At 38.5% G+C, this 130,001-nt stretch overlaps 1 protein-coding gene and 1 long non-coding RNA gene across 3 annotated transcripts in view; one reads left to right on the top strand and one right to left on the bottom strand.

The window, feature by feature from the left end:
- LOC145998594 (uncharacterized) overlaps positions 1-11,548 on the bottom strand; it is a 14,037-nt gene extending 2,489 nt beyond the window's left edge. Inside the window, exons 1-2 of the long non-coding RNA XR_014443331.1 lie at positions 11,278-11,548; positions 1,187-1,336 (exon numbers count right to left, since the gene is read on the bottom strand). This is a non-coding gene — a long non-coding RNA (uncharacterized LOC145998594). The remainder of the gene's footprint in view (positions 1-1,186; positions 1,337-11,277) is intronic.
- Positions 11,549-43,343: 31,795 nt separating this feature from the next.
- LOC145998590 (galactosylceramide sulfotransferase-like) lies at positions 43,344-99,777 on the top strand. Of its 2 annotated transcripts, XR_014443330.1 has the most exons (3): positions 43,344-43,613; positions 80,754-81,891; positions 99,222-99,777. XR_014443330.1 is itself a non-coding variant. In XM_083135032.1 (2 exons), exons 1-2 carry the CDS (start codon positions 43,447-43,449, stop codon positions 81,754-81,756), a joined length of 1,170 nt encoding a protein of 389 aa, XP_082991158.1. In that variant the 5' UTR covers positions 43,344-43,446; the 3' UTR covers positions 81,757-82,090. The 2 variants fall into 2 exon arrangements, 1 of the variants encoding a protein (XP_082991158.1); XM_083135032.1 differs by lacking the exon at positions 99,222-99,777 and having other exon boundaries at positions 80,754-82,090.
- Positions 99,778-130,001: the final 30,224 nt, after the last annotated feature.

Here is a 130,001-nt window from a genome sequence, read left to right on the forward strand (position 1 = left end):
ATGTTAAAAATTCGCACGTAATTCAAATTTTTGAAACTTTCATTTGGATAAATTGAAGGCAGCTATCCAATGGGGAAGAGAAAGTTTGTGTCCGCTGGTAATCAGTCCCCACCCTCTCCTCTATAATGATGCCAATGATTTGAAGTCGCAGTATTCTTTCTACAATCAGTTGTGACTAGTCTACTGGGGTGCAATGTTGAAGCATTTTGCATAGACTAGCTCGAGATTGCAGAGAAAAAATAAAATTAGATAATGTTGTTAGACTTGTGTGTCTTAATGCAGTGTACTTACTTAAAACAAGTTTTGCTTTTACTGGTAGCTTAATTACTCTTGTGAGAGGAATTGTTTCTTGCTTGCACTATAGGATCATGCACGAAATACTGTATTTACGCATGTATAGTGCACGTGCATGTATAATGCGCACTCTGGTTTTGGATGGGTAAAAGTGACAAAAAATTATATCTCGTATATAATGCGCAGTACAATCCAGTTTCAAGAAATGGCTTTCTTAGTTGTAGGTTGTAAATCTGTTGCTATGCTGATCAATAGTGAATGATGTCATACCTATTCAATTGCTCATTCCTTCTTTTTCAAAATATATACTTTTTCTGTCCGTGACTAACGTAACATTTATATGAGGCACATTCAGGACCTTCCAAATAGCAGTTAGCAGCACAAGATTTCTTCCATTAAGGAATTTACACACTCCATGTATGTCATATTATTTGGCTAGTAATACATTTTAATTTTTATTATCTTTTTCCTTCGTCCAAAGTACCATAAAAATCAGAACGTTTCTTCATTTTTTGATGAACTTATTTCAACCGCATTTCACATTAGTGTCGTTATCTTGTATGGAATACTGTTTCCATATTCAGAAACTTCAGGATTCAAGCTTTACAACGATATATAACAAGACAGGGTTCCGTAAACATGAAAAATCAATGCAAGTGTCACAAAATCATGTAATGACCCTGTACGGTTTCATGTTGGATGTCTGAATTATTCCGTGCATAATACGCACCACAGCTTTTGTGGGCAAAAATTTTGGAAAAAAGTGCGCATTATACATGAGTAAATACAGTACATGTTCCCTTGGAATTGAATTTTAAAACAAGAGTCCACTGTAGTAACATGTCTAAAAAGACTTGAAATAAAGACATTTAGAATAAAAGAAAAGGCCTACTTGTGATTTGCATATTTCAGAATAACTTCCAGGAACTGCAGGAGGATCAGGTAGTGGAAGATAGAAGCTGGTGAACCAACTCCACACTGGGTTTTGTCTCAGATTTTCCAATCGGGAGCTTTCTGGCAATGCAGCTCAGAGAACCACAACCTGAAATATATAGAGGTTTTACTGTCTTTATTTGGGATGGCTAATGCACACACATTACCAATAATTTATATAATCAATCAGTAAACTGCCTGTAATTTTGGTACTATTTTCATGAACATTATTTTCTACACCAGGTTGTGCAAATTAAACATTATGTGCAGGTTTGTTGTATAAACTAGGGATGGCCAGATCCGGATCCATTTTGCATTCCAACATGCGCTTTTTTGGAAAGTAAGAATGTGCTTATAACATATTGTTACCTGATAATATATATATATATATATATATATATATATATATATACATACATACACACACACATACACACACACATATATATATAGTGTGCGCGCGTGCACGATTTGAAATTAATTAATACACTTACAAGGGAGGTCTAAGTTTCTCCCTCCGAATTTCCATGAAACTTGGCAGGTGTATAGAGCCCCCCCCCCCTCAAATTGAAGTGGGGATCTGACACCGAAACCACGTAAATATGGCATAGGAAGAAACAGGAGGCATAGGGCCTCTCTATACACCTGTCAAATTTCATGGGAATCGGAGGGGGACACAGGGGTCAGATGAGCCTCACGTCAATTTGTCCTCATCTTGACATTTGAGGCGGGTTTTACCCCCTAAAACAGTTTTTTAGCCGAAACAAAAAAAAACACGTATTTCTTCCTTTGGGCCCCTCTATACACCTGCCACGTTTCATGGAAATCGGAGGGGAACACAGGGGTCAGATCCCCACTTCAATTTGTCCTCATCTTGACATTTGAGGGGAGGTTGCCCCCTAGATCAGAATTTTAGCCGAAACAAAAAACACGTATTTCTTCATTTGGGCCCGTTTATACACACACCTGCCAAGTTTCATGGAAATCGGAAGGGGACACAGGGGTCAGATCCCCACTTCAATTAGTCCTCATCTTGACAATTGAGTGGGTTTTGCCCTGTAAAACCGTTTTTTAGCTGAAACAAAAAAAACACGCATTTCTTCCTTTGGGCCCCACTATACACCTGCCAAGTTTCATGGAAATCGGAGGGGGACACATAGGTAAAATACCCACTTAAATTTGTCCTCATATTGACATTTGAGGGGGTTGCCCCCTAAAACAGTTTTTTAGCAGAAACAAAAAAAAACAAGTATTTCTTCATTTGGGCCCGTTTATACACACACCTGCCAAGTATCATGGAAATCGGAGGGGGACACAGGGGTCAGATCCTCACTTCAATTTGTCCTCATCTTGACATTTGAGGGGGTTTTGCCCCCTAAAACAGTTTTTTAGCTGAAACAAAAAACACGTATTTCTTCCATTGGGCCCCACTATACACCTGCCAAGTTTCATGGAAATCGGAGGGACACTGGAGTCAGATCCTCACTTCAATTTGTCCTCATCTTGACATTTGAGGGGGTTTTGCCCCCTAAAACCGTTTTTTAGCTGAAACAAAAAACACGTATTTCTTCCATTGGGCCCCACTATACACCTGCCAAGTTTCATGGAAATCGGAGGGACACTGGAGTCAGATCCTCACTTCAATTTGTCCTCATCTTGACATTTGAGGGGGTTTTGCCCCCTAAAACCGTTTTTTAGCTGAAACAAAAAAACACGTATTTCTTCCTTTGGGCCCCACTATACGCCTGCCAAGTTTCATGGAAATCGGAGGGGAACACTTACATAACCTACCTTGTTAGTCTTACACTTTGTAATTATATAACACTGCATATATTATAATGTTTTATTTTAATTTGTAAAACTGTAACTGTAGAACAATTGTATAATTTTTGTATAACATTTCTATCTTGTTATATGTGTTAAAGGTTTCATCCTGGAATGGAATGTCTCACATTTATGTGAGTTTTCATTTCCAATACATTCGAATGAATACATATTCGTTTCAATGGCATTTACAAAATCATCTCTGACATTTTATATTAAACAAGTAAGATTATTTTTGTGCACGAGTGTGTTAGCCGATGCGTAGCAAAGTATTTTAGGAACAACACTTGAAAAAAATTCTTGTAGGACTAACTAATGAAAAATTTCTTTGTAATCGAAGATCATAATACCTTTTAAGATGTGGTAATATTATAATGGGGTTGAGATACGAAACTCTCGGATCCGGATCCGGATCCAGATCCGAAACTTTCGGACTCGGATCCAAATCCGGAATTTTCGGACCCGGATCCGTTTGGCCATCCCTAGTATAAACCAGTGAGTAGAATACACTGCCAAAAGTCATGGGATAGCAGTATGCAAATATTAATGTGGCGCTAGCATCGCATAGTAGTTGTACTCTTGGAATAAATCTTCTAACATGATTATGCAGGGTGGCTATTAGCGATTAGCCAAAAGTGGCAGAAAAGCGAGGTAAAATAAATCAAATCAATCAATAAGCACTGAATTGAATCCTCTCACAAGTCACAACTGTTCTTCGTGGCATAGGAGTAAAATAATTTTACACCGCCTTGCTACGAAAACACTGAACTCAAACTCTCAATGTTCACGAACGCCCATGTCAATGAAGTGTCATTGTGTATATGCAGCCAAATTTAACACCCATAGCTTTCCCAAGATACAACTCAGTGGCAACAAAATAAACAGACGGAAGGAAAATGAAAGGATTATTGTGTGTGTTTATGTGTTTAGATGTGATGTTTCCTGTGTTTCTTGAACAAACTATAACTCCAACTGTAGGCGACAGAAATTTATGGAACTTGGACAGTCAGGTTCAAAATGTCACGCCCTATCTTATGATGGGCCTTAAAGTGACGAGATTCATTAGAACTTCTTGTGTGCAAGAAAAATACAGAACACTGCATTTAACTTGTGCACCGAAGTTTCCTAACTGTACAATGTTACACTCCTGCAATTGACTGGTCACCGTGGCCCTGCCCGATATCGCTTCTAAAAATGTACGTTGTATAGGTAGGTATCCCACAACTTTTGGCACTTGAGTGTATATTTGTATCAGCAAAAATTTCATTTCAGTTCACATGCTATTATTGGGAGATACTACAATCTAATAGCAAAAACTACACAAACTAGAAACTGTATCAAGGGAAAAAAACATACAGTAATCATGAGTATTTAATGAAAAAAAAAACACTACATATTTTTAAGAAAAAAATCAGAACTTTCAGTAGCTGAAAAGCATCAGGCACATGCATACATCACCATACAAGATCTATTTAGTGTAGAGTTTGTTCTCACAGGAATTGAGATTCTGATAACCTTCTCAAGCACAGGTAGAAGGAAATGAAGTTTTTACACAAAAATTCCTCTTCAGGATACTATGCCCTCACAATACACCTATGTGCATTGAAAAATTATAAAATTTAATATTATTATGGGCCTACAATTATTCAAAGTTTTTATATACACTGGTCAAAACAATTAGGGGAGCAAGCAAGAAATCCCAAAACCAAAGTTGGAAAGTCAAAAGTAGCAATGTATGTTGATGAAGTGAGTGTGTCCTCAACCAGTACAATTCATCTGCGATGAATCATCAGCATGAAGAGCTCTCTAGTGACACCATAAGGCACGTGGCAGAATTTGTGATATGAGGAGCAATCACGAGGTCACTTGAGAACACCGGTTGTGTGGTGCTGGCAGACCGTAAGTGCAGGTCGGTTTCAGTTGAGTAGTGTTGAATAGGAACGATGGCAGAACAACACGATTTAGGGGAATCTAGCGCATGGAGAGCCATTGGGAGGATGGAAGCAGGGCAAATACAACGTGAGGTGGCTGCAGCCCTTGGTGTGTCACGCAGTGTCATTTCCAGGTTGTGGACACGATTTCAACAGACAGGTACAGTACGAAGGAGGCCTGGGCAAGGTCGCCCACGGTCAACAACAGTTAGGGAAGACCGGTACTTAGCATTGTCGGCTCGCAGGAATAGGCAGCAAACTGCAACTGACTTGCAACGTGGCCTTGTTTTGGCAACAGGACGAAGAGTCTCGGGCCAAACTGTACGAAATCGCCTGCGGGAAAGGGGTCTTTATGCAAGAAGACCAATGGTGTGTGTCCCTCTGAATGCCCAACACCGTAGGGCCCGCAGACAGTGGGCTGTGGAACATCGTGAGTGGGGACATGGAGAGTGGAGTTCAGTTCTCTTCTCGGATGAGTCGCGTTTCAGTCTCCAGTCAGATAATCGACGCATTCTCATCTGGAGGGAACGTGGGACTCGCAATTATCCCGCACATGTGCGCGAAGTGTCTCAGTATGGTGGCGGTGGCTTAATGGTATGGGCAGGGATCAGTGTTGGTCGACGTACCCCCCTGCACATTATCCGGAACGGTACTTTGACAGCCTTACGGTACCGGGATGAGATCCTCAGGCCTCATGTTGTCCCAATGGCTGCAGATATCGGTGATCGTTTCATTTTTGTGGACGATAATGCCCGACCTCACCGAGCACGTCTGGTTGAAGCCATGCTACGGGATGAGGGTATCGAACGAATGGTATGGCCAGCGTCCTCCCCAGACTTGAATCCCATTGAACATGTGTGGGACACACTCGGAAGACGCATTGCTGCTCGGCCAGCGCTGCCTACAACTCTGCAACAGTTGGAAATGGCCCTTCTGGAGGAATGGGTGAATATCCCGCAGGCTGTCGTTGATAACCTTATTGGTTCCATGCAAAACAGATGTGCAGCTGTCATAGCAGTTCATGGCGACCACTTGCCTTATTAGAGGTATGGATCTGTTGCGTATCTGTCCATTTCTGTTGTCTTATCACCGTGCTGTTCTCCTAATTTTGTGCAGTACCTTGCAGAAATCACCCCTAGAACTCTGTTGTGCTAATGACTCAATAGACATGTATTGTACTGGTTGAGGACACACTCACCTAATCAAAATACATTGCTACTTTTGACTTACCAACTTTGGTTTTGGGATTTCTTGCTTGCTCCCCTAATTTTTGTGACCAATGTAAATACTTAAAATAATATTATTCAAATAGTTTCCTCACCATATTGAGTGTAAGTTGAAAAAAATAATTTTTGTGGAAATTTTAAATGTTTTATTTTGATTTTTTTAAAAAAATCAATTTCAAGAAAAGTACAATTTTCTGTAGGAATGGTCTTATGTTGACATCATCATGTTTAACTTTCCCTCTAAACATGACCACTTTTGTTGTTACGTCAGAAATAGAAATTGTAGTAAAATCGTTATTATATGCAACTCTTAGCTCGAACCAGAAACTGACAATGCATGTTCTAAAGAACAGAAATACGAATAAAGCAATATAATTTTTACACACATTTCTACACATGCAGCAGATACAGTCCAGCCAAAGGAAACGAAACTAGCTGGAAAGTACGATTCCAAACACGAGAGGGGAAGCAGGTAGAACACTCACCACACCACCCTGTGGCATTTAGCTTGTATGGGTTCGCTTGTTGTGTTTATTACTGCTTGTTGTGTTGTGTTTGTGGTGTCTCTTGCAATTCCTAAGAAACAGTTTCGAAGTGGAACAAAGACAATTCTGACGCTTTGGACCCTGTTGCACATTCTACAAAATGCCCTCGGCCTCGATATAATACACAATCCCACAAACCATTCAGTTACTACATTTTACTATGTATAATAATACTATTATTAGTGAATGCTATCCTGATTACCGTTAATTAGTACATTTGTAATATTTACTAAGGATATCAATTTAATTGAATGACCCAAAAAAAAGGTTACTGGTTTACAAACAAGTTTATCTACTACTGTGAAGTGATGAATACTTTCCTGATATATTCTGTTTGCTTATATAGTATATGGATGGCTATTTTTTTTTTCATTCTGTACCCTTACATAATTCGTAAAGACCTCTGCATATTTTGATGGCGATGTTACTACGTTTAAAACTTTATTGTTGTTTCCACAGCAGATCATTTTCCAGGAACCCGCTTCCTGACCAAAGTGCCGTCACCCCTATTTTGCCAATGAACACGTCCAGTTGACGCATGCGCACTTCTGTCCGTGGTCTCAGCTAAGGCAACCAGACAGTACTAGCGTTACTGATGTAACACGGTTGTGTCAGTAACAATGCATCGAGAAATGCTTCAATTCATCTACTGTTCTTAAAGGTATATTCACTTCATATTGTAGGTGATATGCAAGATGCCACTCAAATCAACTGCGGAGAGGATTTGAAAGAAAAAAAGTCACATTTATGTAGAATTAAATAATACAGGGTGTCTAGAAAGAATGTACCCATTTCTTCTCTTATGTTCTAAGCAACCAGTGTGCGGTGAGATATCTATCTGCACTGATTGCAACTAATCTGCAGAAGTTTCACTTGGGTACCACCGTGCACATGCAAACTGTTTGTACAAAATAGTGCTGACCAAACAGCAGAAATGGTTTTGTGTTGTGACGTCAGTTTTCGACTCCAGTTTTGGTTTGATCCATCTGATAAGAACTACATTAAGCATTGGTGTGCGCAATGTATGGAGAAAATTTACCAGCGCAAAGGCAAAACACTGGTCGCTCATCATGTTTGGTGGGAGCAGTGGAGAGAGTTTGGCAAGTCTTCCAGCACAATCCTAGGAATTCGTTTCAAAAACCAATTCGTGCATTGGAAATGCCACACTTTACAGTATGGGATGTGCTTTATAAGCGTTTGCAACTGAAGGCTTATAACATGTAACTTGTGCAGGCACTCACTCAACCAGATAAAGAATTTCCCTTGGCATTCAATGTGAACATGCAGAAATAACTATTCAACCACAAAGATTGGCTTAATATAAATTGTAAAGAGCATGCTCATACAAAATCATGGGGCTGAAAATACATGTTTTTAAAAAGCTTCATTTTTTTGAGGGCACCTTGTATATGTGAGTGTGTTTGTTAATATTATTCAAACATAATAAGCGAAGGAAAAACGAGTTAACTCCAAAAGTAGAAATGTAAAGTTGGCCTCCTCAATAATGATGTCACCTTTTAATTAAGGGGGTCAGGGGTTCGATACCCTGTGAAGGTACGTACGTGGCGGTTGGGACCTACTTTAAACTGTAGGTCCGGCCTCAATTACCATTCTGTACCTAAAGTGAATTTTAAAAAAAATGGTTAAAAAGTCAAGCAAACTCGAAACGTAGAGTGAGAAGTGCACAAACTAAGCCAGAACGTACTATTTTCTAGAAATTAATGCAAATAATAAACAGTTGGAAGAATGGTTGTCAGAAACCCAAAAGTAACATTTTTGCATGGAAAAAATGTAAAATTGTATTGCTAAAGTAGCAGATACTGTCATGCTAAAGTGTATTGCCAACATTTTCCAGAGAGGATACATCAGTAACAACTTCAGTAACTTTTAAAAAATATGTTAATTGAGATAAACAAAAGATAATGACCTTAAATTAAACAACATATACATGGCAAAAAAATGCTTTAAGGTTGTTTTGTTTTTATTTCTTTATATATCACAGAATTTTTGCAATATGCACGGGACTGTAAAAACTATGTCCTTTTTTAGTTATGTCAGTAACAGTGTATTTCATATTCTGCTGTGAGAATGAAAATAATAGATAACCAAATTTTAGTGGCTATTATTATTTGCATATGAACAATCTTTTTATGTGTGTTGTTAATATTGAAAGAATCTTTTTATGTGTGTTGTTAATATTAAATGAAGTTATGCATTTGCAGTGAAAAATGCAAAACTATGTCTCAAGACCACTTCTGAATGTGCTACATATGAGAATTGTTTTTCCACAAACTACAATTGCAGTGACCACAGTGACTTTTTTGAGGAAGTTCTTCAATAAAACTTCTTATTCTACAAGTTAATCAAAAAAGTTCTTGCCGTTGTAGAGCAGTGATAAACAAAGAGCAATACTTTTAGGTTTCGAAGTAATCTCCATCAGCATCCAACACCTTTTGCCAACGTTCCTGCAGCTGCACAATACCCTGGTGATAAAACTCGGCGGGCTTGGATGCAAAGAAGTCTGTGAGTGCGTTCCGCAGGTCACCCTCATTTGCGAAGGATCGCCCACGGAGGTGGTTGTCAAGGGAATGAAACAGGTGGTAATCTGTTGGTGCAAGGTCCAGTGAACAGTGTCTCCCAGCCAAGTTGCTGAAAGGTCTCCCGGGTTCTCTTTGCCACATGTGGCTTGGCATTGTCTTGCAGGAACATCACACCCTTGCGATTCACCAATGCCGGCTCCCTCTGCCGCAATGTAGGGTGCACACTTTGCAACTGCTGAGACTAGAGGTCAGCAGTGGTGGTCTGACCAGGTGGAAGGAGCTCGTAATGCACCACTTGCTGACAATTCCACCATACAGAGAGCATAACCTTTCGTGGGTACAGAGGTGGTCTTGAGGTGTGAGGAACAAGGTCACGTGGCAACAACCAATGTCTGGTATGCTTGGAAGTGTCATAGAGGACCCACTTTTCATCACCAGTGAGCAAGCAATCAAATATGGGTGTATTCAGGTGCCGAGTGAGCAAGGACAAACAGGCTGTCACTTGTTGTTCCTTGTTGGCTGCTGACAATGTGTGGGGTACCCACTTGCTTAACTTGTATGACTTCCCTATCCTATGCAGGTGCAGTCTGACTGTTTCAGCGGAAACATGGAACGTTTCTGCAAGTTCATCACACGTTAGACCACTGTCCTCCTCGATGGCTGCTTTCAGGGCCTCATCATCCAACACATGTGGTCGTCCACTGCGAGGTTCATCCGAAAGGCTCACATCTCCCGAACAGAATTTCTTGAACCAATGCCTGGAAGTGCGTTCGTTCACGGCATTCTCCCCAAATGCCTGGCAAATGCGGCAGCTGACAGGCCCACTTTAAAGTCATACAACTAATACACGCGAACAAGCTGCTTCGATACCTCCATTTGTCTTCGACACTGGAGGAGCTATGACTGCTGTGTGTGCGCAACGTGCCTGTATTACTGACAGTCGATGATCAGACTAACTCCCGATCGCTTGGTAGGCACGTGCGTCATTTCGTTTCCTCTCTGTGAGCGCATGATTACTGGGACGTCAAAAACGGCAAGAACTTTTTTGGTTACCTTGTACATGTGTCTGCTGACAGCTGGGATGTGAAATTTTCACTTCCTCTCACAGTAGAAGCCTTCCCTTTACATAAAATGTCTCTCTCTAATACATTTTCTTTTCTTTTTTCCTTATCTGCAAAAGCATATCACTTGGAATTTGAAGTACATATATTTTTTAAAATACAACCTTTTTTGTGTGTTAAAAACATAAAATTATGAACTTGTAAGAAATAATATTTATATAAAATGGTGTTGAATTGCACATATTTTCCCATTTCAACTGACTATAAAGTAAATTCTGGGATAGTGAAAAGATAAATGCAAACCATTCAACAACTTTTCTCCGTGTGTGTGTAATGTATGTTCAACACATTTTGTAAGAAAAATGTCACAAGAGTTAATATATACTTAATAAATTCAATACTTATTAAATCTTTCATTTTGGTTTTTATTGTTTCAAATTCTAGTTTACTAAAGATCACTACAATATTAACTGTAGGTTACATTTAATTTGATGTTAAAATTAAGAGATTTTTCTGGCTGGTCATGAAACTAATGTCACGATTAGTAAGTTTCAGTTTTGTTTGTGTAGTCAAATCATGTCAACGTAATATTTTTCTTCAACTTTCCTATACTTATTTAATAGATCAATGTTTCAGCAAAAGACAGTAAAGCTTTTCTGGGGCAATAATATGTGACCATTTCTAGTGTATATAATATTCACAAGTAAAATATACATGGAATTATCATCAGAATACACTGATATATTGAACATCATTCATATTTCCCATAGTGTATATATTTGTTGAATTTGATTGGGTGGGCAATCGGGCTCTGATCTTGATGTTTGTGAAATTCGCTGGCTGGGTACACATAATCACTTCAGGGACCTGAAAAGCACAATAACAATTCCATTATTAATATGAAAATTTGCATGTGTACATACCAAGATATGTTCTTAAAACTGTAAAGTTTCATCATTCCACGTGCACTCCTTCTGGGTTGGGCTACGAACTTTTCAGCACCCCCTCGTAGTCATTGGAACTCATCTCCATATTGCTGCAGTGCTGATCCCAAAATTGTGATTGCAAAGACCCTCTACCATGTGGACTTCCTGGTTTCAAACAAGGATGCATGTGCAGTCTGTTCCTGCAATATGGACCGAGGGTGAGTTTAGTCTATTCAAATTTTCCTTGAGCTGGAGAGGGCCACTGCACATGATTCTAGGGTAAGAATGAAATTAATTAAATTTTCTTTCAACTTCATTAACTTTGTCATTGTAAATCGAAACGAATTACCAGAGCTCTTGAAACAAAAACTGTGATCAAATGAACACTTATATGATTAGAAGCAGCCAGTACGATTACGAGGCTTCTTGTGGGAGGCGCAAAATTATGCGAGGTATAATGAAGATTAGATCAGGATTTTGGGGGAGGGGGCGTGAGGGCTGAGGTCCGCACCTGCACTGGGGTAAAAATGCTTTCAAAAGTGCAACATAATGAAAAAAATAGATACTTGGAATGTGGTAAAAATACAGAAATATAACTAACTATCTGACATAACTTAAGCAAAAAGTTCTAATTGAAACTGTGTAGAGGAGTGGAGTTCTTGATGACAGTTCCGGACCTACACATATATAAATTCCGACCTGGGTATGAAAGTAATCTATAAATAAACAAATAAAACCATCTTCTTCACGTTGCTTCCTCCAGCATCACACAAATCATTTCGTCTTTTTAATAAGGTTTACAATGAAATACCAGAAAAGACACGGGCAACTTGATGTGTCTATTTCCTTATTTCATCGCAATTTTTATGTACTTGTCATCTACAAATAGCCATATGGCATCCAAAATAACAATTTATTTTCATTATACTAAGAAGAAGCAATCACAATAATCACTACAATACCGAGGTAAATACATTTTGATATAACAGTTCTGTAGGTTTGAATAGAAGCTACATAATTATTGAGTTGATGAGAACCTCTATCCACATATCAGTTTTGCCTGTCAGTTATGCAATCATGTGACTAACTTACATAGAATTAAAAAGAGGGAAGGGATGGAAGGAAAACTTTGATTCGAGGGCATCAGAGACTTATAATTAGCTATAATCAGGCACAAAAATAATGATTTAAACTTCGGAAGCATCAAAGATTCAACCGAATCTGTAGATAAAGCTGAATTATAGGAAATAAGTTGTCACAAAATATCCGGAAGACGTTTTTGTTTGTTTGTAAGCCCACTTTTATACTAAGATATAGGCTAATTGGCACTAGACCTACAGTTCAAAGTGTGGTCAGAACTAGTATGTAGTATTCTTCCACCGGGAGGTTCGAACCAAGGACCCTTTAATTTCAAGGAGACAGTGTTATGCCCTTGGAGAGAAAATACAAAAAGAGCTCACACCAAACGTTTTATCAAAACAGGTGGTGCGTCCATTTAAGAGACGTATTGCCTGAGAATTAAAATATATCTTCCACTTACAGACAGAAATATTTGAAAGTTACGGAAAACAGCGTCATTTTTCACGGAGTTACCTGCCATGATCCAAAAATGAAACATTGTGGAATTGAAACCACTAACTCAGCTTTCGAAGTGCTAAGAACTAATAAATCTCCATTTGTGGAAGAGTATGTATGCTGTGGCTGATTCGACTGATGTTTTATTTTAAGCCACTTTTCTGTTAGTTGTAGCTAATAACGACGAGGTTGAATGATGATTAGATAAAAGTGATGAAGGGGCGAACACAAAGACACATAGGCACACAAAGCAAAACCCACAAACGGAGACAACTCGTTGTTTTAGTGATAATGTCCCGGGTTCAATACCTGTGGAGGAACGTAGTGGTTCGGGTCCCATTTTAAACTGTAAGTCCAGTCCCGATTAGCCTTTCTGTACATAAAGTGGACTCATAAACGAACTTAAACTCAAACAAACCCCACAAATGACTATCTTGACTGAGGTTCCTGGTGCCAGAGACTCGTTGGTCTGCAAAAATTAAGTTTCCAGGGTGTATTATGTAGAGGTTGACATTTGAGTTTGAAAGAGTCATCCCTTGAAGCCCAGGAAATCTGTGAAAAAGGGATGAATTACGGGATGCGATGATCATCCTTGATAAATTCCTTGTTGCCAAAATCGATTTCCACAACAGAAAATTATTTGTTGCCTAAATGAATGTGCTCATCTAACCGTACGGTTATTCCTTCTCCCGCATGAGAGAGACAAAGACTGACTTCAGAAATCAAATAACAGCTTAGCAAATAATATCTTCAATTCTGAACACATTTTTCAATGCTATTTGTATTTTGAGTGATATTTTGTCATAATGACTTTCTTTAGCCTATGAAAACTTTATAAAGAATGATCGAAGAATTGGTTTTTCCGTGTGTTTTAAAACTTTCCTAATAAGAAATTATTTTTAATCCAAACATTGATATGCATTTGCCAGTTGTAAAAAAAGCTCGTAAGCCAAGAAAAGTGATAATTAACTCCCAACGAGAAAGCTACGCTTCTTTCAGTTAAAAATTCATGTGATGAAAACGCCATGCTCGGTTGAATTATGAAAAACTAATTAACTTCTTCACCATTGCCTACCAATCACACATTCTGTCTTGGCCGAATACATAAAATGGAGTACGTGCCTTGTATTTTTTGCATAATAATACGTAAAACTCACATGTGGTCTTACATTAATACTGCCCACCCTAACTTATCAATATACTGTCCACCCGGTCGAAAATTTCTGGCGCCGCCCCTGGCAATGGTTTTGTTACTCGAAGCTCGTGTGTTTTTGGTGGAACAAGTCTTTCGACATGGAGGTGAATATACGGAAGAAGTGCGAAATAAGTTTATGGAAAGGTTTCCTGATACAGATCCACCACATCGTAATGCAGTGCGGCGGTTGATTGATGAATTTTGCAGAACGGGATCAGTGAAGAATGCGCCGAAATCAGGCAGGCCACGAGTTCTAACAGGGGACAAATTACAGGATATTTCAATTAGAATGGAGCAAAGCCCAAAGAAGTCATTTCGTAAATTGTCACAGCAAGTGAGTGAAGGCGTATAGGGGGTGTGGGGGTAACGCCCCACACTTTCTTGATCCGGTAGTGAGTGGGGAGATGTGATCAGCATCACGCCCCTGACCGCCTTTACCCCCCAGGGTTTCCCCCAGGTACCCATGTTATTCGACGCTGGGTGGGCGCCGGGGCCGCTTCCATCGTTAGAAAAGTTCCCGGGTTTGAACCGGCCGGGGATCGAACCCGGGACCTTTAGCATTGTAGTCAGACGCGTTACCGACTGAGCCACCGCGGCCATGTCGAAAGACTTGTTCCACCAAAAACACATGAGCTTAGAGTAACAAAACCATTGTTAATGCAGTTCCGCGCTTTGCAAGATCACGCTCCAAAGAAACAACTGAAGAAACAACAATGGGTGACTGACAACAATGAATGTCTTACTAAACAACTGTCCATGTCCTTATGTACCAACAAACATCAAGAAAGGGAAGTTTTTCTCTGCGTAATGAAGCGTAGTTACACAGTTACCTATTGCTCACCCAACCTACGAGTATTTATCACTTATTAAGTAACGCACGATTGTACAAAACGTTCGTGCAGCAGGACGCCGAAAGATAGATAGAGACTTTGTGGGCCTTTAACAAAGCAAATCGTTTCTTTGTCTTGCGGTGCTCCTTGATTTATCAAAAGACGAAGTTCAAAGTGTTCCAGCGACGTTAGTTCTAATCTCGTACACCCAATGCATTCAGACACTACATATAATGGAAGATATCACCAGGATTTTCGAAAGGGGGTGTACGTTCTTTTTATATATACCTACTGGGACAGTGGGCTGTTATGACTCCCACCAACCCACCTTTGGCACGCCTCTGATTACAAAACTAGAGACTATTCGCGACGTCACTACTTTCATCCTGGAACACGACCATTACACTTCTTTTCCGGATTAATTTACTGCTTGTTTGATGTTCCTCACTCTACCCGTAACTGTAGCCTCTGTATAACGCGCGCTTTCGAAACTTCAGCCAATAAAATATTATCTGTCTAATAGTGCTCCTCGGCAAAGATAAACAAACAAAAAAGATTAACAATGAGCACAGGCAAATGGAGCAGCTAAACGTTGAACACACTGTGAAGTACTTTGCTCATGCCAAAGCACTCAAGCGAATGTTTTAGTTTTTGAAATAATTATTTTACGCTGAAATTAATATGGTTATTTATTTCTTGTGCCTTGATTGTTTATATGTATTCAATACACATTCATTACTTATTTTGCTGTAAAATGCAAACTTCCTTCAATAAACATCAGCCACACGATGTGGTTTTTCTGACTTAAAAATGTTATAAGCATGCAATTCATAATTGTAACTGCCCTCATAGCACACGAAATACTATGGCTGCGTGTGTGTGTGATGGAGAAGGGGGAAGAGGGGGGGGAAAGATGACACACTGCTGGACCTCCAACATTTAGTTACGACAGTGATTTTATGACATATATGATAAGACCGTAATTTGTGAGGGAAGTGTGCTGGGCGCCGAAAATTCGGAGGAGGGGGGCGCCGTAATGGGTTTGCGCCTCCTCCGAGAGAATGTCTTTAATCCGCCACTGTCTTCGCATGCCCTCGGTCCTTCACCAACGTTCTCTATCAATATTGCTATGACAGAATGGGGAATGTGATCGGTTTGAAGTTGTCTCGCAGAAGATTCGAACTCATGATCTGTCATTTCGAGCGGCGCAGGAACCTAACTGCATTTATTACGTCTGTAAAGTAACGTAGAGGTAAAGTGTTCCCCTGCGCAATGAGCTATTTGACAGTGGAGATGATTTGACCAGTACAATTGTCTGGTCGTATTAACAGGGGTGCCATGATGAAACGCGAGGCTCTGAGCGATCTACATCCGCGAAGCCCTTACATTTTAAAATTTGAAAATATGGTTAACTTTCATATCTCGTAAAAATTATAGACTAAATTCTTAAATTCTACACACACAGAGAGAGAGAGAGGGGGTAAAGGTACCGGGTTCGAATCCAGCTGTTTGCCTGGGTGTTCTTTGTGAGAATCCCTTCATTATTTTCATCATATCATCCTCATCTTCACAATTGGGGTGTAAGGGGTGACCTTCTACGTAGTACACCCAAATGTCAACCTCACTTCCACGTTAGTACACCCTGGACTGAAGACTAACGAGGTTCTGGCGACTGGCCCCATGGCCAGTATAATTTTGTTTGTATTGTCCTGTTCTTTTGTCCTTATGTGTGCTGAGTGCCCCTTTACAGCCTCAGCTTTTAACGAAAGTCAGAACATTTTAATATTTTCTGATTTTATTTCTGCAACGTTAGAGTTGTGATTTGTAACGATAAGGGGCTGGACCCCGTATAATGTGAAGGGTGCAAAATAGCCTTAGTGCTGACGCACCCAAAATTTTAAATTCAAATTCAAATTCATCTTCACAATTAAGAAAAAGTAGAATAAAGTGAATGTATAAATAAACCAAATCAATCAATCAATACATAGATACCTACATTCACACACATATACACACAGGTCACCCCGATGGCGTAGTGGTAACGTCGTTGCCTTGTAATTCGAGTGATCCCTGATTCGATATCCAGTGGAGGCACATAGTGGCTCGGGTCCTAGCTTAAACTGCAGGTCTAGTCCCAATTAGTCTCTCTGTGCATAAATGAACTTATAAACTCAAACACACACAACATATGAAAAACATGGTTTCTTCGTGAACTCTCGACAAAATCTGACACCACGTAAAAAGACATAAGGCAAAGAACTTTCCTTAATAATTATTCTTACTGGTTGAGGCCTTGTTTCTGTGCAACGAGCCCATTCTGAGATTAACCATTTCGCACAATTCATGCATTGTTGAACTGTATTTAAAGGTACTAAATTTTTTCAAAATATTTTTTCTGATTTTAGAAACGTCTTCTTCTTCTTCGAATTTACGTTTCCCTCAAAGCGCGAGACCCTCGGTGTGACACGCATCGCACACCCCTAAGGATGACCCTGGTCCCCTCTCGACCAGGGTACAGATTGACGAGAGGCTGGGTAGGTTCCAGAGCTTCAAGTGCTTTAAACTCACAGACACAGACTCAGACATATTGACCAATCGGGATATTTTATGTAAAGTTCAGTTTTATCTCTTTGCTTAAGTGGTTCTGAACAACAATTATTGCATCTCACATTGTGTCTCATTTAGCTGTCTGGTGTCATATTACAAAAGCCTTTCTCGCCCTCTTGGAAATATACCGGGTGATCCGTTTGACATATCAGAAAAGCAAACCTTAATACACTACATGTTAATGTACGTATCTCCGAGCAGCTTGTTGTAATATAAGCAGAAAGGATGTAAATTTCGAGTGAGTAGAGGTTTACTGACTTCAGCTGCGTGGCGGCAGTAGCATGCCTGTAATACTCGAATATTTCGCATATCATACGACATACTGTGTGAGCTCTTGTGACGTGACCACCACCTTTGTTACCATGCACATTAGCGCCGCCATGTGGCTGAAGTCTGTAAACCTCCACTCATTCGAAACTTATATCCTTTCTGCTTACATTACAACAAGCTGCTCGGAGATACGTACATTAACCTCTTGTGTATAAAGGTTTGCTTTTCTGACATCTCAAACGGATCACCCGGTATATTAAAAATGATGAACAAACTTTTAATTCCCCATTAACTTTAAAACTTCAAATCCTTAGCACTCATCTAGGTTTCGCTTGCAAATTCATTGCAATTTTTAAATCACAGTTTAAACTTCATGTCGTATCATTTCTTCTTCTAAATTTGTTACACGACACATTACATTAAATCCACTTTCCTAATCAACGAAAACGAATGGAAATCAACATTTATCCAACGTTCGTGAACTAACTCGGTTCCTGTTAATTTTAATTAACGATTAATAAAACATGTGTACAGCCAACGACAAGATAATAGGCAAATTGGTAATCGACAATTTTATTATTTGCTTATTGTGCAACCTGTGTTGTTTTTAGAAACGGAATTCTGTCGAAGTGAAGCAGATGTTATTCTCTGCTTATTGACGTTATTATTTCAAATCCTGATTGTAACATTGGGGAAGCAGACTTAAGGAAAATTATAATAGACAATTTCTACTACTACTTTTGCTGTTGCGTGTACATGTGTTTTAGTCAGCGTTAACAAAAATAACAGGGACTCAATAGATCACGAACGTTGTATAAATGTGAATAATTTGAAAGTTCGTAATTTCGATTCGCTTTCATAGAAAATAAATATTACATTTTTGTGAGTATTGAGTATGGTCACACGGTATCGTTTCGAGTTACAAATCCTTGTAGGATCTCGAAAAGGGGTCTCGTTTATTAGGTCTCGAATCTCGAAGTTAAAATAATAGTTTTAAAAATGAAAACAATTTTAAAAAAACCTAGGAATTCTTTTAAACATTAAACAAGACGCATAACCTATGTGTAGGGGCGTGAAATTTTCGATTTAACGAAAACACCGAAAAGTTGAGGAAAGCAAAATAAAGTGTTTAAAATGTATTTGGATAGGTTAAGGAGGTAAGTTTTCGGTGTCTCGGAATCACGAAATAACGCGATTTTTTTAATTTCTCAGAATAACACTGCTACGTCCCGCGTAGCGGTGCACTTCACAAGTACACTTACCTTATAAGCTCAGCAGAGCATGCTGGATAATCCCAGGGTTCGGGCTAAGTTACTGCGTTCCTTCCCCTTGGATCCACAGGTGAAGTCCAATGACAACCCACGAGGTTGTCCTCCTGATACAGGTATCCACAAGTACGAAATACACTTTCGAAATAAAGAAAAACCGGAATATGTTCAATTTTACGTTTATTATAGACACACACGTATATCATGTAAGACTAAAATTACAATTCAAATACTTTTGAACGGTACAGCACGAGATGCGTAAGCCTATCTTTCCCGTAACGCGAAGCACCTCTTGCTACTTGAAATCTCTCCTCGCAACTACTAACCGTTTTTCTGGAAGGCGAAAACACCTCCCCAGTTACACAGTGTTACCAGACACAATAACCTTTTAATACTAGGAAGCTGATAAAAGCAAACAGTAATATATTAGAAATGTACAGTAATCTGGCACAGTGAATTTAGTTATGTGGTGGCAACAATGCAGTGAAAAGCGCGTGATCTTCTCACACCACAAGAGTTTAAATAAATCAACAATGGCTTTCAAAATATAAGAGAAACGAACGGCGTTTGCCAGAAACATGAAACAACAAATAGATATAAAGAATTTAACTCAGAAATTATTAACTTAGGCTTTACTAACTTTATTAAAATGAAACTTACAACAATCTTTAGAATATTTAAAAGCAAATGAAACGATTAATGTTGAAACTATGTAAATTGCTTAAATTTGCCACTATTCATACTTGTAGATATGTGTATAATTTTGATGTGATGTCTATGACTGTGTTCAAAGATTTGGGTGATATAATTCAATAAACATTTCATATTATGTGGCTGATGAGTTGAAATAGTTTTCCAAATGGAAGAATTTGCCCATTTCCCACATAAATTTATTATTTTCGTCATTAAAACTAAAATTTGTCTAATTTTTCCAGAATTTATACAATGTGAAAATCTGAAGCTTATAAGGAACAGTAAAAAAGTAATAACAACGATTTTAAACTAATAACACCGAATTTTGCCCTAAACCGCGAAAAATAGCACCGAATTCACAGTAAAAAAATAACATCGAAATTTAGGGAAAAATAAAACTAAAACTTCAGCTACCTATGTGTAGACCATTGGAGAGCGCTTGGCGGTCTCGTCTCATTCGAAAGGCGACAGGGACTAATGTTATCCAAAAACTATTCCTAACTGAAGCAGTCTCTGAGATACAGACATTCATCATGGACAGGCAGACGGACACAACTATTACATTAAGGAACATTTCTTTCAATTCAAGTTAACAACATAGCACGAGCTAGACGGGAGGGGGCTTCGGTTCGAATTCCGGCCTGGGTATCGGTATTCTTTGTGAGTATCCCTTTATCAATTTCATCATACAGTAAACCCTCGTTAATCCGGACTAATGGGGGGCATAAGTTGACCGGTGTAACGAAAGTCCGGATTAACTGAAATAACCTAAAAGAACACTAGAAAGTGCATTAAAACTTCGTTTATAGCAACAAAACACGTTTATTATGGTGTTTTTAAAGGACATAGGCCTAGATACACCATACAGTACAGTACAAAGTCTGCGGGAAACAGAATTTCATCAGTGGTTGACTGCCTTTTCTTTGGGAAGTTCTCTTGTTGACTTCTGCCCACATTTAAAACCTTGCATTCTGCTTTTTTTCCCCTTTTGCCTGTCCGGATTAAGCAAAGTCCGGCTTATCTGAGTCCGGATTAACGAGGTCTTACTGTATTATCACACATCCTCATCTTCGCGATTAGGCAAAATGGCAGGAAAGTGAAGTAAAATAAACCACATCAATCCAAGCAAAGCAATTTAGCAACAGTTGGCATAAGCCTTGAGTTTAGACAACCAAAATGACAGTACCGTTATACGGGTTGCATAAGTTAATTTCCCAGAATTCACAAGTGCGCGTAAGACTGATGAAGCAGAAATTACGTCAGTTGATTTGGTGTTTTAAGTCCACTTTATGCACAGTAAGGCTATCGGGACTGGACCTACAGTTTAAAGTGGAATCTGAACTATGTGCCTCCACCGGAAATCGAATCCGGGACGACGGTACCACTGCGTCATCGGGGAGACCGAGAAATGGCAAGTTTTGAAAGAAATGAAGACAAGATTTCGAAGGAATGTATATTGTCACGTTTATATATTATTATATATTTATATGAAAGTCGCATTTTCTCTCTGAACAATATCCTATTCTACGCGCTTAGTTTAATTGTCTTTCCTTACAAATATATGAAAGAAGAGGGGACTTTCCAATTTTTGTCATTTTCCCGCGCTTTTCTACTTTTTCTAAGCAGAGAAGATAAAAGATGAGCCAAAGGAGCAGCATGACTCTCCGAGGTGTCGATAAACCAACAATAAATCACAAATTAACACCAGAGAAACTTGTAAACGACTTTTTGAAATATGAAAAAGATCAACCCCTTTGATATATTAAACGAGAGAGAAAAGTAATAGTACATTTTCCAATCTACATGAGAATAGGTAGCTAGTTGTTGTTGTTGTGGGAGATAGTTGTTATTCCGCAACTATCTCATTTTGATCCTGATGAACGATGATAGTGCGAGAACACAAACTGACAACATCAACGCTTCCATAGGATTCGAACCTAGGACCTTATGCTAACCACTTCCTTGTAGATTGATTGATTTAGTTTATTTTACTTCGCGTTTTGTGCCTCTTGGCTAATTTGCGAAGATGGGGATGAGTGATGAAATGATGAATGGACATTCACAAACAACCAAGCCCGAGCAGGATTCGAACCCGGGACCCTTGGCGTCGCAGCGCGATGTGCTAACTACTCGGCCAGAGGGTCCGGCACTTCCTTGCAGAAGTTGACAATATATTACCAAGAATGTATTTATAGCCTGGAAGTAACACGTCATTTGTAATGATGATGTAAGAAGCTGTCACTTTTTTAGAGTAAGTGTAAGTAGTTACTATTTTGACATGTAAGTCAGTTACTCTTTTCAGGTAACGAGTAACGAAATTAATAATTAATTTCATTTACTTATTGTACATTTCAAAAGTAATGAACAAAAAAGGAACTACTATGCATGAAATTTTAAATCTTCATGTACTCATTTGTTACTACCAAATGTGTTAGGATGACGTATTTGTTTCAAGTACAAGGATTTGCCTTGAATTACCATATATCTACATTTTCATATTTAATTTAATTGAAAATTAGTGTTAATTTAAGAAGATATAAATAAGGGAAAGAACGGTTCACTTAGAGTTCAAGCCTGTAGCACGTTCTAGGACCTAGCTATTATCTAGAATAAAGTAATCACAAAGTAATTGCTAAAGTAAAGTTAACTCTAATTAACCTACGTTTAATAAAGGGTAATCCAGTTAACTTTTGAGCAAAGCAAGTGTAAATTAGTTCCTTTTCCGCATGTGTAGAACTGATACCTAATCTGGCAGCAATCAAACACGGAACGATTGAAATATGTTTCATTTGCAGCATCCTAATGACCCAATGCCGCATAGCATTATTTGAGTTTCCAAACGTGTCCAGCGCTGTTGAACAGATCGTGTCGTCAATGATTCACGTAAATTGGCTCGAAATGCAGATTACGCTTCGCTCAATTGAACGAATCATTATTTGCGTTCGCCGTCCATTACTAATTCACAATCCAAAACCGATTCTCCATTCGTATGCAAATTGTATGTTTACTGACGGGACTCCTGATATGGCAGAGTTTACATGCGGTTGTATTTTCCGCTCTCGCATTCAAAGGGTTGCCATTGCTGCTGCTCTTGATATTCAATGCAGGCTATTTGTAGGGTTGAGTTAACTGGGACTAGGAAAGTCAAAGGGCGAAGGTTGGAAAGGAGATGACCTTCTTTAAAGATATTCACTGACGGATTAACAACAGTCTTGTTACGTTTTGACGTCTGCATACGAGAATTCGCTTCGACAATTGGGATGCAGGAACAGGGTTTGAACCAACGATCTCCGAATTGCTAATCTCTAACATTATCCACTGGTCGAAGTCGTTCGGTCAGAAAATCTTACAGCACCAATCAAAATGGCTCTAAACCAGTTGGAGCTGCTTTTACGACCTATAAACACGAGGACCTGTCTCGGCATGGGCGTCACCATAATTTTCTGTTTGGGGGTGGAGGCATTTCAAATAAGATGTAATGTAAATAAATATAAAACCATAATTATTGTTATAAACCATTATCTTATTGGCAATTTATTATTATTATTATTGGTGCGAAAATTCTACTTCATACTCTAGATTAGTGAATATCCAACACAACTGTTTTTCTGTACTATTTCACATTCAATATCGTTAATATGAGTTATTCTCTTTTATTATTAACTATTACACACATTGTTCAAGACAATTATTTTAAGGTTATGGGAAATTTTAGTCATAAAGTTTATATTGTGTGACATCGCACATAAAAATCTAATTTGGGGAATTTTGAAACTCATGGCTTATTTATGCCTTGGATTAAGTGGAAGAATACGAACACAGGAAGTTCTAACCAGTTTCCTCCACATTGCACTTAGGTTTTCGAGGTCAACCATTTTTTTTTTCATTTGGTAATTTTGCTTGCGTGTTATCCTTATCGTGGCGATTAGCCATGAGTGACTGAGAAGCAGAGTAGACCAAGTTAATCTCTCGACGCTTTCTCTAACATTTTATCTATATTATTTTCCAATACATCTCTCTCTGTGTCCCTATTTATTGTCTCTGTATCATTTGTCTTTCTTCCTAAGCTTCTCTCTCTCTCTTTCTGTGTGCGCCTATCTCTTTCTATCTTCTGTGCTTCTCTCTATCTAGATATGTTTATCTTCCTCCAGTTTTCTTTTTCTTTCTGATTTCTTTCCCGTTTTCAACATGCTTCTCTCTCTCTCTCTCTCTCTCTCTCTCTCTGTGTGTGTCTTTCTTTATAACTCTTCCTATGCTTGTCTGTTCTTTTCTGTTTCCATATCTTTCTCACTTTCTCTTCCCATTTCTTTCTCTCTCTCTCTCTCTCTCTCTCTCTCTTTTTCTATCTTCCTCCTACTATTTTCTTTCTTTCTACATTCCTAATCCTTTCCCTATCACTTTAATTCTATTCTTCCTCTGCTTCTCTACTACTTTTTCTTAAATTCTTTCTTTCCATCCATCCCCTTTGTCTCTGTATGTGCTTCTCCCTCCACTCTAAATGATAATTTCACATACAGGCGGGCGAGTGAATTGGAAATTCTGCTGAGGTAGCTCAGAAGCTTGCCTTTGTACTCAAAGAATGACTGCACTTGTTGTTCGAAGCAACAGTTGCTTCTAGGCAACCATCGACCGTAGAAGAAGAAGAAAGTCGTTGGTCAAGTTATGACGGGGACACAACCGATAACCTGATATGCAACGGCAGAGTAGCGGTTTGTGTATGTGTGTGTGTGTGTTTGTAAGACAAACGAGCTTCGTTTGCAAGCCTTCTGTTGAATATAACAATAGCGAGAAATGAGTGTTGCGTGTGTATGTCATCCGGTGCGTGACATGTATGAGTTGCAGTACGTTCCTTCTTTGCATTTTCAGTTTTGTGCGCTGAAGCTTTTAATCTGCATAACACAATTTGAGGACCCAAGTCAGAATTTTCATTACAATTGAACGCTCGCTGCAATGCCGATAGGTCACGTTTGCGATTACAGCTCCACCAATGTGAGAAAAACCGCGACAAACTCGCGAACTATAGTGGACAGTTTCTTCTCTTCGTTTTTGACAGTGTTGCCACATTCATTGCACTCGAATATGTCGAGGAACTGGATATCTTCCCGTGTTTTACATGCAAGCGTAGCGAAACATATGCTTTAAGCCTGAATCACACGGAAATGGGTTTCCAGTAGGAATGCCCTAGTTGGCGCTGGACTGGCGACCGATTTGCTAGTTTTCGCCTCACACGGTACTTGTTACCGCGTACTTGTCGATATACTTTTGTTCCCATAAGACATTGCGCTGAGCGGACAATCTGTACCGTAAAGATGGACGAGCAATTTGAAGAATATTGTAGAAGAATTACTGCATTGTGCTTTTATTAAAAATTAGAAAAGATTGATTTATTTATTTTATTTTACTTCGCGTTTAGTGCCTATTGGTTAATTTGCGAAGATGGGGATGAGTAAGAAATGATGATATTGATGAATGGACATTCACATACAACCAAGCCCGAGCGGTATTCGAACCCGGGACCCTTGGCGTCGCAGCGCAATGTGCTAACCACTTGGCCACAGGGTCCGGCAAAAATTAGCTCGGGAATGAGAATCGCAGGATTCATTCACATTTTTTTAAATAAAAATCAAACTATTCATTAAATACACTTGTAATAATAAGGATTTTCATTTTCGGCTAATTTTATTTGTCACGTACACTCATCGCTTTGCATAAATAACTAAATGTTAATGAACTGAACACGAATGCACTGCACGTCATCTCGTTGCTTTTTTTTTATCGAGAAACTAACAAAAACAGCCAACACTCAGAAACCACAGACAAAAAAAACTCCCCTTTGCAAACTCACAGATTATCTTCACATGCCCAAACGTTGCTCTGATTGGCTGTTCCACAGAACCCAGCCGAGGAAAGCCAGTAGCAATTTTAACATGTCCTATTCCTCCAAACCAGTCAAGCAGCCAGCCAGGCGGCCATCACATCCGGGAAGGTAGCCAGTTCAGCGCCAACTAACTGGATTTCCAGTTCCGTGTGATTCGGTATACTGGGTAAACAACGGTATACTGAAGGCAACGACCTTTTTGACAGCGCTGCACGATTTGGCAACGCAGTGGCAGGGTAACAATGCAAATGGCTGATAGCATCATTCGCTCTCCCGCCGCCGGCGTAGATCTGAAATATCGATGACATCACCAGGGGCGGAGGTTCCTTCATGGTACAGTCAACAGCAATAAGAAAGTGGAAACACCTATTGTCGGGACGCGCTAGGAAGCGGCGTGGAACCACCCACTCTGGTAGCGACGCGCTGTTGCCGGATTGACCTACTTCAGGATTTTCACGAGTCCACAGAAACACGTGTAGGATTAAACATCTGGTTAAACAGTCAACAACAGGACACTTCCATTGTTCTCATCGAACTTATTTGGGCACAGGTCAAAGGGCTGGTAGCACAGAGGAACACTTTGCCACCTTTTACACTGTCTAAAATTTTGCAATTGACAGAACAGGCTATCGGGGATGTGACAGCAGATAGATGGCGTTCGGCTATAGAACACACAAGGAAGATTATTTCCGAAGCATGGGAAAAGGAGGGAGTTGAAGAGCAGCAAATGGAGGATTTTGTAATTTCACTTGGGCGGGAAGACAAAAGTGACAGTAGTAGCTCAGATGAAGATGTTCCTTTACCAACCAACAATGAAGATGATCTTGAGATAGCGCCACTGCAATGGTAGCCGGTAAGCAAAAACAACTGATTCTTTAACTACTACTTCTGTTCTTTCATTCATTTTTTATGTTTTTACATACACGTAGCTCAAAGCATTAATAACACATGTACCAAATGTATCATTAATGTTAAGGAAATCGAGCAATTGCCAAGCGTCTCGTTGTAATTTATTTAACTCTGTATTGTCAGAGCATGTATTCTCATATAGCTCCCAAATTATCTCACTTCACACACCCACATGTGCCTCCCCGATGGCACAGTGGTAGGGTAAGCGTTGTCGCCTTGTAATCAAGTAGTCCTGGGTTTGATACCCTGTCGAGGCACATAATGGTTTGGATCCCACTTCCAACTGTAGGTCCATTCCAGATTAGCCGTACTGTGCATAAATTGGACTTTAAAACACCAACTCAATCAATCAATTCACACACAATTGATTTGTTCTTGATAAATTCTTCTCCGTAATACAGTAACTCAGTTCTGTAAAATTCTGTTTTGGAGGTGAATTTTTGTAGGTTCCTCGAAATATAATTTAAAAACGTGTTAACGAAACGAAGTTGTACGTAATTTGCCCTAATTTTCAAGAAATACATTTCATTTGTACGTTCTGAAGCTTCAACAATCGCGGCGTGACAAAGAAGGCAAAGAGAGGCGGCATGAAATCAAAGGAGAACGATTTGCCACAGTGACGCATTTTCTTTTGTTGGTAATTGTGATATGATACAACATAAGTAAAAAGATGCCGGTAGCTGATGCTTGCAATGTACCAGAATAAAAACACAACAAAGGTTCTTTCAGTGAAGGTTTTCGGTTGCTGTGTAGAGCAGGAAGATAAAATGTTTCATGCTTGCCAGAATGTAAAATTCAGAATGTCAACCTACAAGAAACTTCAGATTCAAACTTCTAGATTTGTTAAATTATCACTTTACGACGGAAATAACATATATTAGCATACTGATACGTACGTGCTTAATTTCGCGTGACGCTTTTTTCCCTACCTTGCCAACAGCTGATTAGCCTGTCCGCCTGTTTGTGCGAACGTGGCAACGCAGAAACCCCCCAGCCACATGGCAGCCAACGAGGAGACAGAATTTGGTCACGTTCTGCCGTTCTGCGTTCTGATTGCACGCCGCTTCTTATCGCGTCCGTACAATAGGTCCTGAATTCTACGGCAGTGGTAGAGTTGCCGTTGAACAATTGCTATTAAAATCCGCTTATCGCCGTAGATTTAGGCAACACACTTAACGCCTTACGGGGAAGCGAGTGTTTCAGTACGTAGGTGTTTCCACTTTTTTATTGCTGGTGACCGTACATCCTGTCCAAGGAGGAAGAAAACAAAGCTTTCCGGATACTACCGCGTATTTTATTACCTTTTTTGCAAAGATAGAAAGCAAAAATAAATACGATGCAGTCATATTTGTGGATTCACTCTTATAAACACTTGTCGAATCAATAGCTGTCATACATATTTTATATTATCCATTCTGAAACTGAAAATATCTTAGTGTGGCAAGGTCATAACGTAACTGATCGGCAAAATAATTGTTCAAATGTTCACCAATATCAATTTCTTAAATGGAATTAGTCGTGTCATGTGGGCCAGCATGTTGATAACTATAGAGGAAATATATTCATATTTTACGTCGTTTTTTGTTCCCTCTGTGTTAATCGCAACGTAGAGATTGGACCATGATTTCAATAATTTCTGGCGTAACACTATACGTAGTACACTTCGCAACATCTTATTTGACCGCCTCGAAAGAATTCTAAGTCCCGAAATCGTAAACTTAGCAACATTGCACTTCAGCTCCAGGTGAGAGTAGCCAACTTTGAGTAGATCCTTCCACTAGACGAAAAACGCTGCGGTGATAGGTTTTCAATTTAACACTTTCCATGAACTTAGAAACTATAAACAGCTATTATAATACACAATCAAACAGAAATAATAAATTGGAAAAAGAACCTTGAAGGATATTTACGATTCTGCTTGCTCGACTTGAAATTTGGGGGGTTTGAAACACTGAATAGAGCTTTTCTCCACCTGGAGGAAATTGCCATCAAGTTTGTGCAAAAAAAAGAAGCAAATTTGTGAGGATTTTATGCGACATTTTATTTACAATACCTGGCATAATATCGAACAATTCTCAAAAACATATATTTTACACGACTTGTCGAGAAAATGTGCTTGAAACACAGGAAGGTGGGAGTCTTCATAAACTTCAACATGTTTTTAAGGGTATAAATTCATTAAGTTAATGTAGAGCAGTTGGTTAGGCTCTGCTATCCTTATTTTTCATCAAGCGTGAAAGGTCGCGGGTTCAAATCCCACCCTCTCCTCTTTATTGTTTTTTGTTTTTTTTGTTTGCTGAACAGATACCTTTGATATTAGAATATTTAAAAAATGAATCCGATGCACACTTGAGGGACGTCCCTTCTGCGCATATTTCCCCTTAGAAGTTGCAGATTTCCAGGATTTAAAGTTAAAACTTTTCTGTTTAGTTATTGTTCATATGTTGTGTTAACACACACATCATGATTAATTCACAAATCACATATATGTATTCAGTATGCAAGATGTAATGTTATTTAAGTTATGTTATTGTTTGTTCTTCGCTGACACCTAAAATATTGATTATTTGATTTCGATATACTAAAAAAAGATATACAGTTATGTTAAGTAGTGATGTAGTGCAGTACTGTAATGAAGGAGAGCGTTTAATGAGTTCAAATTGCTAAGATTGGTAATTTTATGTCCGTTCCTTCGTACTGACTGTTGTCAATCCCCTCAGCACCATCTTACCAAGCGTCTAAAACTAATAGTAAATCGCTTATTAACATAAATAAATTTTTATTGCGACGAAGGCCGATTTGATAAGAAACTACTAATAATTATTTATATAGTGAGTGACAAACAAAAAAATCAAAACCTCATAATGATCGTTAATTCCTCACTGCTTTTGTATCTAAAATGTTTGTCTTCTTTGAACAGAAAGTACGAGTATCAGATATAACAAACTTTCCGCACTAACTTTGCAATATTCGAAACCACCATTACAGACTTAGCTCTATGTAACTTGATTCTGCGCAATCCACGTGGCATGTGACTTCCTCCTATCATCGAAATAACTTTCTCTTACTATTCCCTTTCCTCTCGTGAAATACAGAGACCAATGTTAAGTTCTTAGCACGGTGGATAAACTTCACACCCAACGATATACTCCTGAAAAAAATCCTGCCTAGAAGAGAATCAAACCTACTACCTTCCTCGTAAGAATCAAGCACGGTACCTCTTCTCCAGTGAGCTCATGTTAAAATTGCTACCAGTTTGAAGAAACCAATTCACACATAATGTCATATCTATAATTTCCTCGTGGCAAATTTCATGAGGAAACGAATTCAGATAAAATCGAGAAACGCTGAAAGGGAAAAATGATGAACATGTCTATTGGCGTTTTGTCATATTTTGTAAATTGTGTAAAAATTCCGTGATTTGAACAAGCAATCGTTTAGTTACGAAGTATGTTGTTGTTTGTTTAAAGTAGGAACAGGAGAGCGAAAAGGAGTCATTTAAACCAGACCATGTTTGACAAGAAACTTCAGCTTTTTTCCAAAGACTGTATGAAAAGAGAGAGGAAATGGATATTCAACGTATGAAATATAAAATATGTGTGAAATTAAAACAATGGAAATCTTGAAAGATAATACTAACGAACTTCAAACTATGAAAAATATATTTTCGTGGTGAAAAACTCCAAGTCATTTTCGAAATATGAACTTGATGTTTTTCTTTATACGATCCCTCAGCAAGAAAATTTTAAGTAAGCTACCTTCAACTTTTTCAATGGTCATAATTACTAATTAGGGTCCGGAAGTTGATGAAAAATCAACTTTTTTTCTGACCCTTAAAAACAATGCTAAACCTGATATCATGTCCGTTTCCCTTCAGTTAGAGCCGGAAAACACTTTCTCTTTTACATTTTCTCTTTGTTGCATTTTTCGGCCTTTTTTGGCATTTAGTTTATTTGTCGTCAGTATTTTTAACAGTTTTTGTTGCATTTTTACTTATTTTTGAGGTTTATTTTTTTCTTCTCCCCTGTTGTTTCGTGCATTTTAAATGCATTTACTAGTAAAACTTACATATTTAGATTTCTTGACATGGTTCTTTTAGCAAATTCACCACGAATCGAAAAAACGGTCAATGGAAAAGCATAATATTATTCTTAACTGAAATGTCTGGCAATGGATTAAAATACTTTGTGTGAAGAACTACTTTGAGGTTCTTTTCTTGGACACTATTATCGCTTTAATCTGTACTTTTAAAGTAAAATTAGTCACAATATTAAATGCAATATCACTCTGGTGTACACGAAGCAGAACTGTATTTTCGGATGCTGGCCGACTACAGTATCATAGAAGGCCCACTCTGAAAGGAGATGAATTGGTTGATTTGGTGTTTTAAGTCAACTTTATGCATAGTAAGACTAATCGGGACTGGACCTACAGTTTAAAGTGGAATCCGAACCGAGTGCATAAAATAACGTGAACCGTGTGGTGTAGGGGGGTCGTTTGCTTATGAAATGGAAGGTCATGGGTTCAAACCTACTTCTTTGCGAAATCCTTTTCGGGAAGTAAACGGCTTTGAACTAGAATGCATATCTACGTTTCTTGGATATTTCCGTTGGTATTTATGCGATTTATGTCCAGCATTTCCGGATGCAGAAAGTTGACATGTAAGTTCTTAATATGTGTTAACTTATAACAGCTGAATGAAAGGAAAGTATTTCCTAAAATCCTGCCAATCACTGAAAGATTAAAAACATTAGTAGAAGCATTTCTTGAGGCCTGCACAGAGGCGACGATTATGGAGTGTGGAGGGGCAGATGACCCAGCACTATGCTTAACATTATCTACCAAGAGAAAGAAACTGTCCTTACCCTCCTCCCTCCCCCCACCTTGCCCCATCAGTTTTGAAACCCAATTGCCGCCACTGAGCATGCATCGCATAAATATTTACAGTAATATCATAAAATATTATATTACGTTATTAGAACACTTCGTACTCGGTAAATAAAAAGGAAAAAATAATATGAAAAGGGTGGGATTTGAACCTACGATGTTTCGATCTTGACGAAAACAGTAAAAAAACGAAAGTGCTGTTATCCAACCAACTACTCCAGGAGATTGCTAACAGAAAGCTCAGTAAAACACGTTAATCTCAGTTGAAGCAACATTGTGCCGAAGTTTCGAACCATTTTTCGCCAAGAACCAAGGAAAAGACACACTTTGCAGAATCGTTTGGTGTTGTGCAAGGTATCTTTACTAAACATTTCGCATAAAATCATCATATATTTGCCTTCTTGTATTCAAATGTGACCGCAATTCTTTCCAGGTGGATGAGAACCTGTTCAGTGTTTCACAATGCACATACATTTTCCTATTTTCAAATTCAGAACTAAGAATCTTGAAATATTTTCAAGATTCGTATTTCTACTTAACATTTCTCTTGTCTACTCATATAATTTATTACTGCTTTAGGGTATCTTTACTTTATGGAATGTGAAAGAAAAAAAAAATCACGAGCGTTTTCATTCAGGAAGAAGAAATGTTGCAAAGTTGGCTACTCTTAGTTGGCTCTGAAGCGCTACGCTGCCAGATTTACGAATTCCGGACTTTGAAATTTTTCAGGGCGGTCAAATAAGATGTTGCGAAGTGTACATTGTAAGTATAAATAAAGCAACATTGTACGTAATCTTTTAACTAGTTCCATTCAGCAAACTGTTTGTTAGATGGCAACACTTCAATGCTTGAGGGAATAAATGTTAACGTCCCCCTTCGTTAAAAAAAATCAAAGTAAACTTCGTGAAGCTCTCATTTTTGTTACAAATTAGGTTTTCTGCAGCTGACATTTAAATTTCTACGTGTTCTCTATTGATCGGTGGGACGTAGGGCATCAAAAGGAGTTTTTTTTTACCTTTTTTAGCGGCAATATTGGCGAGTAGATGGATCATTAACTTCTCTTGTCTGAACAAAGGAAACAAAATCAAAAAAGGAAGGTATGGAGTTTGATAACATATAAACCACCAATGGATTTATACAAGCTCATTGTCGTGTTGTTTATTGTGACGTCCGCAACACGAGATGCTTTTTACCAATGATAAATGAAGTTTGCTTTCTGTCTACTTTATGTCAGGTATAGACCTGTATTTAGCCTTTATGTTTCGAGTCATTGTCCAAACATAAACATTACTGACTGACTATTGGTAACATGACTCGATGAGTACTGCAATAGAACTGAAAGATGGATTGGATATCCAAGTTTCAAGAAACGTTTTCTTCTACAAGGTAGACCGTGTTCTATTGGCATTCCTAGATTGTGCCACAAACTAACCAACAATTAGATTTGATTGCTTGATTGCTTGATTTTGTTTATTTAACTTCGCGCTTTTCTGCCACTTTTGGCTAATTGCGGAGATGAGAATTACTATTGATATTATAAAATTAATGAAGGAACACTAACACACAACACTCATGCCCAGGCCGGGATTCGAACCTTGGGCCAACAATTTGAAGCGAAGCAAGTCGACCCAGGAGCGTAGCGTGCATATAAGCATTGTAAGCAATGCTTACAAAAAAAGGAATAGTATTATGTCCCTCGTTAATCCCACAGGACGAAATTTATCGAATTCAAATCTTAATCGACGTGGCTAGTTTTGTGGGCGTAGTGTTATGTTATGACAACAGATGTCACGATAAGACACATGTAAGTAACGCACTTGCTTGTCCGGCCAGATACGATAGCGGTCATTGCCCTCTGCTAACCAGTGCCTCATTGCAGCATGTGACTGTGACGTGATGTAAGTAAGTAAGAGAGAGCTGAGGTCATCCACGGATACGTATCAACTGAATATGAACTGTAATTGTGTGATTGAAGACTTGTTAATGGTAAAATCGTGTATTGCAATAAATGTTCGAGTTGTTTATGTACTTTTACTGTTTCAAATTGTGTGATAAGAGCATAAAGTTATTGATGAAGTGTGCTCTAGTGAAGAACCCAGTGGATCACCAATAACAATAGTCAGAATTGTATTCTTAGTTGACAGAAATGGCATAACAAGTTGTTATTTAAGAAGGGCTATTATCCCTCCCACCTCCTACAGCCAATAAACTTCCAACGCACTTTATATCAAAGATTGGTCCCAAATGGAAAAAGAGGCTTAATCTCACTCTCTCTGTCGTCTCGGTTCAGAGATGGCAGCACTGTACACGAATAAAACTTGCATCATTATACTTCGGATCTTCGTAAACCGCAAGCTTCTAGGTCTTATAGTTTAACCTCTATACATTTTCTTTATCAGTCTCTATAAATCAAGACGGGATGAAAATTGTGATTTGGTGCTTACTTTTTCTTCGCTTAATCTGCTTAACAGTAGCGGCGATTGGGTTCCCAAACTGGGGGGGGGGGCAAGGACAGTGTACTTTTCCTTGGTAGATAAAGCTTAGCATAGTGCGGGGGCAAAAGTGGCAAAAAGTGGGAAACCGCCCCCTCCCCCTTAATCGCATCCACTGCTGCTCAATATTATTTAACTGAAACCTACAGGGTGTCCCACTCGAAAGGGAACCCTGAATTTGTTTTGTAAAAAAATGGAAATGAAGAGTAAAGGAAACGAAATTTGAACATGACGTAACAGTATTTGTGGGAAAAGAAATTACATCACAAAAGGTGTTGGAAATGACCTCCACCAACTTGTGAACACGTTTGCAAGTTTGTGAATGTAGCTGTCAGATCCTCGGGTGTCACTGCATGGATTTCACGGCGGATGTTTTCCCGTAGCTCATCGAGGGTGCGTGGTTTGTTCTTGAAGACCTTTCCTTTAAGGTTACTCCATAGAAAAAAGTCAGGTGGGGTCAATTCCGGTGACCTTGGGGGCCACAATCCTTTGAAAATGACTCTATTAGGGAAAAACGATTCCACCTCAGCCATGCTCACTCCCAAGGTGTGTGACGTTGCACCGTCTTGTTGGTACCATCCGAGTGTCAGTTTGACAATAAACACGCGCTCTTCAAGAGAATACCGATACATTGTTAAAAACACAATGACAAAATCACATCAAGCCACTTCCTCCGCTTCCGCTTCACTGAAACACGGTGACTCACTGAACCTGCCTGGTGACTCACTGAACCTGCCTGTTCACCCACTTCTTCAGTCTTTACGACGTACAGTGTTGCTACGTCAACTTTCACATGTACTGAACTGCAATCTGTCCAAATTTGATACCATTCGGTGAAATACTTACCCATAGGCGCCGACTCCATGGGGCTTGGGGGAGCTCGAGCCCCCCCCCCCCTAATGTTAACGATGTGGGGGCAGAGCCACCCAAATAATCTTGTTTAAGAGGAGCTAATGTATTATTTTGCTTCTCTTGTAAAGTTTACTCTGAATTGTGCCACATGAACTTAACTTTAAATACATATTTGAAATGTTCTAGACCATCAACTTTGGGGGGGGCTATGACTGGAGACAGCAAAACACATGACTTATTACTACATACTAAGTATATAATTATGAGTATTGTTAACATTTTTACTAAAAAGAGTTTCAAAATAAGATGTGCATGAACTAGGATAGTGGATGGGACGTTCGGGCTACAAATGGCTCTCACATGACATTCAGAACGAGATCATTGTAATATGTATTAGGGAGATATGTTTTGCGCTCCGTGGTAGCAGATATTAAAAGTAGGGAAAATCTTGCTGTTATGGTTGACGAAATTTGTGACGTATTCATCCGTGAACAATTAACATTGTACATTCGAACTGTAAATGAAAATGTTAATATTTTTGAGGAATTCAAGGGCTTTTACAAGATTCCGAACACTGAGGCCAAAACTTAAAAAAGCGAGGGAGTGAGTCATTCATTAATTTATTTCAATGAGCAGAGCCCCCCCCCCCCCAATAATTTTGACAAGTCGGCGCCCCTGTACTTACCCAATGACGTGACAATTTATGGGTTCGCTTTCGAGTGGGGCACTCGGTATATGCTTCTTTCTACAATAATTCAATTATGTAATGATCCCATGTAATGATCACATCATTAACAAATGCCAACCTATGTTGAATTGTCTTATTTTTCAGGGTTTAACATGATCAACCCCGTCTCACAACACCAATGATTACACAAATAAACCTGTGGGGTGTAATGGGTGACCTTTCCTGATAACGCCAACTTGTCATCAACCACTGTTCCACGTAGTAAGTACACTCTGGACTGAATTTTGCAGACTAACGAGGCTCTGCCGTGGAGTGATTGGTTATTCTATGTACACTTTACGCACGGACAGGCTAATCGGGACTGGGACCTTCAGATTAAATTGGGATGCGAACCATTATGGTCTAACACTGGGTATCGAACCCGGAATGCATTGATTACAAGGCGACAACGTTACCACTACGTCATCGGGGAGGCCCTTCTCTGTTGAGCTCGTGTTGGGTCGTCCTTGTATGTTTGGGATTGTCCCTACATCACACTTCATCCTCATCGTCGCGATTAGTCAAAAGTGGCAGAAATTCAACGTTAAAATAACTTTCAAGTTGAATATAACCCCCTCTCAAGGGTGCCCCGCAGGATTTTTTTCTCAGGGGGCAGAGTTATAGATTTTTTATTATTATTAGTTACTACTTCTATTACTACTTTACAAATCAGAAAATTAAAATTGAAAATATTTTGGCGTTGTATACAAGTTCAGACCGAAGTCTACTATTTAGATAGAAAGTGGATTCTCGTCTCTTCCTTTCAATAAACATCTAGCCTATCACTTTTCTATTTGTACTTTTTCACAATGCATAGATATCAAGCAGAATTAGAGACCACTAAAACTAATGTGATGTCATTCATGGTACCTCTGCTCCATGTTTTTAGTTGCCGAAGGGTACTGTAAAATATTAATAATAATAGTAATTGTTGCTGTAACTTACGGCCTGTAAGTCACAGAAAACAATATTTTTTGTTATAAAACAGTGGTTTCCAACTTCACAAGGTCCGAGGGCCAAAATTATATACAGCGGTTGATTGGCGGGCCGCATTTTTTTTTGCGGGGGGGATTAAGAATTAAAAAAATTGTAAGTACTGAACTGAAAATGTAGTACTTTCGCATGACCTAAATTTCTAAAATGAGGCAATAGAAACAATGGAATCACAGATCAAAATTGTATTATTACAATTTATTTCACAAAATCCCAATACTTATGGATCAATTGAAAGAAATGAAAAACAAACCATACAAATAAGAATCCTTCATAGTAAGTGTTCAATGTGAAAATTGAGGTCGATCTACTTATTTTATTAAAGTTGGAATGTCCACTTCAATTTCTGTATTTGAAAGTCTCAGAAGGTGAAGCAGTGAAGAATCTGCCAGTTGGCTTCCGTAGCGGTTCTTGATGAACTTCATTGAAGAAAAAGCACTTTCACACGTGTATGTGCTGCCGAACATCGACGTCATTCTTTGCCCAAAACTACGAAGGTTTGGAAAGCGTTCCTTTGAAAGGTATTTGAAAAACTCTGGCCCCTTTTCTTGCCATTGTTGTTTGTAACGATGTAGTCTTTTTCCCAACGTTCTTGATAGGTTCTATTTTCATTTTGAATCTTACGTTTTTTGGAGATATTGCTCATTTCGATATTTGCACAAACTTTAACAATCAGTCACAGTACAATCCGAGTTAGAACACTGGAAATCTCTTCGTACTTCGTGCGTAGTAAAACAGATCTCTATAGCGCAGCAGTTTGTGTTTGAACACAAAGAGTGAAGTCTTCGCTGAAGCGGGTGAGTTCATTCCGCATAGCGAAGGGGTAGAATGCATGGTGTGAAGAGAAAGTTATGTCACTTTAGATTTTTCTGATGATCATTATTGACTGCAGAATCAATTCTACCTGTGATATTGTCTATCTTCAAAGTCTATCTTCAGTAAACACAAAACGTATTTTAATAAAAATACATAAAATGAATGTATTTTGTAAACTGGCTTCGCGGGCCGCAAAGAAAGGCATCGCGGGCCACATGCGGCCCGCGGGCCGCCAGTTGGAAACCCCTGTTATAAAATATCGCTACAATTTCACCATTCGAAGGCCCCCCCTTCTAGCCCCTTCCTACGGACGCCCTTCCCCACTCGCCCTGTTTTAAGCATACGTAGCTAAGCTGCTCGTCAAGTCAACCTTGCAGCAGGTTTTCGCATATGTAGTTCCAAACGTGCGCGCAAGAACATAGTTCCACTGAGACGGGTTCTATTCCGACACAACTGCATACTTGCAAGAAAACAGTTATTTAATTTGTAATATACAGACAAAATAGTACATCCATTAGCAGGTATGGACTTAATTGGTTGCAATCACTGTGCAGACGAACTTGGAACCGTAGATTCGCCAACTGCAATGTGTAGTGCGTTGAAGAGACACTGAAACTTTAGAGCGAGTCGAGCGAGACTGAATGCGTTGCAGAACGCGTGAAATCGGCGATACCAGTGTTGCACATCCCACTATTTTAACCCTATGTTTATTGTAGAGCGGCGAGAATGGCTGAATCTACTGTTCAGCGCGCGGTTTTACCCGAATGTTATTTTGGACTTCGTCCGAAGGGAAATTTTCTTCAAAGACAAGCAAGTTGTTTTGAATGCATAATCCTCCTTGCGGCAACAAGATCAAAGTAAAACAGGGCGTGAGGTGATTTGCCGTCAATGTGCGCACGAATTGTATCACGGGTGTTGAATGATTTGCTGTTTGAGTTTAGCAAGAGGAAACGATTGTTTGTTTTTTGACGACAAAAGAATCTCCGCGGTATTAAAAGATATCGCAGTGAGAAGAAACATGTTTATTATTTGGACGAGACGTCCTTCAACTCGGTGGGTGGGGGAAGGGGGAATAAAACATGGAAGGATACCAGCATGCAAAACCACGCCAGGGCTGAAGAAACCAACGATGAGGGGAAGGGGGAGGCTTATTGTTTCACCCACTGGCGGCAATGAAAGCTTTGTTGAAGGTGCATATTTACTGTTCCGCGCAAAGAAAGGGAAGGGTGATTATCCGCAAGAAATGGACAGACCAAGATTTGAATCCTGGTTTAGTGAAGTGATTCATAAATTGAAACCAGAGTAATAGCGACAGACAATGCACCTGATTGTATATATCACCAATAACAAATGATGCTTTTTTGGTGGTATAACTTGAATTGCGTGTGTCTTACAGGAACGGATGTATTGCGGACGAAGCAACCACGTTTTTCATAAATGTATTTCTTTCTAAACCAAAAAAAAAAAAAAATTGTCATTAAATTCAAGAGGGCCTATCGTTGTTTACTTTTATCTTTGTTCATTTTTATTTTTGCGTGCTCGAAATATACACACACGCTCTCATGTTTCGAAGATATTTCGCATTTATATTAAGTAATGACACATTTATTAAATAATCTATGCGCAGAAAGTACTTTTAAAATTTTATGTTTCAGGAGACAAAGAGAAGCAAAAATACATTCCACTTGACATGCATGCGGGTTTTGATGTGTTGTGCGGTTGGCAATACTGTGGATTTTCTCAGTGTCTGCGATGTAAGCAGTTCGGCGGTTGAGGAAAGACTGGCACGGAAGATTCTGAGCTCAGTTCTCGCGCGGATTGATACATAAAACCTGCTGCAAGGTTGACTTGACGAGCAGCTTAGAATAACGTTTGTGGCCAGCTATCCTGCCGACCTGATCCTTCGATCCTGGTCAAACAATGTTCCCTTCCAAAGCACGTCAATTCTAGGCAACTTTAATCCTCACGCATCCAACACACAAGCAAAAATATCGATCTCGTCGACTTATCTTCCACAATCTTCGCACTGTTTTTTAATGCATGTCCAGTATCTGGTTTCATTCCTCACGATACTTCGTGTTTCGAAGTTAAAAGGTCATTCGTTAGAAGTTAAGGAATCAACGGAGGAAAACTGAAAAGCAGCAAAGCAGTTTGTGTGAACAAGGTAACAACTCGTGTTCAACTCAGAAACTTCAAGTTCCTTTCTCCTCTATCAATCGACTTCGTTCTAGTTTATTAACTTAACTAAGGAGGGGCAAGACGTGGGCTGTGGCTCACCGTTAAATCGTATTTGAGAAGTTCTGCCCAGGACATCGGTTATTGCAATGAGTCACACAGAGAGACGGAGATAGGGAATGAAAAGAGCAAGAGAAATGAAGGTGAAAAAAGACAAAGTAAAGAAACAGAGAAAGAATGAATGTACAGGGTGTACCAAAAGTCCCATGACCCCCTCTTTGAATTGTAGGCAAACCTGCAAAATGTTATTTTAACAGCATGCGTATGATGAGAGGATGGTATACCATTAAATCAGACCAATGGCCACCATTTACTCTTTGTGCACACCGCCATTTTCATAGCACAGTATTATTCGCCTCCAGGTGCGAGGTGAAATCCTCCGTAACTTGGCTGGCGTGAAGGAAGCAAACGCACTGCGAACACCTTCTTGAAGTTCCTCAGTTGTCGGATAACGATTATGGGCGACTTTCTGTTTGATGTGCCCCATAGCGCGTTATCACAAGATGTCAGATTTGGACTTCGGGTGGCCATTTTAAAGGTGCTGGTAAATTTGGCGATCCTCGTCCAATCCGTTTGTCTCTGAACACATCATTGAGGAATTCTCTTAAAATGGCCACCCCGAAATCCAGATCTGACATCTTACGTTACGAAGGATTTCACATCGCACCTGGAGGCAAATAATACTGTGCCATGAAAATGGAGGTGTGCACACAGATCCTCTGGAGTAAATAGTGGTCATTGGTCTGATTTAATGGTATACCATCCTCTCATCATACGCATGCTGTTAAAATAACATTTTGCAGGTTTGTCTACAATACAAAGGGGGGTAATGGGACTTTTGGTACACCCTGTATATAGAAAGAACGGAAGAAATAGAGACAGCATAAAAGGTAGAAAGAATAGGAAAGTAGAGAACAAGAAAGAGAGAGAAACAGAGGGAACGAAAAGTTAAAGAAAAGGAAATAAAAAAAGTGAAAGAGACAAAAAAAAAGATCACGGAATGAAATGAAAATAGAGAGGGGGAGAAGGAGAAGAGTAGAAAAAGTAGAAAGAGATAAGAAGAAACATGAGAACAGAGAGAGAGAGAGAGAGAGAGCTAAACGAAGAAAGCAAGACAGAAAAGATAGAAAGAATGATAGAGATAATAGCTGTAGCGCTAACTATTCCGTCTGCCAAATGTGGGGAAAGTTGTCAAAATGTTGGCCCCATTCTTTCTTCTGTTTCTTTGTTCCGTTAAGTTCCTTTTCCTCAATAACGGTCTCGTAAGAGTATTCAACAGCTCTTGTGTAACATTGCACGTTTGTAAATCAGCTTTGAAAATTAATTTTTAATATTTTCTGTGCGTGTGTAGATTATATGGGGTCAAAATTTGTTTAAGTTCACTTTATGCTCAGATAGGCTAATCGAGACTGGACCTACAGCTCCAAATTAAACCCGAGCCACTGTGCAATGTGCCTCCACCAAAGATCGAACCCGGAACCCCCTTGATTAGGAATAGTCTGATTAGAAAAGTAAATATTTGCAATAATCGTTCTGGCTATTTATATCATTTTACGCCGGTTTCCTACCTCATCGCGACGATGATGATGAATGATGAACTGGTGAAATTTATAATAGAAATATTTGCAAACATCCTGGACTCGAACCTGCAACCTCTGGCTTCATGCCGTCTCCACTGAGGCCAGTACATTGATTTCAATTGATGAAGGGGAATTCACAAAGAACACATATGACCAGGCCTGAATTCGAACCCAGGATCCCTTGTGTTGTAACGCGCTGTGCTAACCACTACGCCACGGAGGTCTCAATAATAATGTGTGTGTGTGTGGCAAAGGTATTTACTTATTTCAAACTTATTCTGCACTTACGCTTTGCGAAATAATTAAAATATGCGTACAATAGATAGCGGATATACATTTTACATATTGAAGAATGTATTTCATGAAGAGACTGGTCACATGCAGATCTGTTGTTTTGTAACACTGTTGCCAGGGCAGCAGAGAGGGTGTGTGGGGGAAGGAGGAGACGCAAGCGCAACTTGCATAAAAGGTCAGCGGAATCGGGACTTTGAAAAGGGTAGATGAAGCTCGTCCAGCGATCGATAAATCAGTGCCCTCTACTGGTCGAATCGAATACTCGTCGTTCCCAATGATAAAATAATTAATATGCTGGCGACCAGTATGCTGCAGGGCTCTGTCGTATGCGCAGCTCTGTGGGATTCTAACTTTATTCCCATAACTGACCAGAACGTTACTCTGACCAGTGTTGCCAACTATTGTTGTTAAAAACTACCAAATATTGGTACAAATACTATGTGGTTTGGAGGAGTCAGCGCTTCATTCACTGCAGCTTTCCTCGAAAGAGAAAAAGACATGGCTGCAGGGAAGTATAGCACACTGTAGGACAGACTGTTAAAAATAGGAACACACCGCTGCTTACAGATAATTGTCTAATTTGAGGTTAACAGCAACGAATAAAATGGGTTCACTACAGGTGGAGAAAAAGGGGAAAATGAAACGAAACCAACGTGGCCTTCGTTACGTGTACCATGCCAGTATTCCAGTTGAGTGACTGAGGATAGCTAACGGAATACATCTGTCAGGTTTGATTTGAGTTGATTTTGTTTCTAAGTCTACTTTGTGCACAGTAAGGCTAATCGGGACTGGACCTACAGTTAAAATTGGGATCCGAACCATTATGTGCCTCCACCGGGTATCGAACCCGGGACCCCGGTCAGGTCACCTGGACTAAGAGTTCGTGTGTTCGTTTGGGCCAGATATATCGGTATGTAAGAAGCAAGTTGCATATTTATAAAGGGGCTGTCTGGCTATAGCCCCGCGAGAAATATTGAGAAAAAATGCGTGGTCTAGCCGATTTGGCGTCTGGCTGCAACATGGAGAATCCGGGTTCGATTCCCAATGTGAGAGATCTGAATTGAGAATTGTATGTTAATGTTTCTGAACAAATGTCTGAGGGGTTAATCGAGGCTCCCATTAATGGATAGCTACGGGCAACCACTGGGGAGGTAAAGGCGGCAGGAGCATGGTGCTGATCACATTACCTTGTCGCCTTGTAAACAAATGTCCCACTTTAAACTGTCGGTCCAGTCCCGATTCGTCTACCGGTACGCAAAGCGAACGTGTATTTTTGTTATTTTATTGCTTGAGTTAATGTTTTAAGTCCACTTTATGCACAGTGAGGCTAATCGTGACTGGACCTACAGTTTAAAATGGGATCCGAACCACTATGTGCCTCCACCGGGTATCAAACCCGAGACTCTTGATGACAAGGCGACGACGCTACCACTGCGCCATCGGGGAGGCACTTTTGTTATTTTTTGTCTCTTTTCCTGGCACTCTGGCTAATCGCAAAGTTGAGGATGAGTGATGATTATATGAAAATGATGAATGAACACTCACAAATACCATTACGACGGGAGTTCAACTCGGGAGCTTCAGTGACAAGTCCTAAAGTATTCTTACCACGTAACGGAGCCGGTATAAAGTGGCTTGAAAGAAAATTTGAAATATCGAAAGAGAGAGAGAGAAAATATGTTTAAAATTTGCTTTTCTCTGAATTTTTGCATTAACTTTACATGACTAATCTGCCCCTTAACATCTCAACATTGTTTATCAATGTGAAAATACATTTCTTTAAATATCCTGGAAGTAGAGACATGACTAATGGTTGGAACCACTGGATTGAGTTAGAGAAGGCTACGCGCATGCGCAGAAACCCTCGGCCAATGAGCACCGTTCGCGCCCTTAAGAGCTAATCCCGTGTGAAGCTATTTTCAGTGTCAACTTTTTCTTTCCATTGTTTTTCTGGCAGCTGAGTTAGCCGGACGCGAAGTGTCATTTTTATTTCCGTAGCGTTTAGCCTCGCACTTGACTCTCCCTGCACCTAGTAGCGTTAGAACTTTGAGGGGTAGTGGCTATTATGTCGTGTTTCACAGGAAACTATTTGCTTTTCCAAAGGTACAATATGAGGCAGACTGTCCACTTCTGTTCGATTGCGTGTTTCGGATTGTTGCTATTCGGCGTATCGTACTATGACGTCACTCACAGATTGGAACAGAAACAAACGGGGCCAAGTGGATCGGGACGGTAAGTAGAAGTAATTGTTTCTATTTTCTGGTTGTAAACATAGGCGTAACTTGGCGGGGACAAGGGGGCACATGCTCCACAAAAAAATTTCATGTGTTTCAAAATTTAAATTTATATTTTAGGTGTATTATTTTTCAACTTCTAGAACCCGAGGTTCGTTTTCTCCCCCCTTCTCCTCCCCCACCAAAAGTCAGGCCTTATGTTACGCTGCTCGTTGTACATATAAATATTTTAAGCGAATTATGCATAAACTGCACAAAATTTGCAACTATAGCTATCAAGCATTTATCAACGTAGTATGCATTTTAATGCATTCAGATAAAATACAACCACATCGCCGAATCATGCATTTCAACAAGCTTGAACATTATACATCATGTGAAGCATACCTTTCCCTCAAAAAAAAAAAAAAAGAATTGACGAAACACACGCGCGAGTATGACAACCAATCAGCTTCATTCGCTGATAGCTTAAACGCTGGTTGATTGGCTGACATAGGAATTAGATTTGTGCAGGAAGAGGAAACAGTTTTACCTCAAGAACTATAGTTCTAGTAATGAAACTTTCTATTTCAGGCTATAAATTATTGTGATTTTCAAGACTTCCACTAGATGGCACACCTGTATATCCACAGACGTCGACGGAGACTTTTATGAGGGGACCGGTCGTTGATATAATATTCATTTATTAGTAGTGTTCATAAAATTAATAAAATCAATAATAATTACTATAAACTGAATATATTTTTGGTAAGACTATTACAAGATAGATGAGACAAGTAAACATCTGATATTTCTGTTTCTCATCATATCTTTTCAGATTTCAAACTATTATCTCGTATTTTGTTATCAATTTTATTTACTCCAGATTAGGACAATTTCTTAAAGCCTTGGCGGAGACAAGGAGGCCACTTGGCATCCCCAATTTTAAGGGTATTCAATTCTGCCCCCCCCCCCCACAAACCAAACCCAGAAGTTTCATTCTGCCCCCCCTCCCCAAACTAGGCCCCAAGGTACGCCCACGGTAAAAGCTAAGTGGAAATTATATTTATGAATTTATGTTGTGTTGTCCATAGATTTAATGGACTATTGAACACTCTCTCATATGGAATCATTTATTATTTGGATTATAGAAAATAAAATATCAAATTCTGATCTCCTTTGTGCACTTCCACTCTGAACACTAACCAACTGAGTAATTTATTTTATCAACTTCCTCGTAAATATAATTCTGTTTTTTTTCTACCATCAATTCAAGGCAACGAATTTCTAGAGGGTGGGCTGTTCTCCCCCCCCCCCCCGTCCACCGATGCTATTATGGCCAAGCTCTTTCTTTTAAGTTTAGGTTGGGATCTAATTGTATAATTGGCACAAAAACGCACGGTAGGCATATTGTAGGGGTAAATGGATCCCGGGTTCGAATCTCAGCTTGGACATGAGCACTCATTCTCATAGTTTCGATTAGCCAAAAGTGGCAGAAAAGCGACTCTAAATAACAAGATTAATATCAAATTCAAGAAATGTGAGTCAAAAGGGACATTCTGACCCCCATATACCTCCCTTCGGTGCGCCTATGGTCGGGTGTCTCATGCTGTGGTAGAACAATTTTCGGGTGGGCCCCGTTTCGGTGATCATGATCTTTCTTTCTTTATTTATTGTCTCTTTATCTTCATTTTCTTTCCGTCTTCTTTTCTCTGTATCTTCATTCCTTTTCTCTCCATTACATTGAAAAACTTGTTTGGAAAAAACAAAAAATATTTCATCGCCCCTGTGAATGTGGCGACCAAGCAGTGTTGCCACGATCTGAGGGCACAATTTCCTTTTTTGAACCATCTTTTCCCTTCACCAAAACAAATATAATATTATTATTATTAGCAGTGGTAGTAGCAGTAGTAAAATTTCCGTTGGTCCATGAGTGTATGAATAAAAAAATGTTACACAAATTTTCCACATACATGTAAGCTTCATCGCTTTCTGGTCAGATGTCCCAGGTTTAAATCATGGTCAGGAATCCATTAAATCGTTCATTCTAATAGTTACAATTATCCGAAGATACAGAAAAGCGACGTACAATAAACTTAAGAGAAATATAAATGGATACGGGCTTATATTCAAGGGAGCAGAAATAAGAAGGATCAGAAAATAATAAAGATGTGAATATGAAATTGGAACTTAACATAAACTGTAATAATGTAGAGTCAGAAGCCTTAAAATTTCCCTGAAATTGTGATATTTTTCATCGAAATTTCCTTTTTCCTTTTTGGCTAAAATTTCGGTCCGAATTTCCCTGCAAAAGGGAAATTTCCCTTCATGTGGCAACACTGCGACCAAGTGTTCAAATTCCCCTCGCAAAGCGAACTACTAGCTCTGGCTGGCAGAGAACAAGGCAGGTGCTGCCACCAACGCTCCTCTTAGCAATCACGTGATAGCTGCCAAGGACTTCCAACAGACGACGGGACGCCTCGTGGCGGGAACTGTACCAGGGATATCCTTCCAAGGTATATTATAGGAATAGTAAAGATTATATTTTAGTTTGTTTACGGTCAACAAAGCTTGTTTCTTGTTTAACCAAACAGTTTATTCAGTTTACTGAGCACTCTCTTTTGTTTTTCTCTAATTTTCTTTCTTCTTTATCTATATTGTTTTTCTCCCCCTTTCTTTCCTCTTATTCTTTCTCTATATTTTATCTTTCTTTCCTACTATGTCTCTCTCTGTCTGTACTTCATCCAATGGAGCCCGCAGGGAGGGGCCGGAGGGGCACTTGTCCCCCTGAGATTTCTTGAAATAGTCAATGTAATTCGAATGGAGAAATTGTAGCGATAATTTATTTTTTAAAAATATTGTTTTCTATGACTTAGAGGAAGTAAGTTACAGCAAAATATTATTATTATTTGAAGCAAGGTTACATTTTAGCTTACAGTCTATTTTACACTGATTATATCTAACTATAAAAAACAGCTTTTTGTTCTACATGAATTATTATGTTAAGTATACAGTTATGCAAATTGTATATAGATACCAGGGTTGTTAAAGGTTCAGGAATTTTAAATAAATTTAATTCCGGTCCAGGAGAGAAAATGAGCAAGCGTAAATGGGTTCTGGACCGTAAAGAACCTTTTTATCTGTAAAGTATTTCAATTCGGTCCAGGAACCTTTTTTTTCCCCGATTAATTTAAATACGGTTCAGGAACCATTTTTCTTTCATCTTATATCATCTAATCATCCTCATCTCCGTGATTAGCCGTAAGTGTCAGAAAACCGAATCAAAATAAAATCAACCAATCGGAAGAGGAGAAATGTTATTTTCCTGGTTGATAACAAATTTTGGATTGTATAGGCTGGGAACTAAAATTCAGAAAAAAAGGGGGGGTAATTTCCTGTCTTCACCCCTTCTGAATCTCATTTCCCTGCGTAAATGTTCCTCCGAATGAAAAAGGAATATACAAACATATGTCCAAATTGCTTTAAATTTTACATGTAATTCCTAAAACTGTCCAAGTTTTTTTGATAAAATTTTGAACACAGTATCTCACAAATGTTCTATGTGAGCCCCCTTTGTTACCCTGCATACATCAATTCGGTAATCGAATTCCGCCCAGACCCGTTTCAACATGTCTGCATCAACAGTTTGCACTGCAGCAGTAATGCGCTCTTTCAGTTCATTGACATCTGCGGGTAGAGGAGGTTTGTACACAATGTAGTTTAGATGTCCCCACAGAAAAAAATCACAGGGGGTTAAATCCGGGGATCTTGGTGGCCAACGTAGTAACTGTTGATCATTTTGAGTAGATCGCCCAATCCAGCGGTCTGGCAGTCTGTCATTAAGGTAATTTCGAACGTGGCGACGAAAGTGGCATGGGGCTCCATCCAGTTGATAAATGAAGTTTGTACTTTCCCGTTCAAGCTGCGGCATAAGCTATGTAGTAAGCATGTGTAGGAATGTTTTTCCAGTCACAGTTTCTTCGTGAAAGAAGTACGGACCGTACACTTTGGTAGATGAAATGGTGCAAAACACATTAGTCTTCGGTGAATCACGCACAACTTCAACGATTTGACGAGGATTCTCAGTCCCCCAGATGCGAACATTTTGCATGTTCACTCTTCCTGTCACATAGAACGTAGCCTCATCACTGAAACAAAGTTTGTCAATAAAATCATCATCACCACTGCATAACTAGAAATGACTCACAAAAATTTTTGCGGGACGTGTGTGTTAAATGTTGTAACAACTGCACTCGATAGGGATACATCTTTAAACGCCTACGCACTACGCGCCAAACAGTTGCTCGAGGCATTGTTAGCTCTTGACTCACTTTCCATGTAGACTTTTGGGGGCTACGTTGAAAACTAGCTCGAACTCTCTCGACATCTGCCTCAGACGCGGACGGTCAACCGGACGATTTTCCTTTGCAAATGCATCCCGTTGTCTTGAATTTATCATACCACTTACGTATGGAGTTCTTGGATGTTGGTTCTTTACGAAATTTCGTACGAAACTCACGCTGAACACTAACAACAGACCGACAAACGTGAAACTGTAGGACTCAAAAGGCTTTCTCTGCACCACAGGCAGCCATGTTGGAACTTATCACCCTGCCACCTAGTGGAGAAATTTGGAACTACTACGACCGTTGCAAACAAAACTCGAAGATATGGTAGAAAGTATTTTCATAGAACTTTAATTGTTGATAAAGTTGTATCGCTCCTGGAACGGTTTCTTATCGTTCAAACCATTTTGAAGAACGCTCAATGAATTACTTCATTTCCTCTTACTGGTTCGGAACTCACTCTGTAGGTCCGGTCCCGATTAGCAAATCTGTGTATAAACTGGACCAAACCTAAAACCTAAAAAAATAATTTACCGAATATTTCAAATCCGTGCATAATTAATTTCTACTGTACTATGCGTTGTAACTCAGCAGGTGAGTTGTTTCCAAAATTCCACGATTCATCAAACTCTTCAGAAGAGTTCCTTCTCACAGAAACCGAGAACAACTCCAACTTTCCCAGAATTCCGTGCGAACCGTCTCGAAACAAAAGAAACCCTTCCTTCATCAACCGTTCCCCTGCAACATCGAAATCAATCTTGCCCGTTTCAGCATGCAAAGTACAGTACCACTGCATAAATTTAGAAGCGGTTACGGCATTCGCTGATAAAACATCCAATCTGATATAAACCCACGTCTTATCAGCAGTCGAGATAAGTGGCACGGGGTAGAGGGTTTGGGGGGGGTGGGGGCAGCTGCTTGGGCAACTGTAAGCCTCGCGACAGGTTAACCTTGCAGCAAATTTTCGCATATATAGACCCAAACGTGCGCGTAGAAAATAGTTCCGCTTCAATATTGCGGATTTTCTCACTGTGTGTGATATGAACAGCTCGGCGGTTAAGGCGAGACTGGCACGGGGATGCTGAGTGCCGTTTTAGAGTGGATTGATACATAAAACCTGCTGCAAACTTAACCTGTCGCGAGGCTTAGTAGCGTGAGGATGATTATGGCATGGCGTGTTGGGAATAAACCGAAAGGTAGGAAGAGAGGGGGGGAGGTAAAAGAGAAACAAAACACTAACGTCGTTGCATGCGCTAGGGTCACATGGCGTCAGCTCGTTTGCTTTTATACAAATTTCAGCTGATCATGAGATTAGAAGGAACCAGACTGTCAGCGTTCGATTTGTGGGCGAAGGTTGTAAGAGGACCCTCAGTGAAGACAAAATATGTCAAGCTTTGTTCCACGTAGCACACCCTTGGCTGCGTATTGCAGACTAACGATGCTCTGGCGTCTGGAATCACAGCCACTAGAGGCTCTCTCAGGCTTGTGTTGTGTTCAGTTTTTGTGGTTGTGTCTTCATTCATCTCACCTTATCATCATTCATCCCCAACGCCACCAAAGTGGCAAAAAACAGAGTTAAATAAACTAAATCAAATTATAAATCTAAACGATTTGTGGGCGTTGTCATCGGATTGGGGCTCTGTCCACCGCAAACGTATAAAACGAAAAAGAAAGTAAAGAGATGATAACTATGTATAAAAAGAAATGAAGGTGTGACGTTCCTTTCTTGTGTTCGCCACTGGATCACGGATTACTACGTCACGGTAGCTACCCAATCTCCCTGTGCGGCGGAGTTATGAGACTCACCTTAATGTATACTACACTGGATTCTCAGGACGAAACGGTTTGAACAAGAAAATAGCTTCTTACTATTTTACAAATTTAATAAAACATTTTTCCTTTAAACAATCACTGCTAATTAATAACAATATTCACCAACACAATCACTTTTGAATTAAGTTGCTGCTTTTTCTTTAAAACAGCGTTTTTCACAAAATAGACGTGAAAAATGCGCCCGGGAAAATTGCGCTCTCGCAATAAAAGTGGGAAAAATGCGCCCTCTCAAGAGTAACCACAATGAAAAGTGGGAAAAATGCGCCCAGCACACACAACCTTCACCAATATGATAATATATTGATTAAAACAACCTTTACGCAGCTTCTCCTCACACTTAACACAGGTTTGGGACTGTCAGGAAAGATAATTTTGTTTTTAAAGTACAGTAAAAATATTCATTTTTCTGGCGTGTTTAGAAGCTGGAGATGATGTCCGTTGTCATAATTTTTTTTAATTTTACTTTTGTAATTTTGATTTAATATGTTGTAATTTTTATTTTATTTCATTAAAGTTTTTATTTACATTTGTATTTCCATTTCTTGTGACCTCCGTTGACGATCTTTTACTCCATTTTTTGGATGTACGCCAGACTTCTCAGGCACTTGGTAAGGTCCTTGGGTGTGCTTGTTTTGTAAGTATGTAAAATTTTGCTAATCTGTTCATCCAGTTTTATGTACGTTCATTTCCTCTTCGTTCCTTCCAAACCGATGCTAGCCCTGTCATATTTGTATCCGCTGTATTCCACAGTGCCACACATCAATTGGTAGATTTGGATTTTGCAGCCATTGTTGCACAAAGTAGTCAAGAAACGCTGTCAGTTTCTTCTGCTGACTGGTCATGTGTGCTGGGCGCATTTTTCCCACTTTCTAATGTGGTTACTCTTGGGAGGGCGCATTTTTCCCACTTTTATTGCGAGAGCGCATTTTTCCCGGGCGCATTTTTCCCTGATTCTCTTCCGCAACTCAACTTATTATTTTCTTTTTACGCACTGTTGTCCTCTCAACCGAATCAATAAAAGATTGGACAGTTCTACACATCTTCACAAACCGGAAATGACTTCCACTTCCGATATTGCGTGTAACAAATGTACAGCAAAAATTACAAATTTAAGTCAACACAAACAACAGTATTGAAACTAACAAATATATCAAATGTGAAATTAACATAAACAAATAAAATATTTCATATGGTCAAAATAAACAAAGCGTATCAAGTTCTCCTCCCATACAAACAAAGAAAATTGACGCAATGTACATGAAGGAAATTTTCTTTATAGAATAAACTTCTTCGAGCTTACTTCAGAACTCTTCACTCTTCATGCAAACTCGCTCTAAGAAAAATCATATGATCCTACATTTTTTAATCATAAAAACAAATCTTCAAACTATCTGTTCTCTTGCTTTGTGTAGAACTTCTTTTCTTTCTTTCACCATCCTTTCCACATCTTCTAAGAGCTTCTTAACATTAACAGCTTGTTCTTCATAAAACTATACATTTCCTAAACATTTGTATTTCCAAACGTTTAACTTCTGAAATTGTTCTGGCTTAAACTTAATTATTGACATTGAAGTCTCACATAAAATTATACATTTGTTCCCTATTATTCCTTTATCATTTTCAACTATGGCTGTCCTTTTCCTTCGACTTCGCCATTCATTCTCCGATTGGTCTCCTGGAACTAAATTATCAACATTGTGAACTTCTAATTCTTCTGGGAATTATACCTAACGTCAGCCCTCTTTCGGTTTAATAATAATCATTACAGGAAATGAAATTCAAGTTGTATCCAAATCATGTACACAAGCCAAGCATCATCTGAATAATTAGATGACTTTATAAACTCTTCTTTATCCATTTTCTTCAAAGAATGTGCAGGACTCTCGACGATTACTTTCTATGATGGAATATACTATTCAACCTTCATAATGCAACCAAAAGATAGATTTTCATATACATTTGATAACACGTACTTCATATCTTCACGTGCAAGCTTATTTGATAAAGTGTTTTACAAGCGGTTTCTTTTTGTTTTCTGATCTGTAATCTCCTTCCTTCTTTTTCTCCATAGATCAAACATTTCTTTCTTCTCTTGCCACTTTAATAATTCTCCTTCCAACTTTTTCCTCTTGGACAACGGAACAGGATAAGGATTGGAGTAAACAGGTTCTTCACTGGTCAAATTTATTTCACAGATAGAATTCCTAGATAATCCTGGTTTGTCGGCGAATATTCTTCTATATTTCAACAATAAATTAAATAGCTGCTCCTTTTCCTCAACTCTCAAAACATCTGAAGCAAAGGCTTTATCTCTTATGTCTGATTCTGTTGCAGTCCACTCATCAGCGTTAGCTTCTTCCTCCGCTTTCGTACACTGTATTAAGAGGGCGGTGGAGTTTGGCGAAGGTCGCCGTGGAAAGCGCTTAAATTTAACATGGGCTTTTTTGCATTTTGTTGAATATAACGTTTTAGGACAAAAATTTGCCGGAAAACACGCAGTGGATGTGAACTTACTTTATGAAACTTTAAGTACATGACACATTTATGCAATTTCAGTTCGATAAATGTGCACAAATACCATTATTTTTTTTCAATTTCCCATAAGGAAATACGTAAATCAGCACAGAATGGTTATAGGATTTGTGGGTAGCACCAACGAAAATGGCCATTATGATGCATACTAACGTAATGCTCAATCCTTTTATGACTAAGCTAGGGAGGGCTTTTCTTTTAAAAATCACTTGCACAGCCCAAAATGATTGTTTAAAAATGTCATGTATTATCGACGGCGAAAGATACGGCCGCTTCAGCCGAATTTCATTCATGATAGTTTGCCACTTGGCCACTAGATGTCTCTGTTCGAAAATTGCCCCAGGCTGAAGGGAGGGCTGTTTCGCGCGGGTGTTTGAATCCTCTGCACAGCTGGGTTCCGTCCCCTCGTCAGAAGGTCCCGTAGCTGTCACAGCTTGATTTATTGCCTCTTTCCCAGGCAAGAAACCAAGAAAGCAGGAAGGCCATGAGTTTGTGTATGTTTGAGTGTAGAGAAGCAGAGCATATTTACCGTGAATTGGAACCAGTGACACAGTAACTTTATCTCGATTCCTACCGCGAAGAACGTATTCAGGGGGGTCCAGGAGTCCCAACCTCCCCGCGAAAGACTTACCAAGTACAAAAATTAAATAATGAGATCATAAAATAACTTCAATTAAGTAATGAAAATAAGGTTGTTGTTTAGTCGCAATTTGTTTATTTCCGCAAAAATATTGGAAAGCAATACGACTTTGAATGACAGTACCAAAGAAGATTTATGCAAGAATTATTACTACTTATAATAACATGCAAAATATTACCAGGCATTTTACTTTCGTCAACTGGATCTAACATCATTTTTCATACTCAATAAATATTATGTTCTTTATCTATTTGACATTAATTTCCTTGCCAGGGCAGTTTCTATTTATTTACAAATTTTGCCGACCTTAACTACACGTAAGCTAGATAATGAATACGTGATGTTATACTGTATCACTGTTGTTATATCGCCTTCTTATCTATTAATGTAATAAAAATAGATTAATTATTTTAATATAATTATACTTATTTTAATTTAACATTATTAATATTATTATTTTGAGACATTACGTTAGGAAGCCCCTCCGAAATATATATCTCGATACGTGCCTGGTGTTCGATTTGAATGAAATGTAGAAAAGGCGGGGAGGGTGGTAGCGCTTCCTCTTTTTACATTTCGATACTTTTACCTCACATGTAGTACTTTGTGAGTCAACGATGCAGGTAGGAAATACGTGTACACACACACACACACACACACACACACACACACATAATTGATGATTCGCAAAGGAACTTCGTTAAATTCCCATGCTTGTTCCGCTCACAAATCACATCCTCTCCAAATTACAATAGCCTACTATCGTTGTTGCTTACATATGTGTGTGTGTGTGTGGTTCCTAGAACTTCACTATTTCCAAACATAAACTTGATGTGACTCTTACAAAACATTTGTTTTTGGAGTGGAAGGATCATGAAAAGGTCTACTGTTTCTTTGCAAATCTTCAATTAATCTAAAATTTAGTATAAAAACATAATTTTGGCTGACTTGCTAACTTGAGATTTAAAGACAAATTATTAATTTGAATTCTTCATTAACAATAACAAAAGTGACATAAAATGTAGAAGGACAAGACTCCTGGCTTGATTGAGAATTACATTAGAGATGTACAGGTTAGGAAAGGGGAGGGAGAATTCCGTCTTCTTCCTCTTCAGCGCGAACCCTGCCTCCTACATTCTACATGTCCATTCAAAATGTCTTCTTAGTTTCAGATATTTTTGCCTCCCCTATAGCGTAATGGTAAAGATGACCCTCGTAATGTCAAAAGGTCCCGAGTTTGGTACCTGGTGGACGCCCAATAGTTCAATCCCACTATAAATGTAGGTCCAGTCCCGATTAGCCTATCTATACATAAAGAAGACTTACAGAAACTCAAACTCAAGATACTCAAACGACCGGCATAGGGTTGACGGCGCTTGGTACAGTGAAAGAGCTCCCCTTTGCCAAATTAAAATTAGGAAACAAAAACTCATCTTCAGAGGTTCCCTCACTTTTTCGCCCTTAGATGGCAGCTGCTGATAAGGGATGAGCATCCCCCCCCCCAAAATAAAATTCTGCCTACGGGCCTGCTGTCCTGCATCGTGACCGTCCGGTCCAAGGCGTCATGCTTTGGGCTCTCCAGCTACGGGACGCGCGCAGGTTCGAGTCTCCTGGAAGAAGCGTAACAACTTTTCTCCTGATATTTCGGCCAGTCAAACTCGCGGCCCGCGAGCCGCATGTAGGCCCCAGCATCTGTTAATGCGGCCCGCCTTGGCCCCACTTAACACTTCATGCTTGAAATTATCTATACATTTGTAGTTATCGCGTTTTCTCTTTTCTCGTGATACAAGACCAGACTCATCCAAACTTGAACACATTGACCAATTTTCCCTACACAGGTATACACTCCATTATAGAGTAGGTGTTGTGTCAACTAAGCAAGCTGATGGACATGTTACTTCTGAAGTACGAAAATATCTTGCCAGCTGGGGGAGGGCAGCGTGCATACTTTCTGTCGCCTATGAGTTTGTTTCTTGATTTTCAAGGATTTACCTGGAAGAAAAGTCAGTTTCTGTAAAAGTTTCAGGGAACCATATGGCTGCCCAAACTTCGTGGGAGTAAGAAAAGGACTATAGAAGAGGAATGTAGATTTTTCAAGTGAAATTCTTACTTTTGTTGTGAAGTGAATAGTGAAAAGCGTAGAAAATTTGTACCCTGATAAAGTTTATTCATTCAGAAGTATTTCTATATCACGAAATAAATTTGCCAACCTCTGTGGAGGAGTGGTTAGCACAGCCCGTTGCGACACCAGAGGTTGCGGGTTCGAATCCTGGCCTGAGCATGGGTGTTCTTTGTATGTGTCTCTTCATCAATTTCATCATACAATTACTCATCCTCATCGTCGCCATTAGCCAAACGTGGCAGAAAAGCAACGCTAATAAAAAAAATATTAAAAAATCAGAAATACAGTTGAGGAGAGGATTGATAACTTAGTCAACGAACAATTGAAAACAGAAATTGTTCGTGCTGTTGCCTTTTCGCTCACAATATGTGAAATTACGAACGTCTGCGAGCTAGCTGGGTTAGCTCCCTTCATTCGTGGATGCGATTCTCATCTCGATATGACAGTAAAACTACTTGAATGATTCCTCCCCGTGACACAAGGGCTGATATTTTGAAGGAAGTGGAGGTCATTTTGCAAAGTTACAGTCTTCCGTTATATTAAAACTTTTTTAATAAAGTTATAATTTGTCCTTCTCAACTTCTCAGGAATACCATGAATGGCAGGAATATTTGTCCACAGTAAAAATACTACGTGATGAATTTGGAAACAGGTTTCAAGACTTCAGAGGGTGCGAAGGGCAATATTCTTGTTCTGCTCTGCTCCCTTTTCTTTTGATGATGCGTGTGCAAGTCCTGCCTTCGAATGGAAGTTATTGAATTGCAGTGCAACTCGTATTGAAAAATAAATGTCGCGAGGTGGGCTATCCTTGATTTTTCTCATATCTCCCATAGGAGTATCCTCGAATAAGCTATTTTGCTGAAGAAATTTTATTAATTTTGGTTTTACTTGCCTTGGTGAAAAGTTGTTTTCCATAATGGAAGATTAATGAAACAGCCGAGCCGAATGATCAAGAATGACTGACAAAATATTTGTTGTTTGCATTAAGAGTTTCATGCTCACAAAAAACTTATTGCAGACTTTTGAGAAGCTTGTTAAAAAAAACTGTCAAATCTGTGCGAAACGAAACTATAATTGCACACAAACAGTTTCTTGCAAAAAGTTTTTCACAATTGTAACCAATTTATACTCGAAAGTAACATGTTAAATACTATAACCATGAAAAAATATGGGGGGAGGTCTATATATAATTTACATATCGATGCTGCAATAACAATCACTGGAATCCGGCACCGTTGGGTCGAACCACTTAGTTCTGGACTTCAAGGTGTTGGGGTTCTAGATGTGTGACCCGGATAGTTTTGACATTATCGTTATGCGGCCCTACTCACGAATTGAGTTTGACATGGCTGGTCTTTAGGACCTGTTGAGGAGATTGGGGTAACCTTCAACAACGGCTGGGGGGTTCGTCGTGCTGACCACACGTCACCCTGTAACTGGTTGGTGTATTAGTGAGGCCGGCCCTTGTGAGTGAGTGAGTGAGTGAGTAGGCCCTTGCCTTCACGGGCTGTTGCGCCACGGGTTTACTTACATATATTGGCGTAAGGTGTGGGCTCACAGCGGCTCGACCTCTCCTCGAAATTCTGTCAATTTATTTTGACCAATTCACTGGGGATTTTTTAAGAGTGCTTTGTAACACGTATAGTGCTCATCTCGAAGATCATACTATTGTTAGTTGGACTGAAATTTCAGTTTGAAACCAATCAATCGAATCCAGGCCTGGGCATGGGGGGGGGTGTTCTTTCATCAATTTCATATCATCACTCATTCCCTCCCATCTTCGCGAATAGTGAGAAGTGGCAGAAAGGCGACAGATCAACCTTGGCCCAGTATATCTGCTGTGAACTCAACGATGAGAACTGCACGAAGGGACTTGGAAGATTATAGTCTCGCTCCCGTCCATCTCGAATTATTATCAGCACTGTTCGTAGTAGTTAAAATAATAACTGTTACTATTGTTTGTGCTTATTACTATTAGATACAAATTTTGTATCAACACGAAACCCCCTACAAAAAAAAGAAAGTAAATGGCGACTAGTATGCCTCTGCCTTGTTATCACTGCCACTGGTATGCTATACATTTACACAGCGTACTTTCAATTAGTTATTCTTACTTGATTCGTCGTTACTTTCAACTGATAATCTCTACCTCCTTCTTTACTCTCAATTTATAATCTCAACCGCACAAAGAGAAATTCTACATAATTATAGCAGCCACTGTAATCAACAAAATTTATTCAGTCCAAATCTCATTTGTGAAGGTCCTGACTGTCTACTGTGGCCAGCCAGCAGTGAATATTTTGCCAGTGGAGAAATCTTGAAAGAAGCCGAAACCAGAATGAAATGAAACAGATGGTGCCCTTTCGCAGCGGTCACGAAGGGGAGGGGGTGGTGAAGGCAGGGGGGAAACATGGTGGCAAGTCTTTCCACCATGGGGGGGAGGTCCTCTGCCCTCCGGCCTGTGCTCTTCCTCTAGTTTAGGACACAACAGAGAAAAATTGCTAGTTCACTGATATGTCGCTAGGTGTCTCTGTATCGCATCTGGCCAGGAAACTACTTTCATGCCAACCTCCAGCCCACTCTTAAGGCTGTCTTCTCCCACGACTCGCCCTTCTCTGAATCTCCAGCGTTAGGAAGTAAATGTTGCTCTGCTGTGTGTCCGTCATTGATCAGATACAATTTTTCTGCGCCTGCATCCAGAGTGGCTTTGTATCTTCGAAGGAAAGGATAACCAAATAATAAGTCAGCTTCTAAGCACTTGACCACATATACCAAATCTTCAAATATAAAACCGCCAATTTCAAAATTTATTCGCCTGCAACCAGCTATCCGTGATCTTTCTTTACCAGCAAAATCTTTTAATATTACGCCTGGACACTTCTGCAATTTAAGACCTGGTAATCGCTCTCGTACTTGAAGCCAAATATTATAATTCATAAGGGTACATTCGCTACCCGTGTCCAGAGTGCATTTTATTTGGAATCCTAATACCTCGACTGAAATTTCAGGTTTCTTCACATTATCCCTATCTTCTTCCATTATCGTCTTTCTAATTTTTAAATAATTTAGAGGAGTGGCTTCGATATTCAAGTACAATACTTCTAACGGATCTTCTGTTAGGAATGGGTCTTCACTTTCGTCGCTTTCTTGTTCTTGCATGCCCTTCATTGCAAGCGTAAGAGTACCGCTTACAACGGGCGCTGGGCTAAACCCAGAACTTCATTGCAGTTAATTTCCCATGGCGACGCTGTAACTCTAAGATTACTGGAAGGTAGCTCTTCCGTCTGTATTGCACACTCTTTTCGTTCTGGAGCTCTTTGATCTCTTCTCCAACTATTTGTGTACAGCGTAGTCCTTCTATAAAGTCTGTTACTTGTCCAGTTTCTATTCTTCCACCTACCACCCGGGAATCGCTGTCCTTCTCTGGTGATTGGTTCCTTCCCATTTCCGCTCTCTGCGCTGCGGGATCCTCCAGGATTATTAGTAGAAGTTGTCATCTGTACTCTGCGAACTCGAGGTTGGTTAGGTCTCCTTTCTTCTGCTTTATTACCGTCGCCTCTCCACCCATCTATCTGTTCTGAGGCTTCGTACTTCCCCAAGAAGTTGGTCAACTGGTCAATGTTTCGAGGATCTCTTGTTAATACTAGCTGCCGTATTCTGTATGGGAGCTGATGAATAATTAAACTTAACACTTCTGTTTGGTCCACACGTTCGACCAAGTTACAGTATGACCCGTAGACGTCCCAACAATAATCCTCCATAGAAAGACCTGAGGATTTGGAATATCTTCTGTTTCTTAAAATCTGGATCTCTCTCTGCTTCGCTTCTGCAGAGGCATACTGTTTTTTAAACGCGGCACAAAACTGTTCAAAAGACTTCCACCTTCTCTCGTTGGCAATAAACCAGGCTTTAGCTTTCCCTTTCATTACAGAAGGAAGCACCTTTAATCTATAGTGCATAGGCATTTTCATTATGTCCATGGACGTTTTCAGTTCTTCCAAATAACGCTCCGCTGATATGGAATTTATTTCTCCGGTAAATTTGCTCAGAGAGTTAATATCCGACATTCTAAAAAAATGTCCAGTGTGAGATGGACTATGAGAGACATCAGGAGATTTATCAATATCTTCTCTGGGTATCCCTTTTGTACTTTGGATACGTCTTCTCCTCTTACGGTTCCTTTTAGTCAACAATTCAGCAGAAGATACAGATTCTGTTGAAGATATACCGGAAATCAAAGGGTCATTATTATCTCTCACCCATCGAACATTTTCCACAGATCTGTCAGTATTTCCAGCAGTCATTCCTGGATTTCCTTGGACAGATTCTAAATGTAATCTCTCCAATTTCCCTAAAAGGAATTCCTCCATAAAATAGAACTTCTGGTTAATTTCTTTATTCATCTTCTCACTGTCCTGCATATACAAATTCCTTGAAGTAGTTTGCTGATCCACGACGGATTCTATCCTTGCTTTTACGGTGTCCAATTCATTCATTACTTTTCGTCTGTCTACTTCCCTGACTTCTTCTATGTTATTTAGTGCATCTCTCCCTTCATCAATCTGTTTTAACAAATCACATCGCACAACTTCCAATTCTTCTTTGTTTTCTTGTCTTCTGTCTTCTATTACTCTCATCATTTCATTTTTATCTTCTTTCCGCTCATCCTCAATCTTCTTCATCAATTCTTCTCGGTCTGCTTTCATTCTCGTCATCATTTCCTCCTTATCATTCCTAAATACCTCCTCCAAGTTTCTGAAAGCTACCTTAGTTTCGTTTCTTCCGTCTTCAATAATCTTCATCAACTCCTTCTTATCCTCTTTCCGTCCTTCTTCAATCATCTTCCTCAATTCATTCTTATCTTCTAGCCTTCCTTCTTCCATTTTCTCAAACCTCTTTATCATTTCATTCTGATCTTCTTTCCTTCCTTCTTCAATGATCTTCCTTAATTCATTCTTATCTTCTAGCCTTCCTTCTTCCATTTTCTCAAACCTCTTTATCATTTCATTCTGATCTTCTTTCCTTCCTTCTTCAATGATCTTCCTTAATTCATTCTTATCTTCTAGCCTTCCTTCTTCCATTTTCTCAAACCTCTTTATCATTTCATTCTGATCTTCTTTCCTTCCTTCTTCAATGATCTTCCTCAATTCATTCTGATCTTCTTTCCTTCCTTCTTCAATTCTCTTTAACCATCCACAAAGTACCTCCATATTTAAAGTAGCACTATGCGATTTGCAATTTTTACAAACTAAGTCATCATCAGGAATAAATTCTCTGGATATTGGCAAATTTGCACACCCTAAATGGAAATACGCCTCGCATTTCCTGCACTGAAATATTTCGTCCAAAGGCTTATCTTTATCATCACAACAACTCAATTTATCCATTTTCTTCTTGCTCTGGCTTCGCAAAATTCTCCTGCTCATACCTTGATATCTCTGCAAAATCGATCACATGACTTACATCTATGTGTTATCAGACTTTGTAACGCTCGACAATTTCCTCATGACTTCACACGGCACAAAACACACGTTTTTTTCACACGATATTACAGTTACAATTTATCCTTTTACATCATCGATGCCTTCACGTTGAGCGCCAAATTTACCTGTGACGTTCCTTTCTTGTGTTCGCTACTGGATCACGGATTACTACGTCACGGTAGCTACCCAATCTCCCTGTGCGGCGGAGTTATGAGACTCACCTTAATGTATACTACACTGGATTCTCAGGACGAAACGGTTTGAACAAGAAAATAGCTTCTTACTATTTTACAAATTTAATAAAACATTTTTCCTTTAAACAATCACTGCTAATTAATAACAATATTCACCAACACAATCACTTTTGAATTAAGTTGCTGCTTTTTCTTTAAAACAGCGTTTTTCACAAAATAGACGTCATCTTCCGCAACTCAACTTATTATTTTCTTTTTACGCACTGTTGTCCTCGCAACCGAATCAATAAAAGATTGGACAGTTCTACACATCTTCACAAACCGGAAATGACTTCCACTTCCGATATTGCGTGTAACAAATGTACAGCAAAAATTACAAATTTAAGTCAACACAAACAACAGTATTGAAACTAACAAATATATCAAATGTGAAATTAACATGAAACAAATAAAATATTTCATATGGTCAAAATAAACAAAGCGTATCAAAGGTTTCTTACTCGTCTCAGTGATATACCTGAATCTCCTCGGAACTGCGGAGATAATCCCCAATACCCAGTGGCGTCGCGTGCGAGTGTTCACAATAATGTTTTTGTACTGAATGCAGATTTACTCCTCTCCCTTGTAACTTCATCTTACTTGAAAAAGTAAGAATAACAGTTCAATTTATTTACAGCAATTTTCCCCCAAAATCACGCTATATTTGAAGTAATGCAAGAAGAACCTAGGGGAAATTGTCCCTCTCCTCCTTAAAATCTGCCAGGTTTAGCGAATTCTCGCTAAAGTTCGCAACTATGTAGCACAAGACATTTTCGAGTCACCCTAAGCCCGCGACAGGTTAATTTTGCAGCAACTTTTCGCATATATAGAACACAATGTGCACACAGAATGTAGTTGAGCTGTAATGCTGCCAATTTTCTCACAGTCTGGGATATGAACAGCTTGGTGGTTGACGCAAGACTGGCACGGGAGATGCTGAGTGCCATTCTCGAGCGGACTAATACATAAAATCTGCTGCAAACTTAACCTGTCGCGGGGCTTAGACATGCCTTGCATATGCTGCCATCTGGTGCCAAATGTAAGAAGTATTTCCGCTTGCATCGGTGTTCGCACAGCGAAGTGAACATCTTCGGGGTATAGTGCCAACAGCCCCTTAGCTGTCAGCTCTATGCAACACGCACAGCAATTGTGTTCAACGCCCTCCGTGGAACACCCTGAGGGTCAGGGTTACCAACTATCTACAGAAGTTATCAGACGGGAAAGAAGTCGTGTCAGAGTAAATTGTGTGTATATACCCGTACATCAAACATAGTATTTTTTCGAATAAATATACGTATGTGTGTGTGCATTTAATATGTAGGCTACGTAATTTAAGACATATACATGAGTGTTCATGTGCTGATGCGAACATTATCAGGCAACGCGCCTGCCAATACCTACTTCACCAACAACTCCCGGTTCAATCCCCCTTCACTCTTCTCCCCAACTCTATATTTTCCCCTCTTTCCAGTAGCAAACCCCAGTTATTCAGGTGTCATCATTCCACTTCCTGCTTTTATGCCCCTCAGTAAATCCACTGACATAAGTATTCCATTAATATTTCCTGGCTGGGCTGATTGCTAACTGTCTGGGAGTAATGACATCTTTTATATTACTAAATTTCCTCTTCCTGATTTTCAATGATTATCTTTCCTTTCTTTTTATACATAATTATCATCTCTTTACGCCACCTAAATAGAAATATTCAAATCACAGCACTGAACATTCGCGTTCACATTGTACCTAGATTCCCACAGAGACAAAAGAAGGGAGAAGGATGAAGTCATAGAAACTATCATCATCATTATTATTATTATTACTACTGCTATTATTGTTGCTATTATTTTTGTGGTTGTTGTTATTACTGCTGCTACTTGTTATGTTTCAGGGTTGTAGTACCAGGTCCAAAAACCCGTAAATTCTAATGGGTTCTGTTGGGTTCCGCTGTAGGACCAGAACCTTTGTTCTCGCACAATTTAAATTCGGCCCAAGTTGCGTATTGTTTCCACTGTCCAGACACCAGAGCCTCGTTAGTCTGCAACAGGGTGTACCAACGTGGAAGAGAGGTTGATATTTCGTGTCCCCTTTAATTTTCATTGTTGGTACAAATTTTAATTTGGAACGAATGGTAATTGTACGTACTGTCCATTCGCCTCACTTAATAGTATGGTGATTCGCTATTTTGTACTGCATTTTAGGTCCGTCGTATTGCACTTTGGATAAGAATGCTGCTTAAAGAAGCAGCAGTACTAAGTCAGAGGAGTGTTGTACCGGCTAGAGTACTGCATTGGACCAGTTTTGCTCGAAAATACTCGATCGAATCTCCCATGCTCGAGCGTAATTCGCTCGAATATACAGAATATCAAATATCTTTTTTAATGGGACAATAATCCAATATATACGAGGGGCGATCAGGTTGCTCCGACCCTAACATAGAAGGAATGACGTTATGATTGATTTCTTATTTTGTTATTCTTTAGTGATCCTTTATATGCTTTCATTCTGAATTGCAAGTCTGAGTAGCGTACAGTTTTCCTTTTACAGGGGTTTAACTGAGTGAAATTGTGCCAATGTGCCAGAATGGAGAAAACTGAAGTGAGAGCGGTGATCAAATATTTTGTGAAGAAGAAGTGGACGGTATCCAAAATTCATAAGGACTTGGTGGATACACTAGGGGACACTGCTCCTTCATACAGTATGGTGAAGAGATGGTGTCGTGAATTTAATTGTGGGAGAGAGTCGTGTGAGGATGAACATGCAGGTGGAGCACCAAAAACTGTCATGACGACCGAAAACATTAACAAAGTCCACGATATCGTGCTGAAGGATCGTCGAGTCACTATCCGTCATGTTGCTGAGATGTGTGGCCTGTCATATGGCACTGTGCAAAACATAATTACCCAGGAATTGCAAATGAAAAAAATTGCTGCAAGATGGGTCCCTCGAAACCTCACCCCAGATCAGAAGCGCACCCGAGTACTCATCAGTCAAGAACTTCTTGACAAGTTTCGTGCTGATATAGACGATTTTCTTGCCCGATTTGTAACTATGGATGAAACATGGGTCCATCACTTCGACCCAGAAATAAAATCACGAAGCATGGAGTGGAAACACCCACATTCTCCACCAACGAAGAAGTTCAAGGTGCAAACGTCAGCCAAGAAGGTGATGGCCTCAATTTTCTGGGACTGCAAGGGTGTCCTTCTTGTGGACTATTTACAAAGAGGCCAAACCATCACTGGCACATACTACAGTGACCTAATCAAGAAATTACGTGATTCCATCAAGAAAAATAGGCGTGGGATGTTGACCCGTGGTGTGCTCCTTCATCAGGACAATACACCTGTCCACACCTCACGCATTGCGAGGGCCGCTATCTCACATACATCGTTCGAATTGCTGCCCCACCCACCATATTCCCCAGATTTGGCCCCCAGTGATTTCCATTTGTTCAAACATTTGAAGAATGAAATTCGTGGGCAAAAATTTTCTGATGATTCTGAGGTGATAAGGGCTGTGGACTCATGTTTAGGACCAGTCAGAAGATTTTTTTTTTTTTTGCAAAGTATCCAGCCGTTGGAGCACCGATGGGAGAAGTGCATTGGAGTTGCAGGGGAGTATGTTGAAAAATAAAAAAAAATTGAAACCCTATTGCCGCTCTTTCTATGTTAGGGTCAGAGCAACCTGATCGCCCCTCGTATATATATAGCCCCAATCCCACCACTCACTGACATAAATGTTGTCCATGAAGGAAGCCCCGGAGGCAAAAAAACGCCTGATTACGACCCTTCATGAAATTGTCCCAAAAGCCCGAGAAAATTAAAAAATCGCTCAATTTAAGGGTGAAAATGTCCTTTTCAACGTCCTTAGGAACCCGTTCCCTTGGGTTTTTTTTGCTCACATTGTTTGCTTCAATTCTTAATTGTCGAGATACATTATATTTCTCACAGATCAATAGCACACAGATGAACCAACTTCTGGTTCGAAAAGGTGCTTTCAAACAAAGCTGACATCTACATAAGAACTAGATTCAGTCCAGGTGTAATTTACAGGTATAATAACAAAAAATTCTTTAGAGTTTGCCGAGCTTGTTGTTGACCATGGAAACGGACGTTGCTAGGGGAACTTAAGGAAAGTTTATTTTCACCCAGAGAACTACTGTAAGGGAATTATGCTAGAGTTTTCGAATTTCAAAATGTGAGCATCAGAATTTATTACAGAGGAGAGGTAGAAATATGCAAAGAATGAAGAAAATATTTATTTATTTCAATTATTTTTAAAAATGTAAAACTGACAACAGAAGTGAAATGTTACTTTTCCAATTTAGTGTCGCTATTGAATTCGTTTACATAAAACATCTAACTAACTATCTTGAAACTGTTATTACTTTACCCAGCTTATTATTAAGAAAACAGACAATAATATTTTGATTATTTGCTCCATATTAGAGCACATACAAATATAAATTTACGTTCCAAACTTTCCAAATAAGCGAACCACGTCGGCGAGCGCACGAGACGTGGCCAAAGGCCACGTCGAAAGTGCACTAAGGTCTAAATCACCATCCCTGAGACCTTCTGTAAACAAACGGTCTCACCGATTCGATGTATCACTCCGCGTCAGCTGATCCATGACCGCAATCATCTGTTGTTACACTCATAGTTCGCCGCACCTATTCATTTTATATAAGAGCCTCTGAATGTGAGAACCCGATCTCAAAATATCAGACGAATATGCAGCCGCATACATTGTTACTCTCCCGGTCATTCTCTCTTTCATAACCCTTAAAACTGCAGACACTGACACGCCACTGCACTGGGATACCAACTTAACCACTTCATTTACTGGTTTCTCAGGATACTACTGACAGAATGTTACATAAATATTGAGTAGAATCTGTTTCTCACCCCTTTTCAAAGGCTGTCCTTGCTGGTATTTTGAAAACAAGCTCGGAGTAAACGGAGACTTTCCCTCACGCATAGAACTCGGCAAGTTATTTTTCTAAGGCTAAGTCAGGCAATATTACTAAGTTGCACTACTTCCTTGCTGTTCACATGATTATTTTTAGAAAATAACCAATGTTATAAAATATCATTATGTACACAAATCTCTAAGCTCATTGAAAGTTATATTACTACAAAATGTTCACACTTATCTTGCCTTGTCACCAAGTTATTTTACCAAGTGCACTATATTTGGCGGAACAAAAATCGTTATTAGGATGCTTGTCAAAGTTTCCAACCGCAATAAATTTACGAACTTTTTGTCTTGTTTTGATCATCATCAATATATTTATTGGACTTACAGCAATGCATATGGCTGTTTATGCCCATTATATATTTTATTTACATAAGATACAATTTACATAAAATGTACAAACAAATTTCAAATACACTCCTATCTATATCAAACCTTAGAAATATACATTACCATGTTATATCATTTTGTCTAAAAATGCAAGTAAAATATATTCAAAGAAAGAAGCCAAATTTATGGGAAATGATTACTGGTGCAAAGAGTTAACCATAAAGGTGAAGCAATAAGTAAAAAAATGAAAAGCATTGGGTTTAAAGTGAGACGTCATTTGCGGCAGCGTATCCCATACTACAAATTGGCCATTGTTTTACCTTACGTAATGAATCCTGTAACAACGCTGGATTTTCGTGTGGATTATTTTACTTCTATGAGTTTGCAATGCTTTCTGCATGCACGTGGTTTTGTTTACAGAAGGTGTCAGGGTTTGTGATTTGAAATATAGTCGTTAAAATATATGCGTAAAAATCCGTCCTGGTAGTTTCAGCCCATAATCTTCTATTCATTTTCATATATTGCCATGTGTTGTAAAGACGAATTAAATTACATTTTAACATGAAAATGATGACTATGTTCACTTCAGTTTCAATTTCACTGCGTCTTCACTTCACGATCCATGTTTGAAGGGCCAAGACTGCAGAAAAATTAAGGTTACATGTGAACTACTGTGTTTCGAGCGTATACTGGTCGTTTTGCCTGTTCGAGCGAAATTCGCTCGTGACGTCATGGTGTTCGAAGAGCTATCAGTTCCTAACGCCATCTAGCGTCTTCCTTGCGAACTATTTGCCGGTCGAGCAAAAAAACGCTCATTGCAGCATTCTAGTACCGGCATTCCAAGTTATAGAAAAATAAAAATCCCAAAACTTTTTTGTTTATACAAAATCGTGTTTTTTGAAAACTTTTAACGAATGTATCTTTGTAGCTACCATTTTTGTACATACATGATTTAAATTAAATTTTATTATGTACATTATATCTAACTAAGGCTGAGCCGTTAATGATACTGATGATCGAAAATTGTAATAATTAAAAGTTGTTAAAAATATTGATTAATATTAGTGTGTATTCCACTCCAATTTACTAAGTTTGTTCCTTTAAAAGATTCAAGAATTAAATCAGAGTCAGGGTTGTTAAAGGTCCAGGAATTTTAAATAAATTCAATTCCGGTCCAGGAGGGAAAATCGGACCAGGAACCTTTTTTCCGGCTCAATTTTAATACGGTCCAAGAACCTTTTATTCGGGATCAATTTATAAATAGGTACGGTCCAGAAACCTTTTTTTTATGAAACAATACGCAACTTGGACCGAATTTAAATTGTGCGAGAGAAAAGATTCCGGTCCTACAGCGGTACCCAATAAAACCCATTAGAATTTATGGACCTTTAACAACCTTGATCAGAATATTAAATTACATGTTATGTAATCACAATATTTAGTTGTTTTTTCCACACAATACTAGTGCAAACCAAGAAACTTTCAATTTTGCAAAATTAAAGTGCGCGAAAGTTTCCCTTGGGAATTTTGCACACTTCGTACGAGACCAAAATCCCGGAAAAGTATCGGTTAATAAATTCCAACCGATACTTTCCGATACCGATACCACTGGTATCGGTACCGGCCCAGTCATAATTATAGCGAATAACAAATATTTTAATAGGAAAAAAAAGACATGTCTGCATTTTGTCCAATTCGAACGCTCTACATTCCATGGAGAACAACGAAAGCAAAAACTTTATCCGTGTGATTTGTTCGCTGAGTTTGATTCGACCTGGTTTTATCCAGCTCAAAATGAGAGGGAGTGGGAAAAGCTTGGTAGGGTCGGAAAGGTGAAGGCAAAAAAGAAGCATCCTCTTTTTTTTTTTTTGTTTGTTTTCCAACGCGGGCCGCATAGCTTTGAAGCCGGAACGCTGCCGATGCTTACGTCATCATCTCTCGAATTACCGCTCCGGTTCCCTGGTTGAGGATGCCGAATCCAGCAGCCAGTCCGATTGACTTCTGTTTAGGTTTTCTCTGTTTATTGATTCCAAAAGCTCTGCATCAACGTCACGCTCTGATGCCTCCCCCCCTCGCCCCTCTCTCTCTGTCTCTTTCGGATAAAGGTGATTACGTTTTTCAACACTTTTTCCCTCCTCTCCAATTCTTCCTACAAAATTGAAGTTTCAACACTCTTCGATGATTGAAGGAGTTCTATGCATAAATATTTTCCGTTTGCAGTAGTCAGTGCTATATTTCCCAACTTTCTCGTGTACCTAGCCTTTTATTTGAGGAACACTGGGCCAAAGTGATTTTACCTAATGCGTTTTCTCGTCGGGCTATAAGTATTTCAAACACACACTTATAGGTCGTGTTACATAATCTCCAAAAATGAAATAAAATGCCTTAACTAAATTTGAAGTATAACACCATTAACCCTTGTTTCCATGATATGAAAAACTCAATATCCTGACCAAGGCAGTAATTAATTTTATTATAAAACATAAACTAAACGTAACGTTTCAACCTTCTAGCAAGGTCTTCTTCAGACTCTGCAGCAAGTACAAATGTAACAAGGTACAAAAACAGGACGATATATATACACAAACATTGCTCCCCTCCAGACTATTAGAAAGTTGTTCTGGAACAAAGAATAGAATTGACAGTTGACAAGGGAAAGCCACCTGCTAGAATGTTCCAGAACAACTTTCTAATAGTCTGGAGGGGAGCAATGTTTGTGTATATATATCGTCCTGTTTTGTACCTTGTTACATTTGTACTTGGTGCAGAGTCTGAAGAAGACCTTGCTAGATGGTTGAAACGTTAGGTTTGGTTTATGTTTTATAATAAAATAAATTTCTGCCTTGGTCAGCATATTGAGTTTTTTAAATTTGAAGAACAAACACATATGGTCTCCCCGATGGTGTAGTTGTAACACCGTCGCCTTGTATTAAAGGGGTTCCGGGTTCGATAACCGGTGGAGGCAGATAGTGGTTAGGATAGCACTTTAAACTGTAGGTCCAGTCCCGATTAGCCTTTCTGTGCATAAAGTGGACTTGAAACAAAACCGAAACTCAACAAACACATCTCATGAAACGGTATCAATGCTATTCTCAAGGTGTTTACACTTGGTAAACTTTTAGTTACTAAATGCTGATCACATCACCCCCACTCACGACCGGATCAAGAAAGTGTGGGGCGTTACCCTCACACCCCCTATACGCCTTCATGGCGTGGTGCTATGCACAGGGGAGCACTTTACCTATTTTTAGTAGACATTAAGTAAATGGACACTAGGAATCGAATCGACGTCTTGTTCATCCATTTCAACTCATCATCATTCATCCTCACCTTCGTGATTAGTCAAAAGTGACAGAAAAAAAATATAGAAGAATTAAACAAATCACTTCATTTCTGGAATCTACAAATAAGGTAGAACTACTTCTATTTGACAAAATAGAACTGCGAACAAATCAAAGGGTCCTGGGTTCGCTCCCTGGTGTAGGTGCATTGTCCAGTGGTTCGGATTGCACTTTGAAAGTACAGTCCTGGTTAGTCTACCTGACCACTAATTGGTCCGAAACGAACCCTGTAATTGTCTTGATTTTAACACACACTGTGTATATTTAGGATATTTTTAATTCATCGATTAATCCGCACGTTATATTTCCAGTGTTAAATCTTATGTATATGCTTTAGCATATTTTATGCTCCTCCAAGGAAAAAGTTCTAGATTCGTCCGTGGTTACTAAGGTACCCTCCCACACCTTACTTCCCCTGTTCAGACTCGATACACTCCGTGCTCAAACGAAAATCCACTTAGAGAAAACGGATGGTTATTGCGAAATATTATAGAGAATAAATTACCTTGTTCAGCTACAGTTAAATAAAAGCCAATAGTTTTGGATATGATCTAGTTTTCATTAACGTAATTTAATATCTACACAAAGTCGTATCAACGTTCCTTTACTCTAATGATCGGGTCAAAATCATACATTTTTGGAGGTTAAAATTCTTTATTATTTGTAGCTGGATGCCGTACATATCAATTAAATATACCACGGATATGTTTGTCACACGTTAGACTCACGCTACCTCTAGTACGTCTTAACATGCGCAAGGCCTCCATACCTCCTCCACTTAAATCTGGAGTTCATGTACGTACCTACGTATGTTTGGTTGGCGCATGTTGCCAACGGTCCTCCTTTCGCAACTTTAACTTCTAAAAGCTCAAAATAGCCTCTCTACAAAGAGGTTCCATGATACATATACAGAAAATACAAGAACCTTAAAATATTGCATAATAAATTGATTTACACTGATAGCTGGAATTTGGTACGGCGGCACCCACACACACATATTCACACGTACATATTTGCATACAAGTACCCAATAAATTAGCATATCAATACATATTATAATGAGAAATATCACTGTTGCCCTGACTTGGAAACAGGGTAACAACATGTAGTAAAAATCCTAAAATACCTTATAACTTTGTCATTACCAAAATGCTACAACACGATTATCTCAACAAAAGACAGGCTTATAAAAAATATTTTGTTGGCTAGCGCATGAAAAAATGAGAAGGAAAAGTATTAACCCCTCTGTTTTGTTACCTTAAGATTAGTGTTTTTACCATGATTTGTTTTTAGAAAATATAAATCAATGAGACTATACAACATACACTACCTTGCCCGGGGGACATGGCTTTATGTATATTCTCAAGAGAATCCTATGTTTGCAATATATTTTCAATACATTTTGTATTTGTATTTTCCATATTTTTGTTCTTAAGTTCATTTGATTCTCTGATTAGCTAATAAAGACTGGACACAAGGTTTAAAGTGGAGGCACAATCAATCGAACACAGATGCTTTTGATTATAACGCGCCATCTCTATTCAGTACACTATCCGAGGGACTGATGTATGGCTTTTTAAAGCGCTGTTTTACTTCGCCATCGTATTCTAATCTATATGTTACAAATCTGTCATAATTGTTAGCAAACATAAATTTTCAGTACATTGACCGTTGGCATGTAATGCGGGTATAAATATTAAGATATACACATTCTGAGTTACATAGACCGTTGGCGTATAGCACTCGTATCAATGTTATTAAACCTAAATTCTCAGCACATACACCGTTGGCGTACAATGCGGGTGTAAATATTAACGAACACAATCTCTCCGTAAGATTAACCGTTGGCGTGTAATGTGGGCATAACTGTTAATAAATGCAGATTCTCAGTAACATATTCCTAATAAACAAAATTGTTAGCGAGATAGACCGTTGGCGCATAATACGTTTATAAATGTTTACAAACACAAATTCTCTGTAAAATAAACAGTTGGCGTATAATGTTGGTATAAATGTTAATAAACTGATTTTAGGTTTTTAACCTATTTTTTCCTTTAGAAATAATAACTTAAGTCAACGTTTGATTAAAAAACGCAACTACTGATGAAGTTTTATAGTGCCTAAAAAAACCTATTTTGCTTGTTAGAACCTATTTTAGGTTTTTGCCCCTAAATCAAGCATTTTTTTTAAGGTTTTTATATGTTTTTAAAGGTTTTTCGGAATTTTTATGCCGCACAGAGACATTTGCTTTGTTTGGTCACGAAAAATTCAATGAGGAACGTGTTTGAAATGTACTCTCTGTCGATTTCCCTTCCTCCAAGTCCATGGTGATTTTTCAAAGCTCTGAACAAAGCAAAATGTCTGGTGCCACTGTTACCTGTACAATCCAAAGTGGTCTGATCTGTGTGGTCTTGCTCACTTTCGCGTCACTTCGGTGCTTTGTGGCAAACTAGGATTGAAGTTTGCACCACTGACTACGTTTTTGTTAAAAGATTATTTTCATGTCCTCAAAGATAAAATTGCGGAGTTTGAATGTGGATAACATGAAAAAAGATTGTTGCCTAACTATACGGCGAAGAGTGGATGTTAATAGCAAATTTCCAATGCAGGGACGGCGACAGGAGTGGACATGGGTGGGCAAGCGCCCACCCAAAAAAAATCCTGTGCCCACCCGATTGCCCACCCAATCAAATTCACTAAGTACATACACTTGAAGATATGTGAATGTTTCAATAAGTAAGTGTATTCTGGTGTTCATTACATGTATATTTTACTCATGAATATTACCTATACTAGAAATGTTAACATATCATCATCCCATAAAAAAACTGTCTTAACTTTGTCATTAGAAAGCAAAAAGAATTACTAGAGAACTTGAAACATAATAATTTGTCATTAATTGAATACTTCTATGATTAGAAGCAGCTAGTAGGCTTAGGAGGTGCAGAATTATGCAGGGTATGGTCAAGATGAGATCAGGATTTAGGGTGACCTTGAGGGCTGCAGCTCTGGGCCTTCTCTGGGGAAAACTGCTTTGAAAGGTACTGCATAAACAAAGAAAGGGGGTACTTCGGATGTGATGAAAAAATGTCGAAATATGTAGAACTAACCACCTCATGGAGCTTAGCGAAAAGTTATAACTGAAACTGTTGAGAGGATTGGGGTGGGGTCTTGGTGTTGTAAGCTCTGGGTCTTCACATATATAAATCCCGGCCTGCATATGATTAAAATGATCTCTAAATAAACAAATAAAAACCTCAGCGTTGCTTCCTCCAGCAACACAATAAATTATTTCGACTTTTTAATTAGGTCTACATTGCAATTCCAGAAGTGTCTCTTTCTTTGTTTCAGTACAATTTTTACATACATGTCATCTTCAAATATCTACGTGGTATACAAACAACAACTTTGTATTCGTTCTATTAATAAATACTAATAAGACGTCATCACAATAATCACTACAATAACGAGGTGTATATATTTTGATGTAACAGTTATGTGGGTTTGGATAAAGCTGCAGAATTATTGAATTGATAATAGCCTATCAGTTACGTAATGATGCGATTTTTCTTGTGATTAACTTACGTAGAATTAAAAGAAGAAAGGGTATGGCAGGAAAGCTTTGTTTTGAGGGCGTCAGAGAACTAATCAATCACGATGAGAATGGTTTAAACTTTAGAAGCACCAGAGGTTCAGCCGAAAAGGTGTCACGAAGTATCCATTAGAAAATTTTGTTTGTTTGTTTTTAAATCCACTTTTATGCTCAGATAGGCTAATCGGGACTAAACCTACAGTTTAAAGTGGAGTCCGAAGCAGTGTACATTGTGCTTCCACCAGGGGAGGGGGCAGTAGAAGCCAGAATCTCTTCATTATAAGGCGACAACGTTATGCCATTCGAGAAAAAATATACATAAAGAACTCACAGAAAACGTTTCATTTTATCATCACAGAAGATGCGTTCATTTAAGAGGGTGTATTGCCAGAGACAACTATTTGAGACTTTCGGAAAACAACTCAACTTTCGAGGGGTATGAACTAATGAAACTCCACTTTTGAAAGAGTAACTTGTTGCTGATTCGACTGATTTGTTCTATGTGAAGTCACTTTTCTGCTAATTTGGCTAATAGCAACAGTGAGGTTCAATGGTGATTAGGTGAAAGTGACGAACGACGAAAAGAAATACACGCAGACACTGAAAATACAACCCATCGTTCACCTGCAAGATTAAAGTTTCCGGGGTATGCTGGGCAGGATAGAGGTTGACATTTGAGCGCTTTCGAAAAGGTCGCGACGTACAACCCAAATCATCTGTGAAAAAGATATGAATTACCGGGTATGGTGATCAATTTCGATGAATTCCTTGTGTCCGAAATCACATTCTACAAAATGTAAACTATTTGTTACCTCAGTGCATGTGTTCATCTAACCATACGTGTGTTACTTCTCCAGCATGTAATGCAGACTAACTTCAGAAAACGGATAGCAACTTAGCAAATAATTTCTTCAATTCTTAACAGATTTTTCATTGTTACTTGATTATAACTTTTGGGCAATGTCTTGTCAAAATAGCCTTTCATAGGCCTTGGGATACTTTATGCAGAATGAAGAAAGAATTTTTTTTTTCGTGTGTATGTGTGTGTGTACATTCCCAATAAGACATTAATTTTAATCCAAATAAACAGTGGCGGCGATTAGGAGGACAAGGGAGGAAAGTTCCACCTGCCGCATTTTGCCACTTGTTGCACCCGCACTATGGCCTGTTAATGCTAAGACTTGTCCATCCAAGAAGTAAACTGTCCTTGCCCCCAAGTTTTGGCACCCGATCGCCGTTACTGCAAACATACATTCAGACACATTTGTCAGTTGCAATAACCTTGTAAGCCAAGAAAAGTGAACATTAACCCCCAAGTTTCAGTAAAAAAACTCATATCATGAAAATAAAATGATCAGCAGAGTTAGGATTTTTAGGTGCGCACCTTTTTTTCGTAGTGAAAGTGAGACCTCTCTGGAAGGACTCAGTGTGAGAAATGTTACCTCAACGTGAGAATGGAGCTAATTTTCCAGCACCTTTTTTCCCCTTTTTTGATAACCTTTCCCCTTCCCTCCCTTTTCTGGGACATTTATATATTTTCCCCTTTTTTGTGTTCTTAATCGCTTTTCCTCCCCTTTTTGTGTCCTTTTACTGGTGGTGTTAAATATATTTCCTCAGCAAATCATTTTATATATTTTTTTTTCGCGACACTTTTCTCTTTAAGATGTTTTCACATTGTTAACTGAAATTGAATGTATTTAAACTGTGCTTGATTGTTGCCTATTTGAAGTCAACAATGGAAAGACCCCTACTGATATGCACCAGATCGCCGTTATTTTTTTTTAAGATAGAAGGAAGAAGGAAACGCAGTTTGGTCTTGGAAGCAGTTAAGCAACAATGTGTTTCTGAAGTGGTGGGTTTCACGTTTCATGTGTGCGCAGTGGATGTGGATGTAAGTTCCTTACTTGCTTTTTCACTTTGTTAGATCCTGTTAGTGCATGTACTTTACCATGCCGGAAGTGCCCAGATCCCGATTTCTCAGTCTGGCTCAATAATTTAAGCACGAGTTCATAGAAAGTGATGGAACTGTTATTCGATGCACGGTTTGTGATACGGGAATCACATTAGATGAAGAACACCAGTTAGATCGCATCCAGCAACATATTTCCAGCTCTAAGCATCAAAAGAACAAGAACCTGCAAGGAAGTAAATCTCGGCAGCCTCTCTTACGCAATGCATTTGAGCAGTGTTCTTCCAAGAACCAACATTTAAAGGAATTTAATGTTGACTTGTGTGCATCTTTTACACAGGCGGGGATTCCACTCAACAAGGTGAACCATCCGGCCTTGAAAGGGTTCCTTGAAAAGTACACACGGTTGTCAGTGCCCGATGAGAGTACGTTAAGGAAAAACTACGTATATTGAACCTGTGTATGAAGAAACTGTTCGTAAAATTAAGGTGAAAGTGTCAGATTGCGATATAGGTGTCATTCTGGATGAGACGACAGCTCAATGCAACGATATGTTTTGAACATTTTGGTTTTTCCTCTGACAGGTGAGGAAGTTAAGCCCATGCTACTAAACATGTATGAGTTGCAGAAAACCAATGCCAGTACAGTGAAGCAGTCATTTATGGATTTCTGTCAAAAACTGTCGCCCGGTGGAATTCAGTTCGAAAAAGTAGTAGTTGTAGTTACTGACCAGGCTCCCTACATGCTTTCGACATTTAACCAATTGAAACCGTTGTTCCCTAAGTTAAAGCATGTAACCTGTATGGTTCATGCCCTTCACAGGGTTTCTGAATCTATTAGAATACAACATTGTAAATGAGTTCATATCTGATCTGAAGAAAATACTCCTTAAGGCCCCAAGTCGCATTCTTGCCTACGGAGAAACTACCTGCCTGCCCCTGCCACATTTCCCCATCATTACTCTCTGGGATCATGGATTGAGTGTGCTGCATTTCTGTGTGAAAATTTTGAAAAAATTAAGGAGTTTGTGCTTTCCCTGGATTCAACCGACGCAGGTGCAATTTCCAAGGCACAGCAACTTCTCCTCCCAGACAAGATAGATGATTTGCAAAAAGAACTATTTTGTGTACATTCCTACAAGTACCTGTCGACAGCCATCAAAAGCTTAGAAGAACAAGGCATCGAAAAGGAAAAACAATGGGATATCTTTACTACTGTGAGGGGCCAGTTAGATGATTTTGCCAGAGACAAACTTGAGGCCAGTCTTGACAAGAATCCGGATGTTGTGGAATTTGCCACTTTCACAGAGTTATCATTCCGAGTGAATACTAAGTTTGCCCCATTTGTTTCTGTGGATGTAGAGAGAAGCTTCAGCTTATATAAAGACATTTTATCTCCGAAAAGAAACAAACTCACGTTTAAAAATTTAGAAATGCTTAATGTTGTAAGGTACAACAGCTTTGTGTTTTTCCCCGACTCTGGTGAATAACTGTAACACAACCTATGTGTGTGATGTGTACACAGCTTTGAGTGAATAGCTTAGACTAATAAAATAGGAGGGAAAGGCTTAATAAGTAGTATAATTATCAGCATCTTTATTGCCCCAATCAGCACCTTTTTTGCCCCTTTTTGAGTCTTATTTTAGCACCTTTTCCCTTCCTTTTTCCCAATGAAATTTTTCCCTAAAAATCCTAACTCTGATGATCAGGAACATGCATTACGAGAAAGTAATTTGATTCTTCACCATTGTCTACCATCACAGTTTCTATCACTGTCGCCGGATAGCTATATAAAATTGAGTATGTGCCTTGTATTTTTTGCACTTGAAGGACAAAATGTGATGCAACATTTATTTCACTACATTGACATGAATGAAAGAATGTGATTAGAATGTATGGCTGCACACACACGAACACTTCCTTGGAATTACTGTTTCCATCGGACACAAAGAAGTGGAACAAGATGCGAGAATAGATTAGAAAAGAAAGAGAAAAGACACCAAACACACACACGTGTGTATGTGTGTGTGTGCCAGTTAAGAGAAACATTTGAAGAATGGAACGAGAGAATGTGAAAGGGAGAAAGAGGTAACAAGCTGAGAAAGATAAGAAGGCATTAAAGAGTAAAAAAGAAAAGCTAACAAGTAAAGGGAAAAGAAGTGTAGGGAAATCGGGAGTGTAAGAGAGGAGGGGATACATATACATATATACATACAGTACATATATGTCATACATATATGTATATGGTCTTACATTTATACCTGCCCACCCTAATCTATCAATATACAGCTTCTGCCCAGCCGGCGAAAAATTTCTGGTGCCGCCCCTGTTCCGATGGTAAGTTCTACCATTGCCGTAGGGTTAGACAACACACATAACGTTATGCAAGATAGTGCGTATTTCAGGATATAGGTTACTATACCTAATCAGCATTTTCCAGGAATTTTAAATTATTTTAAGTCTTTTTGAACCTACTTCAGGATTTTTCGGGCCTAACTTAATATTTTTAGGACCTATTTTAGAATTTTTAGAACCTATTATAAGGTTTTTCGAACCTATATAAGGGTGTTTAGAGCCTATGTTAGGAACCTAAAAGCACACTTTTTAGAACCTAAAAATCCGTGGTGTATAGAGCGTCTCAACCTTAAAAGTCAGTATGGGTTAAATGGAGCGCGGCGTTGCCAGATCAACAAACGGAGTCGCATCGAGTCGCTGTTAATCGCTAATGATTGCGACAAATTAACTTCCTTAATATCGTATAGGAAATCATCAAAATCTATGTATTTGATCCATTTTGGAAAAAAAAACGATAGTTATCTCAAGATTTGCATGTAAATGTTTATATTTCGACGTAATTATTTACCATTTTACATTTGCATTATATGTGTAATACACGACGAAACTATTGTTACTTCTTTCGTTGAATGTTGTATCCTTTACATAAACAGAATTAAATAAATGCAAAAACAAACACTAAGATACATTTTTTACGGAAAATAAAGCACACTGCACTTCCTACAAACCGGGGCACCTGCCTGAAACTGAATTGTTTGTAACCTTGGTGGCGCGCAATGAATTTGATACGCGAGACAGCCCGAATAAACAAACTACGATTGCGGAATAAATAACGGTGCTGTGGAGTAACAATGCATTCTAAAAATAACTTCAAACAATGGTCAACACTTTTCTCGCTTGGTCTGCACGTGTATCGCGACAAACCGAAAAGTTTCTCTCTAACCAACTTTTTCGTGTTACGGTCTGATGATTTATACAAAATATTCAATGTATGTATATATATATACAGGGTGGCTCAATAAGTCACTTAACACCCCCAGTACAAGGCCACTGCGACATGGGACGTGAAAATGGCGATGACCAATCAGTGATTGGTCTAACAATAAATACCACATAATCACATACTATGCCGCAGTGGCCTTGTACTGGGGGTGTTAAGTGACTTATTGAGCCATAACTTTGTGGTATGGTTAACTCTGCAACAATTAAAGTTAGGTGAAAACAAATGTCACAGTTGTTTTCCTGGTGAAATTCTAGCCCATTTTGATATGTCGCACGACCCCCTTCCCATTTAAATTTCTGAAGTTGAATTCAAGATGGCGGACATCAAGATGGCTGCCGACCATGCGGGTGACGTCAATGTGGTTCCCCCTTGGCCTGATAACGATTGGTCATCGCCATTTTCACGTTCCATGCCGCAGTGGCCTTGTACTGGGGGCGTTAAGTGACTTATTGAGCCACCCTGTATATATAACTCTCCTCCTAAGCAAATTAATTCACTCAGGTGAAGAATATCATATCTACAAACATCATAGATCCCGTAGAACAAAAACTGGCGAAGTTGTTCAAGCGGTTTGATATTTATGGCTTTTGAAGTATATACTAGAAAAAATTAAGCGTTTTGCAAAATTGCATAATTATGAAAAATTCAGATCGCATGAATTTATGACAGGTTATATAATGCCGTCAGTAAATAGAGCATAAAAAACTCTACAGGATAATGATTTCACTGTTTGAAATTTTTGACTTTTACATTTTGTAAATTTTGTAACATCTCCCAACGCAGCGGTGGTAGAGAAGGACAGAGCTATTGGCAAAACTCATGTATTAGAGAGAGAGGGAAGTACTCCATTCACTTCCATACTGACTTCTAAGGTTGAGACACTCTTATAGTGATAACTTATTAAGAGCTGTCAAACCAAATAATATTTGTTAATCCGTCATTCTCTGTGTGTGTAGACATTTGTCTTGGTCCCTTTAGTTAAGGGAAAGAGCGTACTGTGTTTGTGAAATGCTTTATAAGTCGGCCACAGGCGCCCTGTTTCCGGTGACAGTATATCCAGATATCAGCTAGCTTATTTACGATTCGAGCGAACATCCCTCTCCCCACCTCCTCTGTCATTTCCATGTTACATTCTCTCTATCACGCACATTAGAAGTAACCAATAGAAAAGTTGGCCCAAGCGAGTTGGTCTGATCGATATGTGCGTGTTATGCACACCGAATGCCACGTGTCGCGGAGAGAGACGGAAAAGGTTTTGAATAAACCACCTCCCATATCTCCCATAGAAATGATTTATACCCCAAGGTCCCCTTCTACGTATCTCTCGTTTTGGAATTCGGGTAGTCAGCACCGCTGCGACGCGACCTCGTCAACGCTTACCAAATCAGTGAAAGGGGGGCGAAGCACGAGTTGAAAGGGGCTGATTAAAGTGGGGGTGACTGATTGCACCCAGTTCTTTTTCTCCTTTGTGCCGAATGCAGAGAAAGGGAGAGAGAGACCTGCGCCGTGCAAGTGCAGAATAGACCTGTTCTTGGCACACGGGTGCATTTCCTTTGCTCCAAATCCTGATTTAGAAGCGCCATTTGGATCAGTACGGGAGAGCTGGCCGACGTTATTCTCCCAGCTGTTATGCATGGTGCAATTTACGTGTCGAAACTGGATTGGATCTTCTTTTGCCCAATCGATGGTATTCGATTCATGTGTGTGTGTGTCGGTTGACAGATTGGTCGTTTCGAGGAACTGAGTTAGAATACACATCTTTATTCCAGGAAATAGGATCTCTCCGATGGCGCAGTGGTAGCGTCGTCGCCTTGTAATCAAGGGGTGGTTCGGATCCCACTTTAAACTGTAGGTCCAGTCCCGATTAGCCTTACTGTGGATAAAGTGGACTTAAAGCACCAAATCAATCAATCAATTTACAAAGGGAAACCAAATCGGCTCTGAGGAACTTTTCTTGTGTCCCCGGAAAGAAAAATGTCCAAAATTCATCAGAAAATTATGAAATAATTCCCTGGTATAATTTGAGTTCGTTTTCGAAATTTCCTTCAAGTAGTGGAGAATTGTCATAAACACTGTGTGAATTACATACTTAGTTCCCATCAAGTATTCCAGGTGGCAGCACATGTGCAAAAGTGTGTAAGATCTGCCAGAAGTGTGTAATCCTAGCACATTATGAGATTCCAACGAGTATATTGGGACCCAAAGATCTCCAGAAAACTGCTTACATCCCAAAATAAAAGGTCCCCGATATAAGGTGCCCAGTTGGGTTCCTCACTTTAAAAGTCTCGCAAACCATGAAGCATATGCTCTAGTGAAATGTGTTTGTCTTATTTCTGCTATTTCAAAACCGTCAACTAATTGTGCTCATCCCTGGAAATTACTGAATTAAAGACCTAGAAAAAAGCAATTGGATGCAACAATGCTGGATAATAATAAACATATTTTACAGAAGTAGCATTAACTTCTCTCTAGAGCAGAGATGGGAGCATTTTATCTTTGTAACAATCTTTCTCTTTACTTCCAGGAACCAGCTGGGCTTCAGCAACGTGTGGTTCGGGAACATCTCGGCGCCTGTCAGCAGTTCCAACTGCCGCCCCAGACAGGTCATATTTCTCCTGAAGACCCACAAGTGCGCCAGTTCCACGGCCCAGAATATTCTCCTTCGCTTCGGCCGTTCGCGGGAATTGGATTTCGTGCTTCCCAGGAGCGGAAATTATGTGGGAAATCCACGTCATTTTCGAAGAGACTTCGTCCCTCCCGAGTTACGTCCAGCAGGAGGACGATTTGACATTTTCGCCCATCACACCAGACTGAACGTCAGCGAGGTTCGAAACGTGATGAAAGATGGCGCAGCGTACGTCACGATATTACGTCATCCCGTGGCCCAGTTCGAGTCCCTGTTCAATTACTACAACCTGAAGGGACTTTACGGTATCGAGCTTCGAGATTTCATACGTCTTCCCTTGAACGATTCCAGGCTCAGTGCTAGACTGAACGGTAGAATAGGGCGAAACCAGATGTTGTGGGACATGGGCTACCCGCCGGAACAATTTGACAACCTGACGCGCGTGCAGGAGTTCGCCAATCAGATGGAGAAGTTCTTCGATCTTGTCATGATCGCGGAACACTTCCACACCTCCATGATATTCCTCAGCGAACTCTTGTGCTGGACGCTCAACGACGTCACGTACTTCATCCACAACGCCAGAGGGCGCTCGGAGATGCCCATGTTGACGGACGACGAACGCAACGACATCTTGCGGCTGAATCAAGGCGACCTTCTCCTGTACAATCACTTCCTGGAGATTTTCATAACCAAAGTGGCTTCCAGGAATCACGACGTCATGGTTCAAAATAGACACATGCTGCATTCGCTGATCAACAGGGCGTACGGGGAATGTTACGGACACAGAGGAAAATCGAAATGGGAGAATTTATCGGAATTGTGCAAGGGACTCATCACGACGGAACTCAAGTTCACGGACGATATAAGAAGGGAACAAATCAAACGATTGTCGATAGTGTGATCAGAAAATTGATTTTTCATGGAAATGGTGAACCTGTCCCAGTACAAAATAAACACGGTGATATGATCAGTGATTGTGCCATTCAAAGTTGTTTATGCAAGTCCTATCATCAAGAATCACCAACAGTCGTTGATGGTGAGCGTTTTAAATTTTACACATACAAGTTATCACATCACTATCATGATTATTATTATTTCATTGTATAATACAGTCACAAGGTAAAGTATGTTGCAGCTATGGGAAGTTAATTTTCTGTGAGCTCGTATCGGATAAAATGGACTGGTTAAGCGTGGCGTCACCAGAGCCAGTGTCCCGGATGTACGTTTCCTCAATCACCATCACTGGTAAATCAGTCCATTATATAGGGCAATCACCATTCATTTTGAATTTATACAATACATTCCTAATTATTTGCACACATTCACTCATTTCTCATGCAGATACTTCCATTTTAAAAATCTTCTAATTCCTTTTTTTTTTTTTACCATTTCCTGTTAGTTTGTCTAAAAAATTCAAGTATAATGTAGCCAATACGATTATCTACTGTGTACAATAATGGAACCAAATGTATTGGGAAATGAGCATTAATTTTTGATAATGCTTTACTTGAAAACTCTCTTTTCCATGCATAAATAAGGGATTCGAAAAAAAAAATGTTAGCATCACTACAGCGCCTTGAATAACGTAGTGTGGAAAACGACCCAAGAAACTGGTTCCCCGAGACGATGACAAGTAGATGGCAGTGCGATCGACACAGCTGCTAATTTTGTTATGAAAGTAATGCGGCTTAGTTAGTTTTTGGAATATATTGTGTAGATTTGTTTCTCTAGAAAGGCGGTAAGTGAATTGATGGAGACAGTTATATTTGTGGAGTGATTTGCAGTCAAGAAATGGCATTAATTTGGAAAGAAAAGTAAAATAAAATTAATAAATAAATAGCATGCGTAACACAAGAAGAAACATCGCAATGTGATTCCGGACGTCAGGTCTTGGACTGTGTATTAGAGTTTATTTTTGTATGTTATTAGAATATAAATAGTATCCTGAGAGATATTTCATACCGAGGCGACAAACCACAAATGTCGCTTGAAAGCGAGCAGTCGGAAATCAATGCAGCCTTTCGAACCGTAGGGACAAAAGCTCTGACTGCACCGTTTCCTCAAGGAGATTTTACACCAAAGCGACAAACGATACGAGGATTTCACACCAAAGCGACACGGGTCATTCGGTCCAAGGCAACTTTCATACCGAAGTGACACATGTTGCTTGGAAAGGAGCCAATCAGTAGTGTATATTGGTTGTTTCAAAGTCGTACTTAGTAGGTATTCTCTTTTTTTATCAATTGAATATCACTTTTTGACATATTTTGACAATTTTTTGTTGATGTTTTAGCGTTTGACGATTTTTCAGTGCAATTTTCACCGCATCTCATTTTTTCCCACTCGTACTTGGTAGGTATGCATTTGTAGCCTTTTTTTTATCAATTGAAAATCAGTTTTTGACATATTTTGACAAATTTTTGTCGATGTTTTAGCGTTTAGCGATGTTTTTGTAAAATTTCCTATTTTTCCCTTTTTTCCCACTCGTACTTGGTACGAATGCCACGATCTTACGTGATATAACTTAACCTATTTATTTTTTTTTCGTGCTAAACTACACGAGAGCCTCTACGTGTTTTGACCTACTTTAGAGTAGAACCATAAAGACAGAGCTGCAACCGAAAGTGAGGCTCGAAGTGAGGCTCGGTGAGGCTCGACTTAATAGTTTGCTCTTGTAAGACATAAGCCTTATTTTCTCGCAGTGTTGCCAATATTTTACTCGAAATAAAATCACCAAGGTTTTTTTCTTGGTCTAACCTATGTTATTGAACTGCGTCGTCACGTCCAAACCTGCATGACTTCCGAACACTATTGGTTTTATTCATATTTTTTCTTACGTATAGGTGTATATGATGAATCCCCAAACAGATTTTTCCTAAGTCTTACTGTTTCCAAGATAACCCCACTTCCGGTTGCCATTTTGGATTTCTGAACATAGGTTCTATTCATGCTTTTTCTCACGTATAGGTGTACCTGATGAATCTGCAAACAGATTTTTCCTAAGTCTTACAGTTTCCAAGATAACCCCACTTCCGGTCGCCATTTTGGATTTCCGAACATAGGTTCTATTCATATTTTACTTACATATAGGCGTACGTGACGAATCCGCAAACAGATTTTTTCTAAGTCTTACCGTTTCAAAGATAACCCCACTTCCGGTCGCCATTTTGGATTTCCGAGCATAGGTTCTATTCATATTTTACTTACATATAGGCGTACATGACGAATCCGCAAACAGATTTTTCCTAAGTCTCACCGTTTCCAAGATAACTAGTAGTGCAATCAACCCGGTTCAAAGCCCGAAAATGGGGCTCGGTGGGGCTCGGTGGGGCTCGCCAAACCTCAAAAACTCACTTTCTCTCCACGTTCCGCGCCTTATTTATTGCGCTGACGATGTTTCACAGCGTAGAAAACAGCACCAAAACATCAAAAACTCACTTTGATTATTTGGAGCTCACCAAAACCTCAAAAACTTATTTTTATTAATTGAGGTTCACCAAACCTCAAAAACTCTTATTTTCTCTCTATGTTCAGCGCCTCATTTATTGCGCTGACACAACGTGATGAGTAAATAATGCAGTCTCTTATTCTTGAAGGATGAATGCACCTTATCGTAATTTTCCAAGCCCCGGTCAAATGTTTGTATATCGTGACCTTTGTAAACCTCTCTCTCGGGAACGATGTGCCACACACACGCGCGTGCACGCCTATATTGTGACGCAAACAAACAAACAAATAATATATTTTTTTTAAGATTCCTGGCCCCTAACCCCACTTCCGGTCGCTATTTTGGATTTCCGAGCATAGGTTCTATTCATATTTTACTTACATATAGGCGTACGTGATGAATCAGCAAACAGATTTGTCCTAAGTCTTACCGTTTCCAAGATAACCCCACTTCCGGTCGCCATTTTGGATTTCCGACCATAGGTTCTATTCATATTTTTACTTACATATAGGCGTACGTGATGAATCCGCAAACAGATTTTTCCTAAGTCATGAATTGGAGGGTTCTATGGCAACTTATATTAATTCTCGTAAGAGAACAGAAAACACAAAAAAAAACAAAAAAAAAAAAAACAATACTGTGGTCACTACAACAAATAGTCTTCTTCAACCCCTATCCAACAAACCAAAAAAAAAATCATCATCCTAACTAGAACCATGTAACTAACATTGTGATGACTCATATTAAATACCTCTTAATTGTATTACTTATAAGGGTATACTATTGCACAACGTTTTTGCAACAAGTTATTACGTAACATTGTGATGACTCATATCTAATGCCCTTCGTTGTATTAACTATAAGGGAGTAAACTATTACACAACATGTTGCAACAAGTTATGACGTAATGTGATGAGTCATATCTAACGTGGCGTCTTCTGATTGGTTAATTATTACAGGTGTTTTCAATACGGTCCGCGTTTTTTATTATATAAGACGGCATACACTGCAGATCAGTCAGTCTCGTGAGAGCAGCCGAAGAGTACGGACGTCCTGTTGCAGCGCTCCTCGTTTTTGTAAAAACAATAGGTATTTAACTTTCTTTGAAGCTACATACCATCTATTATTTCTAGTTCAAAGGTGTTTCACGTGGTTTTTCATAGTAATTTCGACCAGATTGAATTTTGACGTGATCGTGCATTTTCTATTTCACCTCAAGAAATTCTATATAAATAACATACCTATATACTAGACTTTTTGATTTCTGTGATTTTCGAAAAAGAAATGGCATCTACCACCAGTTTCAATCGTAAAAATGATAAAACTGAATGTGTTACTTGTGGGAAGCTAATCTCAAGGAACAATTTATCGGTACACAGGGCAAGATGTAGCGAAACAGGTTCGAGAATTAATCGTTCGTCACCTTCTAAGTCTTGTGCTCGATGCGGAAAGATGATCAGCATTACAAATTTAAGTAAACACCTCAAAATTTGCAAACCATCGACCGAACGAGGAACAGTGAAAAGAAAAATCGATGATCCAGGAACCGAAGCTTCCACTTCCAAGCAAATTAAATTATCGAATGAACGCAAACCAATTAGATCTGCATTCAACGACCAACTCCAGGATTTTTCAATTAAGTCAGAACCAGGCCGTGACATCCTTAGTTTCTTGGATGAAACGAAAACACCTGTACTAAATATTTTGAAAGATAAACTTGAAAACAACTCTATAAAAGTATACGTTGTTCTGTTTTCCGAATACGAGAAAGTTGATGGCACAACGAGTATTTTTTATCATCGTACAAAAAATCGGACTCTTTATTTTGCTGACGTCGAAAATTTGGACAACTTCTATTATAAAGTTTCCAACGAGCTGGTTAAGAAACACGACGGTTTCGAGGCTAAAGGGTCGGGATGGTCTCTGTGTGGAAGTCCTCACACGTTAACCGTTTACGTGAACCGATTCTCGCCTCTTCGCGCTTCCAGCTACGTTCCTCTTCCACCGAACATTCAACACAAGAGGGCCGTGTTAAATATACAGAACAGCGATAACAAGTGTTTTCTCTGGTGTATATTGGCTGCACTGCATCCTGTTCATTGGTCAAATCATCCAGAACAGGTTTCTAATTACAAACAATACGAGACCGACTTTCAAAGTGTAATGTCTGGCATCGAATACCCGGTGACATTGTCGGATATAACAAAGTTCGAAAATCGTGCCGGAAAACGCATCGCTATTAATGTATATTCCTTCACGTCAGATAAATATCTCGTGCATCCCGTCAGGATAAGCGATATCGACGATGACGATGCTCGTGTGATTAATCTTCTTCTAATTTCAAACGAGGATGTTCATCACTACACGCTAATTCGTTCACTATCACGTTTGGTCAAAAGTCAAACTACCAAGCATGAACATTGCATCGAAGTTTGCCCGAGATGCCTAACCACGTTCGACGATCGTGACCGACGTGATCATCAAAATCTTCATAGTCGTCAAATTGCTCTGGAGAAACTTGCCGAACATAAAATTTATTGCGGTGACAACAGACCGGCTAGAATGTTGATGCCCGAAACGAACGAAGTCGAAGAATTCAAAATGCACAAGGCATTGTTGGAACATCCCGCAATCATCGTCGCAGATTTCGAGGCGTTCCTCAAACCACTCTCCTACTGCGAACCGGATCCTGAAATTTCCTCCACAACGCCGTACCAGCTTCATCAACCTAATAGTTTTGGCTATGTTGTTGTGCGACGTGATAAAATAAATGAATCATATATATACCGCGGGCCAAATGTAATCGAACACTTCCTGGAAAAAATGGTGGAGGAGGTTGAGGTAATTGGTAGCGTACTGCTTACATCAAAACCGATGGCACCTTTAACTGAAAATGAACTTCAAAATTACAATTCCACTGAGGTGTGTCCGGTATGTGATCAAAGTTTCACTGATGAGAACAAAAAAATATTCCACCACGATCATTTCAGCGGAAACTACATAGGTGGAATTTGCAACACGTGCAATCTTAAAATCCAGAAACCTAAATTTATCCCCATATTCTTTCACAACGGAAGCGAATATGATTTTCACCACCTGGTGAGACATCTTGGATACGATCCGAAACGTAAGAATGAAGAATGAAGAACGCTACATTAGTCTCAGCAAGCAAGTGTCGATTCCGGGAACGAAAAATACAATCGAGATGCGCTTCCTGGATTCGTATAGATTTCTCTCTGCAAGTCTGGATGCTTTAGCGAACAAACTCACCGACGATCAATTTAAAATAACTAGAGCTAGTTTTCCCAACGTAGACATAGAACTCGTTAGACGTAAAGGGATTTATCCTTACGAATACGTTAGTGATGGTTCTAAATTTAACGACGACGCTCTTCCACTTCCAAGAGAATTTTACAGCAGACTCAGAGAGAAAGGAATCGCGGAAGAAGAATACCAACACGCGCAACTCATGTGGGAGAAATTAGAATGTACGACGCTCGGAGACTACCACGACGCATACTTAAAACTGGACGTGACGATACTCGCGGATGTTTTTCAAGCGTTCAGGAAAACGGCAACGAATATTTATAAATTAGATCCAGCGTATTTCTACAGTCTACCGGGATTAGCGTGGTCGGCAATGTTATTCCAGACAAAGGTCAAGCTGGAACTGATATCGGATGTTGACATGTTACTTTTCATCGAAAGAGGGATACGAGGTGGAATGGTGCAATGCGTACAGAGACATGCAAAAGCTAATAACGTACACATGAAAGAAGATTACGATTCAAATCGAGCATCGAATTACATCTTCTACGCCGACGTTAATAATCTCTACGGACATGCCATGGTTCAGAAACTTCCTTACGGGGGATTCGAATGGTTAGATCCCACTTCGATAGATATTATTCATTTCGACGATAGCGAGTGTGGTTTCTTCGCAGAGGTAGATCTCCAATTCTCCGACCACCTGCACGACACGTTTTCGGATTTGCCTCCGACTCCCGAAATCAAATGTCCACCCGACTCGGTTCAAGACAAGCTTTTGTTAACATTGGACCCTAAACAGAGATACGTCGTCCACTACAAGAATCTCCGGTTTTTGATTGGGAAGGGTGTTCAGATAGTAAATGTTAGAAGAATACTAAAGTTTAAACATTCCACGTGGTTAAGACCTTACATAGAAACTAACACACAACATAGAACAGCTGCCACTTCCGATTTAGACAAGGACTTCTTTAAATTAATGAACAATGCGGTGTACGGAAAGACCATGGAGAATGTTAGAAAGCACGTAGACGTGAAATTAATTTCCGATAAGAATAAATGTCGGAAGTGGATAGCCGATCCTAGATTCAAGTCGAGAAAAATTTACAACGAGAATTTGGCACTTTTCAATCTAGATATAAAATTGATGAAATTCAGAAAACCAATTTACGTTGGCGCAACGGTTCTCGACTTGTCGAAACTTTACATGTTCGAATTTCATTACGACGTGATGAAACCCTTCTACAATGATAAGATATCACTTTTGTACACGGACACCGACAGCTTCATTTACAGCATACAAACACCTAACCTATACGAAGACATAAAAAATCCTTCCATGCTTGAGTATTTCGATACTTCTGCGTATCCTCAACCCAACAGATTTGGGATTCCATCTCGTAACAAAAAAGTCCTAGGTAAACTGAAAGATGAATGTAACGGTGATATTATTGTCGAGTTCGCGGGTTTGCGTTCGAAGATGTATGCCATGAGAACAGAGAGTAGCGTCACGAAGAAAGCAAAAGGTGTGGGCAAGAATACGGTGGAGAACAAACTCACCTTCCACGATTACATCGATTGCCTTTACTCACAATCGACGATACTAAGTATAGAACAAAGAATCCAAAGTGTAGACCACGTGATTACAACAAACGAAGTTAGGAAAGTAGCATTAGATCCGCACGACGATAAAAGATGTATTTTGTCTTGTGGAATCCACACGTTGCCTTGGGGACACTATCGTTTAGAAAATAGTAAAAATTGTAGGCAATGCAATTGAAAAAAAAATAAACTTAAATAACTATAACTAAAATAAAAAAAACTTTGACTGTCTCAAATTATCACATACACAATAAAGAACTAGCAAGGACAATGAATCTCTTTGGTTTCCGAAAGCAAACAATGGAGACTGTACACCGCAAGGCAGATCATGAATTTCTACCTTCCATGTTATCTAAACTCAACGGCCTGTTGATCAATCAATTTTCAAAACGTTGCTCTTCTTGCTGGAACAGGGACGATTTCGGATTCGCGACGATCGACGTGACGAGGAAACCCAACGACGGAAAATACAGAAACAAAATCAACGACTTTCAAAACGTTGCAACGTTGTGAGAAAAATACAGAAACAAACGCTGTACAGAAACGTTTCTCACAACGTTGCAACGTTTTGAAAGTCGTTGATTTTGTTTCTGTATTTTCCGTCGTTGGGTTTCCTCGTCACGTCGATCGTCGCGAATCCGAAATCGTCCCTGTTCCAGCAAGAAGAGCAACGTTTTGAAAATTGATTGATCAACAGGCCGTTGGGTTTAGATAACATGGAAGGTAGAAATTCATGATCTGCCTTGCGGTGTACAGTCTCCATTGTTTGCTTTCGGAAACCAAAGAGATTCATTGTCCTTGCTAGTTCTTTATTGTGTATGTGATAATTTGAGACAGTCAAAGTTTTTTTTATTTTAGTTATAGTTATTTAAGTTTATTTTTTTTTCAATTGCATTGCCTACAATTTTTACTATTTTCTAAACGATAGTGTCCCCAAGGCAACGTGTGGATTCCACAAGACAAAATACATCTTTTATCGTCGTGCGGATCTAATGCTACTTTCCTAACTTCGTTTGTTGTAATCACGTGGTCTACACTTTGGATTCTTTGTTCTATACTTAGTATCGTCGATTGTGAGTAAAGGCAATCGATGTAATCGTGGAAGGTGAGTTTGTTCTCCACCGTATTCTTGCCCACACCTTTTGCTTTCTTCGTGACGCTACTCTCTGTTCTCATGGCATACATCTTCGAACGCAAACCCGCGAACTCGACAATAATATCACCGTTACATTCATCTTTCAGTTTACCTAGGACTTTTTTGTTACGAGATGGAATCCCAAATCTGTTGGGTTGAGGATACGCAGAAGTATCGAAATACTCAAGCATGGAAGGATTTTTTATGTCTTCGTATAGGTTAGGTGTTTGTATGCTGTAAATGAAGCTGTCGGTGTCCGTGTACAAAAGTGATATCTTATCATTGTAGAAGGGTTTCATCACGTCGTAATGAAATTCGAACATGTAAAGTTTCGACAAGTCGAGAACCGTTGCGCCAACGTAAATTGGTTTTCTGAATTTCATCAATTTTATATCTAGATTGAAAAGTGCCAAATTCTCGTTGTAAATTTTTCTCGACTTGAATCTAGGATCGGCTATCCACTTCCGACATTTATTCTTATCGGAAATTAATTTCACGTCTACGTGCTTTCTAACATTCTCCATGGTCTTTCCGTACACCGCATTGTTCATTAATTTAAAGAAGTCCTTGTCTAAATCGGAAGTGGCAGCTGTTCTATGTTGTGTGTTAGTTTCTATGTAAGGTCTTAACCACGTGGAATGTTTAAACTTTAGTATTCTTCTAACATTTACTATCTGAACACCCTTCCCAATCAAAAACCGGAGATTCTTGTAGTGGACGACGTATCTCTGTTTAGGGTCCAATGTTAACAAAAGCTTGTCTTGAACCGAGTCGGGTGGACATTTGATTTCGGGAGTCGGAGGCAAATCCGAAAACGTGTCGTGCAGGTGGTCGGAGAATTGGAGATCTACCTCTGCGAAGAAACCACACTCGCTATCGTCGAAATGAATAATATCTATCGAAGTGGGATCTAACCATTCGAATCCCCCGTAAGGAAGTTTCTGAACCATGGCATGTCCGTAGAGATTATTAACGTCGGCGTAGAAGATGTAATTCGATGCTCGATTTGAATCGTAATCTTCTTTCATGTGTACGTTATTAGCTTTTGCATGTCTCTGTACGCATTGCACCATTCCACCTCGTATCCCTCTTTCGATGAAAAGTAACATGTCAACATCCGATATCAGTTCCAGCTTGACCTTTGTCTGGAATAACATTGCCGACCACGCTAATCCCGGTAGACTGTAGAAATACGCTGGATCTAATTTATAAATATTCGTTGCCGTTTTCCTGAACGCTTGAAAAACATCCGCGAGTATCGTCACGTCCAGTTTTAAGTATGCGTCGTGGTAGTCTCCGAGCGTCGTACATTCTAATTTCTCCCACATGAGTTGCGCGTGTTGGTATTCTTCTTCCGCGATTCCTTTCTCTCTGAGTCTGCTGTAAAATTCTCTTGGAAGTGGAAGAGCGTCGTCGTTAAATTTAGAACCATCACTAACGTATTCGTAAGGATAAATCCCTTTACGTCTAACGAGTTCTATGTCTACGTTGGGAAAACTAGCTCTAGTTATTTTAAATTGATCGTCGGTGAGTTTGTTCGCTAAAGCATCCAGACTTGCAGAGAGAAATCTATACGAATCCAGGAAGCGCATCTCGATTGTATTTTTCGTTCCCGGAATCGACACTTGCTTGCTGAGACTAATGTAGCGTTCTTCATTCTTCATTCTTACGTTTCGGATCGTATCCAAGATGTCTCACCAGGTGGTGAAAATCATATTCGCTTCCGTTGTGAAAGAATATGGGGATAAATTTAGGTTTCTGGATTTTAAGATTGCACGTGTTGCAAATTCCACCTATGTAGTTTCCGCTGAAATGATCGTGGTGGAATATTTTTTTGTTCTCATCAGTGAAACTTTGATCACATACCGGACACACCTCAGTGGAATTGTAATTTTGAAGTTCATTTTCAGTTAAAGGTGCCATCGGTTTTGATGTAAGCAGTACGCTACCAATTACCTCAACCTCCTCCACCATTTTTTCCAGGAAGTGTTCGATTACATTTGGCCCGCGGTATATATATGATTCATTTATTTTATCACGTCGCACAACAACATAGCCAAAACTATTAGGTTGATGAAGCTGGTACGGCGTTGTGGAGGAAATTTCAGGATCCGGTTCGCAGTAGGAGAGTGGTTTGAGGAACGCCTCGAAATCTGCGACGATGATTGCGGGATGTTCCAACAATGCCTTGTGCATTTTGAATTCTTCGACTTCGTTCGTTTCGGGCATCAACATTCTAGCCGGTCTGTTGTCACCGCAATAAATTTTATGTTCGGCAAGTTTCTCCAGAGCAATTTGACGACTATGAAGATTTTGATGATCACGTCGGTCACGATCGTCGAACGTGGTTAGGCATCTCGGGCAAACTTCGATGCAATGTTCATGCTTGGTAGTTTGACTTTTGACCAAACGTGATAGTGAACGAATTAGCGTGTAGTGATGAACATCCTCGTTTGAAATTAGAAGAAGATTAATCACACGAGCATCGTCATCGTCGATATCGCTTATCCTGACGGGATGCACGAGATATTTATCTGACGTGAAGGAATATACATTAATAGCGATGCGTTTTCCGGCACGATTTTCGAACTTTGTTATATCCGACAATGTCACCGGGTATTCGATGCCAGACATTACACTTTGAAAGTCGGTCTCGTATTGTTTGTAATTAGAAACCTGTTCTGGATGATTTGACCAATGAACAGGATGCAGTGCAGCCAATATACACCAGAGAAAACACTTGTTATCGCTGTTCTGTATATTTAACACGGCCCTCTTGTGTTGAATGTTCGGTGGAAGAGGAACGTAGCTGGAAGCGCGAAGAGGCGAGAATCGGTTCACGTAAACGGTTAACGTGTGAGGACTTCCACACAGAGACCATCCCGACCCTTTAGCCTCGAAACCGTCGTGTTTCTTAACCAGCTCGTTGGAAACTTTATAATAGAAGTTGTCCAAATTTTCGACGTCAGCAAAATAAAGAGTCCGATTTTTTGTACGATGATAAAAAATACTCGTTGTGCCATCAACTTTCTCGTATTCGGAAAACAGAACAACGTATACTTTTATAGAGTTGTTTTCAAGTTTATCTTTCAAAATATTTAGTACAGGTGTTTTCGTTTCATCCAAGAAACTAAGGATGTCACGGCCTGGTTCTGACTTAATTGAAAAATCCTGGAGTTGGTCGTTGAATGCAGATCTAATTGGTTTGCGTTCATTCGATAATTTAATTTGCTTGGAAGTGGAAGCTTCGGTTCCTGGATCATCGATTTTTCTTTTCAATGTTCCTTGTTCGGTCGATGGTTTGCAAATTTTGAGGTGTTTACTTAAATTTGTAATGCTGATCATCTTTCCGCATCGAGCACAAGACTTAGAAGGTGACGAACGATTAATTCTCGAACCTGTTTCGCTACATCTTGCCCTGCGTACCGATAAATTGTTCCTTGAGATTAGCTTCCCACAAGTAACACATTCAGTTTTATCATTTTTACGATTGAAACTGGTGGTGGATGCCATTGCTTTTTCGAAAATCACAGAAATCAAAGAGTCTAGTATATAGCGATACAATTTTCAGGTATGTTATTTATATAGAATTTCTTGAGGTGAAATAGAAAATGCACGATCACGTCAAAATTCAATCTGGTCGAAATTACTATGAAAAACCACGTGAAACACCTTTGAACTTGAAATAATAGATGGTATGTAGCTTCAAAGAAAGTTAAATACCTATTTTTTTTACAAAAACGAGGAGCGCTGCAACAGGACGTCCGTACTCTTCGGCTGCTCTCACGAGACTGACTGATCTGCAGTGTATACCGTCTTATATAATAAAAAACGCGGACCGTATTGAAAACACCTGTAATAATTAACCAATCAGAAGACGCCACGTTAGATATGACTCATCACATTACGTCATAACTTGTTGCAACATGTTGTGTAATAGTTTACTCCCTTATAGTTAATACAACGAAGGGCATTAGATATGAGTCATCACAATGTTACGTAATAACTTGTTGCAAAAACGTTGTGCAATAGTATACCCTTATAAGTAATACAATTAAGAGGTATTTAATATGAGTCATCACAATGTTAGTTACATGGTTCTAGTTAGGATGATGATTTTTTTTTTGGTTTGTTGGATAGGGGTTGAAGAAGACTATTTGTTGTAGTGACCACAGTATTGTTTTTTTTTTTTTGTTTTTTTTTGTGTTTTCTGTTCTCTTACGAGAATTAATATAAGTTGCCATAGAACCCTCCAATTCATGACTTAGGAAAAATCTGTTTGCGGATTCATCACGTACGCCTATACGTGAGTAAAATGTGAATAGAACCTATGTTCGGAAATCCAAAATGGCGACCGGAAGTGGGATTATCTTGGAAACAGTAAGACTTAGGAAAAATCTGTTTGCGGATTCATCACGTACGCCTATATGTAAGTAAAAATATGAATAGAACCTATGGTCGGAAATCCAAAATAGCGACCGGAAGTGGGGTTAACTTGGAAACGGTAAAACTTAGGAAGAATCTGTTTGGTGATTCATCACGTACACCTATATATAAGAAAAAATATGAATAGAACCTATGTTCGGAAATCCAAAATGGCGACCGGAAGTGGGGTTATCTTGGAAACGGTAAGACTTAGGACAAATCTGTTTGCTGATTCATCACGTACGCCTATATGTAAGTAAAATATGAATAGAACCTATGCTCGGAAATCCAAAATAGCGACCGGAAGTGGGGTTAGGGGCCAGGAATCTTAAAAAAAAAATATTATTTGTTTGTTTGTTTGCGTCACAATATAGGCGTGCACGCGCGTGTGTGTGGCACATCGTTCCCGAGAGAGAGGTTTACAAAGGTCACGATATACAAACATTTGACCGGGGCTTGGAAAATTACGATAAGGTGCATTCATCCTTCAAGAATAAGAGACTGCATTATTTACTCATCACGTTGTGTCAGCGCAATAAATGAGGCGCTGAACATAGAGAGAAAATAAGAGTTTTTGAGGTTTGGTGAACCTCAATTAATAAAAATAAGTTTTTGAGGTTTTGGTGAGCTCCAAATAATCAAAGTGAGTTTTTGATGTTTTGGTGCTGTTTTCTACGCTGTGAAACATCGTCAGCGCAATAAATAAGGCGCGGAACGTGGAGAGAAAGTGAGTTTTTGAGGTTTGGCGAGCCCCACCGAGCCCCACCGAGCCCCATTTTCGGGCTTTGAACCGGGTTGATTGCACTACTAGTTATCTTGGAAACGGTGAGACTTAGGAAAAATCTGTTTGCGGATTCGTCATGTACGCCTATATGTAAGTAAAATATGAATAGAACCTATGCTCGGAAATCCAAAATGGCGACCGGAAGTGGGGTTATCTTTGAAACGGTAAGACTTAGAAAAAATCTGTTTGCGGATTCGTCACGTACGCCTATATGTAAGTAAAATATGAATAGAACCTATGTTCGGAAATCCAAAATGGCGACCGGAAGTGGGGTTATCTTGGAAACTGTAAGACTTAGGAAAAATCTGTTTGCAGATTCATCAGGTACACCTATACGTGAGAAAAAGCATGAATAGAACCTATGTTCAGAAATCCAAAATGGCAACCGGAAGTGGGGTTATCTTGGAAACAGTAAGACTTAGGAAACATCTGTTTGGGGATTCATCATATACACCTATACGTAAGAAAAAATATGAATAAAACCAATAGTGTTCGGAAGTCATGCAGGTTTGGACGTGACGACGCAGTTCAATAACATAGGTTAGACCAAGAAAAAAACCTTGGTGATTTTATTTCGAGTAAAATGTTGGCAACACTGCGAGAAAATAAGGCTTATGTCTTACAAGAGCAAACTATTAAGTCGAGCCTCACCGAGCCTCACTTCGAGCCTCACTTTCGGTTGCAGCTCTGTCTTTATGGTTCTACTCTAAAGTAGGTCAAAGCACGTAGAGGCTCTCGTGTAGTTTAGCACGAAAAAAAAATAAATAGGTTAAGTTATATCACGTAAGATCGTGGCATTCGTACCAAGTACGAGTGGGAAAAAAGGGAAAAATAGGAAATTTTACAAAAACATCGCTAAACGCTAAAACATCGACAAAAATTTGTCAAAATATGTCAAAAACTGATTTTCAATTGATAAAAAAAGGCTACAAATGCATACCTACCAAGTACGAGTGGGAATAAAATGAGATGCGGTGAAAATTGCACTGAAAAATCGTCAAACGCTAAAACATCAACAAAAAATTGTCAAAATATGTCAAAAAGTGATATTCAATTGATAAAAAAAGAGAATACCTACTAAGTACGACTTTGAAACAACCAATATACACTACTCCAATCAAGAGCAATATTTCACATCGTAGCGGCATGACGGGAAGCACAGGCCAGCGTTCGGTTGGTGAAAACCTCAAGCAATAAGTGTCGCGTGCCGCTTGTCACTTTGGTGCGCAATCTCACTAAAGCAAGACACTCATTGCATCGCGTATGCGCGAACAACAAACCACGGCAACATGTTGCAAGCTATTGAGGAAATGGCCCAGTTTGAGCGACGCAGAAGCGACAAAGCGACACGTGTGGCTTATCGTGTCGCCTAGATCTGTTGTTGTAATGTGCGATTTATCGTGTCGCCTATCTGTTGTTCGCAAGCAACGCTTGCTAATAGACTGAAGGCACCATGTCGCTTGTCACTTAGTTGGGACCCTCATGTGCAATGAATGCTATTTTACAATCTGGAAGTGTGTGTCACTAGTGTGACAGTGTGAACATCCCGTGTCGCTTGTCCCATTGGTTTGAAAGTTTCCTGACACTCATGTCGATGGCACTAAGAAAGTTTTGTGGGGTTCCCCTTGTCGTTTCATGCAATCATCATTATCATCATCGCCGCGATTAGTTTAAAGCAGAAGAAAAGAGATAAATATCCAAAATACAAATGCTTCAGTGTGTATATATTTAAAAGAAATGATGATGATAATAATAATGAACCTAATTCATACACAAAAATTTAGTTGCCAAGAACATTCCACGCGTATTTTTTCTCCCGTATTATTAACGAAAGTATGACGATAACAGGACGTGGTCGACTGTCTAGAATGTTCGTTAATATCTTCGCGACCACTGTACCAAATATCATAGCAATTATCACATTCATAGAAATGCTTCATGTAAAAGAATCAGACGTTGCAGCGAAAACTCCATTTACTTCCATTATAAGCAGACGAATGCCTAGCACGTGTACCGACACCAGCGCCTCTAGCGGTATCATATTCGAGTGGAACCAGCCTGAGAGCGCAGAAGCATGCCGTTTTCCACACTACGTTATTCTAGGCGCTGTAGCATCACTCCTTGATTACCACAGTTGCAAATCGGAGATTTCAAAATGTGTAATATCCAAGGTGATAATAATACAGGTGGGGCCCATCGAACATTTCTTGTGCTTGCGAATTTTCATGTGACGTAATTTGGAGGCCTTCACAAAATTTGCAGTAAACGACAATTGCAGAGTGTTCCCCATCCCAACTAAGACTTTTCCCACGATAACTCAGGTAAGCAGTAGCGGGCGATTAGGAGGGCGTGGGTAGGCAACTGCCCCCATTTTCTGCCCTGCACTATGGCTTCTTAATGCTAAGCTTTCTCTAGCAAGATAAAATAAACTGTCCTTGCCCCCCAGTTTTGGAACCTAATCGCCGCCACTGCAGGTAAGTTAACACAAATGTAGGAAACTAATTGCATAAAACTGTTAAAATTACAATACTATAATTCTTCAGAAAATCAAGAGACTCCACGTGACGCCACGGAATCCTGACACCTTTTGAATTTAACATAGAGGGCGACTCTGTTTAAAAATTAAACGCAAAACATCTTCCGCTCAATTGATGTATAATATATTTGCATCGATTGGCTGTCAGTTTGCCAATGGACGAACAGTTTGAACTTGCAAAACCGTCATTATTTATACAGCTTTTCCCGCCAGTCATATCTCTGAAAAACAGACTTTCGAAACATTTTAATATTGTATGCCTCAAATATAATAAGCATGCACCTGATATATAGTAAGCTGTCTCAATTAGGCTAAAATAACTTAATGTCCTTTATTGCTTTTTATTTATTTCTTTAACTAATAGCAGTAAAGGACAAAAACTGTGGGCCAAATTTTAATTAATAAGAAACATTTTTTGATACCTTTATGCACAACAAGAGAGAATCATTTATTACCATTTCGAAATGGTCTGTTTCTGAATGGTAGTTAAATGACCATTCTTCACTGTTCTTCAAACATTCCACGAGGTGAAGAAAATTGCTAAGAACATAGAAGGATGGATTGAGGCATCACCTTCGCTGTAAATGCTCTAGGGGCATAGAAAAAAAAGTTAAATGGCAGTAGTTATGTGGTGGATAACTTGGACTGGGCCTACAGTTTGAACATGCTCATTGCACCAAACATACTATTTTATCACAATATGTACGCACTATGTAATATATGATTATTATTACTACTGCTGCTGCTTGGAAGAAATTCAGGGTGGCTTATAAGGGGTCCCACTTATCGCACAATACTCTAGCAACCTTGTGTTCTGACGTCAGTACGGAATGCTTAGGTTAGGTTTCTTAGGGTCAGTTCTCTTAGCATAAATAATACATTTGCAGTGTGTTTATGCTAAGAGAATTAAATATAACAAGCCTAACCTAACAACGGAGGCATTCCGTACTGACGTCAGAACACAAGGTTGCTAGAGTATTCTGCGATAAGTGAACCCCGCTTAAAAGAGGTACCACCAATGCCTTGACAAACTGTCAAACAATTTTGTGTGAATATCAGCACAATTTTCACAATTTGTCTTGTTTTTGGATAATATTTGGTAAGAAATTGTCATGTAATATATTTGAAGTTCAGTATAATTCTCTAACAGTATGTCTTCTCTTTTTCAGTAAAGTGGAATGATGGTATCAGATTACAAGTACACGTGCTAAATCAGTTAAAACGTCACCTAATGAAGAGACCAAATAATGTATTCTAATTACTTCTTGGGGCTTTCCTGGCGACGAATGATGAAGAGGTTTTCTCGGGTAATCAACCAGGTGATTTCCGAATAGACCTCCGAGCTTTCGAGAGCATTCGAAGTCAATCCCTGAAAATGAGAGTGACGTTATCTCTCGAAAGCCTATCCGGAAATCACCTGGTTGATTACCCGAGAAAACCTTTTCATCAATGTATTCTAAACCTCTCATACATGATTAGAAACAGACTTCAAGCAAATTTTGCTCTTAATAAATGTATTTAAAATTCCAAACACGCTGTAATTTGTAACAGAATAAAGGAAAAAGGAAAGATATTAAAATACATGTTTTCACTGTAGAAAATATTAATATTACAGTATCAATGGAGAAGGATTTTAATGTCAAGCATACAAACTTTATACGTGTTTTAAATATAACGATTTTAATGTGATTATGTCTCATTTTGTATGGAGATGTTCAAACTGCTTCGGCCTTGCCATTTTTATATGGATTGTTCATGTAGTTTAATAAAATTATTGATATTTTTCTAAAAATGGGTTTTGTTTTATTTTAACTCTTATATTTTTTGTTATGAAATATGCTGCGGTCACAAAAAGGTTACGTTTATGTAATGTATGATACTCTATCTGCCGGGCCCCGTGGCGCAGTGGTTAGAACGCAAAATTGGACGCAAGAGGAGGGAAAGAAAAGAGGAAAAGTGGGCGGAAAGGGAGGAAAAGAAAGAGGGAAAGTGGACGCAAAGAGAGGAAAAGAAAGAGGGAAAGTGGACGGAAAAGGAGGAAAAGAAAGAGGGAAATTAGACGCAAAGGGAGGAAAAGAAAGACTAAAAGTGGACGCAAAGGGAGGAAAAGAAAGAGGGAAAGTGGACGGAAAAGGAGGAAAAGAAAGAGGGAAATTAGACTCAAACGGAGGAAAAGAAAGGGAAAGTGGACGCAAAGGGAGGAAAAGAAAGAGGGAAAGTGGACGGAAAAGGAGGAAAAGAAAGGGAAATTAGACGCAAAGGGAGGAAAAGAAAGGGAAAGTGGACGCAAAGGGAGGAGAAGAAAGAGGGAAAGTGGACGGAAAAGGAGGAAAAGAAAGAGGGAAATTAGACGCAAAGGGAGGAAAAGAAAGGGAAAGTGGACGCAAATGGAGGAAAAGAAAGAGGGAAAGTGGACGGAAAAGGAGGAAAAGAAAGAGGGAAGTGGACGCAAGAGGAGGAAAAGAAAGAGGGAAAGTGGACGCAAGAGGAGGGAAGGAAAGAGGAAAATGGACGCAAGGGGAGGAACGGAAAGATGGAAAGTGAGGAGGAAAAGAAAGAGAGAAAGTGGACGCACAAGAAGGAAAAGAAAGGGGAAATGGAAGCAAATGGAGGAAAAGAAAGAGGGAAATTGGACGCAAAGGGAGGAATAGATAGAGGGAAATTGGACGCAAAAGGAGGAAAAGAAAGAGGGAAAGGGGACGCAAGAGGAGGGAAAGAAAAGGGAAAGTGGACGCAAAGTAAGTAAAACAAAGAGGGAAAGTGGACGCAAAGGGAGGAAAAGAAAGAGGGAAAGTGGACGCAAAGGGAGAAAAATAATCAATAAGCGAGTACAACTTCTCGCAGAATAGAGATAAAACCTTTTTTGCACCAAACTAAATTCAATCGATTGGACAGTTTATAGAATAAATTATATTATCTGTTCTAGACAGGTTTTCTGAAATATGATGTCAAATACTGGATTTCAGCTTTTTGATATCCACCTGGAACCCTAATTTTCTCATGTTGTGAACAAGGCTTTGTTTTGTTTACTTTTATTAATGTAAAATAAACCCCATCAACAAATAATGGTATTTGAAGAGTAATACCCATTCATATTCTACATATGGGGGGGGGGAGATCGTCATTTTGAAAATGCGTTTGTTGAAAATAGTAAAAATTGATTGATTTGGTGTTTTAAGTCCACTTTGCACAGTAAGGCTAATCGGGACTGGACCTACAGTTTAAAGTGGGACCCGAACCACTTGTTCCTCCACCGGGTATGGAACCCGGGACTCCTTGATTACAAGGCGACGACGCTACCACTGCGCCATCGTGGAGGCCTGAAAATAGTAAAAATAAACATATTGTTATTTCATTCCATTCTGTCATACATTTTACCTATTAAAACTATTGTTAATAACAACAATAATAATGATTTGCATTTATCTAAAGAAAGAAAAACTAAAGTGCTCCCCTGTGCTTTGCACCATACCATGAAGGCGTATAGGGGGTGTGGAGTTAGGGTCCCACACTTTCTTTATCACGACCGAAAGTGGGGGTGATGTGATCAGCACCACGCCCCTGGCTGCCTTTACTCCCCTAGTGTTTCCTTCAGGTACCAACTTTATACGACTCTGGATGGGCACCGGAGCAGCTTGTCCAGGTGGAAAAAAATCCCGGTTCTCCCCACCGGGGATCGAACCCGGGTCTCTCGCATGGTACTCACACGTCCTAACTGACCTTTTTTTTAAAAGGAATACCCCTATGGGGTAGTCATTCCCCTTTATGTCAACTTTCACACGTATCAACTTTTACTATATTCTCGGTTTTCTCATTACGGACAAACACAAACATCCATGTCCTAGACGGGATTCGAACCCGGGACTCCTTGATTTGTAGCGCGCTGTTATGACCGCCACGGACAGCAACTGAGCCACGGCGTTGCATTTATCATTTATCATTACATTTATCTATCCTTAATTATATTTCCTTGCAAATACAATTTCCCATTTACACGTGGCCGCGGTGGCTCAGTCGGTAACGCGTCTGACTACCATGCTCAAGGTCCCGGGTTCGATCCCCGACCGGTTCAAATCCGGGAACTTTTCTAACGGTGGAAGCGGCCCCGGCGCCCACCCAGCGTCGAATAACATGGGTACCTGGAGGAAACCCTGGGGGGTAAAGGCGGTCAGGGGCGTGATGCTGATCACATCACCCCCACTCACGACCGGATCAAGAAAGTGTGGGGCGTTACCCCCACACCCCCTATACGCCTTCATGGCGTGGTGCTATGCACAGGGGAACACTTTACCTTTTTTTTTTACCTTTTACATTTACACGTGAATTCAAGAGTGGATTGACAGCAAAAAAAAAGTTAAATTCGCACTCTACTGGCAACATTGCTTTCTAAACCATCAGGCCCTCTCCTGGTCCACTATTGCTTCACGACATAGTTAAAAGAAACTTGGAAGCAGGTTCCGTAATGTCTAATGTTCGATTTCGATCGTGGCACTCATGCAGGCGACAGTTGCAACTTTTATTACTCTCCCAGTCCCATGACCGATACAAAAGTGCCGCAATAAAGCGAGACCGAATGGCCTAAAGGAAGCTATATTTCAACCCTCATCAAATTCGTTATTTGTTTTCGTGTCGCCAACGTGAAAGGAGCCCGTACTTATTACTATCGGTTACTGTTCTTGAGTCTAAAGATATACGAGTAAATTATGTTTTTTCTGGCATTAAGGAAAGTTACACTGAGCTGGGAGGAGAACATCGTAATGAAGCTATTGGGAGCCGAGGTATTAATTGCCCAAAAAAAAACCTCGAGAGTTGCAGCGTTGCGAACTGCATATTAAAAGTCCTTAATATGAACAGATCTTTACCGAACTCATTCCGAGAAGCGAGCATAGAAGCACGTGATTAATGTCTGAAAGTGAATAATTTCACGCTGATTTCACACCTCTCTGTTAACTTCAACAATAAGAATGTATTTTTTGTAATGTTTTTGCAGGGCGATACTATGGCGGATGCGTGTGTATATATATATACATATGTGTGTGTGTGTGTGCGTGTGTATATAAGCTACGCTAAATATAAAAAAAAATCAATCAATCAAAACACAAATGTTTTAAAAATTGTAATTGGACATATAAAAATTATAAACATTTTTCTGTCTTGAACTTTTTACTGCACCAATTAGAGAAAAAATTAATGGTATTTAAAAAAAAATTGGGGAGACAAATATTGTTCTGTCCGCTGATAATGTGTTTTCAACATCCAATATTAACTCAGAATGTTATTTCTTTCATTGTTTTATTGACTATCTTTTCATATTCATACAACTTTAATTTCTGCCATTGTAAACAATGATTTGTTCCATATCGTTTAACTGTATTGAATGTTACCAAAAACCTAAGAAAATCGTTCAGCACTCAGATAAGGATTTCTTCTGAACGTAAAATTTGGATGAACAAAAGCGAGAAAGTCAAGGCTAAACCAAAACTTATGGTGACTGTGATGAAATATGTAGATGGCCGGAAGTTGTTACGTTTGCTGTACAAGGAGAGAAGTCACGGCTGTATTTATAGTTAAATAGTAGAAGGGATGATGGTAGACCGAGGATAGTACAATTTAAATAACTGTAATATTCAGTAGCGAAGCGTAGTCTTACGAAGGAGGCAAGCAATGTTTCAGTACAACAAAACATGTAGTACAACGACATGCCGAGGGGAAAGATTCAAGGTTTATAGCCTCATTTATCCAGTCGCTGGATTTGTCAAAATATCGTAATAAAGTGACTGTACTAAAAATAAACCATATGATCCGCAAACGTCACATTTACTTTTTTAAAAAAATCCAGGTAACGTTATTCATATGATATTAAACGTTTTGCATATGCGAACTTTCCGCATACGACTAAAGGGAGACGGAATTTCTTACTTACTTATTAGTACCTTTATTTGTTCATTATTATTTAATATGGTCAAACGGTGACCAAACCGATTTAGATAAAAAAAAATGGGAATCATTTGTTTATTTTACGCTGCATGATGTAATTTAGTATTTTTGGGCACCCTAAAAACCGCATTGGAGTAACTTAAACACTAAATAAAAAGTTAAACACAAACAATAAAAAATTCATTTCAAATCAAAGAAACACATGCATAGACGATGTACTCACAACAATAAATTTCAAACTCTTGGTGTTGGTCGACCCCCTTCCACGATTTTCATTGTAACACTTATCTCTCTCGAGCTAAACGAAACAATTTTCAATTGCTCAATAATACACCCGCACTTCACATCAACCGTTCCTAAATACGCGTTCATTCCGATAAATTCACAGCACAAAACACGAAGCAACAAACACTCACACTATCCCACGCGCTTTCCACAACTGCAAATGCAAGCATCCACACAAGATCACTTTGAAAATCTCTGAAACAACAGAAAGTGATACCAACCTATTTCCTTAATTTTATCCGTCACAAAGGAAAGATATATCAGTTTGGAGATAAAAATTACGCGGAGGAATCAGAATCATTTCAGCAGAACGAGTATGTACATTAATATTTAAGTAATAAAGTGTCATTCAATGGCGTGCCCGGGGCGAAGGGGGGGGGGTGGATGGTAGACATAACCCCTTTTTGGCCCAGTATATCTAAGAAAAAACGTCAAAGGAAGGAAAAGATGACAAAATGGGGACCGTAAAAAGACCCTGGGAACACCACTTGCGTCATAATAATAGAACTTAAAACATATTCGGGCCTCCCGGTTGGCGCAGTGGTAGTGTCGTCGCCTTGTAATCAAGGGGTTCCGGGTTCGATACCCGGTGGAGGCACAAGTGTTTCAGATCCCATTTTAAACTGTAGGTCCAGTCCCGATTAGCCTTACTGTGCATAAAGTGGACTTAAAACAACAAATCAATCAATCAATCATTAAAACATATTCTTGTGCTCATAATATGCAGAATGTATACGATTTACTTCTATGCCATGTACAAATATCAGTAGATAGTTCTTTCTCAGATAGCTTTATTTTCACCCCAAGTTTTATTCAAAAGCAGTCAATTTATTGATTGTAAAATTTGTGAAAGAGCTCACTTGAATTACTGCGTAAATAATTTGGCAGTTGCAAACACTGGTAGCGGTCAACACTTCTGGCGTAATTTGAGCTGGACCGACCAGGAAGCAGGGTGCAGGACCAAGGTCCGTCCAATCTTCCCTCCCTCCCTGAGAAAACTCTTCACGGGGGTGCAGAAATTCCACTGCCCCAACTCCCAATGTCAACTTTTTTTACGCGTTTTACATTTCGCGAAATCTAAAATAATTTGTAATATAATATGATATATATGGAATTTAGAACAGTGATAATAACTTCTTTTAGTTATTTTATGACTAATAATTATTATTATATTTGCGATCTTGTTTACGTGTTCATGAAGACAAATATTCATTACTAGTTTTTGCTGGCAACGTACCCATAGATGAATCCTTCTGCTTTCGGTTGAACTCGGCTATTTTCGGGAATCACGCAAGCTCGAAAAGCACAGCTTTTTGTAGAAGCTTTGTGGACGGGTTCCACCAGAATTTCACGCTTCGCCATGTGACTCCTTCGGAGGCCTTATTTTCCCGCAGAACGGCTGCAAGCATTGAGGCTGGTGCTTGCTACAGAGATGCTGGGGGAGTTTGCGGCCGCATTTTTTCGCGAAATCGAGTGCGATGGAAACTAAATACGGTTAGAACATTAAGTACATTAAATGATATTCGAATTATGCAAGCAGTGCTTGCATTGCTTGTACTATATCTTCGCCTCTGGTAATATTGATAATAACTATTGCTATTCACTAATGGTAAACTTGTTAATAATTACATTATTATTATTAACTTTAAACAGTTTCGCATGAATATTTCCAAATACAGTAAAACCTCGTTAATCCGGATCTCGATAAGCCGAACTTCGCTTAATCCGGACAGGCAAATGGGGAAAAAATGCAGAATGCAAGGTATTAAATGTGCCTAGATGTCAACAAGAGAATTTCCCAAAGAAAAGGCAGTCAACCACTGATGAAATTCTGTTTCCCGCAGACTTTGTACTGTACTGTATAGTGTATTTAGGCCTATGCCCTCTAAATACACCATAATAAACATGTTTTGTTCCTATAAACGGAGTTTTAATGCACTTTCTACTGTTCTTTTAGGTTATTTCAGTTAATCCGGAACTTTCGTTAAACCGGTCAATTTATCTCCCCCATTAGTCCGGATTAACGAGGTTTTACTGTACCTCACTGTACACATCGACGAGCACTAACTATATTAAACAATTACAATATTATATTCCATTATGTACAGTCAACGGCAATAAAATGGGACACCTAGAGCCTGAAATTCCTGCTTCCATTCAATGCATTGTGTGTGTTGCCTAACTATAAGGCGATAAGCCAACTTTAAGAGCAACTTTTCAGTAGGAAGTTTTGCTATTCCCGTGGAGTTAGGCAACACACACAACTCCATGTAAGGAGGAGGGGCATATCAGGATCTATAATATCCGGTGGCGCAACAGTCAGTACCACCTGCAGCGGTAGAAGATTGTATGAATATCATGCAAATGACCTTGATATGGGAGCCATTTGTCAAAATAAATAAAAGCTTTCTTATTACTTCTATAAAAGGCAATTACATACATTTTTCTTTACGGCAATAGAAATTAAACTTTGTTATCTTCCTACATGTGGTTTATCTTCTCAATTTCAAATAAAATTCTAAATTCTGTAAAAAAGGTTAAAATATTAACTCATTTCTACCACAGTAAAACATTCAAAAACAATAAAGAGAATGATATAAAAATAATCATAAGTTCAGAGCCATCTATTGTTCACCAAAGCAAACCATATCTCAACGTAGTAGCGGTTTTTTTAAACCTATTTTTCCTTCCAAATATTCAATAATAGGATAAAATCAGACAATATTGTAAAAAACTATTCAAATTTGTTATTTTAAAACTTTGTAAAATTATATCAGCCTGTATTCGATTCCGCAAAGAAAATATCAATAAAGAAGGAGGTGAAAAATTGATCATCACCACTGCTAGAAAAAGTTGGCAGAAGCCTATAATGAAAAATTGTAAGTAATTTCTTATTTCTTTATCCCAGGATGCGTTTGTGTTTTACCGAAGCAATGAGACGTGTAATATTCGTATATTACGCCTACAGTGCTTGAAAAACGTCATAATATTATCCAACCAGTTACGGGGCTGACGTGTGGTCAACACGACGAACCCCAGTCGTCGTTGTAGGCTTCCATGACCGGGTTACGCTACCCTTTCGTAGTTCCCCAATTTCCTCACGGTGGTGGCTGGCCACCAGTCCCATACGCAGGCCGAACTCTCAGGAGAAATTGCCGGTAATTGTATATTTAGATTTTTATTTTCAAATTTTTCATATTATATATGAAAATATATCTGTGCGTTTTTAATATTTATTTGAAAATTTTTCGAGTTATTGACAGTTTATAGTTTATTTTTAACGTAACGAATGCTCTGAAGATAAGACCAAAATAAAATTAATGTACCTGAAGAATACAATACCATTCATTATGTTATATTTTCAAAATTATTTAAAATATTACAGTGATTTAATCAAATCTTGATGCGATAGTTTAATTAATGCAAAATGTTCACTAAGCCAATGGGAACTGTTTGGACCCGTTAAACCTGCCCATTATATAAGGCCATGGCAGAAGTTATGTTGTCTTTGGATACGAAAATTTACTCAATTTATTATATCTGTTTAATGCAGGCAGAGAATTACAAGTCTCGTGCCTTAAACACAGCTCGATCCTCTTGAATTTCATTAAACTCATTTTGTATTTCCAACTTTAGTAATTATTTTTAACAGGTTACTAATGAGAAAACAATCTGTGTAACTAACAAAACGTTAGATTAGATTCGATTCGATCATTATAATTAATATCGGGACGTCAGCATTGAGGATATTTGCACACTTTCACAAGCCCGTTAACACCAAGAAAGCAAATTAAAATACCAAATGTCTCAACTGTGACGAAGATTGAAGCGAAAAAGGTTTAAGCTTTAAGCTCGAACATCTTGCAATGTGTCTCCATTGCGAATCGAACCCGGCACACTTTGATTACAGGACGACAACAATGTATGGATTATTAGACAAACCCTTTATCAAAAAATTGCTGCCTCTGGTTCCAGGCGTCAGGACCTTGATAAGTTCCAACAATTCAATATTCATTTGAGTGCCTATTTGTGAAAAGGTCACACAACTTGGAACCCTTGGAACAACATTTCCCCATTTCGTCGCTTAAGCTTCAAACATTAAAAAAAAGAAAGTTTCTTTGAAGACACTTATTTGGAAAATTTATCTTGTGTTCTTTCCTTCCAACTGCAATATTCACACCACTCAATAGAAACGAATGGCAATTTCCGTGAGAAGCACTTGACGACTGGGAAAAGTTTGCGAAACTAGACGCACATGCAACTTGGTACTTAAGTCATTAGAGACCAAGTGCACGAAGTTTCCCCATCTTCCGTTAGATGGTGCGCAATGTCCGTGTTGCATCTGCTGCCACAGCGGAAAACGAAGCAACTATTACAACATATCGGCTCTACAACAACTGCTCCTTGAAATATTGGGGAAAATAGGCAAGAGTTATATAGCAGGCCCGTACCCATTTTTTTTTTAGGGGGGGAAGCCCGAAACCGTGGATATATATTATTGTCATGAAATATATGTCAATTATTAAATAATCAATTAATATAATTCAACATGTATAAATAAATTAATTAATTTGGTACATTTCTAAACTAGCAAATTAATTCCTTTAACAAATGATTCAAAATGTCGAGAAATTAGACAATAGGTGAAATGTTTTAATAAGTGTTAGATTTCATTTAATTTTTGCTTTGTATAAATAATTGTCAATAAAATTTCATACTTTTATTGTGGTATGTTTCTATAATGGTGTAAATCTGTTAATGGTCTCTCGAAAGGAAATATTTCCTTATCAGAACTGTAGCTAGAGATTTCAGCGCCCATAACGAGAATAGATTTTCACACCTTCTGCACCAAATTTGCACCCCCCCCCCCTGCCTAGATGAGTCTCGCATATTTAGACAATGAAGAAATTTTATGTACCTAATCTTTTCCGTTGAATCCGATGAAAATAAAAGTTAGCATTCAAGAAATGTGGATAATAAAAGTTGTGCATCCTACCTCATCTTCATTCAAGCAGTGCCGTGGTATTGTTCACATCTGCAAATTCGATTGCAAATTAAAGATCTGATATACGTAACTAGCTGGAGGGGCTAAAAATAAGAGACTTTGAGAACACATTAGTTTCCTATTAAATCAACATGTAAGTGCTATGTTTTATTTCCGACGAGAGGAGGTGAGAAATGGAGGAGAAATATCAGGTCGGTCTAATTTCTGTGTTCCAGAGGCCTAGGGTGAATATAATGACAACCCCCTCCGCAGCTACGGCCTCAGTAATCCATTTTGATATCATTATAAAATCTTATATATTACCAGTGGCAGCGATTGGGTTCCAAAATTTAGGGGAGCAAGGTTTAAAGTTTAGCATAGTGTGGGAGCAAAAGGGGGGGTACTGTATCCCTCGCCCCCCCTAATAGCCGCCGGCACTGTCTATGACTATAGATATGCGTTTCAATCGGATGCTGTTACCAACTCTAAAGAAATACAGAGAGAAAGAGAGCAAGAGATGTATGCAACATTCACATACACACATACATTATTCTTTGTTCTTCCTTCTTTGTTATATTTCTGATATTATTCTTAGTGAAGTATGTATGAAGTCAAAACTAATTGCTTATTTTTATTGTCATAAGAAACTCTTCCCCTCGGAAAATTTTGATGAGGGTTGAATTTTAATAGAACAGGATCGTTAGTGGGAAGATGTGAGATCCCCCCTCCGCCATGGGAATTCGTACACTGGATGTGACCACCAACGCTAAGGTAGTATTGAAGCTGGATGTACAATTGTAGTGTTGCAATATTATGGACCAAAATAACGGGACAAAATGAAGAACATGTCTGAATGTGAATTAACCAAAAAAAGGACATTTTCTCATCAAGTCTGCAGTTCGAAAAAAATCAGGGCAGGGATTAAAAATAGTGAACTGTCCCTACCAAATTGGGATGTTTCGTAACTTTGCATAAATGGTTGTAAAACTAAAATTAATAAATATACTACACTGCAGATCTGTGGAGTCTATCTCTCTCCAGAAACAACCCATTCATTTATGCAAGAAGAAAATTGAAATTCTTGCAAAATGTGAAAAACCGTCCGTGTATTTTTTGTAGTTTTATATAGGTTCGCATTAAAATATTTCATGGCTCGAGGGGGCCAAGGCCCCCTTGCCCCCCCCCTTGGGTACGGGCCTGTTATAAAGTATATTTTCTTTGGTGTAGTGGTCAGTGCAACTTGCTACAAAGCCTCAAGTGGTTTGGAATCAGTGTGGCAGTCCCAAAATGTTTAGAAAGTATACGCTAAGAGAACATGTTTCCACTAACTTTGGATTTGATTGTGTATCCATTAAATATATGGATGAAATCATTTAACATTACAAAAAATATATATATATTTGTGGTAGAATACTGATGATAATACCATAATACCCATAATTGGTATAGAAGAGGTATATTACGATAGAAAAGGAGTTTTTGAAATTTTAAAGAATTATGAAACGTATATTTTAATAATTGCATTTAAACATATGGACTACAATAGTATTGTATACCGTATAGTGTTGTTTATGTGAATTATAGATTTGTATAGTGATAACAACTTTACTGCTAATTACACTAAAAATGAAAAACTTACAAAAAAATACTTACAAAAAAGATCTCCGTTTAAGTAGGCTACTGAAATACAACATACCTCAATTGTCGTGTTTAGTGATAAGAGCCTTTATATAGGGTGTTCCGTATAGGAGCCGAATTAGAAAATTAAATAACAATAGGGAAAATATCATGAAAATAGTTATATTTCACATATATGTAAGCAGCAACATCTCCCATTTACGCATGAAAGACAATGTCAGGCATATGTCCACCCGTACTGAGTCTGCATGCATTTATACGCGCTCCAACCCTCTCGCAGATGTCTGTCCCGATGCTTACAATCACCCGTATGATTTCCGCCTTCAGTTCCAAAAGGGTTCGTGGTTTGTTGGCGTACACCTGTGATTTCACAAAAAATTCAGCTGCTTTTAAGGTATCACCAGGTCGTGCTCGGGAAATTATTTAATGCGAGATGTAACATGAAGGGTAGTTTTCTTCTTAATACGTTCTATGTATTTGTTCCACGTAACATGTCTAGTAAACGTACCATTTCAAGCTTTTTTCAAAAACTGTTAGGAAGAGGCACAATGTACACGAAGAAATTTTACAGTTCGTTGTTGGGGATAGTGCGGCAGAAGGGATTTTAAAGATGACAGTTGCTGTGCTCTTCGCGTTTGTCTTGTGGCAGACGGAAGATATAATCTACTATGTATTTTGTGCCTTCATTGGTTACATTGAAAAGGTTCAAAAATTGTGTTTTTTTAGGGAAGGATGATTTTATTTTGTATTTCATTACATAGTTCAATAGGACTGCAACTGTATCTGAATGTTTACACTGTATGACCACTTTCTTGAAGTAGAAGACTCAATACATATCATCATGGATGTCCATGGGGAGGGAAGGGGGGCAGCATCCCTGGAAGATGAACGTTAGTCGAAAGTTATACATATATTTTAATTTCAGTCAGTAATTTATGTTAATCAGTGGCGGCGATTAGGGATGCAGTTGCCCTCCGCTTTTTTTTTACTATTCTTGCCCTCGCACTATGTTAAACCTTATCTACCAAGGGAAAGTAAACTGTCCTTGCCCCCCCCCCCCCAGTTTTTGGCACCTGGCTCCCCCAGTTTTGAAAGTTTGCATGCGTGTTTCATGTTTTCTTTCTTTTCAGAATCGCACCCCCTCAGCAACCCTAGATGAATAATCCTGGCGCCGCCGCTGAATCGACATGACAACATATATACCAACATTGGTAAGAACAGGTCCGCCAACCCTCGAAACAAAACAAAAGCACTCGATTCAAATTCGGCGTTCTATACGGAACACCCTTTAGTACGCTGCCAATTGAGAAACAGGAACATTGTTGAAACATAAAATCATGCATTTTTATGAAGAAAAAAAAAGACTTCGAAGATTGCATTGCAGACGTGTATGGCTAACATCAGAAGCAACACACACACAACTTCTTAACCTTGAAATCTGCTCCGTTATTATGAGTTATATAATTTCCGGAATAGGCATCATTGTGCTTTTCAAGGATCTCGACCAGTGCCGGACTGTGACCGCCAATCGGGCGGTGGCAATTTTCTCTTAGAAGACGCCCCCCAAAAATTGTTGATTGTACTGGCCTAGCAGTACAGTAAAGGCTGAATTGAAATACACATTTTTTATATACTGTCTATTAAAAGCAAGCGTAAAAAAATCAAGAGATACATATCACTAAGACAGATAAAATTTAAGTGCGTGATTCTTGAATATTTTAAAGTAAAAATCTTGCTAAATTGATGCAGACGATTAGAGTGTAGTATTAATCAATATTTTTGAACAAGTTTTAATTATTACAATTTTCAAGTAACGGTATCTGTGGGTATCGGTGACAATATCGTCATCGGTATGCTTGACGAAAAATAAGATATAAGGATACCAGAAACTATTAAGCTCAGCCCTCATATTTATTAACCTACCGTCAAGACCGAAAAGAATTATTGCTCTCTTTCGAACATCATGTTGTAGCGAAGAATTACAAAACTTTTCAACAATCACTTACACTTGATACCAAGCAACGGCAGGGCCGGCGCTAGTCATTTTGCCGCCCTGGGCGGTCAAGGAATATAGTGGTGGCACATGCCGCTCCCTTTCGATCCCCCCCCCCCCACCCCGGTCATTACGCAGCAACGGGAAATTGAAAATCAATATATTCCTAAGTAAAACATCAAACTATAAAATAAATAATGAGACTTGTTACGCTATTTCAATACTATTAAGCCCAAAAGGATATCTCGCTTCACCACAGTTAAACTTTAAAAAATGCTACACTAATTATCTATTATTATTATATTTTATGAAAACACTCTCTCTTAAACGTATCTTAAATGTAACAAGTATTAGGAAAGAAATGAAGGCTTGACTTCATATGCTTACCGTTGTAGGTCTGTGATATATGATTGGATTTTTAAAATAATTACATGTAATATTCCTAGATCTCCGCTTGGGTGATCTGAGGTCTGAATTCTTTCCTGCGTTGTCCCCGCATAAAGCGGCTCTGGGGTTGACCCATCCTCAAATTAATGGGTACCTCGGAGCAACCCTCCGAGGTAAAGGCGGCCGGAGAGTGGTGCTGATCACATCACCTCCAAAATCGCCGAGAACGAGAATGTTTGTGACCCTACCCCCACATCCTTTAGATATGCCTTGATGACATGGTGCTATATGCACAGGGAACTTTACCTTTGCATGTAATATTCCTTTTCGTATAATGCTATCTTGCATAAAATGGAAACAAGCGTGTTTCAGACATGATTGACCGAAGATAGTATTTTTTTTTAGCCTGTGACTGTTTTCAAATTGTAAAATGTATAATCACTTCTTGTGTAAAAGAAAAAGAAAGAAATGTTATAGCATACTGTATTGTTGCGTAGCAACCAGTTGTAAGAAATAAGTGAAAAGAGATAAGAAGAAAGTTGGTGAATAGTTCGAATCACTTCAAATCGAGCATAAACTAATGTATTCATTTAGTGCAAGTAACAAGTATATTCACCAGAGAACGGTGTTGTGATTTTGAACTATTTACATTACTCTTATTTCATAATTTGCTGTGAAGTAGAATAGTGATTTCCTGAGCATAAAGTAAAATGCTCAAGCCTCTACGACACTAGCAAAAAGTGGCGATCGTGTGACAGGACTCTGAAGTTAAGTAGTTCTTCGGATAAATGATGTAAAATATAATCTCAGTAGGTCTGGGATTGAAGCGGATTCTAACTGCATTTGATTGATATTCAAGTATTTAAGTGTGTGTAAGTTGTTGTTTTTTTTCGTTAATGAAAAATGTCTTCCAGAGATTCATCTAAATCTCGTAGCAGAAAGAAAACTGCTTTGCAATACGAGGGCACATATCTAGCAACGTTTACAAACGTTCAAGGTCAAGAAGTTAATTCTGATGATAAGACTGATACCAGTACTCGCAAGGTGGAATGTTGTGGTGATACGAAAGCTGACATCAGATTTGTTCAGTGCTATAAATGTCTTTCATGGTTTCACTTTTCTTGTCAGTTGTTCATTGGTCTATTTATTCTCCTAGGGTAGAGACTTACTTTTGCAAATCTTGTGAACCTAGTTATAATCCATATGAATAGTCCTAATTTCAACGATCTGCTAGAAACAATCAAGAGCATTCAGTTCGTGGTAGTTAATTCTAGTAAAGAATTAAAAATCTCAGCTTGAAGCTTCCAATGTCGAATTACAGTCTAAAATTGAATCTATGAATTTTGATTTTAAGCAGGTTAATAACCGTATAGACACGTTAGCTTCTGATGTAGCAAATAAGAATCGAATCTTTAGCAGAAACGTGTATAAGTTCAAATGAAGAATTAAACCAGAAGTTGCAAGAAAGGATGCGAAATTATGACTGTAAAATATCAGACATTCTTAGTACATAAAATCTTCATGAGAAACAAATAAATGAAATTGAAGGTTCTTTGCAAGGTGCAAAAGACGCCATAGGTAAACTCAAATGTGGATTTGATGATTGTTGTTCGCAAGTTGAAACATTCGATTCTAAGGTTTCACAGTGTTTAGAAATTGTTAATCAGTACGATAATAATTTGAAACAGCTTGCATTGCGTTTAGATTCATTACCTTCTCTCAGCCCTGGCCCAAAACCATGGTAACGGTTGAAGTTTTTGCGTGCGATGACGTGTGACCGGCCAAGTGAATGCATCACTTCAATGTGAAGTCACGTGAAATGACACAACGACAGTGTTGCAGTACGCAGATATTAAACACCAGAACAAGAACAATGTCTAGATGAGAATGTGTACTACAGGCTGTGGAAAAGGAGATGCGATAACCACTAACGCCGTCAAACGGTTGGGCGGGAACTTTACGTCACATACCATGAAGAAGTAATAAGGTCTGAGCTGATTATGTCCTTTGCGATTAGTCCACTCAGAATTAGTTCACTTCATCAAACGATTTACTAAATCTCATCAATTTACATTGTCGAATTCATTATTTGAGTTTTTTTTTTTTGGTTCAGGTTCAACATCTTCACCGAAGAGAAAATTATGCTCATGTCTTTGTTTTCCTTGACCCTGTACATCCAGGGGTGTTATATACAGTGTACGTACAACTATAGATTGAATTGTATATGATTGTATCTTCTCCAAATATGATGTATAAAGAAACAAACTGCCGGAGAACTAAGTGAGGTGAGTGTACAATTTTATACTACTATTATAGTGGAACCACAAGCAAAGAAACCTGCGCAGACTCCGATCAATAATATTCTGTCCCGCATAACAATAAATAACTATCTATATTAATTTTCAATTTGTCTGAAGCCACAAAATGTAAATGGGTGGAAATGCCCATTTGTGTACTCGATTTCGTGTGTTCAGTTTCTGGCATGGTTTCCTATTTGTATAGTGCAACACTAGCGCATAAATTTGGAATTAATTTCATGGATAAATTCACCTCTTACCGTCGTTTCGTCATCACGAGTAAACAACGGATTGGCCCAACCTATACTTCTAATAACCTTGACCTTCTCTATCTGAAAGCTCATGGCTTGCTCCGGGCACGTGACTAAGCGTCATCAACTGGAGGCGAGATAGCCGCCATGTTTGATTTGCTTCTTCGGAATCCATGTTGGACGTTTTTAGTGAATATGGAATTGTAATGCAAATTTGAGAACTGTAATAGAGTTTACATGACGTGTAAATATGCTTAAATATGCAAGAGGTATGGTGTATAAGTGTTGTGTGCTCAATTGCAGAGGCAATTATGATGAAAAAGGTAAGAGTAACGTTCAAATTTCTTCAAGATGTTGCTGAAAATGAGAAATGTTCAGTGCAATTCCATCTGATTCGGTCCGTACGAAAAGATACAAGTTACGTAACAAAGGTTTTATTCTCATAAATAAATAAGAGTAAATAGTTCATGTGTCCGGAATAGGCATCTAATATAGCCTACTCCTAAATGTGGTTATGTTTTATCTCTTGTCAACATTTTTTTTAGAAATATCAAATAATTTAACCTGAATTACAAACGTTGGTTAACGTTAAGATTATTGCTTATGATTGCAAATTAATCTGTTTAAAGATTTAGTCAGCATTTAAAATATTACGTTCTTCTCTACCAAAGCAGTTTGTTAGTGCAAATTTTATGCAAGCATTCGATAAAATATTCATATTATTTACACAAACTTTCAGTTTCAAAATGTGCTTAATGAAAGCGTATCAATCCATAGGATTGTATGTTTATTTTATTAAGTCTCTCTGAACGCTTCATGTTGACCAGGGCATTCACTTGTTTTTCTCTCAGCTGTCTCAAGCCTCTTAGGCATGTTTACAATGCATTGTGTTGTGCCATGCAAACCTCCTGAGCATTCAGGAAATAGGTAACACTTCTGGGTTTGGTGTCAGCGGTTTGCATGGTAGCAATTATGATAATAAACACGATTCGGCGATTCGGCATCGAGGAAGAGCTCGATGGCCAGGGAATATAGAGGTGAGACAAGCTGGGAAGGGACTGGACTTTGGGAATTGAGTTGGTAGAGAGAGGAGGTCAGCAAGACAGGAGGTCGATAGTGGAAGCACGCTCTGGTCAACAAATAGGAGAGAAGCTCACAGAGGACTTCGCTATTTTCATTCAGCTAAGAGACTTCAGTTAGACAGGTAATTATCCTACACCCAGCCATGATACAGGTTCAACGGTTCACAAAATCCAACGAGTTGCCATTGTCTTTTCAGTAGTTTAATTCCTTTGTGTAATTTGTACCTTTCGCATGCCAAGCAATAACTCGTCATGTCAATGACGAGTGGTCTCATCAAGAGGATGAATGATGAGTAATTTACATCACCCCATCAATTAACTGGTTCAGATCCCACGAACTTTAAGGTTCGTTACGTGGTGGAGATTAGCGGGTCTTTTCATTTTTTCAGAAATGAAAAGAAATTTTTAACCAGTTTAAATTCAATCCCATCCCAAAATTTTGCTCATTTATTTAGTTTCGTTAGTATGTCCTTGCCAAAATTAATTTTGAAAATACATAGGGCTTAAAGTTTTTTGCATTAATGGGGGGGGAGAAGAATTTATATATGCCATGATAGATGTTTAGTCTAACATGAGGATGAATTTGATTAAATTTATCGACTTCAAGTTTGGGTCGGTAATCAGCGAAATGTAGAATGCGAAGGAAACTGCGCCCTAGCTCCGTCGCGGTTACCCGCGTCGGGCTGGCGCTATGTTATCAGGAGCGTCCGGCAGTCCGCGTGGCGGAAGGTTCGATGTCGGGTTTCAGGCAGCCACATTTTGCCAAAAATGCGGTCGGCCAGGGACGTCTGTGGACGTTTTCCTATCAATCTGCTCCTGGTAGCTCTGTGGTTCACTCACAAACCCGGTACCATGGCTACGACAAATTCCCACCTGGGAAATTTTAACCATCCAGAATTTTAAATAAGGAATAAGGAAAAGGCATTTAGATTTGAAGATTTCTTGCATTGACAGTGATTTTAGAATTTTTTTTTACATAATCTTGAATACGGAAATTATTACAACGTTGGTTATGAGGATGCAGTAAGCTACAGTGAACAGTAAACGATTTTACCCTTAACATTTTAATTAATTAACAACGTGGATTACAAGTGGATTTTAAAGTTATTTATGAATGAGGAAAATAAATTAGCGCCACCGAGTTAGAGTCAATCGGCACTATAGTGCATTTTAACGAATTATGGCACAGAGTAAGCTTGTTTGAGTCAATATATTGTTATTATTATTATTATTCATTGAATTTTTAAAAAAAAAAGTTTAATTTAAATTTGGTTTAAAACTGACCGTAACTTGTAAAGGATTTAGACTGCTTGAACTATGACTGCTAAGACTTTTGCAACGAGGATATTACATTTTTATACATATATAGTTTTGGGAACGAATAAGGCCCCGAGGACCACTCATTTATATTCTTAATGACTGAAGTCTCCTAGCACCTCATGAAGGGAGCTTAGATTAAGGAGATAGTCAAGTTTATACGAGATAGTCACTTGCCTTACGTTACCTTAACTTACGCATACATTGCCTGAAAATTTTAATTCATGTTAATATGTAAAGAAACGAAACGCTAATTATATTCCTCGACACGCTGTACAATTATGTCCGCTATTACGCCAAGCGTATATAGTTAGAGTGGCGTACCGTGATTTAGGGTATAAACCGCCCGATTAATTAAAAGTTCTAGTTGAGAAGTAATAGATGTATAATTAGGCTGCAGTGACGAGAGATGTCCGTTCACAGGTAAGCAGTAGTGACGAGAATGAGTCCGTACACAGATATACATATACTTATATGCTTTAAGCAAAGTTAGGCACAGCCAACTTATTTTGAATAACTAGAAGAGTATTAGGAGAGCATCACACGGCGTGGACGTTTCTCACATATTAACGAGATTTTATTGTTAGTTTATATTTATATATTTTTTTTTCTCCTGTCCGAAACAATGTTTTGTTTGACAGTTGAATATTTATCCTTAGCACGTTGTAGCTTCGAATGTTAAAAACTTTAAAATGCAGATTGTTTTAAAAGTTTAAATATAAATATTGCAAGTTTGCTCCAAGTTACGGCATTTATTAAAGTGAAACAGGTCTAATATATTAAATCCACTCGCGTGATATAATAATAAGTTATAATAAAATAGCACTAATAATATTAATAATTAAAAGCAGACTTATTATTTAATAATGTGCTTTAGGCACAAAAGTTTTTGCAGTATGTAATAATACTAGCTCAGCGAATACATCACTAGAATTTTTTTTTAGTTACTCTTCAGAAGAAGGTATATGATTATATTAGCAAAGTTTATTTTAAGCGCCAGTTATGAGAATATTTATATTATATGAATATGTAGACGTCGACGTCAAGATTTTTTTGCGCTCCAGTTACAAGTATTTTCCTTCGGATATTGGATTGCAACCGATAATCCTGGAAATCCATTCTGCCATCGCAGAATGATTATGAGTAAACCACAACGGTTTTAGTTTAAAGCTTTGCCACAATAATATGCTAAGCATATTTTAGAATGAGTAGAGAGAATTAAAGATTCTTCAAGTTTCAGTGATGTTAGTATTTTAATGCATTTAAAGATCGCATAAATAATAGTTATTATTTTATTTCAGGTAGTCAGGAGTAAATCAGTCAATTTTTTCCTTACCTTGTACCTCAGTACGGTTCGATTGATTTCAAAGAATTTAAACGTAAAGTTCACACCTGAAAGTAAGATAAGTTTGCAGTAAAATTTAAAATAAGATAAGTTAACCAGTGCTAATAAATTTAGAGAATAAAGAAATATATATTAAATAAATCAATTACGCTGATAAATTGAGCCTAGAGTCAGAAATAATTAAAAGTTGAGTTAAACTATCTACTAATTAGACTAGGCAGGCTTAAAGTACGTGTTAGTTTTGAAGAACTGTTTGTTTTGATTGCCTAAGCAACATGAAAATCATTGCGATTTTAGTTATTTTAAACGGATTACTTCCACACGTAAAAGCTTCTAATTTTATTTATCTGTTGAACAAGTTCTTTGACTATCCTTATAATATAATTACAATTTTATTATTAACAACATTTATTATTAGTATTTTTATAATTTTCATAATCTGTTATTTTCAATGTCACCGCAAGAAATCTATTACTTATGACCATGAGTGTACCAACGAATTACCGTTAAGCAAACTGAATGATTCACCGCCCATTGATCAGATTTACGACGATGTTACACCAATTGTTGAAGTGGTACCATTGAAAACAATAAATCCGCCACTGCCGCCTCCACTAATTCAGTCCATTATTATTCAACCTAGGGTACAAGAAGAAGTTCAAGACGCATCCAGAAATAGTTTAGTCACTAAAGACGACAGTATAGATTTGCCGAAGAATATTTTATCCATTAAAGATAGAGTTCAAAAATTTGCCGTAAGCAAGGATCCTAATTTTGTTCAAAACAGTCGCAAAATGGAAAGTGTATTGCCTATTTCACACTGTGTTCAGCCAGTTGTAAATATTAAAGAGTCATTTGCGAATCAGTCACCAGTAAAAGTCGAGAAAGTTTCAAGTGTTACTTTAAAAGCAGAAAGTAAGCCAAATTTTCAGGTTCCCGAACCTGTTGTATCGTTTACAGACCATATTTTTTACGACTTCATGTTCACCTAGAATTTTATATTAATTACGATTTAAATTTTAAGTATAATTTATTCATTTTTTATGTTTCATTGTACCTTATGCAAGGTTTATTAGTCATTTAGTTTGCTAACAGCTTCCCAACTGTTGTTATTTTACGAGCACGGAAGTGTTCAAGTAACACGCTATCGTAAGCGCAACGAAGTTTTTTTTTTTTTCTCTCTCATCCAATTTATTACGTCATTTCAAGTCCTTGACTTTATTTCGAACTCCCGCAGCGCTTACTAGACTTTGTTCGTAGTAAGTTAAAGTTTTGTAAACAGTTACGCGTCATTCAATGTATCAGCGAACCATCGCCTTGCATTTTCTCTCTCCGTTCCTTTGCTTGCTGCTCGAAACAGCGACCTTTTCCCCTCCACCTCCCGAACGGAACCCGAACTTCCCCGAAGTCGCCGATCACGGCAGCGAACTTGCAGAGCTCTCGTTGTCGCCATAGAGAAATTTTCAGTTACGTCCAGCGACCACAAATGCAACCTTGCACAATTTAGAATGTCTGGTATCAGCGAATTCCTTTCTCCGCACGGAAGCTCTCCCGAGTACTTTGAGCACGTTAGAAGTCAGAAAACACTTACCTTAGGCTTTGCATATTTTCTCGCATTAGTGGCGGTCGTCCATTAAAATTTTATGGGATCAGTTTAGTTACACATATAGCCATCAGAATTTGATTTTTACGATAGAAGTTCATGTAAACAATGTTAGGGATATTTTGTTCTATATAGATAAATTTTTTCCGTAAAACGTCGCATTTATGCACTTCAGACTAATCACGACCTATAATTTTACAAAGGAACAACAAGACGAATTTTTTTTGCGTTTTTCTCGCAAAATTTTCCCGTTTTTCATAAGAGATATTTATAGTAAGTAAGTTTTTTGGGAAATCGACGTCCATTTGGTTCAAATCTGGATAAAGTCAAACGAAATTTTGATAAAATCAGGGAAATTTTACAAAAGGGCAATTTTAGCACTTTATGCACTTAGAGTAATCAAAATTTGTCAGCAACATGCCCAGGCTAAGCCTCGGTGATTAGCACAGGCATGTGCAGCAAAAGTCGCCACGGCATCGTTAGCCTTTCCAAATTTAAACAGTGTGGTTTACCACAAATGTTATAACTTGAGAATTTATTATTATTATTAATAATTATTATTAGGAAATTTAGCTCACTTACCCAATTTGCATTTTATTCGACAATGCAGCTATAAATTCATTACTTCTTACTGATTAACTTCATGTTAATGTTAGTACAGTAGGTAATAACTATTAATTTGTATTTATATTCTAATATATAGCATAACTATTCTCTATCTATTTTGTTTGAACATACCTAAGGGATTGACACACCATTCTTATATGGGTCAAGTATACCTTTCCGCGGCGGGTCTGTTTACACGACCAAGTGATTTGAGGTATACGGCGGACTCAAGAAGTTTTGAGTGGATACATTTCTTTTGTTTAAAGGAAATTTGAAATTGAGAAAGTTTTTCATTAATTTTATTGTGTTTCAAATTTGAATATCACCTTTTTTAATTCCCTAATGCCATATTTTCTGACCACCTGGAGTTTCAACGAAACTCAGAAGTAGCATTTACTGCAATTTTGTCTTACATTGCATATTTATGAACCACGGCAAATTGCACCGGCCTAACGTTTATTAGGAGGCCATTAGAGGCTTGTCAAAGCAACCTCTTAATGACACTAATAGCTTGCTTTGCGCAACACAAATTTTATATATTTATTTTAAGGGTTCACGACATAATATTTTTTTTTTACATTTAAACAGAATTTAGAACATGCTTGCAACACTTACCTTTGTTTATTAATTCTACATTTTGTAATTTTGAAGTGAAGTCTATTACTGACAATAAATTATTTCAGTTTATCAGAACACGCAATGGTATTTTAATATCAGGTTCAGGTCAATTTATTGTTATTCAGAATTTGAATAATAATTTGAATACGCACAGATCAATTCAGCTTAACGAAGGGGAATCTTTATTTTTTAATTATCAGGATTTTTCGCAAATTATTGTGGATCAACAAATTTTACACACAAGAATGTTAGCTTTTGAACAAGTAAAAATGAAGGAAATTGAGTTACTACCTAATATTCCCAAGAATTTATCTGATTTCACTATTCCCCAATGGACTCCGCTTGAACTTGCTTTAAAACAACTTAATCAATCAATTAGTAAGAACATTTCATTTCAAGAATTAGTTCTAAACCCTTTGCCCATGTCGATATTAGTTTTTATTATTTGGAATGTTTTATTAACCGCAACCCTAGGATATTATTTGTATAAACATTATCAGCTTTCTAAACAGATTAAGTCAGAGCAGCGCAGTAATAATTAATAGGTTAAGGCAACACATTAATCATGGACATTAATATTTTTAATTACGGTTGGATATTTTATTTAAATTTTCCTTATTTATTTTCAAAAAGTTATGGCAATTATTTTATCAATTTATTTTAATCATATTTTATTTTTGATGAGACAATTTAATTTAATTTTAAAAGAAAAGGCAGTGGAAATTAGTTGGTTTTGTGTACATGCGTACTTGAATTATATATACCCATCCTATTGCAATTTCCTTTCTTTGTCATAATTTTTCCCTTTTAACCTAACCTGTCTATACGGAACGCCATGGACAAGCAATGCCTACACCATCCATGGGCATTTTTCATGACGGACATCCGCAAGCAGTCTACTATTACCAGGCAGAAAGACTGAGTATCATTCTACGAGGGAGACATGCAGACATTTTAAGTACTATTTCAAGAAGAGACTCGTCACCACCAATTTGAGGGAGACATGCAGACATTTTTACTTATTACTGCACGGAGACTACCTTTTACATGAAGGATGTACAACCATACATTTCCCAGTATAGCGGACTATACATTATCAACAACACCTAGTGATGGAGCTAGATAAAATTTCCCTCCACACTGTTTTGCAGTTAAAACAACAACTTTTCCCCATCTCCGAAGTTTTACGGGTAATTTACTACATTTTTACATTGCCCCAATGCAGTCAAGACGACAAGCAATCCAGAAAGAAGAGGAAGCAGAGAAAACATACATTCTACAAACAGCAGTTCTGGTCACAAACAATAATTACAGAATTGTGCTACAGTGTTTCTACACATACACATGTGAGCTCCTATCATGTGTATCTATTTGGTCATTTAACATGCATTATGGGAAACAGTACTTTTCCATAGTCCTTATATACATTTTCAGTTTTGTGTCATGCATAAGAACTAGTTTTATATGCATTTAAGTTTACATTACACTGCAAGGAAGCTACAAGCATCAGTGATGTCAATTGACCAGTGCATCAGTTAGTGCATATTTTGGTTTTAAGAAGAAGCTTTTTATAATGGATATCCAATTGCACATGCAAGCTATAACAAGCATAGCTACAGTACTTTCAAACATTGCAGACAGTATGCTTTAGTTTTATGCAAATGTTTTTTCCAAATAGTTAATTGTGTTTCACCAATATGGTACATAATTAAAAATACAATTGCACATTGAACATTTTCTGATATTTTCAATCAGAGTAGACAGTTGATAAAATACTGCAAGATTATTTTTTTTTTATGTGTGTGCAGACATACAAAGGTATTCACCAAGCCATATATATGTATACAGTGTACAGATTAATGTAGAAGAGAAAATGGAACGCTATAATTAAGTTTTTACCAGCGACAGTTATCAGAGTAACCAATTATATACATTGAATAGTGTATAATACTACATTGGAATGTGCAACACAGCCATGCAAGTTCATATATTCAACGATGTTAGGAGTGCACTAGCTACGTAGTTCGTAAAACATACGCACTTTGATATGATCAGGTTTTCACACGGACAAAACAGTGAGATGTGACAATGTTTTGCATGCTTACTTACGTGTACTTACTTGTGCACTTTTTTAAGGTTTTTTTTTATGTGTTTGAAGAGTCTATATCAAGTGGAATATAAACAACATTGTGAATTCCGTTCCATCTTGCACGACGCTCCAACCGCTTGCTTCGCGAAACACACAGAGTCGTTATCGCGTGGCGAGGGATCACAGACTCTTGACTAGGAGCAGATTAATGAGCAATTCTACATGAAAACATTACGTACACGCACATGTGATACATTAAGAGTTTTTTTCGCTTAACGACACGAACGTTTGTGATTTCTAGTCCTATAATAGTATATATTATTGTTTTTACATCGTATAAACATACGAATTTGTTAGTATTAAGGGTATTATTCATTTTTAGAGTTTAGGGAATAAATTTTTTTTATTCAGGCTACGGCAAACAACAGACAAGTTATGTTTTGGTGGATTTATTTATTTTGTATATTTGGTTTTTTAAGAAAATATATGGAATTGGCGAACCTGAGTCATGTCAAGCTTTGCGATTTGACTTTTAAATTTTCAAAGGAAAATTTTTCCTAAGAGGCGCGAACGTATCAATCCATAGGATTGTATGTTTATTTTATTAAGTCTCTCTGAACGCTTCATGTTGACCAGGGCATACAACGGAACAAAGTTGATACATGTGTACATTTACATTCTTATTTTACCCCGCTTTATGCTTCTTTATGCTAATCGGAGGCTAATGGAAGATATGTTGTGCATTCAAATACAAGGGTGCGATGTGTATCCCAGAATATATTACTTATGTTTCAAATTCAAATGTTTTCACACAGAAAACTGTTTCATATGAACTGCTTTTTATTTTTTGTCTTTATGAAGCTTCGATGTTCGTAACTTTGATTATTAAATCAGTGAGAGTGTTTATTGTTTAATAATTTATTAACATCCTTCATGATTTTATTAACAGAGTGTAAAAACAGTGTAAGGGAATATTCCAAATGTTTATTTCCCTAGTGAACGCTAAGATCGAAATATTAATCTGCTTCTTGTTTTCAATGAAAATGTTGAAACTCTTAAGTTATTGTCACAGATCTTACTAACGACAATGAAAAGATTCAATTTGTTTATTATATTTCGTTCAATAAAGTCAATAGGGTCGAAATGACAACGTGACAAATGATTTAGGTTTAGTCCTTATTCACAGAAATGTAACATTGCCCTTGTACCAATTTCTTTCGCTTTTGATGCAAGGATATAGAATTTAAGTTTTTGTATTGAGATTGTATAGCTACACAGAATATCTGCATTATCTGGTTCATTAATTTTGGGTAAAATTAAAGACAATTTAATTGATTAGGTAACTTGGAAAGTTTACGGTCAACCTAACATGGGAGTTTCTGATTTAATCAATTGATTAATGTGGGTTTTGATTTATTATTATTATTATTATTATTATTATTTATTATCTCCATAGGGTTACAATTAAGCCATACAACATTTCATTTTGAACACAATTAATACAAATAATGACTTGATGCCCTATATAGTAAAAAAAATATATGCAAAAGCTACATATAAGGAAAATGTGATGAAATTTACATTAGTATATACCTATAGTGTTCTATAGTAACAATGAAATAAAGAAAGTTTTAGAGTTATACACATTTAGAAGAAAAGAAAGTGTAAAGTTGTGTGGGTTTGGATATGAGTGTGTATGGAATTGCTGTTCGAAGTACAGGGATGAAAATTTTAAAATATATGTGTGTGGGTGGAGAATGGTGGGGGGGGGGGGAAGCACTGAAAAAAATATTACTGGAGTTAGAATTTATAGGCATATGAACGTAGAAGACAACAGAACTGCGGTTACGAGTTTTACTGGAGCTGACAAATATTCCCGTTAATATTTTTCAAAGATATACAATGTTTAAATTTTTCCGCCAGGAAGTTTCTAACGGTTTTCAACTCTTTCTTTGTGCTATGGTAGGATTTTTTGTGGTGGCCATAGCGACTTCCTGAATGGAAATTTTGGTGTATATATTCAATATTATACCTTTTTCTTCTAACTATATTCGTCGGAAGGGTAAATGTCAAAATTTAACTTCATAAAAGAAATAAATATACCTTAATTATCTACGGTAAAATTACGACAAGGGGTTTACAGCGCCTCCAGATGATGACGTCTTGTCTGAGCGTTGTGGCCTGAATCTCAAGATGGTCTTAGTTGATGTCATTGAGAATAATATGCAGAAACCAGTTAATGTAAATTATCAAGGTTATTAGAAGTATAGGTTGGGCCAATCCGTTGTTTACTCGTAATGACGAAACGACGGTAAGAGGTGAATTTATCCATGAAATGAATTCCAAATTTATGCGCTAGTGTTGCACTATGCAGATAGGAAACCATGCCAGAAACTGAACACACGAAATCGAGTACACAAATGAGCATTTCCACCCATTTACATTTTCTGGCTTCAGACAAATTGAAAATAAATATAGATAGTTATTTGTTGTTATGCGGGACAGAATTTTATTGATCGGAACGGGAATTTTTTTAAAATCCCGACATTCGGGACGGGAAATATTCGCAATTTCAATTTCCGATAAGTTCCAGACACTTGTAATGCAGAAAACTTCAAGAATTAATACCGTTTTAAAATGACCATTCGGTATTTCCCGACTGCTCGGGGTCCAGAAAAGTAGGGAAGTCATTTGCTGTAGTCGGGATAAGAACGGAATTTTTCTTTCCGATCCCGGTCCCGACTTTTCGAGATACCGCACACCACTTGTTATTATTATTTATTTTAGTTCAGCACAAGATACATCTTCCAAGTACGTTGAACATAATATATACGTTATATACGTTTTTCAAAAGGATTCTTCGGTCACCAAGCTTTGGATTCGTGTGGGAACGCTAACGTGAATCATGCTAATGCTAGAATCTGCAGTGCGCATTTCTGTCCAGAAGATTATGTACGTAATCTGAAAAGTCAACTTTTAGGTTTACATCGAAGAAAGATCCTTAAGCAAGATGCCTTCGACTCCTTATTATGAGCAAGAATGTAGGGAGTATAATCCTGGTAAATACTTCGCCTACCATTTCTTTGCCATTGGTGTACAATTCTCTCTAGTTTTTTCCCTACATATTCACATAAAGCAATAAAAATACAAACTGCTAACTTTTCATTCCACTTTGGTTATTTAGTAAACGGTACGTGTTTGTATTTATATTTGATAAATTTACTTTGCTCTTCCGGCCATTTAAGTCAATTGAGATGATGAAGAAGTGATAAAATAGATGAATGGAAAATCACAGTTCCCCTTACTTACAAGAGCGACCACAAGAAAAAGAACCTTCCTTCTCTTCTGTTCAACTCGGACTATAAGTGAGCATGCTCCACTCCCCCCCCCCCCTTCCACACTGGAGTACGGTTTCACAGGAGTCGCGAGTCTGCGCAGGTTTCATTGTTTGTGGTTCCACAATAACAGTAATATAAAATTGTACGCTCACCTCACTTAGTTCTCCGGCAGTTTGTTTCTTTATACATCATATTTGGAGAAGATACAATCATATACAATTCAATCTATAGTTGTACAGTGGGATCCATGAGTATTGCCCTGCAAATTGTCCATGACTATTTTGATTAATTTCTCTCTTACATCCTACGTGTTTTTAAGCAATGGATTTTTATGTATGCTGGTGCAGAAGTTGTCAACAGCTTGTTTTGAGTTTTCTTTTAATTCTTGAAGCTCTTATTGGGTCAAATAAAGTGCACGAACACGGTGATGGACAATTTGCACGGTAATACTCATGGATCCCACTGTACGTACACTGTATATAACACACCTGGATGTACAGGTTCAAGGAAAACAAAGAAATGAGCATAATGTTCTCTTCGGTGAAGATGTTGAACCTAAACCAAAAAAACTCAAATAATGAATTCGACAATGTAAATTGATGAGATTTAGTAAATCATTTGATGAAGTGAACTAATTCTGAGTGGACTAATCGCAAAGGACATAATCAGCTCAGATCCTATTACTTCTTCATGGTATGTGACGTAAAGTTCCCGCCCAACCGTTTGACGGCGTTAGTGGTTATCGCATCTCCTTTTCCACAGCCTGTAGTACACAACCTCATCTAGACAATGTTCTTGTTCTGGTGTTTAATATCTGCATACTGCAACACTGTCGTTTTGTCATTTCACGTGAATTCACATTGAAGTGATGCATTCACTTGGCCGGTCACACGTCATCGCACGCAGAAACTTCAACCGTTACCATGGTTTTGGGCCAGGGCTGGTAAATTATGGTGGTTCTGATTGTAATGTTACAGGTACTTCTCATAACAAATATTCTAATACGAACACTCAAGTTCATGGTATTGATAATGTTGCAAATCGCCAATCGAGAAGGTTAAATGTAAGGCGCGATTCTGGAACTGGTCATAAGCATGATTCTGGTTTGAGTGATTCAGATGGAAGTTCTATTAACTCTACGGATACTACTAAAGAAAGACGTTTTATGTAAGGAAACCGCATCTTAAACATGTAAGTTGGAAGCAAAATCGCAATCTAGTTTACATAATGCTAGAAAGACGCAAGTAAATTCTAATTGCTCTTGTATGAATAGATCTAGTTGTATTTTAAACGAACACAGAGTAGAAACTGAGAATAACATTGATGTTTCCTCGAATAACGCATTTCCTGAAACACCATCAAATATGTTAGGTAGGCCAGAGGACTTCCGCAGTTATGGAGGATATTGTAATTTGAATTACACAAACTATCCTTGCACTTGGTGTTCTGGTTCTACTAATTATACTCAAATTCATCCAGACAGGTCTGATAACACAGCTTCAAGAATGAATAATACACAGAGAGCATTTAATTCTCATAATGATAACGATGAGTCTAGAAGGAAACTCTTTAACAGTTCTTACCCTTGCACATATTTTGCTGGTAATCAACAGTCACCAAACATTCATGATAGTGCATTTGTGAATGGAATAGAAAGTTGTAATGGTGCACATAATTTTCAAGAAGATTGTAATGCAAGACCGGACTCTGATTCTTTGCCCTTGTACATGAGAAAATATAGACATTTGAAGTTAAATGAATTGTTTTTATTACCAAAGTTCTCAGGTCAAGTTGAACCGAAATCTTCAAGAGAATGCTTGGAATAATTTAACTCAACATTAGATCTGATAGAAGTGCCTGCTGATAAACGATTGCAGAGCATTCAGAATCGTTTTACAAATCGAGCAGCTTATTGGTTTAGAACACACAAAAGATATTTCTGTTCTTATACTGATTTCGAAAGCAAGATTATTCTACAGTTTGCTTCGCCTGAAATGTTACAGTCACAGTTAGCTGTTTTAAGGAATCAAAAATACGACCAAAATGCACATGGAAGTTTAGAAACCGTTGCACTAAAAACACATTCCACATATTGTAATTTAGTGAACAATCCGAATGATGTTGATGTTATACAATTGATAATGAGCCAGTTGCCTGATAATGTTGCTAACAATATAGC

Source organism: Lepisma saccharinum, chromosome 14, assembly GCF_977018435.1.
Source record: "Lepisma saccharinum chromosome 14, izLepSacc3.1, whole genome shotgun sequence".
NCBI classification, from domain to species: domain Eukaryota; kingdom Metazoa; phylum Arthropoda; class Insecta; order Zygentoma; family Lepismatidae; genus Lepisma; species Lepisma saccharinum.

Excerpts from the sequence above, each read along its gene's own strand:
- LOC145998590 (XM_083135032.1), top strand. The coding sequence starts at position 43,447 with ATGTCGTGTTTCACAGGAAACTATTTGCTTTTCCAAAGGTACAATATG. Across the intron at positions 43,614-80,753 it reads GGGCCAAGTGGATCGGGACG|GAACCAGCTGGGCTTCAGCA; the intron begins GTAAGTAGAAGT and ends CTTTACTTCCAG.